This window comes from Pholcus phalangioides, unplaced genomic scaffold, assembly GCF_987345545.1.
Source record: "Pholcus phalangioides strain wild (caught in Gottingen) unplaced genomic scaffold, Ppha-v1.0 ptg000010l_1, whole genome shotgun sequence".
NCBI classification, from domain to species: domain Eukaryota; kingdom Metazoa; phylum Arthropoda; class Arachnida; order Araneae; family Pholcidae; genus Pholcus; species Pholcus phalangioides.
Window position 1 is genome coordinate 42,874,367 of NW_028301603.1, and position 144,179 is coordinate 43,018,545.

At 41.2% G+C, this 144,179-nt stretch overlaps 5 protein-coding genes across 6 annotated transcripts; 1 reads left to right on the plus strand and 4 right to left on the minus strand.

The window, feature by feature from the left end:
* Positions 1 to 24,967: 24,967 nt before the first annotated feature.
* LOC149081527 (solute carrier family 25 member 36-like) lies at positions 24,968 to 52,368 on the plus strand. The gene is made up of 7 exons (XM_089238458.1): positions 24,968 to 25,238; positions 30,088 to 30,321; positions 43,269 to 43,346; positions 44,660 to 44,760; positions 49,047 to 49,113; positions 49,258 to 49,532; positions 50,267 to 52,368. Exons 1-7 carry the CDS (start codon positions 25,198 to 25,200, stop codon positions 50,515 to 50,517), a joined length of 1,047 nt encoding a protein of 348 aa, XP_089094584.1. The 5' UTR covers positions 24,968 to 25,197; the 3' UTR covers positions 50,518 to 52,368.
* A 9,584-nt stretch (positions 52,369 to 61,952) lies between these two features.
* On the minus strand, positions 61,953 to 91,071 carry LOC149081528 (EF-hand domain-containing protein D2-like). The gene is made up of 4 exons (XM_089238460.1): positions 90,705 to 91,071; positions 64,831 to 64,978; positions 64,488 to 64,622; positions 61,953 to 62,426 (listed from the first exon to the last, which is right to left on the minus strand). The coding sequence occupies exons 1-4, from the start codon at positions 90,863 to 90,865 to the stop codon at positions 62,265 to 62,267; spliced, it is 606 nt and encodes a 201-aa protein (XP_089094586.1). The 5' UTR covers positions 90,866 to 91,071; the 3' UTR covers positions 61,953 to 62,264.
* An 11,697-nt stretch (positions 91,072 to 102,768) lies between these two features.
* Positions 102,769 to 127,757, minus strand: LOC149081529 (carboxypeptidase E-like). 2 transcript variants are annotated; one of them, XR_016193467.1, is made up of 10 exons: positions 127,398 to 127,737; positions 125,909 to 126,102; positions 123,850 to 124,005; positions 121,445 to 121,608; positions 118,491 to 118,621; positions 116,487 to 116,626; positions 115,084 to 115,204; positions 113,492 to 113,679; positions 111,210 to 111,325; positions 107,419 to 107,506 (listed from the first exon to the last, which is right to left on the minus strand). XR_016193467.1 is itself a non-coding variant. In XM_089238461.1 (9 exons), the coding sequence occupies exons 1-9, from the start codon at positions 127,630 to 127,632 to the stop codon at positions 107,438 to 107,440; spliced, it is 1,398 nt and encodes a 465-aa protein (XP_089094587.1). In that variant the 5' UTR covers positions 127,633 to 127,757; the 3' UTR covers positions 102,769 to 107,437. The 2 variants fall into 2 exon arrangements, 1 of the variants encoding a protein (XP_089094587.1); XM_089238461.1 differs by lacking the exon at positions 111,210 to 111,325 and having other exon boundaries at positions 102,769 to 107,506; positions 127,398 to 127,757.
* A 1,278-nt stretch (positions 127,758 to 129,035) lies between these two features.
* On the minus strand, positions 129,036 to 130,136 carry LOC149081530 (uncharacterized). Its single transcript, XM_089238353.1, has one exon. It carries the CDS (start codon positions 130,134 to 130,136, stop codon positions 129,036 to 129,038), a length of 1,101 nt encoding a protein of 366 aa, XP_089094479.1.
* Positions 130,137 to 130,269: 133 nt separating this feature from the next.
* On the minus strand, positions 130,270 to 132,012 carry LOC149081531 (uncharacterized). Its single transcript, XM_089238354.1, has one exon. It carries the CDS (start codon positions 132,010 to 132,012, stop codon positions 130,270 to 130,272), a length of 1,743 nt encoding a protein of 580 aa, XP_089094480.1.
* Between the last annotated feature and the right edge of the window lie 12,167 nt (positions 132,013 to 144,179).

Here is a 144,179-nt window from a genome sequence, read left to right on the forward strand (position 1 = left end):
GTATAAATTATTCAAGACCCGGGTTTCATTTTTTAGCATCCCTCTAGGATAATTTATCGGAGATCTGGTAATCACTTTCTACCGTCTAGGACAATTTAACTGGGATCCATTCTCCAGCACATAGGACACATTATCCAGATTTGGTATTCACTCCCTAGGGTCTAGGATAATTTATTTTTCCATATTTGAGATCTATTCTCCATTGTCTGAAATAAATTGTCCCAGATTTGGGAGCCATTCTCTATAGCGTTTATGATTCATTATCCAGATCCAGTATTCATTCTTCAGCACCTGGGATATATGAAAGAACTGAAACTCATTCTCTAACGGCAAGAAATAAATTGTCCAAGATCCAGAATTCATTTTGTAGCATCTATGATAAATTTACTTAGATCTGGTATTCATTTTCTAGAATCTAGGATAATTTGTCCATATTCGGTACGCACTCCCTAGGGTCTAGGATAATTTATTCTAGGTCTGGGATCCATTCTCTGGCGTCTAGCATAAATTTCTCCTGATCCAAGATTCATTCTCTATGGCGTCTGGGCTAAATTATCCACCATATTCGAAATTCGTTTTAATCGTCTAGGACAGTGTTTCCCAACCGGTGTGCCGCGATATCGGCTAAGTGGTGCCGCGAGATATTATGGAGATAAGTCAAAAAAATATATATTACGGTTCATTTAAGGTCTTAAAATAAATTAAATCGAATAATTACTCTCATGCGTGACAGACGTATCGGATAAGTTGCCATCTGGAGGCAGTGTCAGCAATTTGAGGTTTAGCCTGAGTTAGGTCTGGCTGTCCATGTACGGCCCCGTTCAGCGCACAAGATCTCTAAAGAAAGAGGATTCGTTGGCTTTCTAGTTCAATGGTCTAGGGTGCTCACCCGGCAAGTGAGAGGACTGGGGTTAGATTCCCCGCGAGGCCAATTTTCTTTCTTTGATTTATCTTCGCATCAGCCAGCTGCTGAAACCTTCGAAGTAATAACGGTGAGTGACACCACACACACACACACACACACACCTTCGGATAAGCTGATAAAACCTCATTTGTCAACACTTATCAAGACTGCAAGATGCAATAGGTACGTACTTTCCATCTTTTTCCACAGAGAATCTTGACTGCGTTGTCTCACCAGTTGATTTCGCAGACAATGAGGAGGAAATAGATTTCACTGCTTGTGAACGAGGTGAAGTTATTGATCGATTGCACCGATTCCCACACTCAAAGGTAAGTTCACCAAGAAATAGGGAGGGGACGGGGCCGGTGACTGCTTTTTGACTTGAACTGAGAGGAGTATATATCCTAATCTAATAAATAAAACAATTAATGCACACTTTTGCACTTTTCAACATCATACATATATGCGAGCGAGATTCCTCTGCTACGGCGACAATGAAACACAAAGCAAGAAATAGACTACTACTACTACTACTCAACCGTACATGCACCTCGTACACATTCCTCTATGGAATTTCTAACGAATTGGTACATTGGTAGTGCGTGTATGTGTTGTAAACCTAACGTGACGTTTGTTTCGGTGTAATGCTTGTTGTGCGTAGTGCTGCCATCTGTCAAGAAATAGACTGCAAGACCTTGAGGGCAATTTACGTGTTTCGTTGCAAACTGTAAGGCCTGATTTCAAGTATCTTTTCTCTAAGCATCAATCACAAGTTTCACTTTAATGATCAATCGAACAAAACTCTGCTGATGTATTTTTACTCAGTGACTTTTTGTTGTAGTAAATTGTGTTCTGTATTCACGGAAGGGTGCCTCAAGTTTTGATGTCATTCCCAAGGGTGCCGCGAACTACAAAAGGTTGGGAAACGCTGGTCTAGGATGAATTATCCCAGTTCTAATATTCATTCTCGAACGTCTAGGATACTTTATCCAAGATCCAAGACAGAGGACTTCAACGTTCTTCTAGTCGCGAGCACTGCCTGTACCCATCATCAAAAGAAGAGCACCCTTACGGCAAGTTTGGCATACGTATGCATGAAATGAGGACGGTTTCAATCTTTGAATGCAATTTGTACAACATATTTAATTGGGACGTTGATCAAGCGTTCACGTGCACAAGGTCAGAGACGAGCATCGAGCACTCTGGATGCTTCATGGAGCACCGTGGTGCTCGTGAGCAATAGGTTGAAGATGCCTGATCTAGTTTCTATTCTATACCTTCTAAGAGGAATTTTCTAAGATTTACAGGATTTATACTATCTATAGTAATCTAGGACAAGAATCTTCAAACTGTCACTCGCGAGCACCACTGTGCTCTCTGAAGCACCCATAGTGCTCTATTCCTGTGTCTGATTCCGCGCTCGCGAGCATTGTCTTGATTAAACACCTTGTATAAACTGCATTCAAGGATCGAAACCGTCCTGATTTCATGCATACATATGTCAAACTTGTCGTAAGGGTGCTCTTCTTTTGATGATGGGTACAGGCAGTGCTCGCGACTAGAAAAAGATTAAAGGCTTCTGATCTAGAATGACCAAAAGATTCTACGAATTATAGCATGAGTACTAAACATCATAAAAACAAAATTTCGTACGTTTCCTTGGCATCCAGCTGTACCAGATGCGTACAATGGAGAAAGGGGGGGGGGGGGTAGGGGACTCGTGACACCCGCCCAACCCCCCAAAACAACCAAAAACTTGATACTTTTTTTAGTATTTTCGTAAAAAATTTAAAATACACCATTCATATGATATTCTAATCAATTTCTGTTAATTTAAAGAGTTTTTGAGGGTTGATAACTCAGTATCTCCCTCAAGAAAATCCACCAAAGATCGATCTTGCGTACGCCCCTGTCCTGCACATGGTAACACGCTTATCCCAAAGTACACGTAATGCCGTATAAAGATAACATCAAAAGAAAGATGTGTTATCACTCCACGCAATTTTTTTTTTTTTTCGATAACTTAGACCGATCCTCCATGACGTCATCACGAGCGTAAAACGTTTGCCCAATTTTACAAACCGCTCTTAACGTAAATTTTATTTATTTATTTATTTCTCAATAACGTGACGCGTGCGTGTGCCTGCCTGACTTACCTCACGTAGTTTAGTACGTCAAGGCGCGCATATTGATATCCATTCCCACCATTGATAAAGAGAAGCTTCTTGACCGTGAGTTGCAAAACTTGAACTTGCGTACGCAATTAATTATACAGCCGATTTACAGCTCGGGCGACGCGTCACGTGTCTGTTTCTTTTTTTTTTTTTTTTAATTCTGCGCCAGGAGATGTTCGTTGCGCAGTCACGTGCACGAGTGACCAGGAGGTGACATTCATATCTGTCCGCGTAGGAAAAGTCTGACACCCACGTTGTAATTTTACTTCAAACATGCATAATCAACTACAGTGAATCCGTTCTTACGGACAACAACTGGACGAAAGAATTCGTCCGAAAAAGAGGGGTGACCGTTAATCAGGGGTTTGAAATGCGTATTTTTGTTATACAATGGGAAATTATTATTTACCCGCAAAAAGGGGGTCACCGCATCTGGGGGGGGGGGGAGGGTGACCGATAAGAGAGATTTTACTGTACAAACCTGCCGCAGTTGATGTTGATTTGCGATGTATCATGAATCCAGGGCCGTCTCGAGAAGTGCCGTCTTAACGCATGGGCGTACCCGGGCACGGCCCGGTGGCCTCGAGGACGAAGGGGAGGACCTCGTGATAATGAGATCTGGTTACGATTTTTGAGGTAAGCGTGTGAATTGGAAATTACGAATTTCTGGTCATAAAGGGAGGCCTCAGAAAAATCAATTTGCACGAGGGCCCATGATGCTCTTAAAATGGCCATGGTCTTGAGAGCATCATAGGCTTCGGGCAAAGTGACTCTTCTGGAACCAGGCTAGAGGGAGAAATACCCACCTACCAATTTACATACTTATTCTTAAAAATTTTAACCAGATCACATTATCCAGAGGCTCTTTCTGTACTCGAGGGACCTTCCGTGACGCATCGGGTGGGCTCATGCGTTCAGACGGTACTGCATGAACCTCTCATGTACGATTGCCTCTGGGCTGTGATTGGGTATGCCAAAAGGCCCTGTATAAGGAAAGTAATGAAATTAATAAAATGAAAAGTAATAAAAGGAATGAAATGAAAAATAATAAAATGAAAAGTAATAAAAGGAATGAAATGAAAAATAATAAAATGAAAAATAATAAAAGGAATGAAATGAAAAATAATAAAATGAAAAGTAATAAAAGGAATGAAATGAAAAATAATAAAATGAATAAAATTTATCAATTCAAAATTTCTTTTTATTTTCTGAATTTTTATCAAAAAAAAAATCAAACTATTTCTTTTCGTTATTCTTAATTTTTATCGATTCTAAAATAATTTCTCCCCAAAAATTCTAAATTTTTAAACTTTTTTTTCTTATATAATTTATAATTATAATATAATTCAAAATTTTTATCAAAAAATTCTATTTTTTTCTTATAGGCCTATATATATATATATATATATATATGTTCGTGAGCATTTTTTGCGTTTCGAAAATTATTTCTCTTCTTAATTCGGAATTTTTATTAGTTCTAAAATTATTTTTTTCCAAAATTCTGTGAATTTTTATCAATATTGAAAGTATTTCTTCTCTTCAATTCCTAATTTTCATCCATTTTAGAATTACTTCTTTAATTTTTTTTTTTTTTTTAATTTCATTAATATTAACATCTGTAAGGTATCCGACTACGTTGAAAACGTCATTTTGGAAGAAAATATGGATTTTTATTTTTATTTTTATTTTTTATAAAAGCCCTATTTGTTGTGATTCCAAAACGGGCCTTGTTTTGTTTATATGATGCTTAGAATCAAAGTTACGTTCAGTTTAGTGTTGCGTTATTACATACAAGTAATACGCGAATAAAGACTTTAAACGTGTTTTACGAAGAATGCTATTTTTGACATTTTACTTGACTTTGTGACATGATTTTCAAAAATTGACGCATTGCATCCTTACGAAATTTTAATGTGATATTTTGCTATATATTATTGAGGTTATGAACCAAAATCTAAGGTCTATCACATATATTTTTCGAATTACAGTGTTTTATAGGCAAAATGTAGGATGAAATTTCAAAAAATTCACACGTACTTGAACATATTTTGGTGTAACTTATGAACATATCATGCAATCTTTTAAATTTTGGTTCATAACCTGTAACATTACTAGCTAAATGCATTGTGAAAATCACAAAGCATTTCATTAATAAAATTTTTTGCAATCGTGTTTCGAATATCACGTGAATTTTGCCTAAAATTGATTTTTTTCCCCTAAATTCTGAATTTTTATCGGTTCTAAAAATATTTACCTTCGTAATTCTGAATTTTTATCAATCTTGAAATTTTTTTTCTTGATTCGGAATTTTTTATCAATTCTGGAATTATTTCTTTCCTTAATTCTGAATTTCTATCATTTCTAAAATCATTGCTTTTCTTAATTCAGAATTTTTAATCAATTTTAAAATTATTTGTTTCATTGATTCTGAGTTTTTACCCCAATTCTGAATTCTCATATTCGTTCAGTGAGCACATACTGTATTTTTGCTTCTTTTAAGCATTTCTGTATCTTTCGTAAATACATATGCCTTTCTGAATTCTGATCCCACTCCTATCTCCTCCTTCCTCCCGATTTTTTCCCAAATAAGGTTCGGGCCCGAGGCCCTCAACTCGTTAGGACGGTACTGGGAATACAAAGTACTTTTTTTGTGTTCGATTTATCTTTATGCAAAGCATTTCCGGAAAATATTTCGAAGGTTTAAAACAATGGTGCTCAACCTTTTGAAGAATGCGGGGTCACTTCATTACTTTAAAAGCGTGTCCCGTTCCACATACGGGATCTATAAATGTGTAGGTGATCTGGGAATGTGCCGTGGGCCAGTTAAGTGATTTGAAACAGCACCCCAGGTCATTTAAGGGATTTATAAATGTGCCGCAGGTCACTGAAGTGGTCTGCGAATGTGCCGCAGGTCACTGAAGTGGTCTGTAAATGAGCCGCGGGTCACTTAAGTGGTCTGTAAATGTGCCGCGCGTCCCTTAAGAACGGAGATAAGAATGTGCAGCGAGCCACTTGAGTCATCTAGAACAATGCCCCAGGTCTCTTAATTAATCAGTAAATGTGCCGCGGCCCATTCAAGTGATCTGGGAATGTGTGGCGGGCCACTTAAGCGGTCTGGGAATGTACCATGGGTCTAAAAAATCTGGCTATGTGTTACTTTTTTCATTTTTACTAATTAAGTTTGAGGTCACGGGCCCCGTTAGATGACTTCGAGGGCCACGGGTTGAGCACATGTATGCTTTAGAACAAAAAAAAAATTCTCAATTGGCGTTAAGTAATATTACACACGGGAACTTGTTGCGAATTGCGGCATCATCACGTGACGCGCAACAAGGTCCCCCCTGTTTTGAAGGGCAACGTTAGTACCCGCACGTGCCCCCACGTTGTTCTCTCTCTCTAAAGACTCACGTACGCGCGTCGCTCACCGAGTACGCGGAACCAATCACGTAGGCACCTGCTATTATGGTAAGAGACAATGAAACGAAGGCCGCCGTACTGTAAGGCCATCTTTTGAAGAAAGCAATTGACCTCGTTTCACTTTCTCTTTTAAGAAGCTGTTTTCTTTTCCTGTGTGCGACGGGCTTCACGAAGCTGAAAAAGAAGAAGCTTCCCTCTAGCAGGGGCAAAACGTCATTCATAACTGTCAATCCCGACAGAGAAGAGGGTTCTAAGGGGCAAGCATTGAATCTCGAATTCCCACCTCTTTCTCAAATAGGCCCCCCTCTGGAATGCTATTCGAATTTTTTGAAGTTTTCTAGTCTTTTTTAAGGGACGCCACTTTGACATTTTGATCTTTGTTGCTGAGATGATCCCTGTCTTCGAGCTCTCGTCTCCATCTTGGCTATTCATTGCATGGCCCCCACTAGGGTGGGGATAACAGGGCCCAGGTCCTCTGAAGCAAATATTTTTATTTTTTTTCACACTATAAATTCACTATATAGGGAGAGGGACCCGTGAAAAATCCGGAATGGAGTCCCAGCCTAGGGGCCCTGCTGCAGGATATGTGGGGTGGGGACTTGATTTATTGCTTCCTGACAATCACGGCATTACCACAGGCACAAAAATCATTCAACAGGACGGCCACAAAGTCAAGAGCGGGACATCACATGGATTTTCTACGGATATTATAGTGCATTGGTGTTTGAGCAGGGGTTGCTGTGGGTGCTCGAGCACTTGTGATATTTCATAGCAAGGGAGGCCAAGCTCCCCCCCTCCCACCCCCAGAATTTGAGTCGGAGATAAAAATATCTTACATAAAGGCACAAGCTTATCCACGGGTCGAAACCTTTTTTTAACGTCGCTGATATAGTGTGTATAGAAAAATTAAAAATTATACGGGGGTTGTCCGTAAGCTCCCTTCCTTCTCCCAGCATAAGTCGATATAGTCTCCTTTTACTCTGGAGCATGGGCCCCCACATAGGGGGGGAGGGAGCTCTAGCCCGGGGGCCCGGAACGGTTCTCATCATTTTTTGCTTTTTCACGCTACAAATTAACTACAGAAGAGGCCCGTAAAAAGTCTGGCCGAGGGGCCCGCAAAATATCCCAGACTAGGGGCCAGTGCCGTCTTAATGCATGGGCCCACCCGGGCACGGCCCGGGGGGCCTCACAAAAATGAGATCCGGTTTAAATTTTCTAGAATTTACTAGGTAGGGCCTCAGAAAAACCACTTGGTCCGGGGACCCATGAAGCTCTTAAGACGGCCCTGCTGGGGGGCCCCGCTACAGGATGTGGGAAACCATGCTCTGGGGGGGGTGAATCACTGAGGTTATGTATAGTGAACGGGAGGGGGCGAATTTCCACCTTCCACCTATGTCAATAATGCAATTTTTGCATTATTGCCCTGTATCCGCTTATAACTCTGGGGCTAGAAACTTGTGAGGCGGGGAGCCGTGACTACCGTAGCTAAAGGCAGAGGTGTGTTGAGAGAAAATACTGCTACCGTAATCCGGGTGCTGAAAAGCATATAACAGCGCACAATGAGACAATGAGACGGGCAATTTGCCTGTTGTGGCGTTGTATTTGTATTGTATTTGTATTGTATCTGTTCGCGTGGCTGCGATATTTGTGAGCTATTTTGTAAAAAAAATTTAAAATTGTTGCTATTGTAAATTTTTTGCTATTTTTATTTATTTATTTTTTTCATGTGTTTTACTGTCGTATGCATAATAAAGCACCCCTCGACACCCACCGTCCAGCCCCTCATCCGGGGCAATGGCTGAAATTGACGATTGTCAATGAATGGAAGAACTTCTGGCCTGGGCTTTCTCTCTCCCGAACCGAGCACAACTCCGGTCTGTCGCAATGGGAAATTCAGTACCAAGTGAGTTGTGCCGGAAGTGTCGGTGTATGTACCTAACAGTCTGAGTGTGTATCTAGTATACTACTACTACTACTACTTTACCAGGCGTGCACCTCGTACACATCCCAATGCGGAATTTCTAACAAATCGGTTCATGCAGGAACTTGTGCCGCGGTGCGTGCGTGCGTTGCTCTAACGTGTTGTCGGAGTTGTGCTTGTTTCGTGTCCTGGTGGTTCTATACTGTCTCCACATCTTGAAGGAACGATGGTAAATTTTTTAATTTTTATGGCGTGTAAGCAAGCCGCCTGACAGTCGAGTGGTTAGGTGCACTAGCCTCTGACTGTGCAGATCTGGGTTCGAATCCCTGTTCGGGGATGGATGTCTACTAACACTAACAAATTTCCTTTACAGATCGTACTAATCTCTTGGGAATAAGTGAGGATCATGTTAAAAATCATGTTTAAGGTCTACCTGCTCTCTGCAGAGAAACTTTTCGAATGGGGACCAGCTCGCCTTCGCGCCTCAAACTTGGAAAACCGCAGAAAACCAACTTCAACCGACAACCACTGTGCCGCCAATGGGGTTCGAACCTGTGAATATTTTGTACTGCCATCTATATTTGAAATTGTGAGTAAAGTGTAATGATTGAATATTTACACCCTTGTGTACATCTGTTGCTCTCTCTGGCGAGACATTTTGAAGTGGTAGATCAGCTCGAATTCACGTTGAGAACCACAGAAAACTTGCTTCAGCCGACCATCACTACTGTGCGATGGTGGGGGATATGAGTGACCCTTGTCCTCACGATGTATGTCCGTCACTATGATCACACGACCACTCAGCGGCTGGGTCCTGGGCTGAATCTTTTTTTCTTTCTTTTTTTTGTACTACTTTGACAGTACAGATTTACTGACAGTGACCGTAAGTTTTTTTGTTTTTGTTTTTTTTAACGATCTGCTAGGGGGTGAGTCTGATCTAAAACAAACACAAAACTATAAATTTACTGCATAGACCCGTGAAAAAAATCTTGCCAAAATGTTCAATCTAGGACCCGGCTCCAGAATGTTGGGGACGTGACCATCAGATATCATGTTGAAGGTTCTTCATCAAAAAGCAACTAGAAACGGAGTTAAACAACCAGAATTAATTTCGGTCATTATTCGGATGACCATACATCCCGTATTTAAGGAACATTTCCCGTATTTTCATGTAATTTAATAACACATTACTATTACACAGGAAAAACAGACTAGAAAAACAACTAGATGGATAATTTTTTTCCAATTAAATAACCGAAAAAAGACCAGATCTAGTTCGAAAATGACTAACTTGGGAACTGTGAATTCATGTTCGCGATGCTAATCAATTCAATCATAAATGTGCAAGAAGCAAGAATTGGAAAACTCTGTCATGGGGACAACATGGATAACTTCCTAACTGTCGGTTGGCTTTATTAACTTTTGTATCGATGAAGTGATTCCTAAGCGGTATTCCATGGGGTTGGTTCAGGGGGTGCAGCGAATAAAATTATATTGAACGCAGCAAAAGAACTTTAATTCCCGACCCACGCATCGCGGCAATCCAGAGTGCCGCTGAAGTGTTCAAATTTAGACACTTTTGGGAATTTTTGAATTCTGTTCTCAAATTCAGACACTTTTGGGAATTTTTGAATTCTGTTTTCAAATTCAGACACTTTTGGGAATTTTTGAATTCTGTTTTCAAATTCAGACACTTTTGGGGATTTTTGCATTCTGTTCTCAAATTTAGACACTTTTTGGGAATTTTTGAATTCTGTTTTCAAATTCAGACACTTTTGGGAATTTTTGAATTCTGTTTTCAAATTCAGACACTTTTGGGAATTTTTGAATTCTGTTTTCCTATTTAGACACTTTTGGGGATTTTTGAATTCTGTTTTCCTATTTAGACACTTTTTACTTTTGGGGATTTTTGAATTCTGTTTTCAAATTTAGACACTTTTTACTTTTGGGGATTTTTGAATTCTGTTTTCAAATTTAGACACTTTTGGGAATTTTTGAATTCTGTTTTCAAATTCAGACACTTTTGGGAATTTTTGAATTCTGTTTTCCTATTTAGACACTTTTGGGGATTTTTGCATTCTGTTCTCAAATTTAGACACTTTTTGGGAATTTTTGAATTCTGTTTTCAAATTCAGACACTTTTGGGAATTTTTGAATTCTGTTTTCCTATTTAGACACTTTTGGGGATTTTTGAATTCTGTTTTCAAATTTAGACACTTTTTACTTTTGGGGATTTTTGAATTCTGTTTTCAAATTTAGACACTTTTTACTTTTGGGGATTTTTGAATTCTGTTTTCAAATTTAGACACTTTTGGGAATTTTTGAATTCTGTTTTCAAATTCAGACACTTTTGGGGATTTTTGAATTCTGTTTTCAAATTTAGACACTTTTGGGAATTTTTGAATTCTGTTTTCAAATTCAGACACTTTTGGGAATTTTTGAATTCTGTTTTCAAATTCAGACACTTTTGGGAATTTTTGAATTCTGTTCTCAAATGTAGACACTTTTGGGAATTTTTGAATTCTGTTTTCCTATTTAGACACTTTTGGGAATTTTTGAATTCTGTTTTCAAATTTAGACACTTCTGGGAAATATTTTGGAATCCTAGCGAGACAGGACAATCGAAAAAATAAGTGTATTTCGCAAAAGAATTTCCTTCAGCAAAAGAAATATAACACATTTCCCCCATCAGGCCTCTTTTCTCAAACCACGTTCTGACATCGACGAACAGGAAACATGTCCGATAAAAATGATGGCTATAAATCTCAGTACCTTGACCTTAAAAAACATCAAAAAAGGTAAACAGCCTGAAGTCTTTTTTTCTTTTTTCCTGAAGCATCATCGTTGCGTAAGCATTACAAAGTATTCTATTACCATTATAACTCTGGCATATTCGAATCTAAAAACTGATAATATCTATCGTAATTGTTAATCCTGGCTTACAAATGTTTCGGTTTTTTGCTGTTTTTCTCATGCAGTCTAATAAGTAGGTTAAGTAGGTTAGTCACCCCTTACTTTAGAATGTGCTCAACACTTTTCGAGTCGCGAGCACCGTCCGTGCCCCCCAATCGGAATAAAAAGAGCATTCCATATGCAGAGGCGTATTTACTATTTTCTGCCGCTCTTCCACCATTCAAGTCTAATTTTATTGACTCAAATTCGCAGCTCTACGCTGTAACCCATCCTGTCTCTAGGTCACTCATATGGTCTTTCACATACTCACACGCTGTTTTGGTCACTTAAATGCTTGCACACGCTCTAGGCAGAGGCGGATTTAACGGCAGACGCACCGGGGGCTCTGAATTCTGAAGGGCCACGAAAACCCCAAATTTTACACTTATTTCTAATTCAAGAAGCCAAATATTTTCTTTTGCGTCTGGAGCCTCAACCGACTTTAACCCGCCACTGGCTCTAGGTCACTCTTTTGGTTGCTCACTGACCTGGTCCCTCGCTCTCTAGGTCCCTTTCCATGCTCAGACGCGCCCTTGGCCACTATTTTGGTCGCTTGCTGATCTAATCCCTCGCTCTATAGGTCTTTCTTTTGATCATTCGCATGCTTGCAAACTCTCTGGGTCACTCGTTTGGTCATGCTTGCAAACTCTCTAGGTCACTCGTTTGGTCATGCTTGCACACTGTTTTGGTCACTCTTTCTCTTGCGCGCTAAGCTCCACACTCCCCCTACGTAAATACCATAGACTAAAGATATAATATTATTCTAACTCTGTGGTAAATACGCATCTCTGTTCAGAGGCATAATACTCAAATTCAAATCATTCTAATCCTTGATTTGTGGGATATTGATAAACAGCACAAAATCAAGTGCAGGTTGCATCGAGCTCTTTCACATGCTTCAGTCAGTGAGAAATGCGGTGACTGAGAGCAACAGGTCGAGGATTCGAAGAGATAGAGCATATAATGCTGTCCCCGTGGCCGTCGAAGTTATCTGATGTGGTCCGCGACCTCTAACCTAATTTTTAAAAATTAACTAAATCGTTATTCCCACACTTAGGTATTGTTTGGTTAAACATGTGGTTATCCCACATTTCCCCTTTCCACTGCGGATGCCAACGAGACTGGGTTTAAAATCATCTTGAAATGGTTTTCCACATTTGAATAATTCATCTTGAAATCCTTTTAAATTTCAACGTAACCAGCTTCTCTGTAAAAACTTGTGTGATCCTAGTTTCTCATTTCTAAAATTTTTACAAGTCGCTACGCAACAAATTTATAAGAAATTGAGAACCATCAAATATTTTATTCAATTGTGACGTACGACAGATTACCAATTAAAACTCAAGTGGCCAACGTCACATTTCCAGATTACTCAAGTGGCTCGCGACACGTTCCCGAACCAATGAAGTGGCCCCGCGCACTCTCCGAACCACCCTTGCGATAGAGGATGTAAATAAAAATTATTATTATAGTTAATTTTCTCATGTTTCAAAAATTTCAATTTTTTTTTGTACCTATTCGAATTCAGCACGTGATTGTAATTTTTCTCATTATACATAGATGCAAACCATTTATTGAAATTAATTTCCTTGTGGAACCCTCGAAATAATATGTATGTTCTTATGAACCCTTGAAAAACTGTACTCATATTTTTAGAAATTGAAATGTCTCTCACTAGACATTTATAAGAGTCAGACTGAAGGAGCATTCAGAATTACACAATAGCATAAATACGCTTTATTCCAACATTAGTACAATAGCTACGGAGAAACACAACCGACCGCCATGGCCGCTAGAACTCGAATCCCACAGCAATCGAACGGCGCGCGCTAATTGAAGCTCGCGCTGTGCGCTGTTGCCAAGTCATACATATAAATATAACACATATATAACACCTTCCCTTCTAAAAGAAAGTCTGCACTACAATGCACGAGTTCAGTTACGCAACTCACTACACACCTAGTCTTTCAGGTGGTCGCCTGCGACGTTGCGATCGCCTCAGATGAGGAGGTGATGAATCAACAGCTTGAGGATTCCTTGCCTTCGTTGGTTCATTTCCGATGGACTCGGTATTCTCCGTCTGATCGGGCCCCTCTGATTTATTGGGCTGCTGAGATACCTCGGAACCAGCTGAACGCGAAGGTGACACCGAACGCCGTTGACGCAATTGGTCCCGATGCCGAACCACGTGACCCGAAGGAGTACTCACTTCCGACATGACCCTACCCCTTGAAGCGGAGACCGTTCCTGGCATCCATCTTGGGCCACTTGCGAAGTTTCTGCACCATACCTTATCCTCAGGTGCAAACTTGGGTTTGAGATAGGGATCCGTCGCCAGATGTTGACCCGGTTTCAACAGGTCCAACCTGCTTCTCATGACTCTGTTGAACATCGTCGTACCAGGAGCTTGACCAGTTGATGAGACAGGTGTCCTTCGATAGTGAAACAGAAATCTGTCAAGCCTTTCTTGGAAGGAACCGCCCTTAATTTTCCTCAAAGCATCCTTCATGGAGCGCACCGCTCGTTCAGCCAACCCATTTGACTGCGGGTGATACGGCGCAGCTCGGACATGGATGACTCCGTTCCTACGAAGGAAATCCGAGAACTCCTGACTAGTGAACGATGTTGCGTTATCACTGACGATTGTCCTGGGCAGTCCGAATCTCGCAAAGAGGGATCGTAATGTAGCGACCGTAGCAGCTGACGATGTCGAAGACACCGGAATTGCTTCCAACCACTTAGTGGCAGCATCCACTACTAACAAAACGATGTGGTTATCCAACGGGCCTGCATGGTCGATATGAATTCTGCTCCAAGGCTCCGTTGTGGAAGGCCATGGTGCCAAGTTTGATGGAGCAACGGAAGCTTCGACTTGACAATCGATGCACGAACGTACCAAGTCCTCAATGTCCTTATCAATATTCGGCCACCACACAGACTGTCTAGCCAAGGCTTTGAGAGCACCCATACCTTGGTGACCCCCATGAAGCTCCGACAGCACATACTTCCTGTACTTTGGTGGCACATATATTCTATTCGCACGAATAATAATACCGTTTTCCACTGACAAGTCAGTTCGGCAGAGCCAGAAAGGACGAATTTCAGCCGTTACACGCCTGGGCCAGCCTTGTGCTATGTATCTCTTCACTTTCAACAGAACAGGATCAGCATCTAACTCCTTCTGGAAATGAAATCTGGTTACCGCGCCATCATCCATAGATTCCAGTAATAATATTACATCAGCAGGCGTTGGAGAATCAGTCACAGTTGTCGGCACAGGTAGCCTACTGAAAGCATCAGCATTAGCATGAGAAGATCCTTTCCGATACACAATGTTGTACGAGTACCCTGATAGTACAAGCGCCCATCGCTGAATGCGAGAAGCAGCCATTGGAGCCACTGGTTTAGTCTCAGAAAACAGGCTCACTAGGGGCTGATGATCGGTTACCAAAGTGAATGTTCTTCCAAGAAGATATTTCCGATACCGTGTAACCCCGAAGACCAACGACAAGGCTTCTCTTTCGATCTGGCTGTAGTTCCTTTCCGCTTTCATCAGGGATCTAGACGCAAAAGCAATAGGACGATCGCCCACAGCTGAAGGATGAGACAACACAGCTCCTACTCCGTACGGACTAGCGTCACACTCGAGACGCACTTCCTTACTTTCATCGAAGTGGACCAACAACGAAGACATAGACAATCTTCTCTTTGCTTCTTGGAAGGACTTCCTTTCCTGCTCAGTCCATTTCCAACATGAATTCTTATTCAACAACTTATACAATGGTGCTAGCATAGAGGACATATTTGGAAGGAATTTTGCATAATACGTCAGCAAACCTATGAAAGACCTCAGTTCATCCGCATTCTTTGGCTCAGGAGCTTTCTCAATGGCTTCCAACTTCGTTTGCACTGGATGCAGTCCTTCTGCATCGATTCTATGCCCCAGATATTCTACTGACGTCTGCATGAACGAGCACTTCGAGGGATGTAGCTTGATACCAGCTTCCTGCAATGTACACAACACTTTGCTCAGATTCCTTAAATGATCCGAAACAGAGCTGCCTGTTATCAGCAAGTCGTCTAGGTAGCACAACGCATTTTCATGCCCTTGCAAGAGCTTGTCCATTTCTCTCTGAAAAATTGATGGAGCTGACGCTACCCCAAAAGGCAGTCTCGTGTACCTGAACAAACCTCTATGAGTGTTAATTACCAATAAGTCCCTGGAAGCTTCATCCAGTTCCAATTGACAGTACGCATCCGATAAGTCGATCTTTGAAAAAGTCACTCCTCCTGAAAGACGAGCGAACAAATCCTCGACTTTGGGTAACGGATACCTCTCGAGATCTGTAGCAACGTTGACGGTGAGCTTAAAGTCACCACACAGGCGAATCCTACCGTTCGCCTTTAGGACTGGTACTACAGGTGTCGCCCATTCCGATGACGACACTCGTTCCAAAACTCCTAAATCCAAAAGTCTACTTATTTCTTCTTCTACCTTCTTCTTATAAGCGTAAGGCACGGGACGAGCTTTGAAGAATTTCGGTGAAGCACGGTCTTTCCTTTTCAGACGAACCTTCACTTTTTTCAACTTCCCGAGGCCCCCCGAAAACAGTTCTTGATGTTCATACAAGACGGCCTGCAAGTACCGTGACGAAGATTTCACGTCAACCTGGATCGCGTTTGTAGAGATAGCCGGATCAATAGTGCACAATACCCCTAGTTCGCGGATCCAGTTTCGCCCCATCAAGATCACGGAACACTGATCCACCACCAGGATCGGAAGCATTTCACATTTGGATTCGTACTTCACAGAAACATCCATCGCGCCCACTATCTTCAGACTATGCCTTGTAAAAGATCTGAGCTTTATACGAGTGTTTTTCAAAGGTGGAAATCGACATCGGTGCTTCTTGAACATCGAATAAGGCATCACCGAAAAAGGTGCTCCCGTGTCCACCTGCATTACCATAGGTAGCCCTTCAATCACGACTTGCACGGTACAAGGTGGTGGGAAATCAGACATCGAGTTCAACGTCAACACATCGAACGCCGGAGACGAGTTATCCAGCTGGTCGACTTGATTCACTCTGTTCGCACAACGTCCTTGGCCTTTGACTCCAACACTCCATCTGTTCTTCACTGACTTGCATGCTCTGGCTAAGTGTCCCGTCTTCCCGCATGAATGGCACGTACTCTTGGCAAACTTGCAAGTTGAGGACTTGTGTCCACTTGCACCACAAGCATAGCAGGAAAACATAACCTTGGCTTGTGACGGGTGATGACCTCTGGAACTTTTCCGTTGCTGCTTCGCTTGCGTCTGCTTTACAAACAGCACTTCCGCTAGAGACGTGTTGTCACCACGCAGGTTAGAGGCGTTTTTCGAGGCCGCTTCCATCGACATCGCGATCTCTGACGCCCGATCGAAAGACAGATCTCTTTCCGCCAACAGCCTTCTCTGAATAGCGTCATCATTTATCCCACATACGAGCCGATCTCGTAGCATTTCCGCTAAAGTACGCCCATAACTGCAAAACCTGGCGAGAGTTCGAAGTTCGGCTATGAAGGTTGGCACAGACTCTCCCGGCTTCCTACAGCGACAGTTAAATTTGAACCGCTCTACGATCTCCGAAGGAGCCGGTTCAAAATGATTCCTGAGAACGTCTATCAGTTCTGCTAGCGTTCGATCCGTGGGTAAGGCTGGGGACACCAGACTCCTTATCAAGCCATACGTCGGCGCACCCACCAGCGATAGGAATATCGCACGTCTGCGGACGTCCTCCGTAACTTCATTCGCAATAAAATACTGATACAACCGCTCGGCATACTCCGAAAACAGTTCTTTCGCGCGGTCGAATTCTCCGATTAAACCGAAACCTGCCATCCGGAGCGTATGAGGAAATCGCTTGAAGAAACTAAGCCTACCTCGCTAGCGCTTGCTTCTATCTTGTTCCCGTCCTGCCGAGACGATGATTTTCGACTCCTGCAGAATGACGATAGATCCCGTCCTCGTCGCCACTGAAATGTCTCTCACTAGACATTTATAAGAGTCAGACTGAAGGAGCATTCAGAATTACACAATAGCATAAATACGCTTTATTCCAACATTAGTACAATAGCTACGGAGAAACACAACCGACCGCCATGGCCGCTAGAACTCGAATCCCACAGCAATCGAACGGCGCGCGCTAATTGAAGCTCGCGCTGTGCGCTGTTGCCAAGTCATACATATAAATATAACACATATATAACAGAAATCCTCTGACGTACGAGAAATCCTTCAAATGATCCTTTGTGGCGGCCCTCAAAATGGCATGAATTTTGAGCTTTGCGCTACCTGAACGGTATAGGGTTCATTCAAGTATTGCGTCAGCATCGAGAGGGGGGTTTCGGATTTGCTGACTTTTGATGACGGGGGGGGGGGGGGTTTCAAGGTTGCTTACGTCATCAACAGCCCTTTTTGAAGATATGAAATATTCTATGCTGCCGACGAAATTTTTCTCACAAGGAGGGTGTTTTGCTGACAAAGGGGGGGGGGTCAAAATGGCTACAAATCTGCTTACGTAATACTTGAATGGCCCCATATATAATCGTCAGGTCAATCAAGAATTATGATTATTTCCTTAAAAAAATAGAAGATAATCTTTTTAAAATATAAGAAAAAACGGGACATTTGGAACGACCAAAATTACGGGGAAATCCCGTAAAGTACGGGTCATGTAGTCACGAACAATATCTGGCCCGAGAGCGGCAGAAATACCGCATATCTGGCCAGCGGACCGAAAAAGTTACGCACCCCCTGCCTTATCCGCTTGAGCAGCTAAGTCCCCTAATGTTTGCCGCTTGGTTGTGGGCTTTGATACCATCCACCATGCTCTCCCCCCCCCCCCACAAGGGTAGGCGCTAAAAGGGCTCCAGCCTGGGCGCCCGGGACGATTAGTATCATTTTCTTCTTTTTCACACTATAAATTCCACTGTAGTAGGGCCCGTGAAGAATCTAATCGGGCTCCCGCCTATCTTCCCAGTTTGGGGGCGGACCTGCGGCCGGGGGATATGGGGGGGATAGGGAAGGAGTGTCACGTGAAATTTGATTTTTTTTTTCCACCATGGAATCTCCCACTATTGTCTGACAGACACTGCCTCCTTCCCCTCAAATATATTACACGCCACCGCCCCCCCCCCAGCTCGTAATAAAAAAACACTTTCGGGTTTTTTTACACTACAATTTTTTACTGAAGAGGGACTCGATGAAAAATCCTGGCTTGTGGCCTCCATAGGTCCCACCCTATGAGTCCAGAAAGTTGAATTCATTGATCATATCAAGTTCTAAATGGCCGGAGGGAAGATGTGATCTTAACCACAAAATATGGGATAATGTTCGATTTATAGTTTTTACAGCATGTAGGCAACACGAATTTTGCCGCCCTTCTCCCATTCTAGTCCGAGATTCTTGACCTTTGAAGACCGGGCACACCCGGCTTCCCATCTCAGAGAGACATCGAAGCGTTCCCGAAGGATAGGTGTGTCCGGAAATTTTTATTAAAAACAACATAACGTGACCACCTCAGACGAAGGCAGCAAAATAAAATAATTTACATAAAAATTGATTGTCAACTCCTTATAACAAATAAATAAAATCTAAACAATCAACGCCAATGGGCAATCAGAATTATAAACGAGATTCTTGACCACTCATTTCTCGAATTCGCCACCCTGTACTATAACTAGCTCGGCGCCCACCACTGTAAGTACACCTGCTGTGTCTGTAAGGGCGGTATTCACCGACATGGTTTAAGCTATAGTCACAATTGTTTGATAAGAGATCGACACGGATTGGTTAAATTCAGGGTTTTAACCAATCCATGTTGATCTCTTATCCAAAAATTGTAACTACAGGTTTAAACCATGCCGGTGAATACGGCCCTAAGTCACTCTTTTGGTCACTCCCATGCTCACTCACTCACCACACGGACTAGTTTACTCTTTCAGTCATTCACATGCTTGCACACTGTTTTGGTCACTCACGTGGCTGCATACTGTTTGCTGAGAGGGATTGATCTTGAAATGTTGAACTTCAGAATCCGCGGTATGCCTCTAGGGGCGGGACAGCAATATATGATTGAAATACTGTTTTAGTCACTATCTGTCATGGTCCCTCGCTTTATGAGTCAGTTTTTCTGTCATTCATGTGCTTGCACGCGCTCTAAATCAATCTGTTGGTCATTCAAATGCTTTCACACGCTCTAGATCACTCTTCTGTTCTCTCACGACTTGCACACTCTTTTGTTCACTCAATGCTTGCAAACTCTCTAGATCACTCTTTTGGTTCTTCACTGACCTTCTACATATGAACCACTCTTTTGATCATTCAATTTGGTCATTCTTTTGGTCAATTCATGTTTGCGCATCCTTTTATTCACTCGTATGCTCGCAAGCTCTCTCTGGGTCACTCTTATAGTCACTCACTTACCTGATTTCTCGCTCTCTGTGTCAGAGGTGGATTTATGGTGGGCTATACAAATTTTACTGCCCCCCCCCCCATTCCGATAATTTTGTTGCCCACACTCATTCCTCAAATTCACCGCTCCTCCGAACTTGCCGCCCTAGACTGTAGCCCGCGCTCTAAGCATCCCTGTAAATACGCCGCTGAAAATGAAAATGTCTGTTGTGTAGATAGTCCCATAAAAGCTTAGTAACCCTTCAATTGTTTCTCAACCGGGCTCTTAATGCGAGGGGTTTTGCGGTAGGACTCCGTATTTTGTCTGTCGGTCCCCCCTTTCTGGCCCTTTTAATAGCACCTAGAAAGGGGCGATATCACTTTTCATTTCGAGAGGAAACACTGAGTTTACCCCCCGCCCCCCTCGAGTTAGAAAATCCAGGCAAAAGCCTTGATGCGATACAATGCGTTTGCATATTTACATGGATGTGGTCCAAACAGAAAAAGAAAGGAAACCATTCGATATAGGGCCTGGGGGCCTCGTGTGGGATTATTGCCAGCAAACAATCATGGGGCTCATCATAACAATCCGACGACGAATGAATGCGTCGTTCATATAAATAGATCACGCGAGAGAGAGAGAGTGAAAAAGCCATTGGCGGTCAAGGTCGCAAACTGAAAGCACGTGTGTGTCGCAATGTTGTTTCCTATCGATCCCTTCATGCCAAACGCGTTTTATTTCATCGATGAGAGGCCCGGGGCCACACCCCCCTCCCCCATCTTTAAATGGGCCTCTCTTTCTACTGTATTAGATTAACGAACTTTCTGATGAGAAGTTTATTCTTTTTTAATGTCTGTAGAGTTGATCACCGGGCCCTGTCACTCGCAACCTCGAAGGGAACCATGCATACAAAGATATCGCACAGGGTCGCAGTGACAAATCCCAGACCTGCTGAACAGGGCCGCAACTAGATGCTTCGTCACCCGGGGCAAGTGCGCATTTTGGCGCACCCCTTGTAATGTTGAAGGAGAGGTTTGAGAATAAAATTTGCACCCCCCCCTCTCGTCCAGTGCCCGGGACACGAGACCCGCCTGCTGCTGAATACTCACCGAAAATTCCCGATCATGATGACCCGCGGTCAGGGTTATCTCAACGACATCTCGGCCACTAGGCTAAACAATGTGATACGTAACACGAAAGGCCCACAACAAGTTTGACGGAGTTGGATATGAATTCCTATGCGATGGTCGTCAGAGGCCCCCTGGCCCCTATTTTTTGAGACAGGCCTGTTCCTCATGGCTCCTACTTTGAACTCAGTGACCTTTCTGATCGGAAACTGATGTCGTGCAGTCCCCCCCCCCCCCCACAAGGGCTGATTATTATTTTTTATCTTTAGACGCTATAAATTTACTATATACGGGCCCTTTAAAAGTCTAGCGTGGGGGGTTCCTCGCCAAAGATATCAGCCCAAGAGCCCCTGCTCAAGGATATGGGGCCATATGACTGATATGTTAACCACCCCCTCCTCATATTCTTTCTCTAGGTCAGAATTTATAATGGACCTCTTTTACAGGATGTCCCATAAATTTGGACGAATTTTAAAAAAGCGCACCCCACAAGGGCTGGGCTGACAAGGCTCCAGCCCAGGGGCCCGGGACGATTTTCACCATTTTTTGGTTTTTTCACACTATAAATTCATCATAAAGGGGCCCGTGGAAGTGTGGTCGGGGTTCCCCGCAAAAGATCCCAGCCTAGGGGCACTGCTTTAGGATGTGGGGGCCATGCATGCGCAACCCCCCCGAAATATGAGAAAATTACCGAAGGGGGGGGGGGCCAAATCTCTATTGTGTTCTATCACTTTGGTTCCCCCCCCCCCGAAATGAAAGTGGTTACCTTCCGAAAGAAATTTCTGGCTACGGGCCCGTTTAAATTCCTGAATTGGGGCCCCCCCCGGGAACACTTATTACTCATTAATTGCTTATCTAAAATTTTTTTTGGAAGCACGTTCTTCGAGGGTAGATGAAGGGAGAGATAACATAGACCGCAAGAGATAAACAAACACGCGCAACGTTTTCGGTCTCGCGTCCGCCATCAAGTACGTGACTAGACAGTGGTGGGAGGGGGAGGCATGTCATAATCTCCTGCCCACCCTCTACAGGGAACATTGCACATGTGCAATAACAACAAACAACGAATGTCCGACATTGGAAGCTTATTTTACACTAAAAGAAAAATTGCGCTGTGTTTGATAAAAATGAAGATATAAACAAACGCACACACGCACACACCTCCTCTCCCGAACATCCTCCGTCCATACGGGCACCCAATCGCACCCCCGGCACCGGTCACGTGCTGACCCGACGAACCAATCGCCTTCGTCTATTCACGTGTAGGCAGCATGATCGGCTTCCGATGCCGAAGAGTCTGCTCTGTTAGGGGTTGCCGTATGCGGCAACTTAGCAGTAGAAATTTGGCGTTGGTTTTATCCATCGTAAAATTATTATGAACAGATTTTTTTTTTAAAGTTGGAAGTGTAATATGTGCCCATGACCCCCCCCCCCCGCATATGAGTGGAGATACGGGGGGGAAACAGTGCCGTCTTAACGTATGGGCCCACCCGGGCACTGCTCGGGGGGCCTTGAGAGGAAAGGGGCCTCACAAAAGTGAGATCTGGTTGAAATTTTCTAGAATTTGCCAGTAGGGCCTTGGAAAAACCACTTCGTCCGGGGGCCCATGATGCTCTTAAGACCAGGGCCGTAACTAGGGGGGAGCAGGCGGGTCTCGTGCCCCGGGCGCTAGACCTGAGGGGGCGCAAATTTCATTCTGAAACCTCTCTTTCAACTCTACAAGGGGGCGTCAAAATGCGCGCTTGCCCCGGGTGACTAAGGATCTAGTTCCGGCCCTGCTTAAGACAGCCCTGGGGGGAAAAGCAATTGCCCCCCCCCCTGCGTCAATGACAGACCCGACTGATCATATGTGCATATATATATATATATGAATCGGCATTATCAGCGCCCCCCCCCCAGATTCATCGTCGTGGCCCCTAGCCTTTCATGTCAATCAACTCTTATGCCCCCCCCCCCCACAAGGATGGGGCTGAGAAAGTTCCAGCTCGGGATGATTGTCGTCATTTTTTGTTTTCATGCTATACATTTTCTATACAGGGGCCCCGTAAATGTCTAGCCTGGGGGCCCGCGAAAGATCGCAGCCGCAGAAGAATGTGGGGCCATGGGGGGGGGGGGCTATGCCTCCCCAACAAAGATGCAAGATGACGGAGCATCAGTCCATGAGCCACCCCAACCCCCAAGCAGGAACACAGATAAACAAACAACTAGGATTTGAGGAGGAAATGCGATTTGACCGCCCCCACCGCAAAATTCCACAATTTTTTTAGTTGTTTTTTTTTTCGTTCCCGCCTAAAATTTGTTGCCCCGTGAAGTGTTTGCCGGGTCCTCAGTCCAACAGGGGACCTAATGTGGAAATAAATGCACCCCCCCCCCCACTTCGGCATGCTACCTCCCATTAGAGATGCCGCCATGAAGAATACATTGAGGGGGGCTGAAAGTTCCCAGTCGTCCCGTATAAACGCCGGGGACTCAAGTCCGTATGATGCCACTCAGGGCAGCTGCCAACTTTGCCCATCTCTAGGTCTGGCCCTGTGTTTCACCTCGTAATTTCTAACAGTAAAGAGTAAGTTCAGTGCCATTTCTGGTACAACGCCCGGAGCACCAGAACCCCTTCCCCCCTTCCTTAGTTGCTCCCAAGGGCGTGGCGGGGTCTTGGGGGTCTGCGCCCCCCCCCCCTTCGAAATGTGAAAAAATGGCCGAAAAAGGAAACAAGATGGCCAAATCTACTGTTCTATCACTTTGGTCCCCCCCCCCCCCGAAATGAAAGTGCGAAATTTCTGGCTACGCCCTTGGTTGCTCCTAAAGTGCAACCAAGTGGTCATGCCCACTTTTATAGAAGGGCTGATGCACGGGTCCAGCCCAGGGTGCTGTGGGCGAATATATTTTTCAAAACTCTGGCCTGGATCCCAACCAAAGATATTTTTGTCATGAAAAGTGACACTAAAATCAAGACTGCCCTTTCCAGATGCGGACCTAGGGCGAAAATTAACGTGCCCGCCCCCCCCCCCCCGCGCATGATAACACCTCCCATTAGAGATGTCGCCATGAAGAAAGCATTGAGAGGCTGAAAGTTGCCGTTCGTGTCGTATAAAATAAACGGGTCTCAGACCCTCAGACCAACCGGGGGGAAGGAGTGCGGCATTGCATATTGGGATTATTGCATGCAATTATTGGGAGGGGCTCAGCTCCTTAACAAAATTTACTGGGAGACGGACGGACTGGCAGGGCCGTCTTAAGAGCATCATGGGTCCCCGGGCCAAGTGATTTTTCTGAGGCCCTAAAAGGCAAATTCTCGAAAATTTCAACGAGATCTCATTTTGGTAAGGCCCCTATTATCTTGAGGCCCCCATGCCTTAAGACGGCACTGCGGACTGGAATAGTCTCTGCCACCTCAGGCAGGGCTGCAACTAAGGTGGGGGGGGGGTACGCAGATTGCCCCCCCCCCCCTATATGTAGAACACCCGCTAAGAGCATCGGTGGGAAAAATTTATATTATCAATAGAGATAAACTGAAAAAAATGAATATTCATTCAATCAGCAGTAACTGTCACATCCTGGATGGGACCCTTATGGGACCCCCCCCCCCACCCCCAGCTCCATCATGCGGGGGCCTATCCATAGCCTACCTGACAAGGGTGGGGTTGACGGGGAACCAGCTCCGGGACAATTACTATTCACTTTTTGTTTTTTCATGCTATAAATTGACCCGTTTGTCGTCTGGTATTTTTAAAAATACTTACATTTTAAACAAAACAAGAGATCTTTTTGAAATTATTATTTTAAATCGTTTCAGAAAGAGGAAGGGTCCATGAAAAGTCTCGTTTGGGGGGCCCTGTTCAGGCCACGGGCCTGTGCGCGGCCCATCGTTTGGGTATCAGCCTATCAAAGGCTCTTCACCTCCCACACGTGTCCAACTTGGCGCGAATAATTTCTTTTCCCCTGCCCGAACCATTGGCAATCGACTCCCAACTCCGGAAAAGAAGAAATAAAAACTATTCATGTAACCCTAGAGCGGTCCGTAGTACGATACGGTTGTGGTTCGTTTTCGCTCGTTCACAGCGGCGTAGTTTTTTGAGCACAGAATTGGGTTTTGCTTGCCGGAGTGGTTGGTTGTGTGCGCCCGTTTGTCGTCTGGTATTTTTGAAAATATTTACGTTGTAAACAAAAAAGAAAAAGAGATCTTTTTGAAAAATTATTGTTTTAAATCGTTTCAGAAAGAGGAAGTGAAAACACAAAATAAAGATCTTGGAGGAAAGATTTTTATGGCATGTCGCAGAGTCAAACTGTGATCCACCTCCTTGCTGGAGGGTAAGTTGTTGATCGTTGTTGTTGTTATTTTGTAAACAGTTGCTTTTTTAATAATCTATTAAGTTGTAACAATCCATCCATTGTTTAAAAAGTGTAATTATCCCTATCAATTGTTTCGATTGATGCTGTGATTGATTGATTGAAACCGTTAGAAATTCTGATACGAGGAAAATATTAGGTATTTAATGTTTTGGTAGCCCTGGGGGAGGCGATCTGGGGGGTTTACACCCCCCAGGCCCAGAATATTTCATCGGACCCGAAACTGCTAGTGCACAAAAGCAAACCCTTGCCAAGATTTAGCCTCTCCTATTGAAGCGGGCTTGGATCATATTTCCGCGTGGGCAAGTGGAATTTGAATTTGCCCAGGTTGCGGGGCCCTGGGCCCCCTCACAAGATAGGGCCTGGAAGGGCCCGGGTGATTCTAATCATTTTTATTTTGTTTTTTCACGCAATGAATTCACTACAGATGGATCCCGTAAAAAGTCTGGCCTGCCGAAGATCACAGCCTAGAGGCCCTGCTCAGTATATGGGTGCCATGTGAAGGCATATTTTGATATTTTTATGGGGATTCCGGGTGAAATTGGGTTTTTGGGAACCCTACTTGGCTAGAAATGCCTTTGCATTTTTTGACTTGCACACTTGCTCTCGAAAATTTTAACTAAATCAAATTTCACGAGTCCCTCCTCCCCACCCTGGATCCAGCTCGGATGGGGCCTATGTGGTAAGTTTGGAAGTCATGCAACCTACCCCCTAGGGTTTTTTACACTTTTCTGTGATGTATGTCGCCATGTTTTGCTTTGTGGGGTTGAAGACACCAGCAAATATGGGTGGTCCCTGGTGTGTGTCAGCAGTTGAAGATCTCTAAACTACACCAAGTCCTTGCGACACCTCTGAGAGAGGTCAGCAATGCCCTGTAGGAGCGAGCCATGACGCACACTTTTAGAACCACTAGCTTAATTTACTAAGATTAGATAGGCCAAGACCGATGGCGTTTTTATAAGGTAGGCTGACAAGGGACTCTCATATCCCTGAAGTCTGATGTAAGTATTTTTTTTACTCAAAAAATTTATTATAGAAGGGCCTGTGGAAAATTCTGGCCGGGAGAAAAGTGCACATAAGAAGTGCACATAAAACTCTAGCCTGAGGATCGAGACCCCTTAAAATCTGAAATTACTTGCAATCGTTGGAAGAATCAAAACAAAAGAAATGTGTAAAGCTTTTTGAGAAGGAATTTTGAAAACATTTGAGCATTCTGATTATCCGGAACCCCAAACTTTTGAGACTCCACTGTATTGCATTGTTCATTCAGTCAAGGCTTGATAAATTCCGGACCACCATCGGGACTGAAAAATTGGTATTGACATCTAAAATTTTCAATCCTTGATCACTATATGCTCGAAAAGAAATACTAATATTTAGTTAGCGCCTAAATTATTTTCTCTTTTGTCAAGCCCAGCATTTAGTAAAAGTGTAAGCAGTTCAGTGAAAGTACATAAGGTTAGAAAATAATTATCAGATTGTACATTCGATTCCCATTTTAATGAATACCATTTCTTTCTTTTTTTAACATTTCAAACTGCATTTCATAAAATAATGATTTTGTGATATTGCACTAAAAAATAGTAATTTTTGTTCATTTTTTAACTAAATAAAGATAAGAAACAATAACTTAAAAATAGGATATGAAATAATGAACAAAATTATGAGGGACGGGGCAGCCCATGTTGATAAGATACTCGCCTGCAGTACCAAATAATGTTTAGAGATGCTGCAAGTTCGATACCCAGTTCATCCTTGTGAGAAACTTTCTTGACACAGGGGTACAACAGAAATGGTAATATAACCACAGAAAAAAGATTGCTACCGCAGGGAGGCCCCCCCCCCCAATCAAGGGATTAGAGCACTAACCTCTGGCGAGAGGTCAGAGGCCAACTCAGTATGGGTATATAATACCCAGGCTGGGATGAGAATATCCTGGCTGGGATGAGAGGGATATAAAATTTTAAGGAGGGGGGTGGGGAAACAAATTTTTGCAGAGAAAATTGACAACTCTGAGATTGATTTAACGAATGAAAATTTCAATTTAGCTGATTCGTTAGATCCAAGTTCAGTTGACTTTTCTGCAAACTTGGCGACTGTTTTTATGTTGGTAGATGTAGTGACATAATCCCCAAAATTTCTGTGGTGTTTTCAGACTCTAATTTTCATTACCAAGTAAAAGAAGTTTAGATGCCAATTTTTCAGTTGCTATTACAATCTAAAGCGCTCGAGATTTGTCAGGAATAAATGCTTAGATTTTTCTCGCTGTTCAAATGTCACGGTCGAACAATGACCTGAAGACTATCAATCAGATAGATCAGTTTCAAGAGTTCTCATAGACAAAATATTGTAGGGGAAACTTCTATAATCCTGGATTAGACCTACTGTCTCTTCGAGTGGGTCTTAAATCAGATTCGTCAGGCTTTATGTCAAGTCTCGTCTCATCCCACTTATATGTGATTGATACATCCTCTAAATCAGAGACGGGGGAAAAAAGTTCATCTTATCGACCATTTCTTGTGCACGTGAAGAGAAGTATCAGATGCATGGGAAGTAGTGGGGAGGGTAGGAAACATCCAATCCATCAGTGATCTGATGGTTTTCCCTGATTAGAGTGAAATAAAATCCCCTTATTGTGTGATGATGGGGGGGGGGGGAGGCTATCAGTGGTTATTTGTAAATAATGTTTGTAGTGTTATGGTGCATTATGCTCTGGCTCTGCTCTCCTAGTCTATTTTAGGCTCGTCATAGTTTATTGAAGATAAGTTGTTTATATTTACTTTTGAAGGTGATATGAAGAGACGTTTATCCTCTAAGCTTATGATAAAAGCCATATTAAAATCAGCTTAATCCGGAATGAATTATCCCTCCCCCCTCACTCTCGCGGACTATTCGTGTTTCTGGAGTGCAATGATCCCAACATGTTATCGGGAGTAAAATCAAAGCTATATTTTTGTTGTTTTTTCCCCCCACTGGTTTTAATACTGAGTAATTGATGGTCTTGAGTGGCTTGCTAAGAGGCCTATTACAGTCAAGTTAACAACAAAATCAGATACAGGGGTTGGACAAAATAATATGAACACCTGTGAAATGAGACAAAATCTTTATTAATAGGCTGTTGGCCCTCCTTTTTCATTAATTACAGCTTGTACCCGTCGTGGGATGGACAAATACAAGCCATGCACAACAGTCACTGGGATACGTAGCCACTCCTCTTGCAAAAAGGCCACTAATTCAGAACGTGTCTTTGGAGGTGGAAACCTACTGCACATTTTGGCCTGCAAAATATCCCACAAAGGTTCAATTATATTGAGATAAAGGGACCGAGCGGGTCACACGAGGTGTTGCAGTTCATCATGGTGTTCATCAAGTCAGTCTCAGACAATTCCAACGGTGCGAATAGGCGAATTATCTTCTTGAAACACAGGTTGAGAATCAGGGAACAAATATTGCACCATTGGATGAAGATGATCGGCCAGAATACTGACATAAACCGCTGCATTAACCCGCCCATTCAGGACAACAAGTGGGCTGAGACCACGGTGAGACATCGTGCCCCACAGTATCACTGATCCCCTCCATGTTTAACAGGAAGGAGACAATCAATGTCATAGGCTTGTGCTGGCGTTCTCCAAATGTAAACATGTCTGTTAGTCTTGAATAATGTGAACGACAATTCGTCTGACCAGATGACATTCTCCCATTGTTGTTGTGTCCAATTCTTATTTTCGCGACACCATGTTCATCATTTCAAGGCATTGCATGGTGTCACCAATGGTTTTGGAATAGCCGCTCTACCGTGTATGTTTGCTGCATGCAGTTCTCTGCAAATAGTTTTTGTCCATACACCTTCCTGTAGATGTGTGTTCATCTCAGATGTTATCTGGGATGCTGTTATCTTGTGCTTTCTGGCCACAATCCGCTTCAAAATCCTTCTGTCTCTATCAGTCATCTTCGACTTTCGGCTCCTGTTATGCTTGGCAGATGATGTCTTTCCCTGTTTGCTATAGGCTGTCATTACCATTGACACGGTACTTTTCCCGACACCAACAAGGGTGGCCGTTTTTGTTACTGTGGCCCCGGCAAGACAGGCTCCAACAATCATGCCTCTTTCAAAATCTGTGAGGTCAGCCATAACGAAGTTTTAACGCCCCAATAAATATCTCAACTGAACGCTATCACTGCTACAACTAGACTGATATGTGCACATTCTCGCCCGCTAGGTGGCACTCTTCCACACTAGAGGGCGGGAGTATAAGACAGGTTCCCTCGAGTGTTGTTTTTTTCACAGGTGTTCATATTATTTTGTCCATCCCCTGTACTTATTTATAGAGTATTGTTATAATGAATTTTTTTCCGTCTCTCAGTGAACTTGCAATGCTTAAATAATGTTAAAAATATCGCTTGTAAAGAATTGCCATATTCATGAAATTGAACATGTTAAAATTTTCTAGAGTAAGCTTGCAAATTGGTAGACTAGGAATCTTTAGCCGAATAGGGGTCTCAGAAAAATGACTTTGCCCGAGGGGGCCCCATGATGCTCTTAAGTTTGCCCTGCATATGGGACGTCTAGCCCCTTCAGTACATGGGTAGAGTAAACATTCCAACTTCATTTCCCACATGGTTTCCCCCCCAAGAATTTGCATATTCATGTTTCCGGCAGAGAAGGACAATATCCTTTCATGGTATTAGCAAGCACCTCATTTCTGAAGTTGTCTATATTGGTATGGCATTTAAGAATATCATTAAACATTTATTTATTCCGTGGATATTCATTGTGCTTGAATATTTGCTGTTATACATTATATAGGCTAGGTGGCACTGCAGGAGCCATCGTCACTTGCCCACTGGAAGTAGTCAAGACTCGCTTACAGTCTTCTGTCGCTACATTTGGGTCGTCTGCTGCATCAGCAAGCTTCTCGACTTCCTATGCATCTTTACACAGATTTGACTTCGGGAATTGCTCTGCATCTCTCGAGAGGATACCTACTCTCTCTACTCCTGTCGCTGGAGAAAGTACGCTTGGCATTTGGAGATGCCTCAGGTATGATACTTTGTGCGTGTTGTATTGTTACTCATTGTCAGTGCTATTCATGTAATGAAGTATATATTTACGATTTTCATGTCTTGAAAATCGTAAGTATTTATTTTAACTAATAGTGACTTTTTCTCTTTGGATCTGCAGGTAACACCAGGTTTGTAATTATTATTTTTCATTTATGTTTGTCATAAAACTGTGTCTGATTTCAAAATGACAAAAACATATTTACCATATGGTCGAACTTCAATAACTCGAAGTAATATTGATTTCGAGAAGCACTTCCAGATATCGAAGTTTGACAATATGCACCGGCTCATAATTTTAACAAATTTTATGTTTCATAAGCTCATCATAGTAGATATACTGATATGTGTAAATTGCAATGATTGTTTCTCATAAGCCTGTTGACCTCCCATCGCTTTTGTAGTTGCGTAAAATTTGTCACATTTTGTCCCAATATAATGGAAATTCAAAACTTGAATATCATCTATATTAAATCATATAATATTTCCGTAGGCATATGAAATGTAGATTGGGTTCGAATGTTACTTGTTGGTTATTGGGATGACCGTTGGAGTGGTTTTTGAAATTGGCGCAATTTAAAAAACAACTTTTGTTTCATCGATGATAGCCTAATGTTCCTATTCGTGGTTGTTATTTAAGTGCTTTAGCCATCGAAACACTCCCACGTAGGGCTGTTTCAACTTCTTTTTATTTTATGATTGGGAAAGTGTAAACTTTGTTTAACATTTAGCTTTAGGGCATGTCTCATTGAGCTGAATGCAATAGATTTGTTTGTATAATTTATCTTTTGTGTACATGGTAGACTATGAAGGTGGCCAATGGCTGATGCGCATTTGAATTCGGGAAAGGAAATTCAACTACTTTCATGGGGAATCAAGCTCATGCTCTCTCACATACTAGGTGAACATGCTAGATCACTATGCTACAAAGACAACAGACCTCTTTCTTTGTAGCTTGTATGCCCTGAACAGAACCCTACATGGACAGTGAGACCTAACTTAGCCAACAACTAGCAATTACTGACACTGCTACCAGATGCAGGCTTATCTGAAGATGATTGTTGGCTGAGTTAGGTTTAACTTCGTGTGTACGGTTCTCGTTCAGCACATATAAGCGCTAAAGAAAGAGGGTCATTGCTTTTGTAGATTAGTGGTCTAGCATGCTCACCCGGTGTGTGAGAACATGGGTTCGATTCCCTGCAGAGGCAGTTGAGTTTTCTTTCCTGAATTCATCTTCACATCAGCCAGATGTTAAAACCTTTGTATGAATCGCGGAGAGTGACATCATCTTCAGACATGATAAATTTTTGGGATAGTCTTAAAGCTAGAATTTTTACAATTTATTGACACACACACATACAAAATGGGGGGGGGGGAGATAAAACATAAATAGGGAAAAGCAAACAAAATGGCATGGGGAAGGGGACAAAATCAATGCAAATTTCCATAATACACCCAAGAGATCTGGGATGTTCTAGATCATAGTTTCCCAAACTTTTTGTTCCATCGCCCCCTTCATAAGCAATTTTTTTTTTCTCTCATCGCTCCCAACTCAAGTAAACCCATAGGATGCTATGTTAAGTCTGTAGCTTCTATTCCCCCCCCCCAGACCATTCCATCGCCCACTTTGGGAAACATTGTTCTAGATCACAGTGTTCCTTTTAAGAAGCTGAGAATGCCCACTGTATGTATGGGAAAAGTGTTCCATTGAATAACAAATCTGTATATTGATTGCATCATATCACTACATTGTTGCCACATTGTGCAGAGGGGGGAAAAATCAAGTCCTCACTGGTGTAAAAAGAATCGAAGGGAAAATCACTTGTATGACAGAGGTCAATGCCGTAGCGAGAGGTCTGGTCCCTCCCCTGAAATATTATAAAATGTCTGATATTATATGGAATAATATGTAATTCTATTGTTTATCGCTATGTCCCCCACCCCCTGCCAAAATTTCTGACTACATTCCTGACTGTAGTTCTTAACCTCTTTTTTAGTTATGATCTAAAACAACACAAAGAAAAGGGCTTTTTTTTGGGCATTATGCTGAGGTGAATGTGGAAAGAATGCTTCTGTTCTCTGCAGGGACTTTTGTTTAAGAGTTAAACTCTAGAAAAAGTTTTTCCTTGATATATTCGGCTGAGTGGGGGGGGGGGGAAATATTTCTCTCTCAACATTATGAAACTTCATAACCCAAAATCGTTGAGCTTATATTGAATTTAAAATTTCTTATAAAATCCTCCTTTTTGATAAAAAATGTTTGTTTTCGAAATTTGTAAAACGGGTAAATTTGTAACAGGATTGTAATTGGATACACACCCAGTAACCAAAAAATTAGGAACACCCTGCTCAACATTACTATTGTGTGGCACCACCTCTGGCTTTGATGACAGCAGATATTCTTTTAGGCATGGACTCTACAAGTTGCTGAAACCGTTGAAGAGGAATATTAGCCCATGCTAACAAAATAGCAGCTGTTAATTCCCTTAGATTAGAAGGTGGTGTTTTGGCGCTTTTATTAGACCTTTCAACCTCATCCCACAAATGCTCAATTTGGTTGAGATTTGGTGACTGAGGAGCCATTGAAGCAATTGAAACTCTGATCATGTTCCTCAAACCAGTCTGAGATAATTCCAGCCCCAGGGCATTGTCCTGCTGAAAATAGCCATCAGCATCAGGAAATATGGCAATAAACAGGTGCACATGATCAGCAATGATGTGGTAGATGCTGGCATTGAACGATGTTTCCAATAGAAATAAGGGACCAAGAGTATACCAGAAAAATTTGCCCCAGACTTCAACAGTTGTCATGTGGCATGCTGGATCCATTTCTTTGTGCCGCTTGCACCACACATGGATCCGGCCATCAATGTCATGGAGATCTTGACTTGTCAGGCCGGACTACCTTCTTCCATTCATCAAGTGTCTAATTTTGGCTTTCTTGAGCCCACAAAGCTGTTTCCTTTGGTTGTGTAGTAATATCAAAGGGACTCTTGTTGGTCGCCAGATATTAAAACCAATTCATTCTAAGATCAGTCTTGTAGAGCCCGCAAATATGCTTTGCATTGATCCTGAGTTGTATTACACTGCGATTTGTTGCAGTTTAGCTCTTTTGTTACTGCACACAATGCGTGTCAGTCTCCTATCACCTCTTTCGTTCACAAGCGATTTCCGTCACCACTTCCGCCATTTCACTTTCTGCTCGAAATATTTTGGCTCTGCTGCCATTCTTTGAAGACTTGAGATTCTGTTGTACTGGAAAAACCAAGAAGGTTAGTGGCTTTGGAGATACTGGAACCGACCCTTCTGGTGCCCACCATCATGCAACATTAAAGTAACTCAAATCTCTTGTTTTCTCCATGAACAGGCAAATTGCAACGTTAACTGGTGCTTCTGAGCAGGAGGAAGCTTTTTATCAGCAAATTTGGTTTATTATGTCGTCTCATAGATGAGTTGAAGTTTGAGTGAGGGTGTTCATAATTTTTTGGCCACTGAGTGTGCATATGTATGTATGAAACATCTCAAAAGCTACTGCAATTCTAATCTGGATTAGGGTCTGTAGGTTAAGAGCCCCTGCTTTAACATTATGAATCTCTTCCTGCTTATAAATTACAAACAATGCTTCAATCTAAAATCTGCTTAATAGTGCTCTCATTGTGCATCATGACCATGCTTCTGTTACCAAACATAGCTAGCAATATTTTAAGTTTGGATATCATTACTAAAAAAAAGTTGGGTGATTATTACCTACCCAATGAAATCATTTATATTCCCTCCGATATTCAGTCGCTATTACCTTTGATTCAAGAGATTGTCTGGTACTTTGGAGACTCGATAAAATCTTTTTGGGTTAATTAACAGTTTTAAACTAAACAAAGATATTGGATGGGACTATAATTAAAATTGATTTATTATCAGATACAAATTTGTATTGATGCTCTTGGGGTTTAAAATGGGGGAGGGGAGAATCTTAATTAACCCAGATTTCATGAATCTGTGTTTGTCGAGACTCTACAGTAACTGCATTTCTCTTATCGTAACCATCTGTAAAAAAATTCAAGATAAAACTGTTGATATACTGGAAAAAGTTGCTGTTGCCAGAAAATATGTTTGGGTTTTTTTTTTTTTTTTACTTCTTTCAGAAACATAATTACTGAATATATATATCTTCACAAATGCCAATAATACCAGTGATGCCACTGATGCATGTTAAGTACCAGAAATTTCAGAACAGGACTTATAAAAATGTTATAAGTCCTTTCTGAACGACCCAGCAGGGTAAAATGGAGTAGCATCATTGACATACAGAAATTTAGCCATTCTTTTCGATCTGTAAATTAGAAATTTTTCAGAATTTATCACACTTAATTTTTTTTTTTCAGTATCTGAAACACCTCTTATTTCCCATTGGTAAGAAAATTGTCTTGGTTCAAAGAAAATTAAGATATCTGAGGCAATAATTACTGTGCTCATTAAATCACCCAAAGATTTTGATCATTTGATCATTTTCGTCGCACCACAGTAATTTTCTGCACACAAGGGCTACCAAGATTTTGAGTTGACACTTTTATTTTGCGTGAATATTTTCTGGCTGGCAACTTTTTTTCTTTTTCTTTTTTCAATTTTTGGTTGATGTGAAGACTTCATTGATTTACTCCAAGAAAACTAACGGCAGTTGTTTTTCTTTATCAAGTATCAAGGATTTGACAAAAGATGTTAGTTTTAAAAATTGCTCAATGTAATATAATTTTAGAGTGAAGCTTACAAATAAGCTCAATGGACATGCAAAAAAAATCACTTTTTAATTGAAGCGAGTTATTTATGTCTACCCCTCTTGCGTGATATGCATATTTTGGCTTTACAGGATTACTGTTTTGATTTCAGCAAGTCACAAGGGTTTCCCAAATAGCTCATGTTTGATTATTGAAGTGAAATCCTGTAAAGCATTTTGTTTCACATTTCTACTTGCAGGTAGGCATGCTGCCGTAAAACAGTATTTTTTAAATGACCTGTCCATGGCTGGCCCTAAAAACTTTCATGGAAAAGGGAACAAATTCATCAGGTTGAATAGGAAAAAAAATCATCGCTGGTTATGCTAACTTAGCAAAACATTTACACAGTTGTGGGTAAATAGACTCTTCTATCTATCCTGTGTGCAAAGATGACGAAACTTCATTCTACTGGATAGGCTGATGGCCTGCATTCTCTTTCACTAAGAGGAATTATTTTGGTCATCAAATGATCCTAAGTGATTTAGTAAAGACAGCCAGCATTTACAGGGTTGTTGTTGATAGTACCAAGCTCCTCTCACATACATGGTGTTGTAGGTATCTCAAATTTTCCTGATTAATACTGTTACTCAACCATACATGCACCTCGCACTTATTCCTCTGAATTTCGTACGAATTGAAACGTGCGCCAGAATGTGTGTTCTGAGTGTATGTGTGGTCCTAAGGCATTTATGTTGTCGAGTTGCTTCATGTCTATGCTGTCATCTGTTTTCCATTTTCTGAAGTAAAGATGGAAATGCTTGAACTTTTATGTTATGTCAGTATCATGTTATAAGTCTGCCTGCTCTCTGCAGAGAGACTTTTTCAAATGGAAGACTGGCTTGCATTTGTACCTCGAAGCTGGAAAACTGCAGAAAACCAACTTCAGCCAACCACTGCTGTGCAGTCAACACGGTTCGAACCTGAATCCCTCACTTTCCTGATTGCAGGTCTCAGTGTTCAATGGTGTTGGATACCATACTCCATGCAAAAATACTGTTTTGGAAGCACTTGGAAGATCTGCTGTAAAGGATCATACTTCATTTTTACATGAACTAAAACTCGCGATTTTCGGTTTTATGCAGAGTAATGGGCAAAATTGTCTAAGCTCTTCTCTCTGGGACACTACTGCTATCACTTAGCTGTGCATGCACCTCATACACATTCCTCTGTGCAATTTCTAACAAATCGGTGCATGTCAGAACGAGGCATGTGTGAATATATATATGCATGGCCCTAATGTATTTCTATTGTCAGTTGTGCCTGTTTCGTGTTCTTGCTGGTGCTGACTCTGGAATACTAATAAATAATTGTGCCCAAATCATGACCTCTGCAAGAAGGATGCTGATAGGGTTCTTGGTGGGAGGAGGAGATCCAGGGATCAACCTGACTTTTCTTTTTAATTCACCAGAGAAAATCAACATCACAGGGGCCCACCGAAGGCCAAAGACAGAGAATATCCATATACAGCATTGGTGTGTGTGTGCAGTGGTATCTCATTATATTGTTGTGTTGTACATAGAGAAAACTTTTTTTTTTTGGTTCAATTCAGCCAGGGATTAGCCAAATTTTTGTTCAGAGAGCTTATTTTCACACAAAGTAATTTTTTAATTGATTCGTATCTTAATGAGTATGTCAATGAAGTCTTTCGAAATGCATGTTGTGCATATGGCTGCTGCAGTAAAATATTTGAGAAAAAAAATTAAAAACTCAAGATGATGAGCTTTCAAATGAACCATGTGCATGAATATTATTGTAGCAATTTTTTTTTTTTTTTCTGTGATAAAAACAATTTTCTTTTGAAAAACAAAAATTCCTGTTTTTGTGCGAATCGAGAAATGTCTTGTGTATTTGTTTAAATCAGGTTGTGTGTGCAGAATTCGCTTGTTGCTTCTACATCTTGAGAAGGATGCTCTCTATTTATGATTTTCAAACACAACTTCGGTTAATTCGAGAAAAAGTAACTAGTGGTAAGTTTTGAGTGAAGCAGCGGTAAATGTTCACTTGATATTATTTACTGTTTTGGCATTGTTTAGCCAATTTTGCAATTCCTGTTCTGGGCGTTATATGCCTCGAACCAAAAATTTGAGAAATTTTAAAGACTTTGATACGTCTGTGTATCTGTCATTTTAAGAGACATGCGTATGATAGTCATTATGAAATGTGTGTACGCAAAATAAACTTATTTTTTTCTGCTACAAGAGCAAAGAAAGCATAATTTGTTGTTACCTGCAATTAGATAGCGCACCTGCTACGTGTTCTAGAAATAATGTCTTTTATGAAATCTCGATGTTTTTTCTTTGAACACTTAGAAATTAATCAAATGCTGTCCTAAAACTTTAAGGTGCAAATTTTCAATTAAATTTGATTATAGATATTAGAAGGAAAACAATCAGGCTTTTATACAACTGCTGCAAGCACAATTTTTTAATGCCTTCAGAAATAGGTATTCGCTGCAGCTCTGCGACTGTGTTTGTGATTTAGAGAAATTAGTGAAGTACTTGCGTCGTCTCTGGTGTTGGTCTTTCGAAGTAGAGTTCTTAGATTTTGTGGTGAAGATAATCTGTGATGCCGATGTCTTCAGCTCTAATATAGAGCAAGGATCTGAAGTCTTCTATATGGAACTTTATGCATGATATTGCACACTCGTATGAATGCATTCAGTGTCTCTAAATCCATTCTGATCTATGTGAATATCTATCATGATAATTTTTTCCAATGTTTTTATCTTCACAAGTTTCCTCTAAAAAGACAATTTCTCTCATCCATAGTTTGCGAATGATATCTGTAACAATGACTAATCTTCTTCCTATCATTTAGATATCAGTCAGATACTTTTCTCAAAAATATTTTCTCACTTTTTAATACGATTTCATGAAATGATTGCTTTATTCGCCACTGAATGAACTAAAAATAAAAAGCATGGCTTTTCACTCTATTCAGTATCAAACTCTTGGACACATTATAACTTGCACTGCATTCGATTCTTTACTCAAATTCTAATCTGCTTCAGTGGACTATGATTATCGATATTGGATTTTAGTTTCTTTTCTTTTTTTCAAGAAAAATTCTCCCAAATATTTCAATCATTGCAAAAATCTGTTGAACTTCCTAACTTTGTTTTTGAACATCTCAACTTTTTGAATTATATCAAAAGAACAAGAAAAAGAAGATACAATCAAGTCATTTGAATTGCCTGACCTACTATTTTTCATATATTCCTATCCATGGCTGTGAATTGATCTTTTAGAAACATTTTTGTGAATCTTCATTTTTTCCAAATGACACGTAGAATGTCAAGCAAAGCATAAATGTGTTTGTTGTAAAAATCCACTGTATTTTTCTGGGTTTCATTGATTATCTGTTAAATTTTTTAAGGATTTTGACTTTATTTTCACTCGTGCGATCTTAGCCAATCTGGTACTGTTCTTTTTGCATACTTGCGGAATGTATCTTACATAAAATTACCACTAAATCATGTTCACGATTTGCATGTTCATAAGCTTACAGACCTGCCAACTCACCCAATTTAAGCAACAGACTGGATTTTTTACCCTTCCTCCCACTGTCCAGAATTTTTAGAAATTTATCCGGATTTTAACCGAAAATTAGATTTTCTATCGATTTTAACAGAAATATTACAAGCGTTTTCTGCACTTATGTCATTTTCGGAATACTCTTTGCGAGATGAACTCACGGGAGTACTCTCCAAGCTTGTGAGATGAAGTAAACTAGAGTTGTTAGATAATTGTGGATGGGAAAAATCATGTACTTCTTGCTAGACAGGCGGTTTCTCTCTGCAAAATGCCCCCCGTGAAAAGGAAAAATAGCATTCGACTGACAATTGGTTGTGTGTTCCGTCATCTTCAGCATACAGTGATAATCATGCTTGTCTGCCATCAGCCTAACTCATTCTTGTTTTTTCCTTTTTTTGTATGTGATGTGTCAAAAAACCAGTTTGCCAGCCTTTTCAAATTTCCTGTTGGTGAGAATGCTTTAGCATATATGTAGATTTCCCTCGCCACAGTTTCATTAATTCTGTCGCACTGTCAGAATCACCTGCACTTTGTCCATGCTTCCAAATAATTTTTGTTTGGTTTGGCTTGACACTCTGCAGCCGGTCTGGATTCTCCTTAACGTTAGCAATTGCCTTAGGTTACGGTAGCTGCTGTGATCGGTGGGAGCTCTTTGCTCTCACTGTTCACTGTTGTGTGCCGACCGCGTGGAAAAAGCTTGAGACGCGGTTGTATTGAAAATAAACTGGGGATAGCATAAAAAAGAGTGGCAAATTTTTTTTGCATTGTTATATTCTGCTCAAGGAAGTATTCAAGACCTGCCTGGGTGGGGGGCATCACTTTTCTTTAATTTTGGGCTATGGCGGCTTCCCCCCTTCTTGGAGGATCTCCAGATTTCTGGACTCTCTAAAAGTTGGCACATCTGAGCTTATATTTCACTCACATTGCTAATTCTTTACATAATTTTAATATTTCAGGTTTCACCTAGCTATAGAATTCTTTTGTCTACTCTTGCTTCTGCGGCAAAGCTTATTTCAATTGCTTATTCTCTTAACGCAAATTCTTTTGTCTTCTCATGAAATGCATATAGCAGCGTTCTTTCTTTCGCAACACGTATTGCACATATTTTCACTATTTCTTCAGTGCTGTCTCTCATTCGCATGTCTTCTAATCAATCTGAAGCTAATATCCTTTGCATCACGTGTGCGCATTCTGTCAAGCCTATGAATTCCCTCCCTTTTTCGTTGCTATCCAAAGATTTGTCTTGAAAGTCTTATTGGAAGTGAAAAATGTTCGACTCATGTTTCTTACAATTCTTTTTTTTTTTTTGAAGTTCCCATAAGTTCCAAAGTTTAATATTTACAAGTTGATTTTCATGTTTAAAAAAATTACTTCAATTTTTTTAGATGACTGTCGCAACTGTTTCTTGAAAACCAACAAGAATCAGAGCATTCTAATTTCTCTGTCGTGTTTAATTGCGCTATTAACATGTCAGATTAAGTTCAAAAACCTGTTCAAAAATAATTACTAGGTATTTGTGATATGTGAGCAGATCAAATACAAACAAGACTACTTCTGTAATTTGTTAAGAAGTTGAAATAACAAACTTTTACCCAGCATCTAGCCCTTAGTTCTCAGCATGACTGTCATTATTATAAATAGATTTTTTTTTAATCCCATTGGCAATTTTTGATATCCCTCAGTCGTAAAATGAACTGAGACATGTGTCTAAAATCTGATTTCGGACAAATACGATTTTGTATGGAAGAATAGATAAACTTTGCCTAATAACACTCAGAAAAATTCATCAACGAAAAAAGGCAAATACAGAAAATTACGAAAACTCCTTATGCATTCGACATGCTTGTCTTCAGAGGATAAACTCTCTCGCTGAACGAGGATCCCGCTTGGATTTAATACCAAACCTTAACTTTCGGTTGCTCAACGGAATGAAAAATATGCGTCTGCTCATGTCAAACATCATGATCAAAATGAAGCTGAGCGCCTGTGTGTAGGTCTTCTCTACCATCCTGATTAGCTGCTTGTGAAATGGAGTTGTCTGATTGGTCTATTTGAATTTTCTTACAATTCCCGCTTGTAATGCATTACAAGCAGAAATTGTAAGAAAGACCTACACACAGGCGCTCAGCTTCATTTTGATCATGATGTTTGACATGAGCAGACGTATATTTTTCATTCCGCTGAGCAACCGAGAGTTAAGGTTTGGTATTAAATCCAAGCGGGATCCTCGGTCAGCGAGAGAGTTTATCCTCTGCTGACGAAGCATGTCGAATGCATAAGGAGTTTTTGTAATTTCCTTTATTTGCCTTTTTCGTTGGTGAATTTTCCGGAGTGAAATACAATTTCTCCTCCCAACACTTTTTTTTAAATGAGCAAAATCAATGGTAGGCATAGATTGATTAGTCACAGGCTGTTCAAATGTATTCTTGTGAAGTTTCTGTAATGGGACCCCTTCTTTCTCATTACAAAAGTGGAAGGGGGGTTTGCATTGTCTTTTAGAATGAAAAGTGAGGAATTGACTAATGAAAACAAAATTATCATGCTTTTTCTAAAGTGTCTATATAAGACTGCCTTTACTGTGTCTTGCCTGTCATTGCGAAATATTTTATGCCATTTACGACTTTGACATGGTATTACTTCTAGTCTATGTGTAAAATTTTGATAAGTTTTCCCCATTTTCATTTGCTAAAAATTTTTTTTTGTTTGCTCGAGCTGTAGAGGAGGCCTTTCATTTACTCATGGTGATCTCAGAAACAATAGATCACTTTTTCCTGTTGCCACATTGCTAAGGATTAAGATAGTGATCCATTATTGAAAGTCTTGTTTATATTTGATCCACCAGATTAGGTATATTTTTAATGATTCAAAAACCATACAGGTAGTCCCCAATTCACACATTATGTACTCGTGTCTTGATGAATCAACTGTAATGCATATTAGGTGTATCAAGTCTAAATTTATTATGTGCAGATGCCTTAGTTTTTTACTTATTCACTTTTCTTTTGCGGCTTATGTTCATTTCAGGAGTTTATATGAAAAGTTTGAAAACAGTGTTCAATCAAAATTGCAGCACTCACTGCTTCTTTTTGAGAGGACTCGTCCCTTTTTTTCTACTTGCTACATGACTTTGCAAACTATGGAAATTTGTACATCTCCGCAAATGAATTGCCCATTGTTGGCTGCTGATAGGTGTATGAAATTCAAATTACAATAACTCCCATTTGAATTTTCAACAAACTTGAAAAAAATATTGCAAAAGGCAATATGAGCAGAATCGGAAATCTCATCTGTCTATTCAGTCAGCAATTGAAGTCTGTAATGATTCCTTTCAGTTTTGAGAGGATCTATTTCATGAATAATATCTTTCATTTTTCACTAGCCTAATTCACACATCTAGCTAGGGAAGCATGGCTATCGGGAATTAAATATTGAATTTAACTATTAGAAGAAATACTTTAATCCAGTGGAATAGGGACTACCTGTAGCAAAAAAAAAATCACATTATTTCAAACATGAGTTTGGTAGATTATCAAATGTTTTAGAAGTATTCATGCTTATTAGTTTCTGGGGCTCCCCTCACAATTTCTGTGTTTTTTTTCTCTTGTCGCAAACTCTGGTATTGACGAGTTTTATTAAATTTTCCTCTCATCACTTAATTAATTTTATTCTTTTTTTTTTGGTGCACTTATACCGAAATGTTTTAAAATTGCGCATTTTAATAAGCTCAAATTACAAGTAAATATCAGTGATTGTGATTAGAAAATCAGATTTTATATTTCTTTTAAATTGGAAGGATCAGTGAAGTAAACCCCAGATCTTCTGACATAATAATCACTTATTGTGATGATTGTTACTAATTCCTTCACTTGATATAATAATTTTGGTATATTTGCATCTTCCTTTAGTGGAAAATCCAGAATTTTTAACATTGTGAGAAAAAAGTGAAACATGAGTAAGACAGAAAATGTAACATTAATATTCATCTTTTTTGTTAAAAAAAAAAAAATCAACGATCACTTACAGCTAGGTCTTGCTATAGAAGTTTTGCATCAACAAACAAAATGTAGATTTTTTTTTTTTTTTTGCTAGTTGCCATAGGAGCCGAGAGAAAAATTCACCAGAATTCTGTGAGGGGGCCCCCATAACCAATAGATATAGAAATATCTAAAGACATTATTTCACATAAGATCGTTTCAAAAAGAAACTACACTTAACTATTTTAGGGTTATTTAGTGTAATAATAGAATAAATCTTTGAAGAGAATAATCATGATAATTGGTTTGCAAAATTTTCAGAAAATTTGTAATATTTCATAAGATAAAAGTAATGGTTCTATCACACAAAGGCACGACTTTTCTCAAACACATTCACATGCTCTAAACTTCGGTCCATTTTCCTTCCTATATGCTTCTGTGAATATTAAAATGGAATGATTATAACAGTTTTGTTCCAATTTACATTTATAACGATGATGAATTTTAATCAATTGCATGTCTTCAAAAATTAATTAACAGTCAGATGCACGAAACACTAATCAGTGTATGCGTGTATACGTTGACAAAACATGACTTTCATGACGGATATTAAAATATCTTTCGGTTTTTGTTATCTTCCATCTGCAGGTATATAGTTGAACATGAAGGTGCTAAAGCTCTGTTCAAGGGTCTTGGACCTAATTTGGTGGGAGTTGCTCCTTCAAGGTAGGTATAGTATACGAAGGTTGTTTTTTTTTTAGTATAGTATGTATGTATAGGTATAGTATGTTATCCAAATTAATGTTAATCATCAGTTATCTGAGCTAATGTTAATATAAAAGATCTGTTCAGTATGAACTCTCGTTGCTTCTTGCGAAAGAGCCTAGGTGTCTCGCGGTTTCTCCAGTCCAGTACGAACTCTCAAAGTCATAACCTATGACAATATATCATGTGGTCTTAAAATGACTGCCCTACACTTGATTCCTGTAGATTGATACACACATTTTAGAATTGTTTCCTCTATTTTCTTTGTGGGGAGCTCTACCATTTTAGGGAGTGTTAGAAATAAAGCCCTCCTTATACACCAATTAATTCTATTCTTTCTCAAAAGATAATGCTTTAAAAAACCAGTGTAGCAACTGCACGTCAATGCCTTCTCATTTGACATTTGCGGCATTATTTTGCCAAACCTTTAAAATTGGCTTATAGTGATAAGACAAAGGTATGGATACAGCAGAAATGGCTTTGCAACAAAAATTTATTTGCACCAAGACAATATACGAGCAGCCCAGAGAATTCTTCATATCTGTCTATTACAAGATAGATCCACTTCCCAAAGGAAGATTCCCCCCACAGCTAGAGTCAAAGATGGTTAATCAATGGAAATATGTTGTTTGAATTGTAATGGGTGTCCCCTCTTAAGCAAATGTCAAAATCTGGAGTCAAGACTTTTTTGAGCTTCCCACTAGAAACCATGATGTAACCCCTTCTTCCAAATTCATGAACATGTACAATGTGATGCAAGTGCTGTGCCCTTTGTATATGCCTTTATCCTTCATCTAAGTGGCATCCGTTGACCCTGCCTGATGTTATACCTCAAAACTATAAATATTTGTATTACTGTATTCTCCCTCATGCTGTCAAACTCAAGGGATAGACAGACATGACCGCTGACCGCCCAGAGAGACCATCTTTTGATGGTTTGCGCTCTTTCCCAAAGGGATGGACTGTCTCGAAGAGCAACTCAAGGGACACCAGATTTCTTACTGTTAGGGTCTGGTCCGTTCCCAGCATGCCAGAAAAAGAGAGGTTATTAATAGGGATCTTAATATTCATTCAGCTAATTCAATGGATTTTTATAATAAAGATATTTAAGAATTTTCCTGAATCTGTGATTCCAATTTCCTGGCATGCCGGTAATGCTGTATTTATAATTCCTGCAATTTTTCAGATGCAAGTATATCTAATTATTACATTTACATTCATTATTTCATGTCTTATCAAATTACTTATATTTTTTTCATTTTTGTCTTATCCAGAGCTATATATTTCTGTACATATTCAAACACAAAGAACTTTTGTAACCAAGTTCTAACTCCTGATACGCCTTTGGTTCATATATGTTCTGCTGCCTGTGCTGGTATGTTATAAGACTTCATTAGATTCATTTTTCATAGATTCGTAAAAACATTTTTTTTTTCTCCCTTGTATCCTTTATAGCACAATTTTACCTTTTTTTTTCCCTCAAATATCTTGTTTTATCAGGCAAAGGGAGGTAGGTAGGATGATAGTTCAAAGTACATTTGTGAGTTATTTTTAGTGATAGAATTTATAAACTGAATTATCTGAGAATTCATGTTAAAACCTGTTCTTTGGGTTATAACTGAAGATAAGATAAAGCAAATTTGTCATTTCTGATAACACAAAGTGTGTATAGGCTGAGATCGTCTGTTGTTTTTCACTTTCAATGCGTATGCATGCAAGCAAAGTTGTTTAGAAGGTTGAGACCACCCGTTTCCTTCATGAATGAGAATAATAAAAAAAATTATATTTTTTTTCTGACCTTATTGGCAGCAGCAAACTCTCATTTCGTGAATGGTTATTGATTTTTTTTTTTAATATATTGTGTTTAAAATTAAGGTTATGAATAAAAAGTGTGATATCTCAAGAAATAATTGGTTTGTTGTAACAAAAGTTTGTACACGTATGCCCCATACTACTAAACCACACATGCACCTTGTCCATATTCCTATGCTCCATACTATGAGACATTCAATAAACCCTCTGAACCTGATTTCACTATTTACTGTATGAATGGAAGAAGCTCAGCATTGAGCTGAACCTCTTCTCCAAACCTGTTTTGTCTGGCTCTATGCTAAGGTCATCAGGATCAGTCATGAGACATTCTGTAGCATATTTCTTGAAAACATTCAGCAGAGATCAATTGCCAAAACATGATACATCATATCTTTAAGAATGGTCTGTCTAGTGTACCCCCATACACACACACTGCACACAGCCTGAAAGACCTGATAAAGCCCATCTCGCATCTCTTCATGGAGATATGATACCAATAAGGTCATGAGTGTCCACCGAGATGTATGTATCTAGGAATAAAGCAATATAAAAAAATATTTATATTCTGAACATTATAACTACAGTTGCATTCACACATCACACTTTTTACATTTTTGAATATACCTATTGCAAATAAATTTTCTATTCACAGATTTCTTACCCATTGAAAATATACATTGTTATGCTATTGCATAGCAGGATCTGACATAGCTGTCCTTTTCTTGATTCAGCCACCTCATTGGGCATTTTTCCTGTTGTGGCCTTGTATTTGATCCCTTGGTGATTGCTGTTGTTTTTTTTAGAAAAATTCTGATTTCTGAACAAATAAATTTCTCTAAGCATTCTAGCTAATTTCAACAAAAAGAAAATTCTGGTTTTATTCATTTTTTTCTACAAATCGATCAAATATTTATTGATGCTAAGTAGAACGTTGTAGAAAATGCGTACTGGAAAATGAGTGATATTCGCATGGATTGCTTTTGAACCATCTCATCCATAGGCTAGACTTGGAAGTCTGGGGGGGGGGGGGGGGGCACGGTCATTATTTCTGGGGGGAGCATGATGATGATGTCAATTCATATATGCATATACACATTAGATCAGTCAACTTCACCTTTGATGCTGGGGTGGGGGGGGGGATGCCCACGCCCCGTATCTCCGCCCATGATCTCATCAACACCTTATTTTGATTCATTTTAAAACTCAATGGTTTCAGGAAATTTTTCCTCACCTTGAGAATAACACTCAATGCAACATCTTTGTGTTATCAAATGTGTTTTTTATAAGAAGGATGCTTATTTTGAGCTTCTCACAAAATTTATTTTTGAGATCTTATATTATTATACCTACCAAAGTAGTATCGTTCTATTTCAGTTTTTCAGCAAATATTTGTGAAGTAAAACAGTCATCAATTGGTCACACATTTCTACTAGCTTACAAATATGATTCCTTGATTTGCATTATTACATTTTTGGCCGAACTAGTATTTTTATTTCATCATTAGTCAGTGATTAATGCCTTCAATTAGCAGAAACGAGAGCAACTGTGTTAGATCAAATGCGATGTCACGATTCGACAAAATATTTACTGTGCATGCAGTGCAAGTGTCTACGAGGGTACCGGTCGCTGTCCTTTTATGTATAACTAAAAATATCTCAACCAATATATTTTTTCGAATTTACGATAGTTGGACAGTATAATGTTTCAGTAATTTTAGGAAAAGTTGTGAAAATTCAGCAATCTTAACAATCTGGTTCATCATGAAAATCGGAAGAGAAGATTGTGAAAATGATCAAAATAACGATCATGGTCTTTTTAGTGTAAAGCAGCACCAAATGCTTGATTAACATTTACTGTTTCCCAAATTATGTATAGCATCAATTTTCAAAATACACTCATTGCCATAAAAATTTGTCCACCAATAAAGAGATGTCTGAATGAAAAAAATTTTATACATGTGAGTACAATGTTGATATAACTAAGTCATTACATAACTAAATCAAAAGAATCATTTGTTACAGGAAAACTACAAGTGAATGAAAGTTCTATTACCCTGTTCGGCCACCTCTAGCTTGAATACATGATGTGATACAGGTGGGCATTGAGGCATACAGGTCCCATATGGTGTCCTGCATAATTTCATTCCACAGTTGCTGTAAGCGTGCCTCTAATTCAATCAAATTCCTAGGTTGCCCAACTTGCCGTCCCAAGTGATCCCAGATGTGCTCGATTGGTGACAAATCTGGGGATCGAGCAGGCCAAGGAAGGGTGTTAATGTGGCGGAGGCATTCCTGTGACTCCCTTGCTGTGTGTGGTCGAGCATTATTCTGTTGAAAAATTCCTGCTGTGAGTGGCAGCACATGTGGCTGAAGGATGTCACGAACATACTGCTGGGCTGTCATGGTACCGTGGATGAATATTAGAGGTGACCGGATGTTGTATGCGACTGCAGCCAATACCATCACACCAGCTGTGTGAACGGTGTGCCGCTGTATAGTGAAGGCAGGATTAAGGTGTTCACCACATTTCCACACACATACACGGTTGTCATCACTGCCAAAATTGAATCTAGATTTGTCTCTGAAGATGACCTGGTTCCATTTGATTGCAGTTCAATCTTTTCGAGCTCTACACCACTCCAAACAAAGACGATGGTGAGTAGGTGTCATTGGTAGCACATGTAATGGGTGCAGTGATACCAAATGTTCTTCAGCAAGGTGCCTCGCGATGGTATGGACAGACATGGGCGTGTAGTGAAGCTTCTGCCTGTGTCCAAATAGTGGACAGTGATGCAGTTGGCACTGTGTGTTCTTGTCTAGTGATGCAACGTGTTCTCGGATATTGGTCTGCTGAGGGCGTCCTGAGCCTTGCAGCCGTGCATGTGATCTCTCTCTCTGTAATCCACTCATCCCAACACCTTACAGTAAAGTCAGATCTGCCTAAGTGGTGGGCTACCCACTGAGCTGACCGCCTGACTTCCATCATCCTGATGATTTTTCCCCTCTTGAACTCTTACAGCTGATCATATTGTCTTCGATGGTGGCTTAACAGCATCTCTGATTAAAAAGCATCCCTCTGCCACAGATTAATTACCGTCGAAATTTCTCTGCATATCTTTTTTATATGCCAAGGAAAATGAAGTTCAATGCCTTCTGGTGGCATTACACATTGTGCAATCACACTATGCATCTAATCATTTGCATATCTGCCAGAAAAAATCCAACAATTACTTCTTGGTGCTCAAATTTTTAAGGCGATGAGTGTATTATATTGGTAGCTATTTTGAATTATTGTTATAGATGTGAGTCAAAAAAATGTTTCTATAAAAAAAAAGTGTAACAAACAACCTCTTCTTTGCTCAAGATTTCATTATTGATAAATTAAAAACACAGAGATCAGGGATTATCAAACTGTGTGCCTCCAACCTTTGTCAGAGGTGCCACGGAGCAGTGACCCTGACAAAGGTTTTTTGAAGAGATTCTTTGTTAAACAGCTCTAGGGAGCTCATGGATAAACATTGTATGGGTGGAAAAGAGGCATCATGGGTCTAAAAAGTTTAAGTACCTCTGACATAGGTTATACTACTCTGCTTAGAGACTATATGGTGATATTTTTTCTCAGAGTACCGAAATTTACATCTGCAGATTAAACAAAAAAAATTACAGTAGAATCAAATGGCAATATGACTCTCATTCATGCAAACGGCAAGGGCTTCCATCAAACTCATCATTTATAGAATTGTTGCTTGTCTGAAAATATTTTATGGCAAAGTAATCTCAAATTTTCCCTGAAATAATTTGTTTTCTTGCGATCAATACATGTTGATTGAAAAAAAAATTCTATCTGCAGGTTTCACGTCATGTTCGATCACAAATCCCATTTGGTTTGTAAAAACTAGACTGCAGCTAGACCAGAGGTAAGTTTTTTTCACCCTTCCAAAATATATTTTATTATTTTTGACCTTTCATTTTAAAATGGCAAATTGGAATTAGATTGTCAAACCTAATTGATGTTGAATGGCATCGTGTACATGTATTGATTTGTTTTTGTTACATTGCAGAATGTTCGGAACAGTGAACACTCTTCAAGTCATCAAGGACATCTACACCTCCAAAGGTATTCTTGGCTTCTACAAAGGACTCACTGCTTCTTATTTTGGCATCTCCGAAACAATCATACACTTTGTGATATATGAATTTATCAAGGCAAAGCTACGGGAGAGGCGGACCCAGAACTTCTATGATCCGAATCGTAAATCATCCAAAGATTTCCTGGAATTCATGTTCGCTGGAGCAGTTTCTAAAACATGTGCCTCTTCTATTGCTTATCCTCATGGTAAGTTTGAAATTTACTTCATAAATTAGCTATTGTACTTTCTGTAGAATAGCTAGCTTCCAAAATTTGCATACACCTCTTGTGCCTTCCTAAGAGATTTCAGTGACTTCCGTGAGAGGGGCTCCTCCCTCAATGTTTCTGTCTCAAGAGCTTCTCATAGGGCCTCCTGGCAAAGTGATTTTCTAGAAACCTCATCGAAAAACCCTTGTCACAGCTGCTGCTCGACAGCCATGGCCCCACAAGGCCCAGGACAATTACTATCACTTTTTGTTTTTTCGTGGTATAAATTTACTATAGAAGGGCCCATGAAAAGTCAGGTTTGGATGGGGGCCTAATGGCCATGCCTGCAGCTCACAGTTCCAGAATCCTTGCCGTAATCTCGTGATGATGTAATGAACGTGTGTGTAACATGACCTACATTGAGTGGTGCAAAACAATGCATTCATGTTTTTACAAGAAAAACTGTGTGTGTGTTTGTTTTCCAGCTCCCCCCCCCCCCCTTTCATTTCACCACACTTTATACTATGGAACCTCCCATAACGTACACCTCCTGTTGGTGGACACTCCTTGCTAGGAGGCAAAATTTTCCATCCCGCAAATGTCCATTATTGAGAAGTTCATTTGTAGTTTCCAAAGCGTTTTGTTTCAGATCCTTTAAGATATTCATATTGCATGCGTTGCCAGAAATTTAATGTAATCATATTTATTTTTATTTATTTTCTTTGTTAATGCAGAAGTCGTTCGGACGAGACTAAGACAGGAAGGCGAGAAGTACAAATCGTTCATCCAGACACTCTGCCTCGTGTTCAAAGAAGAAGGTTGCAGGGGACTATACCGAGGGCTTGCCACTCAACTCGTCAGACAGATTCCGAACACCGCCATCATGATGGCAACGTACGAGGCCGTCGTGTACCTCTGTACAAACTATCAGTGTTCTGTGCCATCTATCCAGATTTGTGATGATGGTGATGGAGAACCATATTGAATTGCATGAGCGAGTGGTTTCCGAAATATATTTGGAGCTTGCTATGATGGCGATCCAAGAGCTTAAGGTTGAATTATTGTTAATTGTACAGCATTTTCTCGTGTTTCATGTCTTCAGCTATGAAAAGCACATTGCGCAGCATTGTACAGTGTAAATATGTAAATTTTTTTTCCTTTCTGTCTAGTCGTCAAACTTATGCTGAAAAGAGAAACGGCCAGTTTTAACCAATGATTTTTTACAATATGATTTCCTCACTGAAACTCTGTTGCCAAATTTTTCAATATATTGATCTGGTTTAGAAAAGCCAATGTCTTCCGTTTATTTCACAGTTACTTGAGAATAGTTATAAATATATTGACCACTCCACAAACTAACTGTTTTTTCCAAATTTTAAAAGATTTGTTATTTATAAATTGTCATATTAATGGCAACTTTAAGTAAAACGGCAAATTTAACTTAACAGCGAGAGTGTGGTCATAACCATATCTGTGTGATTTTTTTGATTTCATTCGAGGAAAGAATTGAGTTTATTAAATATGATTTGGTTAAACAGTATCAAGTTATTCACCTACAATTTATAAAATAGGCTTTGCTTTAGCGAGACAGGAAAAAGACTCGATCTAGAAACCGTAACATGGCTGAATACGATTCTCCTTTTTTTTCCCCTCTCGTTCGGTTCAGATTGAATGAAATTCAATTTTACATGTTCGAATGGGACCCGTCTGAGATTATGAGACATTAAATGAAGTAAAAGACAAAACACAATTAAATAGAGGGAATTGGATAATATTTAATGCTACTTCATGCTTTTTTTCAAAAATATATCGTTGTTGATGTGCAGACGTTTTCTTATTGTTATGATATATAGCTTTAAAATTTGTCCTTGGTTGAAAAGTCTGGGTTCCAGGTTAAACCAATCCTCAGCCTCATCGTAACTTTGCTAGATAAAGCCAAAATGTGAAAGTTAATTTGCTGGCGAGTGATTCTCAATCTGCAATCGCTTCAACTAAAAGGAAAAAAAATAGAATCATCCTACCTGATACAAATCTCATGTCGTGCTTGAAGGACTAAACTACATCTTCAACATGTCATCATGAATTTACTATAAATTCAGCGAACAAAAAATCCAGACGTTGCTACAAGCTGGAACCATGCAAATTCTTTTGAGCATGCGAGTGCCACAGTCAACTGACTAAGCACTGCCCAGCATGTTTCGAGCAGGCTAATTTAATCACTTCAACTTGTAACACATTCAGCATGAAAATTTTAATACCCGTGTCTAAAATAAACTACATTCATTGTTTTTAGATATGAAGCATTTTTAAGACAAAATTTGAAACCTTTCATTGCGAGAACATATACGTATTAGCTTCCCATAATGATCAGAACCCCATTATTGTCCCTATATAACACTGAGAAACACCCGTCTTCCGCACACATACACATCAGGGTCTAACGTAATGACTTGCGCAGCTGTACTCACAGAAATCAAAAAAAAAAAATTCTGTATAAAAGTTACTTTGAATGTACATACATTTTATTAAATTTTAATTATATCGCATACCCTTTTTTCGGTATTTATATAAGTGTCGCACGCATTTCACAAAATTGTTAACAAATCGTGTTTCTCAATGTATATTTCATTTTACCCGCTTTTTGTACTTTTTATTATTTTTATTTTGTCGATTTGATGATTATCCGAAGTGAATGAGTAATACTCGCAAAACCTGTTACCATTTTTATGTGTTTAAAAGTCAAAAACAGGGTCTTTTATTCGTCCTGGTGTTTGTAAGAATTGTAATATATTTTGTACATAGCGTTAACAGAAATATATATTAAGTTTTTTTTCAAGTTTGGTTTGTACGATGGATTTGTGTCTTTATCAACTTATTGACTGTATTTCTTCCAGAAAAATATCGACACTGCCAATGGTTGCCTTATATACTTAGCGTGGTAGCAGATCTCATCATTTAAGCCCCTCTCTACGGATATTAGGCGTCTCAGCCATACGTTAAGATTGCCCTGGTTCTATTGGGGCAATGCCAGAAATTATTGCTGTATCATTGTGCTCAATAAATGTAGTGTCCCATAAATTTGTAAAAATTGACAGAATTGATATATTTGCTTAGGGTGTGTAAAAGAGTTATTCTCTTGAAAAGGGGGATTTTTCCTTTTTTCAGTGCAGAAAAAAATTAGTTCGAATTTTGGTTGATAGAGGATGCTGCACACAGGGCCGTCTTAAGAACATCATAGGCCCCCGGGCCAAGTAATTTTTCTGAGGCCCTTCCTGGAAAATTCTCTAAAAATTCAACTACTTCTCGTTTTTCCGAGGCCCCTCTTCTCTTGAGGCCCCCAGGCCGTGCCCGGGTGGGCCCATGCATTAAGACAACCCTGGCTGCACGACACAAATGGAAATGTGCAAGTCAATACGGTGCATTCCCATAATTTTGGCCATCTTGACTGTTTTATAAAAGGATCCCATATTTCAACGAACCTTACTAGAATTTCCATTATTTAATGAAAGATGGAATTATATAATTTATTATTCTATGATCAGAATTAATTAGTCATATACAGTGAAATCTGTGTGAGAGAAGTGTCCAAAATGTAGAGGTACAGGTATTAAGGACATTGTATTGAAGCATCCTAGTTGGTTGCAGGGGTGTCCAAACTCACATATTTACCAAACATGTTTTTTTTTTTATAAATCATATTTCAATCAATCCCGTGTTACCATAGCTCCCACCATTGGCAGTTTTTCAGAAATTTAAGCAATAGTTGGAAACCACACATATCTTTGACAATTTTTTACCTCTAATTGGCAACTTTGCATTAATATGAGCTTATTTTTAACCACTAACCATAGTTTCCCAAACTTTTTGTTCCATCGCTCTTTTTTTGGAAATTTTTTTCTCATCACCCCAAACTCAAGTGAACCCATAGGTTCTATCGCCCCCTGGACCATTCCATCGCCCTCTAGGGGGCAATATTGTCAACTTTGGGAAACACTGCATTATACGATCAAGGAAATATTGCATCCAAACGCCTTTGGAATAAAGTCAAACAAGCTTTCTTTGTTTTCTTTTCTCTCTTATCACCCTACGAATGAAAAGTTGTTCCTTTTTATCTTCCTTTTATTTCTATACAATTGTAAATGACTTTTTTCCCTACATGTGATATATGCTCTCACTGTGTATACATATAAGAGCAAAAGAGAAATCTACTTCATATATAACTACACTCTCTTATCTCTTACCTGCACCTATGTATTAGACCGTTTTCCTTTGACATTTGTTCCCCCCCCCCTTCAACTTTTTTACATTCCTCTACAGGTTAGGTTAGGAAGACATGATCATATTTTTTGCCCATTCATCAAATAGAGATCATCCAAATTTCTTGCTGAAATGCACTTTTTTTACAGTTTATATATCTTTCGGATAAGCTGTGTCAGATTATGCAACCGGAATTATTCAAACGGGGATATTTTTTGTTTAAATTACAATGTAAAGTTAGTTATTTCTGTCAAAAGAGAACATATCAACCTTTTTTCATACTCTTTTGGAGGCGTGGGTTCAGATCCCACCGCTGCACAATATTCTATTTTATATCTATTAAACAAACACAGGCGAGACCATAGAGAGGCATCTTTAAAGAGTGATACTACTTTTTATTCTCCCTAAAATCAATTATTATAACTCGCTAGTTGCCATACAAGTAACTCCAATTTCACACAGCTTTGACTTTGCTGAGTCTATAAATAGACTTACTTTATAAAATATGTGACAGTGGGGCTCGCTGATTAGAGGCATAAACAATATGTACAATGTTTAGCAAAGAGCTAGAAATGAAAATGCTTCATTTGTCAAAAACGATTATGCTGGCGTTGAACAGTAAAATGTAAACAAATCCGTTCAAAAAAAAAGGATGGACAACGCAGTGTAAAACCATTCTGTTCATCAGAAGCCACTAGGGGTACTGCTATTTTGGATTTAGTTCTTACTAGTTCTGAGGATCTAGTTGAACATGTTTCGGTGGGGGAAGAGTTTTCTTCCAGTGATCATCGTATCGTCAGATTTCACTGTAACTTTTCCTCGGGTAAGGTTGATAACAAAAGACTGGTTCCTTGTTTTCGGAGAACTAACTTTGATGTTTTGCGAAGAAGGTTAGCGGAAGTTTTCAAAGACCGGTTGGAATCAGTAGGGGTGGTAAGTCAATGGGAAGAATTTAGTACGAAGCTGTCCTCTGTTTTGCACGACGTCATACCCTTTGTTCGAAAAAAGCGTGTTTGTACATCACACCCTCTATGGTTCACGGATAGCGTGCGGAACCTTTATCTTGAAAAGAAAAGAGCATTCAGAGAGTATAAAAGTGGACGAGGTGACCTATCATTGTTTACTGATAAAAGAAGACTGTTGAAGAAAGCGATAAGGTATAGTAAAAAGCAAGTTGAATCTAGGTTGGCAGATAACATTGGCTCTGACCCAAAATCATTTTTTCGATACGTCAATAATGGATGTAAGGGGACAGTTGGCCCCCTCTCGATAGGAGGCTCAAAAGTAGAGAGCAATGTAGGCATGTGTAGTGCTTTCAATGACTTTTTCGCGTCGGTTTTTAATGGAGATAATGATATTCGATATACGGGTGTTGCATGGGGTAATAAAACGCTCAACGATATTCAAGTGGAAGACGTGGAGGTCCTAAATCTTCTAAGAAATGTATGTGCAAGCAAAGCACCAGGACCAGATGATATCTATCCCAGGGTTCTCAGGGAAGGTGCTAATGAATTGTTGGGGCCAGTCGCACAGATATACAGGAGTAGTGTTGCTGAGGGTATCGTCCCGAGAGATTGGAAACTGGCTAACGTTGTTCCGATATTTAAGAAGGGTAGTAGAGAAGTGGTGTCTAATTATCGTCCAGTGAGTTTGACGAGCTCCCTCTCGAAAATTTTGGAAATTATCATCAAAAGGCAGTTTGTGAAGTGGATAGACGAGAATAATGTATTGTCGGATAATCAGCATGGGTTCAGGAAGGGGAAGTCATGTGTAACTAACCTCCTTTGCTTCTATGATTACGTGACTAAGGCTTTGGGTAAGAGCAAAAATGTCGACGTTGTTTACCTTGATTTCCAGAAGGCATTCGATCGGGTCCAACATGGCAAACTCTTGAAGCGTTTACACGAGATTGGAATAGGGGGCAACTTGCTGAATTGGATAGAATCGTGGTTAAGAGATAGGTCGCAACGAGTTATGGTGAACGGGGAATTCTCTGGTTGGACAGACGTCACAAGTGGAGTTCCTCAGGGAAGTGTCCTTGGCCCCATACTTTTTTCACTTTTTATCGACAAACTCGATCAGGGTATCGATGGGATTACTAGCAAATTCGCAGATGATGTGAAGCTAATGGGGGTAATCGGAAATGAAAGCGATAGGGAGTTGCTCCAGACCAACTTAAACAAGATTGCGGCATGGGCAAATGAATGGAGCATGACGTTTAGCGTAGATAAGTGCATGGTCGCTCATTTTGGTTCGAACAACCCACGGTTCTCTTACGAGTTGAATGGTGTCACTATCCCGGATGCAACTAGAGTCACCGATTTGGGAATTCTCATTGACGAGCGACTTAAGTTTTCTGAACATTGTTCAGCGGTTGTCAAAAAAGCGAATAGAATGCTTGGTCTCATTTTCAAAAAGGTCTCTTCGCGTTCTCCTAAAGTCATTCTTCCGCTTTTTCGAGGCTTAGTTCGTCCTGGACTGGAGTATGCTGTAAGGTTTTGGAGACCATACCTACAGAGGGACATAGACTTGGTTGAAGGGGTGCAGAGAAGAGCTACGCGTGTCCTTATTGGCACACAGGGCTTGAGTTATGAAGAAAGACTTCATTTTTTGAATATGTTTACATTGGATGAACGCAGGTGTCGAGGAGATATGATCGAAGTGTTCAAAATTTTCAATGGGATGGATAGGATGGACCATGAACTTTTAGTACACCGCCAATCGACTGCTTTTACAAGGGGACACCAGTATCGATTGGTGAGGGACAATGCAAGGTTATGGTGTCGCATGGAATTTTTCTCCAATAGGGTTGTTAATAAATGGAATAGCTTACCCCCGGAGGTAGTAAATTGTAACACAATTGACACGTTTAAAAAGAAATACGATAAACATGTTGGGGTAAATCGAGAAGCTATCCATACTTAGAATAAGACAACCATAAGTATTCTTTATGGGCATCGTATAATATTTTATCATGCGTATATATTGTTTGTAATTTGTGTTAATTGCATTTTTAATTGGGTTGCTGTATTTTTGAAACATATGACAACCATATTTTTATGGGCATCTTTTTATCAGCCACCTCGTTGGGCATTTTGCCTGTTGTGGCGTTGTATTTGTATTTGTATATTTGTATTTGTATTATGCTCACCCATCGGACCAAAAAATTTTGTTCACTAACGAGAAGTTTCCATTAATGGATAGTAAGATACTACATAAGGGCCATTCAAGTATTACGCAAGCAGATTTTGAGCCATTTTTGACCCCGTCAGCAGCTTAGAATATTTTATATCTTCAAAAAGGGGTGGTTGATGACGTAAGCAACCTTCTAACCCCATTGTCATCAAAATACAAATACAACGCCACAGCAGGCAAAATGCCCATCGAGGTGGCTGAGGAAAAGATGCCCATAAAAATATGGATGTCATATATTTAAAAAATACAGCAACCCCATTAAAAATGCAATTAACACAAATTATAAACAATATATACACATGATAAAATATTATACAATGCCCATAAAGAATACTTATGGTTGTCTTATTCTAAGTATGGATAGCTTCTCGATTTACCCCAACATGTTTCTGGTATTTCTTTTTAAACGTGTCAATTGTGTTACAATTTACTACCTCCGGGGGTAAGCTATTCAATTTATTAACAACCCTATTAGAGAAGTCAGCAAATCCGAAACCTCCCTCCCCCCCCCCCCCCCATAGTCGTATATCGTTGTAGCGAAAAAATCTCGTTTTAATGAACACTTCTAATCCCCCCTCCCCCCCAAATGCATAGGAACAATACAAAAACCTGGAATTCCTTTATAACGAAGTGAGATTTATCCGGTCTCTCTTGAAGCTCGCTATAACGGGATTCGACTGAGTCCCGTCGATGGAATCAAAAGTACTGTAGAATGATCGCGTTTCTGATGTTAATGATGTGAGGTCAGTAAGGGTACCTTTCTGGACTAGTTAAAACCTTGAATCAGCAGGTGACGTAGGAATTCCTAGTTTTTCTAGGCTTGATCAAGTCTAGAAAATGATCAAGAAACATTTAAATATTCTTCTACCATTCTCTTATATGCTACCTGCTTTCTATTTTTTTGTTTTTCGCTACTTCTGTAAATTTAGCAAAAGTGGAAATGCTTTCAGACACGGTGGGCCAAATTGAAACTTCTCGCTAACCACCATCGCGTGTCATGTAGTGATACCTTAATAGAAGGGTCAATGGGGTCCCGAATTAAACAGGGACTAAAGAAAATAATTGAGGACATATTCTGAAATTATTTATCAACTTTAATTAGTTCTGGAGTAATTTTTTTTTGCACTAATTCTGAAAAAGTTATTAAAGTGATTAATTACTGAAATTAATCCCGAGATTAATTTTAATCTGAAATCAGTTTAAATGATTCTGAAATTAAACTTTTTCAATAATTACGCAATTATTATTAGAATCATTGGCGTAAGCAAAAAGAGGGGGTTTTGGTGATCTAACCCCCCTCAAGCCGAGATTATAGTGTTATTTTGCAGGAAAAAACGTTGAAACACCCCCCCCCCCCAGAAAATTCTGCGTACGCCTATAATAGAAATCATTTCATTGATTATGAAATAATTTCTATCCGAAATTACGAGTTATCCACAGTTCGTTCCAGAATTATTTTTCTTGTTTATTCTAGAAAATAAATGGTATTTTCATCATTTTCTGAACATGATCGTCGAGCTACGGCAAAAAGCTCCGAGGACCAGTGATGGTAACCTTGTGAAGGCAGGCAAAATTTCCCTTTTTTTGTCTAAATTTTTTCCCCCACGCATTCCGAAAATTGTGCTGCCATCTATCGGTGGAAATATGTAGTCAAGTATTTTGCACTAGAAAAAGCATATATATTGTTTTGCATTTATGTATTTTTTTTCCAACAAAAATTCTTTTGTTTGATCAAGTCTCAAAATTTCCCATGTTGACCAATTTTTCCCACGAGTTACCATCACTGCCGAGGGGCATTTGCCTCGAAGACTACAGAATTGAGTGATTGCAATTTCCCATATTCGTGGGAAAAATTGGTCCACATGGGAAATTTCTTGGCGTTTGTGGGAAATTTTGAGAGCTCAGCAAACAGAATTTTTATTGAAAAAAATATATATATATGCAAAACAACTTGATTACATACTTTCACCGATAGATGGCAGCAAATTTTCGGAATGTGCGGGGAAAAATTTAGTCAAAAGGAAAATTTCGCTTGCCGAGATTACCATCACTGACAGGATTACTGCAATGTGTTGAACCGATTGATTCACGTTAATGCTGCCATCTATAAGTCATATTTAAAGTTTCAGATATTGTATGGTACGGCAATACGTTTTACCCCTTTTTCCGGTTATTGGAGAGCTTAGAATTTCAACATCGATAACGTTTTATTAAGGGTACTTAATCGTTCTGATAAGTAAAAAAAAACCTCCGCTTATCTACAAATTTCCTCATAGTAAAATCGACTCTGAACAAAGCCTCCTAGAGGGAATGATCTAGAGCAGTGATTCTCAACCTGGGACCACATGGCCCTCCCTTGCGGTCCTGGGATATTCCGGGGGGGGGGGGGGGCACGGGAGAAAATCAGAAGAAAGGTGATCCACGAGGGGATGAAGGGAGTCATATAGCTGTGAAGAGAAAAAAAAGCTTTAAAAGTGAAACATGGTTGAAAAATATTAAAATACTAGCTATAATACCCGGCGTTGCCCGGGTTTTCTTCAATGAGGCTTTATGAACCACGTGATATCTCCCTCTTTCTTTGAGGGACATGCAAACCGTGTCTAAAGATAACCATTATTGCCGGACAGTTTTTTGCCCATTCGGGGCATTTGCCCTGGTCTGACGAAATTTTAAAGTAGCCTATCGTTCAAGTCGGGTCCCATTTGGTATATATGCAAAATTTGGCGACGATCGATCTAAAATTGTAGATTTGTATAGAGAACATACACACACACAGAAAATCAATTTTATATATATAGATTACTACTTTCAGAATCCATCCATAGAACCAGGGGCATCTTAACCTTTGGGTCTTTGCAGGCATGACCCGGGTCTTCATGTCTATAATGGAGGGAGGGGGACTGCACTATATGGGATCTGGTACTATTATTTTCACGTGGAAGCTGTTACTTCCAGCTAAGTATGTGGGGCCGCCAGAGCAACGGTTGATGTGTTAGGAGGGTCGATTTATCGTGCAGGTTCGTTAGATCATCCCGTTTTTTACTATATAATTTGACTCCTGGGAGAGATGATAATCCACCATTTTAATCCGTGCTTAGCCAGAATTCTAGAGATTGATTCGCTTAATTAAAATTTCATTCATAATAAAAAAAAATTAGTATCTTTCTCTTGGATGAGGGTAGAGAGGGCCCTGGTTAGGACAGGAGGGCCACGAAAAAAAAAAATGTGATCCATGAGCTGAAAATAGGTTAAGAAACACTGATCTAGAGCACGCTGTTGGGAGGGGCGATTTTCCCACATATTGTGGATAGGGTGACCATACTCCCCGCAGTGTCTTGTATTTTCCGAGACAGTCATGGTTTCCTCTGTCCCGACTTCTAAAAAAATACTCCGGTTTTCTTGAATTTAATCTAAAACATTGATACACGCATCATCATGTACCCATTTTGCTTTGCCCCCCCCCCCCTCCGAATAAAAATGTGATTATCACCCGTCCGAGTTTCATGGTCATCTTATGTGTATCACAATCAAGATCCGAACTTTACTCGCATTTCTCATTTGCTGTTGCCAGACGTCCCGATTAAACGAAAGTCTGTAGGACTAATACAAAGAATTTCAGTACATCAGTTACGTGTGATTATCAAAGTTATATAATTTTTCCTTTAAAATAGTGCCATTCTACGAGCTATACTAAAAAAAAATACGGCGCCCCGTATTTTTTTTTTAAACTTTAGCAACCCTGTTGCTAGAGTTTAAAAAAAAACGAAAGTGGTGTATTTACAGGGAAGCAATTCCGGAGGGGCGGGGAATTTTCATGAGTGATCATGAAAATCCGAGTAGAAATGGAGGTGGTCGACAAAACCATCAATCCGCTTCTACTAAATGATCAAGGGGCTAGATTATCGAACGACCAAAAGAGTGTGCAAGCATGTAAACGACACCGAAAGAGAATATATATATATATAGAGAGAGATGACAGGTCAATATGAGCATCCAAGAGTTTCCACGCTTGTGAATGACCTAGAGAGCAATAAATCACGTCAGTGAGGTGAGGAACAAACGCGGTTGCCCTGTGAGTGCGCAAGCTTAGAAGCTACCTGGGAAACGTGTGAGTGAGCGACCAAAAGAATGACCCAGGGAGCAAAGGACGTAAAGAGTGTCATCATCGAGAGAGATCAAGTCAGCCAAAATACAGTGAGCATGTGTGAGAGTGTGTTTGGGAGTGACCGAAACCTAGTTAACAAAAAATCAGGTCCGTGAGAGGCAAAAGGAATTACCCCTGAGAGTGTGCAAGCTTAAAGGCTGAAACACATTCTGACGTTAAGTGATTGATCATCATGTCGCGTCAGAAGCGTTGTGAATTCTTATTCGTGGAAACTGCGACGTAAAAATTGTGACATGAAATTCCCTCGTCGTAGAATTTCCACGAATCAGACTTCACACCGTCACTGACGTTTCACGTCACGAGGGAATTTCATGTCACAATTTTTACGTCGCAGTTTCCACGAATAAGAATTAACGCTTCTGACGCGACATGATGATCAATCAGTTAACGTCAGTATAGTGTTTCAGCCTTAAGTGACTTTGAAAACATGCGAATGAGCGACTAAAACACATTGAGAGGGAAGCGGGAAGAGGAGAGGGCTAAGCTGGCTATTAGCGGCCAATTTGAGGAATGAGTAATAGGAAATGAGACTAGAAGGGGGGCATTCAAGTATTACGTAAGCAGATTTTTAGCCATCAGCAAAACGCTGACCCCCCCACTTGTCAGCAAAATTTCGTCTGCAGCTTAGAATATTTCATATCTTCAAAAACGGTGGTTGATGACCTAAGCAACCTTCGAACCCCCTCCCCCCTTGCCATCAAAAGTCAGCAAATCCGAAACCCCTCCACCCCGCTCGATGCTTACGTAATACTTGAACGACCCCCCTAGAGAAAGGCGTGTACCGAAATAAAAAAATGACAGCATTCCCATAAACATTTCTTTTAATCATTTCCCGTTTCACGCAATAACATCAGTAATTTTCTAAATAAACATTTGCAATAATATGAAATATGCACAAACATACACATATAAGAAAATATACACATTATATATATATACATACACATACACACAGCATAAATCTTTTAAAAACATTTCGCTGTTCATTTCAAATAAAATAAAAAAATTGCGGAAATTTCTTAAATTTCCATTAAAAAAATGTAATAAAAAGAAATGCGGGAAACACTTTCGACTCATTTGATAAAAAATAATTATAAAAGGACTGGAAATATTTCTTAAGAGGACGCGGCTTGTTCTATGGAGGACGCCTCGAAGAATCGGGCCTTCTCCTTGAACGCGGCTATCCTCTGCCTCCGCTCCTCTTCGAGCCTGAGCCTCTCTTCTTGCTCGGCCTTAATCTCGAGCTCGTACTGCAGGCCGGCCTTTTGCTCGGCAATCTACAAAAAAGAAAAAAACCACCTTCAAATACTCTTTTGATATTTCGACACTAGATGGCAGAATTAGACTGCCGTTTGAAGTTTATGTTCAATATATGTCGCTAGATGGCGTTATCAGATTAAAAAGCAGTACTGCACAGAGGAAAAGACAAGATGTTTACGAAGGAGCATCTATTTCACCGAAACCCCCATATGAGTATAAAATCAGAATTAGCGCAATCGAGACCCGATCGCCTGTTTTGACAGTAGATGGTAGCACTAAGCCCTCCATACGAATATGAGCGGTGAAAGCGGGATAAACGCAATCAAAACGGGATCGTTTATTACGGCATAAGGCAGCAGCATTGAATTTCACCAGTCCAGATGAATATAAGTGGTGAAATCGAAATTAGCGCATTAAAAACGGAACGCCTATTTCCACAATAGATGGCAGCACTACATTTTATCCTTTCATACGAATATAATCAGCGCGACAAAAACGTGATCACTTGTTTCGACATCAAATAGCAGCATTGAATTTTACCCCGATGCGAATATGAGCGGTGCAATCTAGGGTTACGAGACTCCAAAACTGAGAAACGAGGTAGCGTGCACCCTTTGACATGTTTTCACAACAGATGGCGCCACTACACGGACCAATTTTTCTCAAACTAAACTAGGTTTACGCGATTCTAAAACTGAGAAAGGACGCCGCCTGCACTTGCACTCTTTGTGATGCCACTTCTCCTAATTTTCCCAACAGATGGCACCTCTATTCATACCAATAAAGCAGGCCACAATTTTTCCTACCTCCAAAACAGAATCACTAGAAAAATTCTAGAAATTTTGGTGCGTGCGTGGGGAGAAAAAAAAACTCATATAAATGAGTAAATATGTGTTTCAAAGTACGGAGAAAATTTCCCCAGAAAAAAAAATAATTCCTGAAACTTGAAAAGGAGGACGAAAGGGCGAATTTTCCGGAAAATAGGAGGACGGTTAGTAACGAATTATAAGCAGTGAAATCAAAATTACCGCAAAAAGGGAATGCCTATTTCGACAGCACCAAATTTCATCCTTCATAATATAAGCGATGAAATCCAGAATTAGCGATATAAAAACGCCATCACCTGTTTCGACACCAGATGGCAGCATTGAATTTTACAGTCACGCGAATATGAGCGGTGAAATCACAATTAGCGTTTCCAAAACACACTTATTTCAACACTAGATGGCAGCACCAAACTTCTTTCTTCCACATGAATAGGAATGGCTATCTGATACCGGGATCTGTGCAATTGTGAGACGTGAAAAAACTTGCGTTACTTCGACACTAGGCAGCATTAAGACTCAAACAAAATACTTCCCCTCTTTTTATGATAATGAATGGCGGAAATCATTCACGGAAAACATGTTTGACTAGAAAACCCGTTTATAACTGGTAATGTGTAATATAAACCTATATTACACACCTCTCTGGGCTCGTCATTGCTGTAATAAGAGCTATACGGAGGCGAGATATCTCGTAATTTCCAAAGCATCAAGTTAGGAGAGATCTCTCATCATTACCGCGAGGTTATTGCGCGGCCTGGACCCAGTGCCGTCTTAACGCATGGGCCCACCCGGGGGCCCCAGGAGAAGCGGTGCCTCACAAAAATGAGATCCGATTGAAATTTTCTAGAATTTGCAAGGTAGGGACTCAGAAAAACCAATTGGCCCGGGGGCACACAATGCTCTTAAGACGGCCCTGCCTGGACCTAAAGCCGGGTTTTCCCAAGAGTAGAACTTTTGCGCCGTATGCAGCGTGAAAGCGCTGATTGGCTAAAAACCTGAAATTCTGGTTTTTTTCACCAATTAGAGTTTTTACGCTGCACGCGCTGTAGAAACTTGCTTCTAGGAAAACCTGGCTTTACTCCGATTAATCTTGTTGCGTTTAGTGAGACAGCAGCGTCAATGGATCACAATGTCTTCTTTCAAGCGCTTCTGGTGCCATACGGGGTCTAGGCCACGTCGCCAGCAAGGGGAAGGTGGTATTTGTGATTCACCCTCCCATGAGTACACATCCAACCACAAGATCTTTCTTACCTTGGCCTCGAAGAATTCTTTAGCACCTCCGACGCCTGCAACGTCGACGTCGATGTTCGTGAGCCCGGCGAGTCGCGAAAGGCCACTATCGAGTTCCAGCTCACCATCCTTGGCTTTGCGGTAGATCAGTAGAAACTGCAACAGACAACAAAAATCAATTAGCATGCGTACCTTCACAGTTCCAGAAGAGAATCTACGCCAAACAAAATGCAATGGGCCAACCGCTGCCCAAAACCTTCCCCACATTAGACTTTCACAAAGTCTGTGGAATTATTTTTCTCAGTTATTCTGAATTTTCAATCCAACGGTAAAAGAGGGCCTCGTGAGCAATGAGATTGCGCACCTCCCTGAAAGAGATCTTGTTGTCCTGGTCCTCGTCGACCTCTCTGATCATCTGCTTCAACGCCAAGTGAGTCTGGGGTGCTCCGATGAGTTCCATCATACGCTTCAGCTCGTGGAAATCGATGAAGCCATCTTTTCCAACGTCGAACCTGCAAGTGGAACACAGAAATAATCATGTGACATAAAACAGAGCACACGCGTGAAATTAAGAATGACCAGGTGTCCCAATGTGAAAGTTATTTCTCGGGTAGGCACGGATCTAGTAGCGCCAGATGCTTGGTCACCCGGGGCAAGTGCGCATTTTGACACCCCCTTCTAATGTTGGAGGAGGTGTTTGAAAATAAAATTTGCGCCCGGGGCACGAGACCTGCCTGCCAGCGCCGTCTTAAGGCATGAGCCCACCCGGCCCAGGGGCCTCAAGAGAAAAGGAACCTCACAAAAACGACATCTGGTTGAAAAACACTTGGCCCGGGGGCCCATGATGCTCTTAAGACGGCCCTTCCGCCTGCTCCCCCCCCCCCCAGTTGCGGCCCTGCACTGAGCTATGAGCAAACCTTCCTTATAGCTAGCTCAGTGTATTAATGTTAGCTGTGCCCTTTCTCAGTAATAAGGGCATCTCGTTTGGCCGCAGGACGGAAAGCGCCTAAAGAGGGAAGATGATGTACCTCTCCATGGAAAACTCCGCCGAACCTTGACCATATGACCTGTACTTTACGGGACTTTTTTTTTTTAATCAGTTTTGCCTTTTGCAAATATATTTCTTTTCTAATTTAACAAATTCATTTGAAAAGAAAAGAAGTTCAATGGTATTTAAGTGGGTGCCAAATCCATTTGAATTATTAAATTAATGGCTTGAAATTTTCAAGAGGCGCGCGCGCCGTCGCGCCTCCTTCAAGAGGGCCGCTTCTGGTCTTTGTCCGGTAAAAATATAGGATAATCCCACGAAGTTACACAGTAATGCACCCCTCGCGACACATTGCCCCAGATTCGCGCCTTTCCTGACTGACTGAGTCCGCTCCATTCGCTGCTAAAAATGTTTGTCTCGTCTCCCTTCGCAGCTGAATATGTCAGCCAATGGCTTCATTCACAGCTGAAGATGACTGCTTCCGCTCTGTTTAAGCTGAAGATGTCTGCCTCCATTCTATTCACAGCTGTGTGAGTATAGCACTCTCCAGCACGGACCAACTCAGCCGAGTAAATGGCCAATATTCCTAGCGGGACAGAGCCAGGTGCCTGCCTGGTAAGAAGAAGCCGTGTGAGTATGCCTGTACCCTATTCCATTCTCACAGCTGAAGATGCTTGCCTTCGTTTCATTCGAAAACGAATGCGTCCGCCCCCGCTTCTCTCGCAGCCAGGTCGCGGATCCAGGACGATGTGAAGGGAGGGGGCGGAATTGTGTAAGTTCATTTGACCGTTCCGTATTTTACGGGTCATACCAATTTTCTCCTTTATTCTGCTCTCAAGAGGGGGGGGGGGGGTCCGTTCCCATTCCTCCTCCCGGCCGGATCTACGCCTGAGCTAAAACAGACATCTGCGAATGGAGCCGATTCCGATATCTTCAACTGCGAATAAAGCCCAGTCAGATATCTTTGGCTGCGAATATATATCGGTCCTGTGTGTGTACCTGGCTTTGTGTAGATGCATCATCGGATTATGGCGTAGTTTACACGGGGCAGACAAAATTTCTTCATATTATTCGGCCCTTGGGAGGGGCGATGGCCCCTCCGAGTACACGCTTGTTCGCAGCTGGAGATGTCTACCCTCCCTTAGGCGCTGACACACAATGAGTCACCCTCCCGATACATCGACCTGGATACGCGCCTGTTCTGGGGCCTCGCCCCTCCTCCTACCCAGGGGCGTAGCCAGAAATTTCGTTCGGGGGGGGGGGACCAAAGTGACAGAACAATGGATTTGGCCATCTTTTTCCCTTTTTTCGGTCATTTTCTCACATTTCGGGGGGGGGGGGGGGGAAACCAGACCCCCAAGTCCCCCCCCCCCTCGCTACACCCTTGTCCCTACTTACCTGGCTGGATACACGTCTGTAAATTTGCGTATTTCCTCTCGAAAATCATGGCAGTAAAAAAGACGCCCCCATGCTTTGAGACGGTCCTGGTGCAGAGTCATGTAAAAATTCAATTCCTACCCTAATTTATTCTTACATTCGTCCTATACGTAAATCAAGAACCATGTCCATTTCTAATACGATAAAAATAAGATGGGAAAAATGATCGATTTCCGTGTTCAACTGGTGACCCGATTACAGAGATTACACATTACGCAGATGTGGTTCTTGTCACGCATCTCTCGAAACCAAACGCACATCAACCGCTACAGGACCCCCCCCCCTTTTTTTTTGGACCATATTTCTCCAATTTTCCTTGACATTATTCGCGTACAGATCAATGAACCCGATCGCAGATGCAGAGCATATAGCACATGCGTCGATCATCCATGCCCATGGCTAACGGGCTCGAATTTACGCATGGTCAAACGGGGCACTTGCCCAGGATCCCCACCCCCCAATCAATATCAGAGAGCACCGAAATTCAAACAAAACATATTCACCGATTAACCAAACATCTTTGCCTCTAGTTGCAGGCACCCCCCCCCCCCTTAATTTCTACTCTGCCCGGGGGGCCTCCACGTTAAAATAGTGCCCCGCTATCAGGGCATCGGCTCGGGATGAATGGATTTCGTTTACGCCAGGAGTTCTTAAACTATGCTCCCGACAAAGGTTTTCGATATAAATATTCATTGTTAAAACAGCTCTTGGGGAGTCGGTGGAGCTCGCTGATAAGCACTGAATAGGGAAAAGGGGCGCCGCAAGTGGGAAAAAAGTGAGAACCCCGGTTTACACTATTAAATTTTCCAGGGTCCCCCGAAAGAAGTTACCCGGAGCAGTGCTTCTACAAATATCTGGCACCCACGACTCCCTTTACCTCATATACCGTGATTTAACATTCTCCAGTCGCTCGAGCTCTAAATGTCATATACCCATGTCATGGCCTACATCATGAAACAGGGCTCCTAGGCTGGAGAGCCCCTGAACAGTGAATTTTTAGTGTAAAAAATTAAGAATTGAAGCGGGCCCTCCCTCACCCAGACGGTCCTATACCATTATCTCCTTCGTCCTGAAGGTCATGTGCAAGTGTCTCCCTCGCCCTGAAAGTCACGTACCAGCGATTTGCTCATTCTGACAGTTGTATACCATCGTCTCCTCCGTCCTGAATGTCATATCAGTGTCTCCCTTGCTCTGACGTTCACGTACCAGTGCCGTCTTAACGCATGGGCCCACCAGGGCGGGGGCCTCACAAAAATGAAAACTGGTTGAAATTTTCGAGAATTTTGCAGGTAGGGCTTCAGAAAAATCACTTGGCCCATGATGCTCTTAAGACGGTCCTGTCACGTACTAGTGTCACCATCGTCCTGACGGTCATATGCCAGTACCGCTCTTGTCCCGACGGCCACGTACGCGGTTTTCGCTCGTTTTGACGGTCGTATCGTATAATTTATTTTCCTATAATGCAAGTTGTTCCACAGATCAATCGAGCTCGCAATATGCATGTCACCGGCACATAATCTGTACAGTCGATACATTTTTGCACAGTGGCTGTATAATTTATACTTCTGTTTGCGCACAGCATCTGTATATATATTTCACTTCGCTTTGTACCCGCACCGCCCATATATTTTTGTTTTGCACCCGTATCGTATAATTGTCTATTTTCGCATTATGGAAGTTGTCCTGCAGATAAATTGAGCCCACATCATGCCTGTAACCCAAACCGGCACATACCTGTACAGTTTTTCATATTTTTGCACAGTGCCTGCATCGCTTACATTTCTGCTCTGCGCGCAACAATTGTATATTTTCTTCTGTTCCATGCCAGTAGCGACACGATCTTGCGCATGATTTTTCATATTGCCTTGTACACACTGTATATAATATGTCCTGTCATGTATCGTCTTCAATCTATCCTAAATAAAACCGCCTGGAGGACTTTGGGGCAGGGCCGCCGTGGATGTGGCTGGGGGCGCATTTGGCCTAGAAGGGAAATTCGGAGGAAAGGGGGACTTTCTGGAACATCAGGAGACTGCTGGGGTGTACAAGGGGTTACAGTGGGTTGCCGAAGGTCGGGGCGGGCACCCCCTAGGGGTCCGCCCCGGCCACCCGACCCTCCCCAACAAGACTCAACCCAGTCGGGTAAAGGGCTTATATCCCTCAAGGGACAGAGTCCGGGTCTTGCCTGGTACTTCAGTGTCTCACTCGTTGCGACGATCATGTAAAAGTGTCTCCCTCGTCCTAAATGCCATGCCCTAGTACAGTAATCGGTTTCCCCGCCGCTCTCATAATCCTCAAAGGTTATATACCCGTGTCTACCTTTGTCATGGTGGCCTCAGCCGACAATACCCGCGGTTCCCTTGCTACAATGGCAAAATATACCCGATACTTTCCTTGCGATAGTCGTAATTCATTTACCCGCGACTATCCCGTAATAACGATGAGGCGGTGACATTCTTCACCCACTGCTGCTGCTTCTTCCATAATGAGAATGCGCGTGGCTCCCTTTTTTTTATCGGTGCCCATTTTTTTCCGCAGCTCCCTAAAAACTACATCCACGACGCTCCACGTAGGTGCACATCTAAACAAATTCTCGCAACAATGTGGCTTGTTCTCTGCTGGCACCACAGTCCAGTGCAACCTCACAAAAAAATACATTGGTCCTGAAAAACAGCGTTAATCCGGATTATCTCGGGCTACAGTAATTTTTAATTCAACGCGCTTTCGAGAACGTGACATGGAATTCTTAATATACGTGATAAATAAAGGATGATGCATAGGCCAGGCCAAGGCCACAAAAAAAAAAAAAAAAAATGGCGGCGGAGGCAGGAGGAATGGCCATAAAAAATTCACGACTAAAATGAAGAGAAATACTTTTGACGTCTCTTTTTTACGTATAATGGCCTAGTTCGTGACTCATTGCATTCAGACATTCCTTTGAGTTTAAAGGAAAAAAAAGCGGCCTTTGGGGAGATCCACTTCTGTACCTTTTTTACACACGGTCGAGTCGTATTATTGCGACCACCTCCTGTTTGCGACTACAATGTAGTTAGTTTAGTGGTTCCCTGCCCGCGGTAGTCGTACCACTACGGTATAGTCGGGCCATTCAGAAAAAAATTATCCGTAATGGCGGAAAAAAACGAGTACAATAACAAGAAAAGTGCAAAAAAAATTACGACAATGAGACGGATACGCATGTCTGGGATGGGGTTAGGCAGGCGTCCTAGGCATGTTTAGGGAGGGATAGACAAGCCTCGTACACACGTCTTGGGGAGATGGGTAGGCAAAGCCACCCCCCCCCCCGACCTATTTCAAAGACTACGCGCACCACCAACGTATTTCTGGGGGAGCCTCACCAAGTCACCTCATCCAGTGCCGTCTTATGGGCCCCTCAAGGGAAGAAGGGCCTCACAGAAATTAGAACCGGTTGAAATTTTTAAAAATTTATTAGGTAGGGCCTCGGAAAAAATCACTTGACCCGGAGGCCAATGATGCTCTTAAGACGGCTCTGACCTCACCTGAGGCTCTTTCATTAATTCCTGTGTGAATTCTAATTGATCCTATAATTATTTCCCTCATTAATTCTTCATTTTATTTCATTCTGAAATTATCTCTTCGTTGATCCTAAAATAATTTCTTTCATAAATTCTAAATTAATCCTAAAAAAATTTGTATCATTAATTATCAATTTTATTCTGATGCTGAAATTATTTTACTTCAGAATTTATGAAAGAAATCACTTTTTTTTTCAGGATCAATGAAAATTCTCAGAGTAGTAGGTATAATTTTAGTAAGTGCAAAGTAACTTTAGGATCAAATAATATTCTGAACTTTCGTTGATCCTGAAATGAAATTTCTCTCATTCATTCTGAATTTTCACCGATCCTAAAAATATTTCATTCATTTTGAATTTTATTGTTTCATTAAAATTTTCTAAAAATATCGTGAAAATTTCATCCTAAGCCGTTTGTTTCATAATTTCTGAGAATTTCTGTTGTTCCCAAAATTATTTCCGAATTTCTGTTGATCCTGAAATTACTTTTTCTTCACTATAAATCCGAATTTCATCCTAAATTTCTGAATTTTAAACGATCCTGAAATAAATTGTTTTATCGGGCATCTGTTCCTCAGCCACACCTCGTTGGGCATTTTGCCTGTTTCGGCCTTGTATTTGTATTACAAATTTCCATTGATTGGTCCTCAAAATTATACCTCTCATTGATTCTGAATTATCATTCGACTTGAAATTATTTCTGTCGCTAATTGATTATTTCACAAAATTATCTTCACAAACTCCTGATCTTCACTGATTCCTGAAAATCATTTAAAAATTAAAAAACCGTTTCTAAACCCTGAATTTTCATTGATAATTTTTTTTTCTCCAAAATTACGAATTCTTATACCTTTATACACAGTCAAACCACGTTAGTGCGTCACCCGGTTAACACGTCACTCCGCTTACCGGGTCACTTTTTGGAAGTCCCAATTGTCCTCAGGCAGGAACTGGCACAGCTGTGGCTTACTCCGTTTAACGAGTCACTCCGCTTACTAAGTCATATTTTTGCTCTTCCAAGAGCGACTCATTAACGAGGTTTCACTGTATATTGCAATTTTAACAAAAAATTATGCTCCATTAAATATGTATTTTGTGATTCGCATTCCGAAATTATCATTACATCTGAATTTTCATTAATCCTAAAATTATTTGTTTCATCAATTCTGGATATATATTTTAATTTATTCCCTAATTTTTCATTAATAATGATATCCAATCCGAAAACTATCATTGATTATGGATCTCCATAATAGTTTCAGAATCAATGAATTATCATTATCTTTTACTCATAGTCCGTGCATATTTTTTTGTACAATTACCATTATATAATTTCTAGTTGCCGGCAATGGCTGCCATGGCCCCCTTCAAGCCAAACACCTCTGTACGATTCTCTTATCCTTATTTTTCCTAACTATAAATCTACTATACTGAAGAATCAGGCAAGGGGACATGCTTTTGCTCTAAAGATAGGAAATAATTTTAGAAGAATAAATAATAAGAATTTAGTGGAGGAGGAGGGGGGGGGGCAGAAAAGTTTTCCCCTCGGCACCCTCCCCAAACTGATCTGGACGCCCCTTTCTTACTACATATGCATCACACACAAAAAAAAAAAATTCATTCATTTGAACACATGAATTTTTATTAATACTGAAGTAATTGATGATTGCTTCATATTAATTCTGAGTTTTTATCGACCTTAAAATTAAGAATTAATGAAACCAATTATTTTAAGGTCGATAGAAATTCTGAATTAATGAGACCCCAGTTATTTTAAGGTTGATAAAAAATTATGAAACCAATTATTTTATCGACCTTAAAATAATTAATTTCATTAAATTAATTCTGAATTTCTATCGACCCCAAAGTTATTCCACAATTTCTACTGATCCTTAAAATTATCGCTGAATTGATCTCAAAGTATTTTTCCATTTATCCTGAATTTCAATCGGTTCTGAAATCATGTCACTCATTCATTTATTATTATTATTATATTATTATTATACCTGAAATCATTCCTCACTAATTCTGAAGTTTTATTCATCCTAAAATTATTTCTTTCACTAAATCCAGAAAATTACAAATAGTCATTCATTTCTGATCTCATTGATTCTGGAATTATTTCTCATTGATTCTGGAATTATCATTGATATAGCGCGCGCACAGGCTGAATTACGTATATTGCGTACAGAGCTGAAACCTGGAGGGTGAGGCTATTTCATCCTCCCCCCAACTTTGTAAGGACGCAGAGTGTCAATATTTAATGACCATAGAATGCAACTCGCACCTCCCCCCCCCCATACATACGAGACGACCCCCGCCCCCCTCCAATGGTTTCTTCAGGTCAGTGTCAACCTGCGTACAAACAATTTTTCATTATTTCCTCTACTTTGCATGCAGGGCCGTGGCGTGCCTTCCCGGGGCGGAATTTTTCTTGCCCCCCCCCCCCCCGAAAGGGATATTATTATGCAAAATAAGTACATTTTTCACGGAGGTCTCCCATTTGGCTCGGAGCTATGGGGCAGAGCCCCGATTGTCCCAGCCTAGTTACGGGCCAGTTTGCATGCCGACACTTTCCTCCCAAAGATTCGGGCTCTTGCGGGGGGGGGGGGGGGAGGGGAGAAGTGAAAGCCAAAAAAGGAAAATCGCACCAAACTCATCCACGCGGCCTAACATCACCATGCGAAAATTCTACATATGGATCACACAAAAAATAATCATGTTACGAGCATTTGTGAATACGTGAGTGGCATCCGAATATGGCAAAGAGCACCCCTGAAGCAAATCTTTTTTGTTTTCAAGGTTAGGAGCCAAAATATGCCACAAAGTGTCTCAAACAAACAACAGGTTCCTCTTCGGCAAGAAAAGAGAAACGAAACTCGTCCATCATTTTTTTGTTTATGCAATTTGTGACCCAATTCTTCGGGGCCGCAAAGATGGTCCCGAGAGCGAAAATCCACAGCCTTTCACCCTCTTTTCTTAAAATTAAGCCGACAACTCACCGACCGAACAAAGAATAATGCTAATTCTAGGCCTTAAAAAAAAAGAGCAAAAAATGTTTCTTCCTCTTGCAAAAAAAAAAAAACTTGCCAATATCGTGGCCAAAATTACCCTCGTTTCTTATTTGCCATCAGCTATTTGGTATCGACAACTATCCGGAGAAGTAAACAACTTAACGCGGTCACTGGCATCAATTTAGCTTTGCCTATTTTTTTTTTCTAAAGGTTTCGAGGCCGTATCGGCTGGATATTCCAATTTATATGCTCCAAAAAAATGATAAATATTAAATTTCGGTGGAATCTTCTTCTATGAGCCCCCCCCCCCCCCCCACAAACTCTTCCTTGATCACGAAATCCGTGGCCCCATTTTCTTAATGGAGATTGAATAAAAATTTTCTGACCAGCGAAACTTAACTGATCTGAGTTTCTCAACCTTTTTCAGCCCATGGGCATAATTTATCGTGCCCCCCCCCCCCACTGTCTTATCGATGGTCCTCTACCCTCATCCCCAGAACGAGAATCTTTTTACTCATTGAATTTAACCGAATCTAAATTTATAATGATCAAAAATTTTAGAAATAAGATCGGGGTCGTAGGCGGAATCGACCTTTGCCTTGGGGGGGGGGGGGGAGGGGGCGCACAAAAACCGTCTTCCCGAGAAATTTTGAGTTATCACCCTACAAAAAGCATTCAAATTAACAGAAATCGGTTAAAACAGCACATAAAAGGTATTTTTGCTTTCGATATCTCAATTTTAAATCGAAATATTGAACTTATTTTTCAGTTCCTCCCCCTGCCATGCGTGGGGGGGGGGGGGGTCTCTGCTCTTAATATACATATTTATTGTCATAGTTAATCAAGATGTTATCGTGGAACCCCTATTCAACTGAGGTCCCGTCGCAAGGGGCTGGGAGAGCTCCAGCCCGAGGCTGTTCCCATAATTTTAGTTTTCAGACTAACTTCTTCCCGTGAAGAGTCTCATCCGGGAGTCCACCAGATCTCAGCTTAGGGGCCCTACTGCAGGATGAGAAGGGAGCATGGAATGTGCTCTTTGTTTTAACGTCCATATCTTGTAAAAAAAATATTCACTATGAAAAAAAGTGCCTTTCTTAGGCACTTTTGCCCATAATAAAACGGGTCATAACCCATCAAACCCCCTTCATCATGACTCTGCCGATTATTGCTGCAGTAGTGCGCTTTGCAATGATAGATACTAGTAAGGTTGGGGGAAACGTAGGTTCACCTGAGACCCAAGGGGCATTTTTTTTTTCTCAATTGATACAAGATTACAATGATACCAGTGTAATAAGGTTCAAAAAATGCATCCTTCCACGAAGAGATATACAAAAACAATATTTATGATTAACTTCAACTAAATGCGAGTAGTGAGAATGAGTATAAATGTGTTTACAATTTTGCAACATCAACAAGAAAACCAGGATTACATCATCCTCTACATAAGGCCCCTTTCACACGATGCGGATGCGGGTCCGCATACCCTTTCAAACGAGCGCTATCGCCCGCATCTTTAGTTCGAAATTCGTGCATATAAACTGTTTTTTCGCAATTTTTGTAATTATTTTTCTCCTTCACCCCTGATTCAGTGGCCATAGGCAGCCTAGAGGCATTCTTTGGTGGTTTAATCTAGAGCCACATAGAATATGGGAATAAAGATGTCTTCATTCCGATCCTCACAAGTAGTCGATGGGAGAAAATGTCTTCAGATATTTTCAAAATATTTTGAAAAAAAAAAATCCGTCTTTTCGGAAAAATATGGAAGAAAAATTCCAAAAACATCCAAAACATTCGATGTTCCAAAAAAAAAAAAAAAAAAAATTCAGGAGTACCTACGAAAGGAAGCCACCCCCCCCCCCCAGTCTCTCCTTGTCTATCAGAATTTTCTCTGGCACGACCACGCCCTACTGGGCAATGAGATAAAATTACGTAAGCTACAGAGCCTGATCGTGCTCGGTCTGGTCTGTTCTGCATAGGATGTGAAGGGAGGCCCTGGATGGAGATGCCTTGCCAATAACGTTATCATTCGGAAGACACTTAAAAAAACAATTGAGTGCATTTATAAGCACGCAGAATACATTCATCTACAATGCGGGCCATTTCAACGAGTTCGAGCCGCCGCCCCCCCCCCCCCCCCGAGGCAAAATTCCAAAAATTCCTCAAAAAAAAAGCTTGCAAGTGGAAATTCCCCAGAGCCCCCATAATTTTCAACACATTCAATGTAGTCTTTTATCCTCGTCGGATGGGGGCCCCCTCAAAATCCCTTCTCTTCTCTCCCCCCCCCCCCCATCCAGCCCAAAAGGACGTCTTGCCCATAAACATCGAAATAAAACCAGTTTCACTTATTAGAATCGTTTCAACGACCCCCCCCCCCCCCCATCATCCATTGCTGAAAGAATTCGGAAGGAACTTGGAAATTGGCTCCCCCAGGGTTCGCTTGACCCCCCAGAGTCTTGACGCGATAAATAACCCAGGTGCATGCATGTGCGTGGTTCTTCTGCGATACGTAATAAATCTCGACCCCCGGTAGGTTGTGACGTCAATGGAACCGAAATAGGTCGTCTTTAAGGCATCGAGAGTGTGGGAGGACCGAACCGAGAATAGAAACGGGGGCCCGGGGCCTCTTCTCGTCACTTATGCTCGAATAAACATACAAATCCCATCCAGACACCGCTAATATACGGTGTTGTATATACAGATACGGTCTATTTGTGGGAACGTCTTGGATATCATTTTGCACGGCACAGTGACCACGAGAGAGAGAGAGAGAAAAAAAGACCGTTATAACGTCCGATAAATACGTTTTAATCAGAAGCCGAGTGTGACGACCGGGCCGTGGTCCCGCATTAATTTTGGACCCCGCGGTGCGTGACACTATGCGTACGTATATACAGTGAAAAAGACCTCTGGAGATTCCCATTTTTTTGCATTAAACATCACATTTACACGTTTTTTCTCACGCTCAGTGTGCGTATGCTCGGGTGATTTTGCCATTCTCGTGGACTTCGACACAGTTAATGGTATCTTTTGGACTGGTTAAGCCACTGCAAAAGATGTACGATGACCCTGGCGAATTTTCAGAGACCCGGGGTTCTCAATATTTTGAGGGCCTTCGAATTTACGGATAGAAAATTTTCTACAATAAAAATCTAAAAGAAAATTTGGTGGGGAGTCGCTTTTTATTTTGAGCGAGGTCGTGGTCCCGCATTAATTTTGGGCCCCGCAGTGCGTGACATTGTACGTATATAGCAAAAACGGCCGCTGTGGAGGTCCTTTTCAGTGTTTAAAATGGTATTTAAACATTTTCTCTCACGCTCTGTGTGTGCACGCGTATGCTTGGATGATTTCTCATTCTTGTGGGCTACACGGTTAATGTTATCTTTTGGACCGGTTACCCCACTAGAAACGATGTATGGAGATTTCGGAGACCCGGGAGCCCTCGAATTTACTGATACATTTTCTGAAAACAACCTACAAGAATACTGGGTGGGGAGCGCCTTCCGCTTGGCTCATTTTCGCCACTCTCCTTCATTTCTGGCTATATCGGTGAGGCACCCTTGAAAACCTCACAGGGGCCCTGGATGCGCAACTCATCGTTTCGGAATTAATGTTCGAAGTCACTCGCACCAGGGACGTCTAAGGGCCCCCCCCCCCCCTAAACACAAAATTTGCGAACGAAAATCTCGTAAATGCTTATTATGAACATTAACAAGACATCATGTAGGAGTGGGGGGAAGGGGGGTTATTTTGACTCGGGCAGACAGTTAAAACGCCACCGCCCTAAAACGCGAAATTTCGTGGCTATGTTAGAGCCCATGACATCTATCAGCAACACCGATTTGGAATCGGTCTAGTCCACTAACACCAGGATTCGGTTTTTAATTTTTGAATATACTATTAGGGCATTCATTTTCCTCACAATGGGGGTCAGTGGTCCCTATTATTTTTAAAGGTGGTCCTTCGCTCTCATTTCCTTGATGAGTGGCTCCCATTCCATATTTTCTGTGCACGTGGCTCTCACATTTTCTCACAAGGCACAACTGGCCCTTATCTTCTTGGCAAAAGTGTCCGCGGTCTTCATTTTCTTGGAACGGTGGGACCCGTGGCCTTCATCTAGTTGACACAAAAGATCTGTGGGGAACAAGATAAGACCCTGAGATTACGTCCCACTCTGGCACCGTGGTCAGTTTTGAAAACACCGTTCTAACCATTTTGTCACGCCATTTTTCAGAAGAAAAAAAAAAAGACCAGCACCTCTTACTTTCAGAGACAACCAGTAAGATCCCAAATTAGATACCAGTTTCTACCACCGGTACATCCCGGGGTATCCCCAGATTCTCAAGAGGCGATATCGCCAACCTTCCGGCCTAGTTCCACGCTCAATTCTGCTACGACATAATCGCATTTCCCCACAAACCCATCGACACAGCGGTCGAATCCATCGATGAAACACGGAAAAACGGGGAAAAGGACACTTCCTTGAGGAACACCGCTTCCAACATCTGTAATTGTCCCTCGCTAATTATAAACTTGGTAAAAAAAGCCACTGCCGCACGCGAGACGTCCTCAGAAATTGTCACTTTCGATTGTCATTGCAGTAATGGCGGGATAATAATTGTTAACAAGCTTCCTTCCTCGACAGTAGCGTGTTGTCTACAGGGTTTAATGACACTTCATTGAGAGTCTCGCGAAGGAAAGGAGCGGGAAAGAAAGGAACGGCCTTGCGAATAAACGAGCTGTAATAAGGCTCAATGAGCCTTAAGAAAAACGGTAATGAGAGCTCGAGTCGAGGCGGGAATGTTGACACTGATGACGTTGTGATATTAGATCCCGGACACTTCCTCGTTTCTTTTGACCCGCTTTGTACTTTCTCATGAATTAATAGATGCCACTCAACAGAAACGTTGTTATACAGTCAACCTCGGTTATTGCGACAAAAGTTTTCCGAATCTCCGAAGTCGTTATAATCGAGTTTAACTGTATTTAGGGAAATGATTCCCAACGGGGGCGATGGAATGTTCGAGAGGGGCGGTAGAAACTACGGGTGGGTTAGATTGCGTTGGGGGCGATGGGAGAAAAACATTTCTGAAGAAGAGGGGGCGACGGGACAAAAAGGTCAGGAAACTATGATTTAGGCTACTAGACGTCCAAGTCTGAAAAGCCCGTTTCGATGTGTCGTCAGATTTTCGAATTGGACAATACAGTGACTTCAATCAGTGCCGTCTTAAGGCACGGGGGGCCTCAAGAGAAAAGGGGCCTCACAAAAATTAGACTTGGTTGAAATTTTCAAGAATTTACCAGGTAGGGCCTCAGAAATATCATTCTGCCCGGGGGCCCATGATGCTCTTAAGACGGCCCTGACTTTAATGAGTACGCAAACTCCCCTATGCAGTTCTACAGGAGCGGGTACATGAAGCATAAAGGGATTCGAGACCGCTGATATGGATACAAGGCCGTCTCAACAGTATCATGGGCCGCGTGAGGGGCAAGAAGTTCCGAGGCTCCCTCTATCTGGACAGGATTACCGGTCTCCCAATTCTCTAAAACAAGGGTTCTTGATCTTTCACGTTCCACGGACCCCCTCCTACAAATAAAAGGAAGACCCACAGACCACCCCACCACCGTACTAACAAAAAGGATGCCACGGAGAGTTCCTTCTATCAATAAAATGAATGCCACAGACCCATTGCAACAAAAGAATGAGAACGCCATTGACCCCTTTTCAGAACAACATTCAGTATATATGCGCTAAAATATAAATGAGTTAATTTTCTAATCAAAGCTCACGGACACCCTGAAGGTTTCCACAAGGACCCCCTGGTTAAAACAACTTGCTCTAGAAAATGACAGTTCCAGATGTCATTGTCAGGACACGTGAGGGCACCACCATCGCCCCCCCCCTCTCCAATGCGTTAAGACGTGCCCTGCTGCATAAAGAATTAAAACAATTTCAATGATTTAGATTATGGTTGCCAGCTGTGGGGGGGATTCACATGTCATAACAGGAACCTCAACAAGACCATACGCAAGCGTATCATTACATCAGCTGTGTTTTTGCACAAAATGCCTTCCGTAACGGCGCGACAAGTCACGTTGAGAAAATTTCGCAACTTGTCCCATAAATCAATATCAGACCATTCCCACGACTACAGAAAAACAGAAATACTATTATATACAGGCCCCTATCTCTACACTTATATTTCCTTCAGGAAATGCTAAAAAATTCGTGTCGAAATGATGAGATAGCAGCGGCGGCGGCTCAAAATGCGTAAATTGCTGTTTGTTCAAGAAACTGGACGCTTTTCATAGAGATAAAAAGCGAAACCCACTTTAAAAACAGAACGAACTTCAACTACTTAAAATGGCCGAAGAGATAAGATAAAACATCATACATATATATTTATGCGCTCCTAAGAGATAAAACGTTTCTTCTGGTTCTTTCAAGATGGTTTCATCGATTTCTCTTAAAATGCCGAACGAGGTTTTAAATGCTGGGTGCAAGTCGGAGGAATCTTTCAAACGGCTCCTCGTATAACAAAATCAGAAGCGTATTTACAATGAGGGGGGTTGACGGGCTGGTGGCGAATTTGAGGAACGAGTGGTCAAGAAACAGTAGTAAAATGGGACAGAACCAGCAAAATTTTTACAGGTTACTAGTTTACCGCTTGCGACATGCAACATTTGCGACATTTTGCTGCCTTTCTCGCATAGATCCGCCTCTTCCTAGAGAAGGGGGGACTAGATCAGTCATCGACCGAACGAGTAACCTGGAGAATTGACAAGAATGTGAGTGGCCAAACGAGATCTAAAAAGTGTGAGCATGGGGAAGACCAAAACAGTGACTAAGAGAGCGATGGACCAGGTCGGTGATTGTCGGGAAAAAAACCGATCTAGAGAATGTAAGCATGGGAGTGGCCAATAGTGTGACACATGCACCAGGTCAGTGAACGACCAATATAGCGACCTAGTTAGTGTGAAATCATGTCAGTGAACAAAACAGTGAATAACCAAAAGAGTGACTTGGAATGAATTGAGTACGAGGGAACAAAACGGTGATCGACGAAAAGAATGGCTTAGATAGTGTATGTAAGGGAGTGACGCGAGCAAGGGACCAGGTCAGTGAACGACTAGAGTGACAAAAAAAAAAAGACCAAAAGAGCGTGCAAGCAAGGGAGTCACCAAAAGAAGTTGCATTTAGTTAATCAAAAGAGTGACCTAGAGAGCAAGGAATCACGCCAGTGAGTGACCAAAGTTATGTAAAAGCATGTGAGTGACCAAAGTTATGTAAAAGCATGTGAGTGACCAAAGTTATGCAAAAGCATGAGTGACCAATGTTATGTAAAAGCATGTGAGTGACCAAAGTAATGTAAAAGCATGAGAGTGACCAAAATAGTTTGCAAGCATGAGTGTGACAAAAAGAATGATGTATAGAGCAAGTGACCAAGTCAGTGAGTGATCAATAGAATGATCTAAAGAACGTAGGATCAGTTGTCGTGGGCGATTGCAAGAATGACCTAGAGCAGCGGTTCTCAACCGCGGAGCCCCTAGGGCTCCGTGTGCAACTCCCAGGGGCTCCGCGGCGACTCGAGAAAAATAAAATGAATCAGTAAATTTGATAGATACGTAAATAAGAGGCTTACAAGGTTCTGCCATAAAAATTATGTACAAAAAAGGGCTCCTCGAGTCAACCTGGGCTTCGCCATAGAAATTATATACTGAAAAGGGCTTCACGAGTCAAAAAAGATTGAGAACCGCTGACCTAGAGCATGTGGGCGACCAAAATAGTGTCCAAGCATGTGAATGATCAAAGAGTGACCTGGAGAGTAAGCGCCTAGGTTATTAAGTGGCCTAGAGAGCAAGGTACCTAGTCAGTGAACGACGGAAAAAATTACCTAGACCGTGTGTCTACGCATAGGAGCGATCCAAAAAGTGAGCTAGAAAGCGAGGGACTAGGTCAGTGATGGACGGAAAAACTGTGCAAGCAAGTGAAAAGAACGAGAGGCGTATTTACAGGGGCGGGGGCTGAGTAGGCCCAGGGAGGCAAATTTGAGTGGTCAAGAGACAATTACACCAGAATCAACTTTTCCCTGCGGTTCCATTCCGCGAATAATTTTCGCATCGGACACTGCTATTACTTTGATCTCCCGGTAGATGGCACTCGACCACAAAAGAATAAATACCCTCGTAAACAGACGTTAATCCCAAACGAAAACTCATCGAAACGAGATCGATACAAAAAAAAAACAAATTCGAAGCCATTCATCGCAGTCAGGGAAGTCATAAAATAAAAGCATTAATTGCCATCCAGGTTATCGATGGCAATTAATCTCCTTTCCTGAGGCTAATCTGTCCTTACGACAACACGCCGAGGTTAACCTTGAAGGAACTAGCATACATTTACTATGGTAGTCTTTGGGTAAGGATTTATGGCTGGTTAAGCCAAGTTTCCTCCTCCTCCTCCAAGGTGGTGGTGGTTATATTTTTCCCGGATGTTAATCTCATTGCTCTGATGGACGTTGGAAATTGCTTCGAGGAAGTCGCTGTAAGGAAGAGAGAGGAAACGCCCTCGTTTGGTTTATTTATGAGATTCCTTCTCGCAAATTCTAGAAAACTCGATTATGGTAAATGTTCTGGAATTTCAGACATTTCGCATAATTCTGGTCTAGAGCGCGACCAGAGGACGCCACCAGAGAGACAAAAGTACGGAATTTGTAGAGAGACAGAAAACTCAGAAAAAGTGGGGCAGAAACTCGGAGAGGGTGGGGTCGGAATTCAGTTACTCGTGAGGCAGAAATTGAGAAATGATTGGGGTGGGGGGGGGGGCGGTAGAAATTCAGAAACCTGCAAGTGAGGCAAAGTCAGAGACCGGGACTGGCAAATGAAGCAGAAATTCAAAAACTGGCAACAAGCGAGGTAGAACCTTTCAAAAGGTGCGGCAGAAATTCAATAATTGAAAAGTGAGGCAGAATCTCAGAGAAGATGAGTTCAGAAATTCAAAAACTGCAAGGGAAGCAAACTCGATAAAATGTGGGGCAGAAACTAAGAAAAAAAAAAAACAGGTAGAAACTTGACAGTGGCTCTGTAGAAAAGGCAGGCTGTAACGTATCTACGAATCGATAGAATTCTCAGCTAAGGCTTTATTAATAAGCAAAAGTCAATCATATATATTGCTGTCCCGCCCCTAGAGACATACAGCGGAAGCTAAAGTCAAAATAAAATGAGTGTTCGATGCAATTCACTCCACTTTTACGACCTCCTAATATTTTAAGGCTCGTTCCGGCCGCACCCTTCGTTCGGCCCTAGATATATAATCATTTCTCTCAACCCTTTAAGCGGCAATGACGAGATATCTCGTCTTCATAAAAACCTCTCATTGACAAGCTCGGATACCTCATAAAGTTGATTTCTCAATGAAAAACGTTTCCTCTGTACTCCTTAGTTTCCACCTTGCTGAAAATCGGAAGAAAGCCTACTTCATTAAAAAATACATACGGCATTTTGAAGGGGGATTAGGGATTTCTAATCAAATCAATTTTTAATAGAAGCATTTTGATTGAAACCAGACCGTTATATAACACGGAGCCATCCATATTCAAGCTTAAATTCGTGGCACTGGTGTTTCTAGTGGAGTCGGGCTGGCCTATTCCAGGGTCTCACAGGCGTTTATTGAAGAGCAAAAAAACACAGAACGCCGTGTTCTCTGTAGCATCACCGAGAAACTTCACACGTGAAAGATAACCCGCTGAATTCCCACGGATAAACTAGACACGAGTTCTTTTTTCTCAAGGGTAACCAAAAGGTAGAACAAAAGCCCCCGCAGATTCGGTTCAACGTTATCCGAACTGATTCGGAAACTATTAAAAAACGATTCGGGAATCCGAGGTTCGTCTATTTTAGTGTTTCCAAGAACTGGCGGCACATCGGAGGCAAAGGGTAGCTTTAATAAATTACAATATGTGTTTGCTCGGGATTGAGGGTGGAGGCAGTGCCGTCTTAACGCATGGGCCTCCCAAACATGAGATCCGAGTTGAAATTTTCTGGGATTTACCTGGCAGGGCCACCAAAAACCACTTGGCCCGGGGGCCCACGATACTCTTAAGACGGCCCTGTTTGGAGGTCATGAGAATTCTTTTTGTGCATTGGCATTCGAGATTTTTTATTTGGAACACACACGAAAGGTGAATTTTATTAAATTGGATTTAAAAATCAAGCTCTTCGTATCTATTTGGCCCTCGAATGAAGAGCCCTTATTGATCTATTTTACACCCATCGAAGTATTCGGCTTTCACACAGAACAAGGCCATGGCAGAAATTACTTAATTTGGAGCTATTCTCCTTCAACAAGGCCATCGTGAAATTTTATGCCCCCCCCCCATGTAATTAATTTATAGCGTGAGAAAAAAAAAAGTGTTCCCGGGCTTTATCTTTCTCAGCATCCCCCTTGCGATGGCAGAATTGCATCAAATCAGGTCGGAACGAGCGGCCCACAGGGACACCACTAATGATAGGCTGCTTGATGGGATGGGGGGGGGGGGACTGGATAGTGCCCTCATCATGGATAAAAAGAGGAAAGAGGGCTGGATGTGCCGGACCGGATGGCCTTCGAATGTATCTCGAGGGCTTCCCGGTCGGACACCTTCAGCACTCTCCAGCACGGACCAACTCAGCCGAGTAAATGGCTAATATCCCTAGCGGGACAGAGCCACGTCCCTGCCTGGTAAGAAGAAGCATCCCCCTTGCGGTGGGGGGGGGGTGCTATGCAAAAGTTATTTGGTCTTCACACGGATTGCGGTCATCGCAGAATCTACAGTCGAATCCCGTTAAAACGAACTCCAAGGGACCACTTTACCCCACACCAACTCCGGTCATATATCGCCATACAGCAATATCCAACCAGAGGAGTTTAGTGGGAGATGAAGGCTCCATCCATTGTTGGTCGCCCCAGGCTCAGTAGGTAAAGAACTAACTTGCTTCTAACGTTCTATGCTCGCAATTCGAGCACATGAAGGAATTCCAGGTTTTTCTATTGTTCCTACGTAAACTTATCTGAGGGGGGTTAGAAAGGTGTTCGTTAAAACGAGATTTTCACTATTCGTTAAAACGGGATTCGACTGTATTAGGCTTCAACACGGCCATCATAGAAATCATTCGCCTCCAACATGGCTATCGCCAAAGTTCATGAGCAATTTCCCCCCCCCCCAATAATGAATTTACAGCGTAAACAAAATTATCAGAATCGTCCCAGGCCTATCAGCTCAACCCTTGTGGAGGGGAGGGGGCGGCATGCCCTTGTGGGAGGGAGGGCTTCGGGCTTCACGAGTTATTCATCTTTTAAAGAGAACATGACAATCGAAGAAGTTATTGGACTTCAACACGGCAATCTGAGAAGGTATTCATTCTGCTCTCACAGACCGTTTTACATAGTGACTTATGTTCCCCCCCCCCCACCACCCCAAGAGGGCTGGCAGACGGGTATCTAGACCGGGGGTCCGAAGATTCCACATTCTTATCTACCCGATATAAATTTATCACTCGGAGAAAAATCAATTTATAGGATATCTCTCCTTGTTAAAGCACAAAGAGGGCCCACGGGCGAAAAAGATTTAAACACTAGTCTAGGCATTTGGGGGGGGGGGGGGCTTCTCGCGATCATTTTCCACCACTAGCCTAATGTAGGATTCATAGCCCTGAATTAAATCCGATCGGATTCACGGCGCGCATCTAAATGAGATAAAAACAGACCGACCGTCCGTCGTCGCGTCGCTCAATAAATGAGTTTGTTTATCGCGACGATCCGATCGATCGATCGGTTCTTGAAAATGTCACCGCGTGGGATTGAATTGATAACAATGCAAAAAATAAGAAAACGCACTCCCGTCCGCTAAAAAGAAATAAATAAATCCGCCGCAATCGATCGATCGATCGTCCCACGCGTTATCAAAGCGGATTTATCCGCGCATCAATCCCACAAAGCAAAAGCCGGTGCGATTCAATTACGGACGTAATTAAAAAAAAACAACAAAATGGATGGCGTTCGTGACGCGAACAGCAATCGCAGCGTATAAATCGGTGTTAATGGCATTAACCCTTTAAATAAAATGGCCGGTGACCTACCTGTTTGTGTATTGCGGTAACTGGCGGCACGTGCGGGTATTGGTAGTGTTCGAGGATTAACGATTAGGCCGGGCCGAAAATAGCCTTGTCTAGGCCCCCAGCATCAAAGCGGAAGATACGGCCGATAAGCGTGTTTCGAGAATGATAATTAATCTTTGGGAATATCTAGAACGGCGTTTCCCGGCCAGTGTTCCGTGGAACCCTGGAAGGTTTCTAGTTCCCTGGGGTTTCCTCCATGATATCGCGAGGGGAATTTAGAAGAAAAAAACGATTAGGAGAGGCTGCTAAATATAGCTGTAGGTCTGGGCATCAGGGCCGCAACTATGGGGGAGCGGGCACTGGACCCGGGGGGGGGGGCGCAATTTCATTCTGAAATCTCTCCAACATTACAAGGGGGCGTCAAAATGCGTGCCTGCCCCGGGTGACCAAGCATCTAGTTGCGACCCTGCTGGGTATATTCCAGTCGCCTTAGGTCAGGGATGTCTTAAGAGCACCATGGGCTCCCGGACAGGATTTTTCTAAGGCCTTTACTGGTTAAAAATTTCGCGCCTACAAATTTACGCGCTTACTTTCATGTGAACCCCCCCCCCCTACCCCGCACTTGAGGCCCTCGGACACATGCGCCATTCAAATACACCCAAAGTTGCCTCCGTGTAAGACAACAGTAAGTGATTATTAGATACCTTTGTTGGCACTTATTCCAGACATGGCCTGACTTTGACATAAGGGGGGGGGGGGCGGGCAAATCCAGAATTGGACCCCCCCTCATCCAGTGTTTGGAGTCAAAGATTATTCAGCGAATATATATTTTCAACTTTTGGGGCGATGACCCATTTGTTCATGTAGAATTTGGGCCCACGTCAAGTAACAACAAAAGCAGCCCACCCATAAAAGCTGAAATTCTAACTGGAAACGGGTCAGGGTTACTCAAGTGACCTGGAATTGCACCACGGGCCACTTAAGGGGTTCTTAACATGTGCCTGAAACCACGTTAAGTAGTCTGGATATGTGCCGCGGATCGTTAAAGTGCCCTGAACCTATGCCGTGGGTCAATTGAGCGATTTGAAAATGTGCTATGGGCCCCCATTGGGTGCTCTGGAACTGTGCTGCGGGGTTACTCGAACGATCTGGAATATATGCCGCGGGTCGCGACGTAATTAAAAATAGATGGTACCACGGGTTACTCGCGTAATCTCGAATACTCCACGGGTCACTCTAGCGGTGTCGTCTTAAGGCACGGCCCGGGGGGCCTCGCAAAAATGGGATCTGGTTGAGGTTTTCGAAAATTTGTCTGATAGGGCCTCAGAAAAATCATTTGACCCGGGGACCCATGATGCTCTTAAGACGGCCCTGCACTCGAGTGCTCTGGAACTGTGACCGGCTCCGTGGAAGTGTGCCGCGGGTTACTCGTGGGATCTGAAAATGTGCCGTGGGTCACTCGAGTGATCTGGAAACACGCAGCGGGCCGCTTAAATGACGCGGAACTGCACCGCAGGTCACTTAAGGGATGTGCCGCTAGGTTCATTTAATTTTTACTAAATTAGGTCCAAGGTCGCGGGTGACATCAGATTACGCATGTATAGGTCAAGCCTCGACCCACACCGATGCCAGGGAGTGACCCACCCAGGCCCTTCCTGAAACTACTGTCCCAATTCATATAATACATAAAATCAGGGAAAAAAAAATTCAGAAACTAACCACAATTTACAATCGATTATTATAAAGAGAGCATCGATGACCTCATTTTTCTCTCTAATCGATTTCTTTTGTACGCGGTGGGAAAAACAACAGTAGTAATAAAATTGCAGTCTTTTATCACAAGGAACTGAGTCACGCTCACAAATATGATGACTGTCATCGAACGAGCACCTATTCGTCACTGGGGAAATGACACATGTGGCGACGTCGTGTGTATGTGTGTGACTAAGTATTTACTCACTGATGGATTAAGTCTCGCGATATTTCATTTTTTATACGCCGCGTATAACAAAACGCGTTTGGCAACCTTCCAAAATGCAAACGCTATATACGTATACTATTTCGATTACGAAGAATCGATACACGTCTCGGTGCCCGCCAGGTCGGGAACCACATTATTCACGTAAAATATACCCAAAAGGGGTTCAAGGCACCATGTAGGGGAGGGGCTTACAGACAGCTGTGGTCAAACCTCCCTTTTCCCCTTCCCCACCCCCCAATTCTTGTCGGTATAAAATTTCAAAGAAAAAAAATAGATATAAAAGCATAAATGTGTTGACCCGGGGCCCCGAATGAAGTCGGCGGTTTCAAACCTGAGGCGTGCGTACCCTGGCTGGTAAGACAAGTCAGTGGTCAGACAAGTCTAGCCCGGGGAGGGTACCCGGTCTAGAACCTTAGGTCTTCCCTTGCGGTCTTGGGATATTCCAAGGGACTACGCGTGGAAAGGGGGCCACAACTCCTCCTTCGACGACACCGGCCACTTCGCGAACTGGCCGGGTCAGTATTTAACGAAACTGGTCGACCCCACCGCGAATTGGCCGATTCCGGGCTTTCGCAGTAGCATTTATAGTTATGTTCATGGCCCCCACAGCCTGTAGAGGGGCCCCTGGGCTGTGATCTTTTGCGGGGCCCCTTGGTCAGACTTTTAACGGACCCTTTCTGTAATTAATTTATAGCGTGAAAAAGCAAAAAATGATGAGAACTGTCCCGGGCCCCAATGCTAGAGCCCTGTCATTCCCCCATGTGGGGGCCGGCCATGGTTATGTTATATATTAGGGTGTTCGACACGCTTCGGTGACCACCGCCATAAATGAGGCACGGTGATCTGTAAATATGCTGCGGGTCACTCGAGTGATCTAAATCTATGCTGTGGGCCACTTAAATGCTCTGGAACTGTGCCGCGGGGTTATTCAAGTGATCCCCCTGGCCGGCGCTTTTGCAGTTCGTTCGAACGACCCACGGCCCAGTTCCAGAGCATTTGAACGGCCCGCAGCACAGATCTTGATCGGTCGAGTGACTCGCAGCACATTCACATGTCACTGTAGAACAGTTTCAGAACACTTAAGTGACCCCCTCCCCCTGGAGCGTTTTCAGTTCATTCAAGTGACAAACTGTGCCACGGTGACATGTAAATATGCTGCGAGTCACTCGAGTGATCTTGACCTGTGCCGCGGGCCACTTCAATGCTCTGGAACTGTGCCGCGGGGTCATTCGAATGAACTGCCAACGCGCCAGGAGTCGTTTAAGTGTTCTGAAACTGTGCCACGGTGACATTTAAATGTGCTGCAAAACACTTAAGAGACCCACAGCACGGCTCCAAAGCACTCAAGTGCTATAAAGCTGTGTGCCACGACAATCTAAGTAAGCATCGGGCCACTTGAGTGCTCTGGATCTGGGAATATACCACAGGTCACAGAAGGGATGTAGCACTTACTGCACAGTGCCACGTGATCTGGCAATGTGCCACTTAAGTTCATTTTTACAAAATTAGATTTCAGGTAACGGGCCACGAGGTTTAGTTTAGATGTCCCGTGGACCACATTTTGCGCCCGCTAGCGATCATGCGTTGAGCATGTATATGATGCAGATCAAGGGGTGCTCAACCTTTTGGGGAGCACTTCGCCGGTTTTGGAACGAGTCATTTTGGAATGTACCTCGAGTCACTCGTTCCATGTGAAAATGCGCCGCGGGCCGCTCAAATGAACTGAACGCGTGCTGTCCAAGTGACCTCGAAGCAGGGTTCGTCTGATTTGACGCAACCCTTACAATTTTGAAAACCAATATTCAAGTTTTCCGAGTGGGACCCACCTTCACTCGAAAAGGGGCAAAGATTTCTGCCAACAACCTGGGGGGTCCCGGTACCATGGATCCCACAAGGGATGGGCTGACAAGGCTCCAGCCCTGGGGCTAGGGAGGATTTTAATCCTTTGTTTTTCCACGATATAAATTCATCATAAAGGGGCCCCGTAAAAGATCCCGGCCTAGGGGCCCTGCTTCAGGATATGGGGGGCCATGCCCGGGACCCACGTAAATTAGGTAGTAATCTCTGAAACTCCCTTTCCAGGGCCGTAGCGTGTCTTCTCGGAGTTCCCCTCCCCTTGAAAAGCTCCATTCGGCTCGGGGCAGTGCCCTGGTCGCCCCAGCGTAGCTATGGGCCCGTGGCTTTCGAGAAACGTTTCGAGACGGCACCACGTGGTACGAGGACGACCACGTGTTCACGAAAACCACGTGGTTTTTTTTTATTATTATTTAACACCATGGGGAGTAGTGTTGGTACCAAACGAACGAGCTCCAATTACAACACTCCGCCTTCCGAGAGTTCATGCAGTGAGGTCCCTTCCCCCCCCAAGATAAACATTTCTGTAGGGGGCGCCACCCCCCGTCTCCCACATCTTCGAGCAGGGCAGCTAAGCAGGGCCCCCCAAGTCAGACTTTTCATGGGCCCTTCTATAGTGAATTTATAGCACGAAAGAAACAAAAAATCAATTGTTCCGGGCACTGGCAACGCCACCCTTATGGGGGGGGCGGGCATGCCCTCCCCCAGTGCCGTCTTAACGCATAGGCCCACCCGAGCACGGCCCGGGGCCTCACAAAAATAAGATGGTTAGATTGAAATTTTCAAGAATTTGCCTGGTAGGGCCTCAGAAAAATCACTTGGCCCGTGGGGCCCCATGATGCTTTTAAGACTGCCCTGCATGGCCCCTCATTAATTTTTCAATATAGGAAAATCAGCAATTATATTTGTGGCCAAAAAAAAAATCGGAATTTTTTAATGACCGGGTCAGAGTCAGGCCGTATCTGCCAGCGCCGTCTTAATGCATCGGGCCCACCCGGGGGGGGGGGGCCTAACAAAAATGAGATCTGGTTGAAATTTCCGAGTCAGCGTGTATATTCGCCTGGGAGGGCCTCTGAAAAATTACTTGGCCCGGGATGCTCTTAAGACGGCAATGGTATCAGCCTGTCGCCCCTTCTTGATTTGGGTGAGGCCACGTGCGGCTCTTGGGGCACCACTATATGTGGGGCCAAATCCAAGTGCCAGCCAAAAAAAAACGTGTTAAAGTCCCGTTCGGGTAGAGATTTTTTTTTTTCTGCCTCTAAGAGCCGCCCCCTATGTGAGTGGGGGCGGCTGAATGGAATATATTTCTAATACTCACGCCTTGAATTTCTCTTCGTAGATCTTGATGGTTTTCCTGGAGAATTCCTTGAATTCGGTGTAAGGGTTGAATATCTTGCGCTGTGCGGGCAGCTCGACGCTCTTGCCCTCGTTGATATCCTGGCGTCTGGCTAACTTCACGCTCAGCTCTGAATCTGACATGACCTTTCCACGCACACACACACACCACAAGCACAATATTCAGCTCAACAATACAATTAAATCTTCTTCTCTTTAGCTGAATAAAGCTTTTGAAAAATCGCGCACAAAGCGGGAACCCCGCGCACACACACACACACGGGGAGAGAGAGAGACAAGAGAGAAATGGCGACCCTCGCGTCACCTTGCGCCAGCTGCTGCTACTAAGTACTACTGACAGATAACGGAACGTTTTCTTTCATTGAGAATTCGACAGTTGGCGATCGGAGTATCAAATGTCGCCAACGTCGAGGATTTCTAGCCAAGTTTGTTCCCGATGACGCAAGAGAGCAGCGGTTCTCAACCTTTTCTGAGACACGCGGAGCCCTTCTATAACGTATAATTTCTATGGCGAGAGCCATGGCCCTCACGTCCTAAAGCAGGGCCCCTAGGCTGGGATCTTTTGCGGCCCCCGACCACTTTCACGGCCCCTTTATGATGAATTTATAGCGTGAAAAAGAAAAGAAATGGTGAAAATCGTCCCGGGCCCCAGGGCTGGAGCCTTGTCAGCCCATCCCTTGTGGGGCCCATGGCGAGACCCCCCCCCCAGTTGAATCCCGTTTTAACGAATACCGTTATAGCGAAAATCTCGTTTTAACGAACGCTTTTCTATATATATATAATCCTCCAGATATATTTACAAAGGAATAAAATGCAAAAACCTGGGATTCCTTTATAACGAAATTTCGTTGTAACGAAGTGATTTCTCCGGTCTCTTGGAGTTCGTTATAACGAGATTGACTGTATTTTTCTATAATTGGTTGATCCCGCTTTTAACGTGGATCCAGTGCCGTCTTAAGGCAAGGGCCCACCCGGGCACCTCAGAAAAAAACGAGAAGTGGTTGAATGTTTCGAGAAGTTACCAGCTAGTGCCGCAGAAAAACCACTTGGCCCGGAGGCCCATGATGCTCTTAAGACGGCCCTGCGTGGATCTCGTTTATAACGTCCGTCCGTCCCCCTTAATACGAGTTATTTTCATGGACCCATCTTTTATTAATACAGTCGAATCCCGTTTTAACGAATACCGTTATAGCGAAAAAAATCTCGTTTAATGAAATCTTTCAGATAAGTTTACATAGGAACAACGCAAAAACCTGGAATTCCTTTATAACGGAATTTCGTTATCACGAAGTTATAACTCTGGTCTCTTGGATTTCGTAATCACGGTATTCGACTGTAATTTCCCTCCACCCCAGATAAGTTTATATAGGAACGATGCGAAAATCTGGAATTCTTTTATAGCGAAATTTCGTTTCATTAAAGTGATTTCTCCTGGCTCTTGGAGTTCGTAATAACGGGATTCAACTGTAATTTCCCTCCACCCCAGATAAGTTTTTATAGGAACGATGCAAAAATCTGGAATTCTTTTATAACGAAATTTCGTTTTAACGAAGTGATGATTCTGCTGTCTCTTGGAGTTCGTTATAGCGGTATTCGACTGCACTCGTCGAAATTTTCGGTTTAAAGCGTTTTTCCCCCACCTACAACGTTTTTTCGTGACACAGTTTCTTTTCTTTGGAAGCGCTATAAGCGGGATCCACTGCATTTATCAAATTTAATGATTTATTTTATTTTACTCGGGCAGCCGGGGAAGTGCCCACTGAGCACCCCGGTTGAGAACCGCTGAATTAGAGCAAGGGTGCTCAGCCTTTAGGAGGTTGGTTGAGAATGTGGTTCTTTTCCATTGGAAACCAATGAAGTAGAATGCCAATCAACGGTTTGAAAATGTGTCGCGGGCCACTTAAGTGCTCTGCAACTGTGCCACTGGTCACTAAAGTGCTGATTCAAATGGTCTCTACATGTGCCGCGGGTCACTTAAGTGAGCTGTAAATACACCACCTTCCCCCATTAAGCGATCTGGGAATGCGCTGCATGTCCCTTGAGTGATCTGGGAATGCGCCACTCGAGTGATGTGCGTACTACGGGTCGTTTAAGTGTTCTGGGAGGGTGTCGCGGGTCATTCAAGTGATCTTTGAAGTGATTTCAAGTGATTTTCAAGTGATCTTGTGATATACCGCGGGTCACTTAAGTGCCAGCTTGTTTGGAGGTTTCGCATGATCAAACGCCACGGAGCCCTTAAATATCCCGGAACCCGGAAAGCTTGCAAAGAAGAAAATTTCATTGTTACTAGCACTCGCAAATAGTGGCGTACTTACGGGGGGGGGGGGCCTTAGAGGGTTGTATCCCAGGGGGGCGACAAATTTGTATACACCTCAATAAATCAACCTCCGCCGGGACAACAAGTGACTATTAGGTCAGTGAATGATCAAAAGAGTGACTTAGAGCGTGAGCAAGCATGTGATACAATGACCAAAATAGTGGTCCACAGAGCGGGGGGGACCAGGTTAATGAGTGACCTAGAGAGCAGTGGTTCTCAACCTTTTCAAACGCCCGCGGTCCGGTTTCATTCCTTTTTGTGAGTCGAAGGCCCGGTCAAACACACGACCAACGGAAAATGAATGAGGAAAAATATGAAACGGCTAATAACCCGCGGCCCGGTATTAATGGTAGTGGGATCCGGGCCGCGGCCCGGTGGTTGAGAAACACTGACTTATAGAATGTGGAAGCATGTGAATAACCAAAAGAGGGACCTACAGCCAAAAAGAGTGACCTAGAGCACGTGCAAGTATATTTCAACGACCAAAATACTGACCTGGACAGACATATCTACGGTCCAGACCAGCTAATTAGGAGGAATGAGCGGTCAAGGAAACTAGACTAGAACGGGTGAAAGACAGCAAAACGTTTGTAGTACCCAATAGGTGGCAATACCATAAAGACATCTCCGGTGGGTGCCCGAGCAAAGCCCTGATCGGAGCATCCTAAAATTATGCAAACCTTTGTCAATCGCTCAGATTTCCGCGTGAAAAAAAATTGCTGATCCCATTACCGTGAAGTGCCTGCCCCTATGCACCCGAGAAGGTGAATGGGCCGTGCCGGGCGGACCCATGTATTAGGACGACCCTGGGGTAATTTAGTAAAGAATCGTGGAATCTCTTCCTTCTCATTTCAGAAACAAACACAATGGACACACACACTCAATACCTGAAAATTTATAAATATTCTTCCTTGAAAAAAAAAATGTACGTATTTGGCTGTTGGTGTAGTGGTGCCATCTGTTGTTTTCATATGAAAGGTAAATAACCGAAGATGTGCGTGAGCATGCATCCTCATGCCCAAGTTTGAAATTTTCTCTGATAACCCTACTTCAACGCTTTCTCTCGCATGTTGGGTAAGCAACGTAAATTATGGATAATATCTTTACACTGGAACCCCTGCTGCCATCTATGAAATATAAAAAAATACTAAACACACTGAATGTTTAACAATGCCTCCCCTCTCAAAAAAAAAAAAGTGCTGAATGAAAATTTTCATTTCGATGGCACCGGGCAAGAGGCGTACGCAAGGTTCGCGTTCGGAAGGGGGCGCAGTGACGCAACGACTTTCTTCCAGAGAATTCTCGGTTGCCAACTTTCAGAAAACATTTTGAATCAACAGAATTTGGTTTTTACTCTTCGAGCGGTTCTTAAAATGATCCGCATTATAACTGCCACGTTGGAAGTCATTAAGCTTTCTAGTAATTGCCACCTTGTGACGATTGGTGAGGTGTATACGAAGCGACGAACACGAAGCATTCCTTTATTTTGCATTAACCTGCGAAACACACAACCCTTCGTCATGAAGGTTAAAATCGAACTCTTCGAGAATGTCTTCGTCTCTCGATACAACTTAAATCTCACGTGTCTCGTGAATAAAATGTATTGCTGTACATCCTTGTTAACAGCTTGCCTGTTACAACCTATTTTCAAGAAACTTTTTTTTCTGATTGCAAGCTGATAAATGCCTCTCCCCCTTCCTTTTTTTTTTGGAGATAGTCTCTCCTTCCGTTATCTAACGTTGAACAAAAGCTGACTCTGCCCAATGTGCAGTTGCTCGACTGGAGGGAACGGAAAACATGTTTGACTGTAAAAACAACTTTAACGCCTATTTGGGCTCGTTAGTGACGTAGTAAAGGTGTTTAGGGAACACGAGGACGAGTGGAAATAAAGCAGATGAAGTTTGACGAGATATCTCGGGATTTACGCAGTAAGGATTAAGATAGCATATAAATGTATCTTCTTTCGATGTTTTAATGATTTCCATCTATTTAGAAATGTTTTTGATCGTCCTTTACGGAGGTCACGGCGGGTCTCCCTCTGCAGGGCCGCAACTAGGAGGAGCAAGTGGGTCTCCCTGTGCAGGGCCGCAATTAGGGGGAGCAGGTGGGTCTCCCTGTGCAGGGCCGCAACTACGGGGAACAGGCAGGTCTCCCTGTGCAGGGCCGCAACTAGGGGGAACAGGCGGGTCTCCCTGTGTAGGGCCGCAACTTCTTCTTCTTCTTACCAGGCAGGGCCGCAACTAGTGGGAGCAGGCGGGTCTCGTGCCCCGTTCGCTGGATCCGAGGGGCACAAATTTCATTCTGAAACCTCTCCTTCAACATTACAATGGGACATCAAAATGCTCGCTTGCCCTGGGTGACCAAGCATCTAATTGCGGCCCTGCCCCTGTGCCCCTCCCTCCCTGCGGACGTCTCTGGTACCAGGGATCTTATTATTATTACTTCTCCTTTGTTCAGATAGGGCGCGCATTCTCTTCCATTTCTCATGCAACTGTTGTTTCCTCTGCGCACAGATTTTCGATATCTGTTCTGGAATAACAAACTAACATGCTACCTTATATACAATACGGGACATTTATTCAAAAAAAGTGCACTCGAAAAGCATTCATTCTCAGACCCTAAACATCCATATTTTGTAAACTTACTCACCATGAAAAAAGGGGTGCCTTTCTCGGTTACTTTTGCCCAGGGCCGCAACTAGATGTTTGGTCAGTCGGGGCAAGCACGCATTTTGGCGGCCCCTCATAATGTTAGTTAGAAGGGGAGGTTAAAGAGTGAAATTTGCGCCCCCTCTAGTCCGGTGCCTGAGGCACCAGACCTAGTTGCGGCCCTGCTTTTGCCCATAACCAATAAACAGGTAAAAACAAAATTTTATCAGCACAAATATGCCTTCTATAAAATAGAGACAGACTAGAAAATACAGTTTTTAGTATATAGTTTACATGTAAGAAACGTAATTTAAACTAGAATCTCTGCTGCCACCTATCAAGTAAAAAACTCAACTGTTATAATTCTTAATTAATAATCGGTTTTTAATTATTTTGACGCTTTAAAAAAATCCATGTGGTACAATATTACTAAATAATTTACAAAAAATAATATTTGTTAAATTATTATGTTTGCAAATTACCCATATTGGATTGGCAATGAAATTAATTTCTCTAAACATACATTCACTACGCTATTGACACGCAAGCACAACCTTGTCTTTTCCTTCATATGCCATTCCCAGGCAATTCGCAGGTCGGAAGATAGATTGCAAAGGCTAGGATCCGACGAAAACGTTCAGTTCTTGTCTGGTCTGGTCTGGTCTGGTAAGGAGGACTTGGACGTTGCAAATTTGTACTCATGTCATTTTACTACATTTAAATAGCAATTGCTAAAATTTTGAAGCAAACTTTATAACTCAACTATTATTATATTTTTTAATTGCTTATAAATCATTTAGCAATATCGCACTATATGCGGCACATTCATCGAACCGGTTATCAATTTCAATCAAAGGGTTATAACAGTTGTGTTTTTTATTTGATAGATGGCAGCAGAGCTTCCAGTTCACACGATGTTTCTTGTATAAAAATCTACTATTTTATTTTATTTTGCAGATTTTCAGCCATTTGTGACCCCCCCCCCCCCCCCCCGTCATCAACATTTCGTCAGCAGCTTAGAATATTTCATATCTTCAAAAAGGGGTGGTTGATGACGTAAGCAACCTTCAAACCCCCTACCCCCCTTGTCATCAAAAGTCAGCAAATCCGAACCCCCCCCCCCCCGATGCTGGCGTAATACTTGAATGACCCCTTATGGACAAACGCAACTAACAAAAGCATCATTTTTAATAAGTTTACAAAATATGGACGTTGAGTCTGAGAATGCTTCCGTGTACATAGAATTTCTTGTTGCTCAAAAAAAATTCCCCTATATCGTACAGTAGAATCTCTCGATAACGGACGCTCATAGGACCAAAATATTTTTCCGCTAAGGGGGTCATTCAAGTATTACGTCAGCATTGGGGGATGGGAGGGGGGGGGTTTGAAGGTTGCTTACGTCATCAACCACCCCTTTTTGAAGATATGAAATATTCTAAGCTGCTGACGAAATTTTGCTGACGGGGGACGGGGGGTGTCAGTGTTTTGCTGACTTTTGCTGACAAGGGGGGGGGGGGTCAAAAATGGCTGAAAATCTGCTTACGTAATACTTGAATGGCCCCCCTAATGGGGAGGTACGATGTACAGTGGAACCTCGTTTATACTACTCTCACATTTATTCGACGTTTGGCTTCGGTCACAATTGGTTCCTATACATTTCAATTGCTGTAAAAGTGATACACTGGTTATTATGCATAATCACCAATCATCTAAATAGAGAACGTTTGATTAAATTTGACTACATTTTTTTCACTTCTACCGGTTATTATTCATAATTCCCAAATAAAGTTGGAAAGTTTAATAAATGTGGAAAAATTAATTATTTTCACCCCCTACATGATGCGTGCGCTACACATATTTTGGAATGAAAATTAAAATAAGTGTGAAGAAGATAAAAACGTTCATAACAACATTATCAGTCCGTAATATTAGCTTTCTCCACACATATCGACAAACAAAACCAACAACCGGGTGACCACGCACCTAGTTGCGGTATGGTCCCCACAAGGGGTGGGCTGACAAGGCTCCAGCCCTGGGGCCCGGTGTGATTTTAATCATTTTTTTGTTTTTTCACGCTATAAATGCATCATAAAAGGGCCCCGTGAAAGTCTGGTGGGAAAGGGGGGCCCGTAAAAGATCCCAGCCTAGAAGCCCTGCTTCAAGATGTAGGGGGGAGGGGGCATGAATTGCGGCCGTGCATTAAAGGACTATTCCATAGGACCGGGGATCAGAAAAGTGTCCATTAAAACTCTATAATGCCCAGATCGCCCGAAGTCGGCCGAGTAGGTTAATGCCCATAACCGCCTCAAGTCGGCCCAGCTAGGGGGTATGGGTATGTTTTGGTGGGCTTTTGTCACCAACGGGAAAGAAGATGAAAGCTCTTTTCAGAGACGGGAACGGAAAAGACAACTGCAACGCCCTATCAATGGGATTTTAAAAGCTGATGTACTAGAATGTTCCTTGAGAATGGACTAAGGGTACTCAATGCATTTTACAAAGAGATAATACTGTGAGGAAAGGGGTGTTTTCTGTATGTGTATATTAAATTATCTGCCGAAAATCCATTGAAATGAAAGGGTGAACGTCAATGCAAAGGGTGGTATGAATAGAAACTCATGGAGAAAGGGTAGGGAGAGTTGAAGTGGCCGAAATTTGGACGAGTCCACTTCGAACACAAAAAACTTGGTATTTTCACGACCCTCCCAGGTTTTCTATCTGAAAACCTGGAGTTAAAGAGTTTTAACGGAAGTGTCCGTTACGGGGTGGGGGGAGGGGGTTTACTGTATTAGGTAGCGTGTTACTTTGTCATTCCGCACAGATATCGAAATTATGTTTACTCAAGTGGCCCGCGGCACACTTTGAGTGTGTCGGCACAAATGAGTGTGTGTGTGTCACACCTGAGCGGCACATTTCCAAATAACTCAAGTGGCCCGTGACGCGTTTCCAAGCCAACGAATTGTCTCAGCTCCCCAAAAGGTTGAGCACCCTTGACCTAGGACATAACTTGAACACAACAACAACCGTGAAGTTGTCATTCGTGTTGTTCGTAATCGGCCGACATGTTCAATCAATTACATATCCTGACAAGTCGCATAATAAAGACCAGACACAAACTTATCCTCGCCGCCATCAGTCCGTTCCATCGACGCCGATATTTATTCAGTTATTTATGTGTTGTCATCTTGGCGACAAAAATAGTCAAGGCAATGGTTTTCCGGTCACATCCCCAAAAAACGCAGGTTAAAAGCGAAGATTTCTCGAAACCGTAAATTTGGCGATAATTCCTTTTGTGTCGACTTTTGAGTCCAAGACATCGAATCGCTGTGAACGAGATTATTCACGAACGCGCGCGTTTCCCGCGAAATAGAAAAAAAAGAAAAGGCCAATTTTTTTTACTCGTAACCTGTGACTATTTCTCTTCGACACAAAAGAAAAGGAACAGGTTGTTGTTGGTGTCCGCGATTTCTCGGAAGACGCAATGGGAGAAAATTTGGTTCAAGGGCGACCACCACCGCCATCTTTTGTGCGTAACGTCTTATATATTTACAAGGAGTGGGGAGCGGGAGGGGAGAGCGCTGCATTCCAAACCTTTATTCTTCAGTTAAGTAATTCCGCAATTATAAACAGGGTCAACTTAACTTTTACCTGGGGAAAGGAGAGGGGAAACATGGCTTCGTAAGCAGATCTAGGATGATGTGTTAAGAGGGGGCGATTTATTGTTTAGGTTCGTTTGAATCGTCCCGTATTTCCTTCATTTTGGCTCTTGGGAAGGGCGATTGCCCCCCTCCCCCCATCGCCTTTTGGATCCACGCATGAGCTGAGGCAGACACCTGCAGCTGCGAATAAAGCCTAGGCAGATATTTTCATTTACGAATGGAGCTGAGGCAGACATCATCAGAGGCAATTGAAGCAGCTACAAATAAAGTCGAGGCAATATGAAGCAGCTACAAATGAAGCGAAGGCGGACATCTTCAGCAGTGAATGGAGCAGACGCAGACATTTTCAACTGCGAATGAAAGAGAGGTGGACACCTTCGGCCAGGGCCGTCTTAAGGCGTGGGGCCCACCCGGGCGTCAAGAGGTCGGGGGGGGGGGGTGCTCAGGAAAATGAGATCATGTTGAAATTTTTGAGAATTTGAATGGTAGGGCCTCAGAAATATCACTTAGCCCGGAGACTCGTGATGCATTTGAGACGGCCCTACCTTCAGCTTAGGGGGGGGGGGGGGTGGGGCTAACACCATCAGCCGTGAATATAGCTGGGGCACACACCATCAGCTACTAATTAAAGCAAGGCAGACACCATATGAGCTGCTAATAAAGCAGAGGCAGATATCTCCAGCTCCGAATGGAGTTCAGGCAGACACATTCAGCTTCGAATTGAATGGAGGCTGACATCATCAGCTGTGAATGAAGCCCAGACAGGCATCCTCAGCTGCGAATAAAGCCGAGGGTACACACACACACACACACCATCAGCTGCGAATGTAGTGGGGGCAAACACTATCAGGTTGTTGAGTCGTCAGTATTTTACGGGACAGATTTTTCTCATTTATTGGTTCTTGGGCAAGGTAATGCTTCCCCCCCCCGGATCCGCGTAGTATGGTCTAATTTGCGCCTCCTCGGGTCTAGCGCCCGAGGCACGAGACCAGCCCTGCTCCCCCCCCCCCCAGTTGCGGCCCTGTCCTGGATAGTTATACATACTGTAGTTATGTCTCGATATCTGTGCGTAATGAAAAAATAACACTCCACCTTATACAATATAGGGGGGTTTTTTTTCCTGCGCAACAAAAAACTTCTCAGCACACGGAAGCATTCCCATTCTCAGACCCTAAACGTCCATATTTTGTAAACTTACTCACCATGAAAAATGGACGTCTTTCTCAGTTACCGTTGTCGATAACCAATAAATGGGTGAAAATAAAATTTTATCAGTAAGAAATACCTTACAGAAAATATTGAAATTAACTGGACAGTTAAGTATTGGATTACATGTGAGAAATATCATTGAACTGGAATCACTGCTGCCACCTATGAAATAAAAAATACAACTGTTGTGATTCTTCATTTGACATTGACCACCAGCTTCTGACCGCATAGAAAAAGTCAACCTTTGAAAGCCCACGGCCCCGTTGATTTCTTTTTTTTGCGAGTGTAAGGCTCAGTCATACACACACGACTAATGGGAAATGAATGGGTAAAAATGAAACGGTGAACCACTCACGGCTCGGTTTGACTGAATCGGACTGGACAATTGATGACTTATTTTTTTTCTTGCGCACTGCACTAACGTTAACTTACCGTGTACAAACAACTGTTGAAATTTTGAAGCAAACGTGACAATTTAACTGAAATTATCGCTTATAAGACATTTGTACAATCATGATATATATTTTTTTTTAATGCGGCACATCGATCACAAACCAGTCACCAAATTCCAATCGAAGAATTATAACAGTTTTATTTGACAGATGGCAGAAGGGGTTCTGGTTCAATGATGTTTCTTATGGTACATGCAATCTAATACTGTACTATCTGGTTATTCTCAATATATTATAGAAGGCATTTTTTTACTGATAAAATTTTATTTTTACCCGTTTCTTGGTTATGCCTGTGTCTAAGCCACTCTTTTGGTCGTTCACATGCTTTCACACCCTCTAGGTGGTCCCTGTAATGGTCTCTCGCTCACCGGGTTATTCTTTCGGTTACTCACATACTCGCACATTCACTAGGTTGGGTGTTTCCAACTCAAAACTTCTAGCGGAACCCTTGATAATGAGGCTATTGTACAGATCTCAAATTTTCGAATATTTATCCGAAAAAAAAAAATTGCTTCCCCTACTGCCGTCTCTTAGCCTCAGGGAAAAATTAAAGACGGCATAGGCACCACGTCTTAATTTACGTATTTATTGTTATAAATCATTGTGGCAGATCTTATCGTGGAATCCCCTATGCTAAAGAGGTTGCCGTGCCCGGGTGGAGCTCATGCATTAAAGTATCCCTGGGCCTCCAGTAAAGCACACGTAAATTCTGCGATTCAAGAATCCCCATTTCCAGTGGATAAAAAAATTCCCAAAAGCATCGTTTTTACAATTAACAATTTCCTGATGAAACGGGGAATGACACTCATGAACTTTTGGAGCTTCTGGTTCGAAACCTCGACTCGAAAAAAATCGAATGTTAATGTTTCCAAGTTGTTGAGTCATCCAAAGAGCAGACCGACCTTTCTTAAAAAGAAACTGCGTATCTTGCCAAAATTCAAAATAAATAGAATAGTTTTTCGAGTATTGGTAACAAGAAAGCTTTTGTCTTCGAAAGCTCTCCGGGTTCGGGGACTTTTAAAGGTCCCAGGGCGTTTGATGGATATCCACGTCCTAGAAAGCAAGGGACCATGTCAGTGAGTAAACAAATGAGTAATATATGACATGATTATTATTATATACTATTATTATATAAATGAGTAATAATTTAAACAACGAAATATATAGCGGCACCAGGGCCGTCTCAAAAGCCCTGGACAAAGTGATTTTTCTGAGGCCGTCTTACCTGGCTAGAAATGAACTGCATAGCAGTTTACATGCTTGCTGTCGAAAATTGTAACGAGATCTTACAAATACACCACAACAGGCAAAATGTCCAACGAGGTGGCTGAGAAGAAAAGAAAAATATCCCAGATATTTAATATAACCCCCCGTTAAGACGGCAATGTCGACTGATCTCGTGGCACAATTTTTTTTTCAAATGGGGGAGAAAAACCGACTGGGCATTTGACAAAAACCAGTCATTTTATTTGAAGACAGACTCCGCAACTTTGCGAATTCTGACAATTTTGTTGCTCCGGAAAGACTCTCGTGCAATTCATTGCCGTTTGGGGGGGGGGGGGGGGAGCGGATGAAGTGATTTTTGCTATCTATATCTCATATTGTGAGTGATAAAGTACTTGTTCCGTTTTAAAGGGCTCTGTTGCACTCTGTGGCGAGACTTTTCAATGGGGGAAGATTAACTCGACTTTAAGATCTCAAAGCTGGAAAAAAGAGAAATTGAGTAAACTTTGACCAAAAGAACTGTTTGTATAACTATTTTATTGACTAGAGTAAACAGGGATAAAATTAAAAAATAATTGAACACACGCAATAACTTTTCACCAAACGACATTCATGGGAGGTTTTTGCTTTGTGCACTTTGTGCACCAACTCATTAACAACTTCAAATGTGAACGAATGATAAAATTTAACGGAAGCAGTTTTGTTTGACTAACAGGGGGTTCAACAAACTCACTAGCTAACAAGCACACAATACAAAACATTACATTTATTGCACATATACTCCTACATTAAGTATACACATGTGTAAATCGGATATAGTCTCATGGGCAGTGTCTAGATCAACACAGAGAAAATTATTTTCCCAGGTATTGATAAGAACAACTTACGAGTATATTCAGGGATTCTGACATGAAATAAATATGCAAAACACTATCAACATCTTTTGAACTGACAATTATTGAAAGCATCGAAGAATCTTGCTGAACAGAAAACATAAAATTAAAGAGACATCTGCCATGAAATTGATAAGTGTGTACATATGCGTGAGAAAACCGTTTACATAAGTGTATGTGGCAGTAATAATTTTTTATATAGCGTTGTATTCAGATCCCAGCAGGGACGCCAGAGCCAAGGTTTGCTTGACTTTTCTAAAAAGGGAGAATTCATAAGTGCTGTCATTGTTACCATTTGTTACCTGTATTATTGTATATATTTCATGAGTCGTGTTTTTAGGATTTGGGCAGTAAAATGGGGCAATGTATTGAAGTATGAATTTCTGTCTTCCACACTGCAGTCTTTCTAAATTTAGACTCTATCATGCCCCCTTTTGGCATTCCTGCAATATGAGAACCGTAGGACTTTGATTGCCCAAATACCTATGTAAATTGTTATTTTATCAAATCTTAAAAATCTAATACGTATTAGTTACAAGTATTTGGCTGTCAGAGATAGGTACAGTACACATCAGCTTGGATAATTAGGGGCCCTACTATATACATATATATATATAATCTTCATAAACGTTCATAATGTTAAAAAGTGGACCCAATTTATAAACTTTACTCCTAAAATCCACAAACAAGATACAAAATCATTAGTTACTTGAATGGAAGAATCATGAGCAATTTTCAGACTATAATCTGGAATTAAAATTTCATCCCCTAAATTGCTATCTCTACTAAAACCATTGCAAACGACATATTGTTGCGACACAAAAGTAGACCTGGAAGTACAGACAAAAACTCAGATCTACTACTGAGTGATTTACTGCCAAATGCCCCAGAGTAGTTGAGCCAGAAGAATATAGCCTCAGACACTTCCACTGAATTCCAGAAGTACCAGATGCATCAGACCAAAGGCCACAGTTCCAGCTGGAGCTCCTTGTTTCAACCTGGGCCTCCTGTTAGCCCAGGCCATGACAGGTTGCCCTTGGTTGGCACCATGCCTGAAACCAAGGGCATTGTCCTTAATTGTGCACATCCTAGTAGCGGATCAGAGTCTGTTGGTGTCTGTTGGCTAGTGTTGACAGGATCCTTAGCGACTTGCAAAGAAAGTGTGTAGGGGCCACCGGCAGTATTTCTGGCATATCTTAATGACAATTAACATTAGGTTAAGCATCATTAAAGGGTCTGCAAAAATAGAAAGTAAAAATGCTTGAGCAAGGCACAGCATCACTCAAAGGCATCGGGAAAATATATTTTAGAAATAAAAGAGGAGAAAAAAAACTTTGAAAATTTGACGGAATAATTTTCAGAAACCAGGTCCACCTTTTGACACATCTTACACATTATTCCCTATTTATGCAATTGTCGCTACAAGAATAAAATTTGACAAGATTTGTGAAATTACAACTTGGGCTGTTCGAGACGTAAACACATCCTGGGAGCAATTTAAAAAAAGTTTTGTACTCTAGATATATCAAATGAATGAATTTGCGATATGTAGAAATTTGGGCATCTGATAAAATGACCGAAATGGCATATACCCTAGACAAAATTTAAATATTATGCTTGATACAAAGCCTTTCTTTGTCATATATACTGACAGTTCTTAATCTGGAATTATATGGTGTAATGATAAAAGAGACGATGTATAGCAATACTTCTTCTTGGTTCTTAAGTTTTAGTCATGTAGCAGTTTTTACCGTTCTTGACCTAGCATGAACCTCGGCTAATTCAGTTTTACCAATCCTTTAATGTTTGATGCATGAAATCCATTGAAAAAAATTTGGAGTGTTTCATCTCAGAAGCATAAACTCTGCAAAAACTTGACAGTCACCGTTAAAACTCATATGTATAATCACCAGACAAAAGACACGCAAGGATAACATCGCAAAAAAAAAAAAAATGGCAAATATAACCATTAAAAACAAAAACAAAGTCAAAATAATACTTGAAAAGAGTAAGTGTTAAATAAACTTCAACATACATTGACACTTAGGGTTACCAGATTTTCAACCCTGGCAAAGTAGATCCACCCAAAGCTTCTACAAATCGTTAACAATTAAGTCTGGAAGTAAGCCAAATGAATCATCACCACCACCACACAACACTGGAAAAACTCACGAATGTGGCAACAAAAAAAAGGGATGTACGACCGAACACCTATAATCGAGGCCTCAGATTTTTCTATAATATAGTAGCCTCTTGCTATAACACACATTCAAATATTGCACATATCTTATTAAAAAATCCCTTTTGCAGAAATTCAACTACTATTACAACGTAGGTCAAAAGTCATAGGATGGCACAGTTTTTCTTCTTTGGCTTACATGTGAGATATAACGAGAAATTATTCAATGATTTTCACTATGATTAACATTCCTCCCCTTAATTTGTAAAAAGTATATAGGCTATGCCAGGTTGGAATCGGGGAGAACACAGAGGGCAACTTCCCTTGCCAAAAAAAATTTTCTCTCTCCTTACAAAAACATAGTAGCAGAAACGATGCAGAGGTGCCATCATGAAGAAAGTATTGGGGGAGGGCTGGAAGTTGCCCCATGCATACACAGGACTCAAAGGTCTATGCAGGAGGAGAGTGCATTGAATATTGTATTAATTTGTTATTAAAGGATCGTGCTCCCTCACAAAATTTATTGTGGGCGGCTCAAACAGCCAGAGCCCCCAGGTTCTAGCATTTATGCCCTGATGGGATGTTTCAAGAAATATTGACAATTTTCTTGTTCTACATACATAAATGCAAAGTATGGCACTCGTAAAGACAGCGCCCTCTGAACTACTGATGTCTGGTAACCCTATCGAATCATTTTTCAAACCACATTCCCAAGTTTGAAAAACTAAATGTAAAATTCACAATATAAAAGTAAAAACAAAATGTTTGCAGAAAAATAAATTATGACTAGCATTCAATGCATCGAGGAAAAAAGACCAATACAATTGTCATAATTCTCTCCACACAGTAATGACTTCGCATTCATAATTTTTCTTTCAGTAAAACTAGAAAAAAAAATAATGTGCAAATAAACCGTAAAAGTTTCTCTTCACCATGCCCGATACATTGGTACTTGGCTCAACAATGAAGCTTATGAATAGGTGAAGATAAGTAACAATTTCTTCCATCGAAAAAGTAGAACCTCTCTATTTCGAAACTGGCAAGAGCAAGAAAAATACTAAAGATAATTTTCAACAATTATTCCATTTCACAACATACTGAAACCATTTCCGCTTTATTTTTTATTTCTTTCTCAGCATTGCCTAGACAATTGCAGAACTCACCCATCAATGCTGTAACTTCATCTTTCTTTGCGATACAATTTGAATCTCAAATTTCCCATAGGCCTATGCAAAGGGGGGGGGGGGGGTTAAACTTCTCCCCAAAGCATATTGTGTATTTTTGCAGTAAAAAACAAAAAAGCTACCCTTTGGAAGGAGAAAAAAGTTGGGCACTCCGCCAGAAAAATGCTGCATGCGCTACTGCTCGAGACATTACTGTACCAAGTAAAAAGTATGTCCAAGTGAGATTGAGAACTTTAAACGTGGCTTGGACAAGCCCGATGAGAACAAGGTGATCGTCAACCTCTACCACTAGACAAAGAAAATTAAGAAAGCTAAGAAATGGTAATTCTGTAACGGAGAGCTAACATTGACAATATATCATTTTCTCTAAGCAGATTTAGACATAATCCTATAAATTAACCCCCTACATTTGTGTGCATGAAGTAGAAAAGTGAAAGCGCATATAATATTTTTTGGTTTTCCCTTTGTATGAAACATTTCATTTCGCCTTAGAAAACAAACCACATTTATGCAAAATCAAATTTTTGTGTTTCTGTTCTCTATTACCATGATTTGGCCTTTGAAAAATTATTTTTTCTTCAAAGCAAATGCTTTGTGTGAGACAGGTGAATTGTATTAAATGTGAGTAATTCCGTGATAGAGAGGTTCTATTGCATAGAGTACAAAAATTACATTTGCTTAGAAAAAATTAAGATATAGCGGACAAAAAAAAAAAAAAAAAAAAAAAAAAATCACACTCATGCATGTGTTCATACACTTATAGGCAACTGTAAAGGAGTTCAAACATATATAGCAATCTGCTTTTTAAAAAAAAATGAACACGCTGAATTAAGTTAACGCACATTTGGAAGCTATATTGAACGCACACATATGTGTATATATATCTTACAGTCCGTTGGGTTATCAAGTTATGTATTCAAGTTACTTCATACATCATTTTTGGCCATGCCTTTGGAGATATTCCAATAGGTTCAGGAGACGAATGGCCCTTGGATCGTTTGGCTGGAACAAACAATGAAATATTTTAGCGAGAAATAAATAAACCAAAAATATGAGTTACAATTTTATCTCAAAATAAAATTTTCATATTCAATTATTTAAAGGTGGGCCACACTACCTCTGAAATCTTGCACAAGGTTGGTGTTCGTTGAGAGACAGATACAGCTAGCTTTTGCTTCCCCCCCCCCCATTTTCACTAGCAAGTAAACCAGCTGCGACTGCATAGCCACGCAAAACATCAGCACATCGTGTGGTCCTAAAATCTATTTTTTCTCCAATTATTGAGTGAAATTTGAAAGCTTTTGACATCATGTTTTCAAAAGGGATATGTTTCCACACAAGAGTAGCATCAAAGATGAATAGATAGAGAACAAGAGGATGACCACATGACCCGTAAATTTAAGGAGCATTTCCGTTTTCTAATGAAGCTTACTTGAATTTAGAATCTTGAATGAAATTCAGAGACATAGCTTGAGCTTACCTACTACTACTATAAAAATGATTTCAAACCTCAAACAAATTGTTATACGTCACAATGTGTCATATACCTAACGTGAAGTTTTTGAGGAATGTTCGTTATATGTTAAAGAAATGCACCCCATCTGTTTTCAGAATTATTCACAAAAACAGGATCCTGCAAAGAAAGTCTGGACAGACCCTTGCATCAACTTTAGCAGGTTATTTTGCCTGTTGTATGAAGCATGAATTTTTACATCAAGCTCACTTGCCATCTGGGTGCAAAGTCCATGAACCTTGTTAATGCAAAATCACAAAAAGGTGTAATACAACTTTAGAACAAAACATGTGTTGGGTGAGTCTAAATAAGAGATATCGTCAAGTTTCTTTGATAACATGAAATTCGATTCACATAAAACAGTTCCTTTGATTCTGCATTAAGATGGCACAAACCTGCAGTCACAATCAGGGTTCCCACTAAAAAAATTAGAAAAAGTTGGACTAAAAAGTAGGAAGGGAGGTACCCACCTTCGACGCCATAATCACAGCATAATAAAAAAAGTAATCCCTAAAAAATTAATCCCCCCCCCCCCATAGCACTATTTCAAAAACTTATAAGATTGACTCAAGGAAAAGCAAAATGGCAGAAATGACTTTGTTACAAAGACAATTTTTGGACAAAACACAGATAATTCTTTTTTCTGTCTCTCATAATATTTATTACATTCTTTTTTAGAGCCCTGCAGAGTCGTCAACTCCCTTCGTCAATGTACAGCAGATTATGAAGACATGTACGTTTTTTAAGAATGATGCTCTTTTGAGACCACTTCCAAAAGCACAGTGCAAAACGTGTAAATTACCAGGTCTGATGTAAGTAAGTCCAGGGGACCCAGATAGTTTTACTGTGTTGTACATCCTTCTTTAATGGTTTAAATTTTAGTGTTAAATACCAGTGTAATTCGTTTTTGACAAATGAAGCACTTTCATTTCTAACTCTTTGCCGAGCATTTTAAATATTGTTTACGCCTCTTCATTTCATGCATTAAAAATACAAAAGACAATTGAATGCTATTGGCTAGCATCAGAATCACCAAACCTAGAATAGGCCAACGTATCCAACAGCTTTGTTATGCAAATTTTTGTTTCACCTATACAAAAAATGTGCACCATAATTCTGAATGATGAATGTCAGTAATTGTCTAAGACCATGAAATACAAAATTAAGTTATTTATTATTACATAAATACAAAATTATTTTTCCACCTCGAGACAGAAGTTTTTAATGACTACTCTACTCATTGAAACCTCAAACGAAGTGAATAAAAAAATAAACCGAATGGTCCACATAAACCCCCTTCCCAAATAACCTAAGAAACAACAATTTCTGCTTTGGCAGAATCGTTATTGCAATCGACAACATTTGTAATACTTAGCAATATATATATCGATGATTCCCCCTCAACTAAAATCAATTACACAAATTTTGTTGATAGCATTTGGTGGAAAAGTAGGACAAAAACTAGAAAGTAAGACAAAACTGAAAAAGTAGGACATTTTACCAAAAAGCAGGAAAAGTAGGACAAGAGCCCTGGTCAATCTTTTCAAGGTTCTAGCAGCTCACTGCATGTAGCCCAATGACTCCCAAATGACATGCCACGGTACTTTGCACACATTACCGATAAACTGTTGGAAAAATAACCTAAGTATCTGCTTTTCACTTGTCACAAAAGAGCCTTGAGATCAAGCAGGTTTGTCAGGAATATCTTTCCCATATATTTGAAATATAGATTTTCTCACTTATACATTTCTAGCAGTTATAAGACGATTTCTGCACTTCTGGCAAGAGATCTAGGTAAATGATGCAATTCACTTATACATCTCTCATTTATTCATCTTTTTTCCTTTGTTTCCTTGCACAAAGTGAATAACATTTTAAGCGAGAGATCACTGTAATTCCAGAATCAATGGAAGACATAATTCTGGAATTGATGGAAATTCGGAACTTACGTAAGAAATACTGTCAGAATCTGTAAAAGACTTCAATAATTTGGTGTTTCCGGTTTGATTCAAGTCACTGGTTCCCTTATCCCACAACAGGAAAGGAAACTGTACCTAGTCACCCCAGGAGCAAACACCTATTTTTGTGCTTTCCAATTTGCAACAGAAGTTATTCCTGCCCGTTTCCAGCTTAGAAAGGGGATATAGACTATCGATGTACAAAAATACCGACTCAGAGGTTTCCAAGCAGAAACTAGGGAAAAGCAAGGGGTACTGGCATTACGCCTCCCCAGTCCTGTCTGTTCCCTTACATTTTCTTAGAATCTTCATCGTCGGGGAATGACTCAATAGAGTGAACACGTATGATATCACATAAACATATACTATTGGCAGTTTTAAAAGAATTATGTGTCCCTTTACAGAGGCGATTCCCAATGAAAGGCCCCACGCATGCTTTGGTGGAGCATGGCCTAAAAAAAGGTTGGAAAATAATGATCTGCTGTGCAGGTGCAACCCCTGCTGAAACTATACATGATATAATAATTTTTGTTTCTGAATTACCCCACATTAATTATGATTATGAATACAGATATTCATGTCACATATTCCTCATATTCACATTCAGTGGTTTAGCTTCTTCTGTTTTTTTCCCAAGTGTACATGCATGAAGTCTGGAGAAATCAGATATGACTGATTTTGATAACAGCATAGATCTCATGTAACTATCTACAACTTCATGCCCACATATTTTAGTTAAGGCCTCGGTAACAAATTAGGCACATCTTGACTGCCTGAGTGTAACTGGAGCACATGTGAACTGCATGCGGGGAGACCACAACAGTGGATCGTGTGTCTACTACTATGTGATAAACTTTGAAGTTACAGATAACACTGAGATAATTTACTGGAATACATGCCTGTTGTATCCTTTCCCCAATGCTGCAGGAAGTATATGATGTGTTATTATATCATTCATCAATTCTGACGCTAACCACATCAGAGGCATTGAAAAGTTTCCCTGTCACACTCAGACAGTCAAGAGATGTACAAACTTGTTATTCAGGCCTCAACCAAAGTAAGATATGTAGACATGAAGTTAGAGGTGCTAGATGCAGAGGTAGAGACATGAAGCCACATCAGATCTAAGTCATTACCAAGATCAGTAATGCCCAATTTCTCCCAATCATCAGATTTTGAATGTGTCGATTTTGGTGACTAGTTTGAAATACAAAAATTGCACACACAATCTTACTTTGGATGGTTGATTGGGTAGGGTGTGGGTGGAACTCGACATATAGCCATCACCTCCTGTAATGAATTCTAGGCCATTTTGTTCTGACAAAACGGGTGGCGAGCTGCACAATGAAACTTGCAAAAATTTGGTTAATCGAACACATTGCGTGACCAACAAACATTAAAATATTCACGATGTTTTAATTTATTTTACTTTATTGAACCATAAAATAAGCATAAGAAACTATAGCGTGTCGATCGTAGAATTTTAAGTAATATTGAAAAAATAAAGAAAAATTTTCAATTTCGTCAATATCCATAAAGTTCAAGTATGTAAAAGATTTCAAACTATTTATTATTATTAAACGAGGCAACTTTTCAGCACTATAGTGATTTGAAAATAAAAACTTCATTTTTTTTTTTTTACCCACCCTAATGTACAATTGCTTGGAAGTGGATTACTGTATGAAGAAGCTATTGATAAGAGGGTTCAAGTTCCAAGAAAATAGCAACTGTTGAGTATCATTGACTATAGAAAACTGAAAATGAGTTAGGTTGAAAAGGTGCTTGGTTGACAGTTGTTCCGAAAATTGATGTTTGAATAAATGAGGTTCTACTGTATATGGCTTTCTTGATGTCTTTATCCTTCATATAATGGAACTTTGCAGCACCATGGAATTTTTTTAGACAAACCTTGTGCAGTCAATTGACGCTCATTATAACAACCCACCCAACATTCCATGGAAAACAGATGATATATTAGGAGGTTATTACATCGAAAAATTGAATAAGTGTTTGAAGAGAATTTCATATTTGGACGGAATAAAAAAATACTAGTTATTGTTATATGACATAAAAAAGAAAATTGTAACAATAAATCGCATAGCTGTCAACTTCTGAGAACAAGAATTAAGGAGATTTCAAGTAGATTCAATGAAATTCTTCATGAAAACTCCACTGGCGAATATGAAGGGCCCCCCTTTCAAAAAATATGGCATCATGCTAGCCATTGTCAACTAGCAAAAAAGTACAAAAATGACGCCACTCTCTGCTACCATACAACAGTTTCTAATAACTGGCTGTTACAAAGATTAATTTTTGAAAATAGAGAAAATTCAACTGCCTTAGCGTGGAATCTAACTCACATCTTCTTTTTCTGGGTCAACGTCCTAGACCACTAGACTACAAAGGCAACAAGTCACAACTGGCTGTTGTGTTTGATTCATTGCCTTTGTAGTCTAGTAGTCTAGGGCGTTCAACCGGAAAGTGAAAGGACGTGGTTTCGATTCCCCGCGAAGGCAGTTGAATTTTCTTTCCAACAGCCAGTTGTTAAAAACCTTCGTAGCAAAAAAAAAAGTGTGCCAATTACAGTCCAACAGTAGCTTAAACTAAGATATCTGTTTCTTCTAAGAAAAGAAAGTAAGATAAGGAACAGATATTGGCTATATATATAATACTGACGCCACACTTTTGCTCAAAGATGGCAGATGAGTTAGCCTAGCATTTCAAGTAGCTGTAGGTTTGCCATTACTTACACTAAAATAAAAATCACACTATTAAAAAAATACACCATCGGGCCCAAAAACGGGATGTATAGTCCTATTCAGGATACATGTTGTACCACTGATTCAGTTATGGAGAGAGCAAACTGATGTTGCCAGTTTGATGAATTTGTCTCTTCCTTGCCAAACTGAAGAACTCCAGGATTTTGCTACATTGGCTGAAATAAGGCTCCAGCCACAATTTTATTAAACGTGGTGTTTTAGAGTAAATTCTTAAAAAATAGGTATATTTCACAATCATGGTTGAAATTCTACAGCTGACTAGAAAAAAAAAAAGAGAACCTCTGCAACTATGTAATTGTATGCACACATTTACGTGCATATCATTAAAGTTCCAGGGGTATTGTATTGCAATTATTTTTTGACACTGAATAAACACAAAAAATAAAGTGCCAATTTTCATTAAGAAAACATGTCTAGTCATCTGTATAATTTTTCCCCCTTATATGAAGAAACAGTTATTCATTATGAATACCACTGGACAAGATGTATACCAAATTCTCTAGCATCATGGTCAAACATACTTACAGATTGATTTTAATTTTTTTGCAAGAAAAGAAAAAAGCGGGATAGAGAGATGAGTTAGTATTGAATTGAATGGGGAATATGAAATGAATAAAGGAAAGAATTTGTGACTCATCGTAATAATTATGGTGGAACAATCGCAACAATGAAGGGTCAAAATAACGAGCATCGATTGAAAAACAGTTAACTAAAAAAATTAAACCGATTGTCCTACCACTGAGTTCAACAAATTCAAAGTATTGAAATTTGGGTCTCGCTTCAAGATGAAATCTAGACGAGTTGCCTGTTCGTGTTTCTGGTTCTTGACAGATACAGTCTTTGTCTGAGGCAGGAAACCATCCTTTGCGACCGTTATACTGTATTCGCCATCTGTCAGGAGCCTCCAATATTCTCCATCCAGCACTAAAATTTATTTTTTAAAAAACACATTTTCAAATATCATGACAGATTTTAGAAATAAAATGGTTACATTCAAAGAATGTTAGAAATAACTATCAGCGAAAATAAAATAAAAATTGATGGAAACACATCAAAATTTTACAGCTATCACTGGCATATTATGGTGCCCCCCCCCCTGTTGACGTAATATTTGAATGGGCCTCCTACACAGAGGCAGAAAAAAAAAGCAAGAGGATAAACCACTTTCTCAGAAAAGATAGAAAAGAAATTAGAGTTAGTATTGGCTTTGTTTTCAACAATGGAAAAGAGGGTCTCTTCCTTAGACACCCTTCATCTATTTACTGAGGTTCAGGTAAAGCAGGTTCAGTGACCTTGACCAACCTTGGTTTCCAGTATGTAAAATCCCACCCTTCAACTGATAAGGCATTTTGCTCAAACTTTCTCTCAGTAGGGGATCCAAAGGGAAATGCAGATAAAGATTGTTGTTAAAGCTTTCTTATTCTCTCCCAGAGAACGTGAAAGAATCTTCTATAGGAGAAAAAAAAAGGAAGATCATTAATCATTGATCATTTTTGTCACACCATGGTCATTTTCTGCACACGAGGGCTAATTAGACCGGGACCTACAATTTATCGCCGATTCTGAACGGCAGGCTTGTTGTTATACTCATCGAGAAGTTGGTGCGCTAACCCCTCGATGGGGGACTCCTTGCGGTAGCAATTTTTTCTGTGGTCATGTTGCCATTTTTGTCGTATCCCTGTGTCAGGAAAGTTTTCTGACAAGGACGAACCAGGTATCGAACTCGCGGCACCTCTAAACATCCTTTGGTATTTTAGGCGAGTATCTTATCGACCTGGCTACCACGCCCAAAAAAGGAAGACCAACCACTGGAATGGTAATTTATCCCCTTTTAATTTTTTTCCCCTTCAGATTTTCCCTGATTTTTCTAAAATACTAAGAATTTTCCATGACTTTTGACAAATATTTAAAATTTTCCCTGACCATTTTCTGATTCTCAGACTTTCCCTGACTTTTAGGTTGCTGGGAGCCCTGCCATGATAGAACACACCCTGGTTCAAGACAGGTTTTGATGTTATGGAGGAGGGAAAAAAAAAATAGATCCTAAGTCTCCTTCATGGAAATCTGATGGGACCACTAGGTTATAGCAAAAATACTGCGATAACTGAAATTTTTATAGCTGGGTTTGAATGATCATCACAGCTTTCTGGGTCACACTGGGCCTGTTTGCAACCCCTGCAGTCAAGAGATATTTTTTCAATGTATGCTGAAGGGAATTTGTACTGCGAGCAAATCCCCTTAAATTGTACTAAAATTGTTTTATGATGAAAGTGTCAATTTGAACAAACAGCTGTATATACAATATTAAAAAAATATCGTCAAACTCACCAGAAGTGACATCATGATCAATTTTGCGATGACTCGTTACATTGAAAACTTTGACAACAGCTCCTTTCAATGGCTCGCCCGTTCTGGCATCTCGAACAAAACCTTTAACTCCAATATGGCTCTGTAATGAGAAAAAAAAACAAACATACAAGGATGGAAAACTATTTCCCTCCACAGAGAGACTCCTGGAAACAAATTGATTCATGATGGGAAGTACATTTAACGTCACAAGAACTACATTGATAAATTTTGGTAGGTGGTAAAAAAACATGATAACAAACCACATTTAGGTAGGATTGTATAATTGGAAATGCCATTAAATGGTGCTTAAACAAGACTGTTGTTAGTGGGAAGAAAACTTCAATATATATATATATATACTAACATAATAGATCAATATACAAGTATCGCAACGAATGCTCAAAGTTACGCAAAGCCAATTGAAGCACAGACCAAGTTTAGCAGAGCACATGACAAATAAGAAGACTGGTAAAACTGCCAATTTGAAAATTTTGCGTAATTCTTACAACTACCATCCCGAGTCAAAACTTGCATGTTTATTTGTTTGTAAAGAAATATACCTAATCAATAATGATTTTTGTTTTTCACATTTTTGGAGATGGTCACTATTGCAACCAAAGATTTTGTTATCTGAGGAAGACCCGTGATTCCCAACGTGGGGCACACGCCCCACTCGGGGGGGGGGGGGGTGACAGGCAATATGATTTTTAAGGTAGTAACGTTGATTATGAAAATTCATATTTGATAGGGAAATAATTTCAGAATTAATATTTGATGAAAAAATTACAAATTATAGAAATTATTATCCAATGAAAAAAAAATTCATAAATTACTGAAATGCCATATTTAATAAGGAAATAATTTAAGTATCAATGAAAATTCATATTTATATATTGAAAAAATTCTCAGAATGTAACATTGTCTCTAATAACATTAACACGATAACTGTTCTCTCTAATAATGTAGAGAGCTCCCTATTTGCCTCAAATTCTGGGCCCCATTGGGTTTACCCATCAAAACGCTACTGTGAGAACCAAGATAATGTACCACGGTATAACTTATTGGTCCTCAGGCTTAATGGAAATAGGTTTTTTTTTTTGCCCACACTGTCTTGAAGGTTGAAAACTCATGCTTTACACCAAGGCTAATTTGGGATTTAAGAGCACAAAGAGAATTTTTCCAAAGGAATATTTCGAGTTTATAATCTTCAAAAACAGTTTCAAGATTGATACAGCATTTAAAGATTTTCTTTCACTGCCCTAGACTCATTGTCCCTAATTAATCCAGGTTCTACTTTATTATTTTTAGATGCAAGCTTATTGCAATTACATCCGAGTAATCAATGTTCTACTATGATATAAAAAAAGAAGAAAAATTCTGACCTGCCAGATGAAGCCCACAAGCGCCTCTTTATTATTCCCCCATTCTTCCAGGAGCTTTCCTTCCGGTGGATACTTATCGCAACCAAGTTCTAGAGTGATTTCGAAATCATTCGAGCCCAAGTAATTGAAATCCTGCATTCCTGCATATAAAACAAAAAATAAAAGACAATGGTTAAATTCTGGCTACTGAAAACAGAGTTAAACTTGTTAAACACTAGACTATAAAAAAGCAGCTTGAATTATCCAATGCATCAAATGGGATCCCTAAACTGACTTCCCTAAAGGGACTTAATCAATTAGCTTTGCTCATACGGCAAGGTCATATTCTTTCTAAAAAATTTGTGTGTGATGCATTTAAGGATTAATGATTGCTTTATGGAAACTGTTTGTAACTGTCTACTACAAAAGTATTTCTTAATCTTTACTAATTATTCAACATGTACCGAGAGCTATTTTAATTTGCGTATCTAGATTTCTGTTTTTATCATTTTACATACACAGCAAGTCTGATATAACAAGTATAGCTTACAACTAGAATCTTGCTACAGTGAGTGATTGCAAGAGATTGTCAAATAGCTGATGCGAAAGGTATTCAGGTATAGCGAGTTAAAAATATTATGCATCTTTTGCTACAACATCAAAAAAAAATTTCTCAAAGAATCAAACTAAAGGGATGAATTGCTATCACTATCGCAGCCACTGTGTGGTCATGCTGGACTCTCATCGTGAGGATCCAGGTTCGAATCCCACCAGTGACACAGTGGTGGTCAGCTGAAGTTGGTTTTCTGCAGTTTTCTAACTTTTAGGCATGAATACAAGTTAGTCTTTCATTCCAAAGAAGTCTCTCTTCAGCATGATACTTGCATAACATGAAATTTCAAGCATTTACCACCTTCACTTGAAAATATGGATGACAGAGGGCAGCAACAGCAAATATACAAAATAAAAACTCTGGCAGTATAAATACACTAAGGGCCACACATATACTCACATCCAACCCATCCTCGCATGTACCAATTCATTAGAAATTCCACAGAGAAATCTATACAAGGTGCATGTACGGTTAAGTAATAGTACCACTATTGCACATGCTCTTTATAAACATTGTATTATGAGATGCCTCTAACAAAGAAAGGATCACAGAAAAGTCAAAATTTTTTTAGCCCCCCATCATATTTTTAGGCTTTACCACTCTTCGCATGGGATATATGATTATCTCATTTAAATTTAGCCTTTCGCAGTGGCTCAGACCACAGCCACTGCCAGAGCTTATTTGATTGGAGCTTGCAATTTAAAATGTTTTCGAAACAGCTGAATAAATTGTGCTGAGAAAATTTTCTGATTATCAGAAAAATGTTAACGAGTATATGAAGCATGTAGTGAGAATTTCAATTGCTCAGTTGGCTGGCTAAATCGTTTCAAGAATTCAAAATTCTATGTGAAAATGTCTTTCGAAAATGAACTGCTACGAGACCAAAAAGAGTCTTCATTACTATTAGAAGGAAATGATCTGAAAGACAATTATAATACAGATATTGCAGAAATTTTCTACAATTTATAACTTGACAGAATGGAACATTTGAAATTTGCTTATAACGAGAGGTCTGCTGAATTGAATTTTCTCAGTGGTAGTGGGCTCTCATTATAACAGACTTTTACTGTAGCAAGCTTCTTGTCATAAGCAAATTTCAGAATTTTGCTCTGTCAGGTTATAAAGTTTAGAAAACTTTGGCAATATTTGCATTACAAAAGTCTTTCAAATCATTTCATTCTAATATTAGATTATTTTAATCTCAACTGATTTCCTTTACCTTCAACTTTTGGTTATTCAGAACATTTGGAAAATAAAAGTTGTAAAGAAAGGGATAATTTTAAGATTAAGTTAGATAGAAAACTCAAGAGATTGTATAAATTCAAAAATTGTCTAAAATACGTACAATATATATATGTATCACAATCCAAAAATTTTTGAATGACAAAAATCCTGGATAGGTATATACTCACCACCAGCAACACTGTACCAAGCGGCCCCATTAGTGATGCCACCCTGGTGTGAAAAACTATCATCTCCGCAGGATGCTGCTTCTGCTCTAGCCATAGTTTTATGCAGCGTGGAATACGTGGTAGCAAGGTGCCTGTTCATTTTTTAGGAAATAAATATACAAATGTGAAACAGTCTGCAAAATGATAAATCATTTGAAATTTCTCAAAGAAAGTACAATGAAACCCTGATTATTCAACATAATTGAAGAGTTGGGGGGAAACTGTTTCAGTCCAAAAAAAGATCAGAGCCCAGTATATGCACATCGCAGAAAGCAATATTTGAGTGTGTGCATATGCTTTGCTTTACTGATGTTTAGTTTGTGCTTTGTGCTCATGAAGTTGAGGTTAGTTCTTGTATCAAAGTATCACTGAATATAGATTTGTTGCATCCTAAACAAACGTCATGTGTCAAGATTCCAGAGGAATGGATGGAAGTTATAAGAAGCGGTCACATAAAACCATCTCCTTTCGTAGTGAATGACTGTAAACAAGAAATTGTTAAAGCTTGAGCAGATTTTTTAATGCCTATGTACCAGAAAAAATGCTTATTTCAGACAAGGCCAATCAGACGACTTCATGCACATAGTTCTACACCACATTTAGTGTACCACCGTTCTTCTTTGGTAATCACCCCAGCCATGAAGTTACTGTAAAAAATGAGCAAAAAGGATGAAAGGACCATCAACAAGAGAAGAACATGCCTTTAGAAGAATTGGAAGTTTTGTACAAACCTCCCTAATCTCTCGGAGATACCCTAATCTCTGAAGTACAATGACCTGCAATCTTTAAGAGCTTTTACAACTCTTGATGTGGGATGGACTTGAGAGTGAAGAGCAGCATGATGACGTAACTTGGAACATATACATGACAATGATGACTAAGGATAATTTTTTTTAACTGAATATTTTTCTGCATTAACCACCAATAATTTTTTATCTCTTTTTAACAATTCATCATACTATGATCGAATATCATAATTATTAAAATTTTATGCAATGTGTGCGTGTTCAGTATCAGAATCCTGTTCACACTACATGTTCGTGGAGGGTGAAGCCAAGAAAAAAAAAATTACATACGACCATTTTTTTTATTTGCTTTTGAAAAATTTTTGGTTTGAGTTCAATATGACATATACCACGATATAAAATTAAAATAAAGTTTCTAACATTGTAATTAAACCAGATTTTTGAAGAGAAAAATTTCTTTTCCTGAAAAATTTTGTTTTATGGACTGAAACCATTTTTCCCCGACCCTTCAATTGGGAATAGCCTATGTTAGGAAAACTGAAATTTCTGAATAATTGAACATGCCATAATTTAAAGGTCCAAACAGTGCTCTCTTCTAGCTCACCTACCCTGCCGACAAAGTGCAAAATCTTATGTGTCACCCCTAAAGACAAGCATGGTAGGAGGCTGAAAGGGCTTCAGAAAAGAGGACTCTGGGATAAACCTAGATTTTTTCCACCTGTCTGAAGATGCACACAAGGGTGAACAGACAAAATGTACTTGACCACACATCCCGCTTTTAAAGAAACTGTCCCATTTGTTTTTTTGGTCCATAATTATTTTACCATTCTTAATTATGTCACATAACTTTTCCACATTACAGTTCTCATTGATGAGCCGTTATATTTTCCTTCCTCTTGTATTGGAATTTTTTAATTGATCTAAATTTTTTTCCATAGAGACCTTGTTACCGCCAAATACCTACTCCAAGGTTTCACAGGCAAAAACCAGGAAAGTGCGAGGGGGGGGGGGGGTTTCTGGTGGTCCAAGTGATGGACATGTGAGAACTCAAATTCTCTTTGCCTTTATATATTTTGACTGGTCCTAAAAAATTACTGGGTAGGGTTGTTAGGGCCCCCAAGAAGATTCTCATGATATTTTGTTTTTTCACACTATAAATTTACTATAGAGAGGCCCGTGAAAAACCCGACCTGGAACGTCAACAGAAAATCCTAGCCGGGACCCCTGCTGCAGGATTTGGGCGACAAGGCAGAATCAAAATGCCCACATACCCCGTGTAATAGAGTCCATTCTTGGTTCTGGTATTACAGCCCCCAGGCCTCATCACTTCCATCAAGTTCTAACCATTTTCGTTGCCAAGTAATTATTCAAAAGAGTGACAGCCAATAGTATCGTGTGAATTTTTATTATTCCAAAATTAAAAAATTTATGTGTCTAAACAAAGCTTAGGCTGCTGCATCTTACAACCTGCCGCCTGGGTTCACTGAACCCCTTGCATCCTCGTTTAAGCTACCCCTGGGTCCAAATAACATTTGTAGAATATTGGTCTGCAGGTCAAATATGCAAGATGGCTATTGCTCACATGTCACAAACTGGAGTACAATCGAATCCTGTTTTAACGAATACCATTATAGCAAAAATCTTGTTTTACCGAACAATTTTCTAATCCCCCAGATAAGTTTACATAGGAACAATGAAAAAAACTGGAATTCCTTTATAACAAAATTTTATTGTAATGAAGTGATTTCTCTGGTCTCTTGGAGTTCGTTGTAACAGGATTCGACTGTATTTGTCACATTATGCAAAATTGATAAATTTTTAGAAGCATATTGTTTAGGCCAGAGGTCAAACACCCCTGATCTAAACTAATTATAGTCTAATACCGGGTTAGACAAATCATACGCCAGATCCTAGAACTTTCTAATGTAATCACAGAATTGGAGTCTAAGCACAACAGAAAATCTTTGAAAACTATGTTCACATGAAAAAGTCAACTAAGTTCGGTAAAAAATAGGGACCCCCCCCCCCCCATGACACTTAAAACCATTTTTCTCTGTCAAAACAAATGTTTGGGTCTACAAAAAAATTACTGCGCCACGGAAATAGGTTCGAGACAGAAATTAGACTATATATTTTTCATCATATAGTAACAGAGCAGAGATCAAGTACCTGAACGTGTCATCATCGGGTGTTGCGGAATAGTCATGAACGGAAGGAGAACGAGATTCATCATAAGGATAGTTTGCAACAAGAGCTCCGCCATGCAGATTGGCTGACAGGACAAATGGGTTATTCAGAATCCATTCAATGACTGCCGCTGTCTCAGGCTGTAGCTGTGGCAGAATAACAAAAAGTAAAAAAACAGCATTCAGAATAATTTGAAGGATGGAGAGCAAAAATGAATGACAGCAGATTTCATAATCATAGGCGTCTTGATATATTTCATTTTCGAAATGCGAAAACCTATTACTAAGTATATTTATGTATCCATTCTATTCAATGGAGAGAGTTTTAAGTATAACGTCAGTTGGTAGTTTCAGTCTGGGCACTTTTTGTTGTGTTTTTGCTGGTACACTATCAAACCAATGGTTTACAACATTGGAATTCAAGACAATCTAATTGACCCTTCTGAGTTGCCAATGAGACTAAGACCAATAGTTAACTGCCAGTTCGAAAAACGACAGAGTTCTACAATTTCTTTTTCTTATGTCTTGCCAAGTAGTTGATACATTAACTCCTCCTGCGGTACAGCGTTTCTGTATTTCAGAAGAGCTAATTGTGTATCAAACTTCTGACACTTCGAGTATCTTATGTCATAGCCTTACCCTGTTAATGAAACAAAATCAAACATGGATATGTGTATGAGGCTGGGGATGTAGTTGAATTACTGTCTCAAAAACATCTGACCAATTAACATTCATTATCAATTACCTAATGTTTAGGGCGAATGTCAAAAAGTTGATGTCAGCAAAGTAAGCAGTCTGTTTTAAGAGTGGTGAAAGCATTGCTAATAACTGAGAATGTTCAGGAATAACTAGAAAAATAAATAAAATCTGCCATAGAATTTTAAGAGCAATGCACATAAGCTCTCACTTGTTGATGGCGAAAATGCAAGTAGTGGCAATCTCGGCAGAAATTAGCATTTTAAAGCTGGAAAAAATGATTTTTTAGGCTCTTGTACTTTCTTGTAAATAAATAAGTCGCAAATGAGACAATATCAGACCTGGAAAAATTTCAGTTTGCCAGACCACAATGGCGACTAAAACTTTTCCACGAGTTATTATTAAATGGAACCAAATCATTTTATTTATACGTGCATAAAAATTGATATTTTTTAATCAATTAATAATTTTCAGCTGTTTCCACAAGTCTATCATCCAGTGTCATGGGGGGCCATTGGCTGTGATGCTGCATCATCATTGAGAGATGCCCACCTCATTGTCTATGCTGATGCTGAAACAACATGCTTTCGTAGGTACTATTGCCATCTGGTGGTTCAAGAGTGACGAATGCGGTATGTGGTCGGCTGTGATTCATTGTTTCTTTGGTAGTCTGCCGCATTCATAGCAACAACTATGTCATCTCTGCACATTCCTACTCACACTTGCATTCAGTTGCACTCACTTCGTCGCTTGCAGGTTGACTCCACTCGAGTCAGGATGTATTAGCAATGGGATAGCTCTCCCGTTTTCTACATTCCAGAACTCTATTCAAGGCTGCTTCATCCTGTATGGCCCCCAGATGCAAAGAATTGGTAGAAAAAAAAATTGATAAGCGGACATTGGATACCCGGCTGTGATAGACTGATCCTCATGGACTGGAAATATAGACGAGCAACATGACCATTTGTAGTACTTTGTCAAAATTTGAACATTAAATTTAATTCTGTTAAAGTAAAGTAATGTTCAGAGTTAAGAGTTCAACTCTTGCTGTGTTATCTAGTGATGCTCACTTTGAAATGGAAATGTGATTAGTTGGTCACAGTGGGAGTTAATATGCAAAGAAGAAAATTTTTGGGATTTACGTCTACCATGTCTACCAAGTCAGTCTACCATGTTTACCATTACGTCTAGCATGCCTACCAACATAGAAAGAGGTTACTAAGTCTTGGGAGAGTGAAAAAAAAATTACACTGTTTTTCTATAAAGAAAAGTACACTTATAGCGACTAAATCTTTTTTCGATTCATCAAGTCCTGGTTTACATCAGGGCTGTACAAATTCCAGGTGTCAGGTCGCCTCGCCATGGCAACTAAAAAAAATTCATATCAAAGCCTAAAATTTTCTTCATGTAGTTTTCTAAAATTGCAGGCTGAAAGCAGCACAGAACGATTGGAATTTACAGCAGCATATCTGCCAACATGAAAAACGGTCACTATGCCCTGAAAAAGTCAAAAGTATTATTTCAACCTTTTTCTTCGGGTGTGATTTTTTTTTTTTTTTTGACACCTTCAAAATTTTTCTGGAAACTAGATTTTTTTTACATTCATAATAAATCCAAAATTAAAAATATATATATATAATGATGTATTCAATAATTTTGAAAAAACTGGCAGAAGAAAAAACAATCTATTACCGAGTGATCCACTTCGTACTTATGGAAGAAATGGTTGGTTTTGTGATGAGGTTTCCTCTCCATCTTGTACACGACTGAATTCAAATCCGGGAAGTCGCGGTTCAAGTCTATTCCATTCGCATTCTCTCTGCCGGCTAACCAATCTCTGTCTCCAGACTAGAGAAAAGATCGAAACAAAATAACAGTCGTTAAGACATCAAAATGGTTTAAAATATTGTGTGTAATCAAAAGACCAGTTCATTTTTCAATTCCAGTCATTTTGATAAGGAGAAACGTACGTGAAATACATTATTCAGCACAGTGGAATTTTTATTATGTTCTCGCATTGTATATACTTTTTTGGTAGCTTGATCACATTTTTTATGTCAGTAATATATTTCTTTCCTTATCCTCACTATAACATAAGGTATAGGAATTACCATATATACTTATGTATAAGCCGAGTTTTTTTTTGTTCAGAAAATCTTTAAAAAAATTAGAGGGTTGGCTTCAACACGGGTCAGTTTTTGAGGGAGGAGAACAATTCAGCCTGAGGTCAATCACCTCACCTTCCCCCATAATGAAGTGCACTTATTCTGACATGCAAAGCGGGTTCAACTCAACCCATGAAAACAAAGCCACATTTTGGCATCATGGAGGCAGTGGCGTATATATTTACAGGGGAGATTACCCAACACCATCTTATGGCAAAAAGCTTCTGCAAGAAACTCACGACGTCACTGAAGAAGGCCATCTCACCTATAGCCATAGGATATAATACAAACAAGGGTAAAGATGGTGCATGCATCGGCCTGCTATATCCATTGGCCTATAGGTGAGATGACCACCTTCAGTGACATCACAAACTTTGTGCAGAGGTCTTCTGCTATCGATAGTGTTGGCATGGTGGACTATAGCCCAGGGCAGCAAGTTCAGCGGGATAGCAAATTTTAGGAATGAGTGGCCAAGACAATTAGTGAGAGCTGCCAAATTTGCATAACCCTCAATAAATTAGCCTCTGCCCAGACAGCAAAGGACTAGGTGAGTGAGTGACCAAAAGATTGACCTACAGAGTTTGCAAGCAACGCGGGTGAGCAAAAGACTGGCATACAGAGTGAGGAACCAGGTCATTAAGTGACCTAAAGTATGTGCAAGCACATGAATGACCAAAAGAGCTATGTAGAGCATGTGAACAACCAAAAGAGTGATCTAGAGCATGTGTAAATGATCCAAAGAGTAAACTATAAAGCGAGGAACCATGTCAGTGAGTGACCCTAGAGCATGTGCAAACATATGAGTGACCAAAAGAATGAATTATAGTGTGTGATCATGGACGTCCAAAAGAGTGACCACCTTCTCCTCCTTACCTGATCATAACCCCATCACTCTCAATGAAGAGATTTTAGCAGGTGGTCAAAGACCTAGGCTATGCTGGGAAGTGTAGGTGTTGTAAACCTTAGTTAAGAAGATTAGACTAGAATGGGAGGAGGGCGGCAAAATTTGTGCAGCCCATAGGTGGCAAAACCATAAATGCGCCTCTGCATGGGACCCTCAATCATTGCTAAGTAACCCTACAAATTGAACACAAGTCATAGTAATTGATATGTAAAGTCGTCTAAGGGCCCCCCCCCCCCCCACTGCAAGAGATCCACAGGCAGTACCCAGGTAAGGGGTTTCCAAAAAACAAAAATATCAATTCACGAAGCATGATAATTACAACACTTTGTGGCCTGCAAATGGTTGCCATCTCTCATATCCGGCCAGCAGACCGAACATTTTGTACAACCATGGCTTTCTGCCCAGCCATTGATATGATAGAAAATGTTTTAATGTCGTCTCATAAAGTGTGTAGTAGAGTGTGAGTAAATGGTGGAGAAGGAAAAATATTTGGAAGGTTTCGTTCATTTTCCATTGTAAAAAACTTGTAAATATACATTTTTTCCCTCCTAAATATTTCTAATATATTAGGATCGACTTATACACAGGTTTTCAATTTCCTATCATTTTAGTGGTCCTCAAGTTGGAGGGTGTTTCTGCAATGTTTTTTTTTTGTTTTTGATGCTGAATTAAATAATCATACCAAAGTAGCGATTTCCCATCCATCAGGATTCATTGAAGGTAAGATGTGGATCCGAGTCGTGTTGACCAGCTTCTGTATGTTCTCATTCCCAGCCAAGTACTCATTGCAGAGATATCCGGCCAACGTTGTAAGCAAAACTCGTCCCAAAACTTCATTTCCATGCATGTTACCGATGTACTTGAACTCTGGTTTCACTATGAAGTACAAAACAAACTCGATATAGTTCAGTTTACTTCAAGTAAACAGCGTTACAATTCCAAAAAATAAAAGATTAATAATAAGATTAGATTACATCCCTTAAGGTATGTGTAGCCCTCTATGCATCACCTGCATACATTGTCCTAGAGTGATTTGATTTGCCGCTCTCTCATATAATGTGTATGACAATGACGGTTCATGAGCGAAAGCAACACTCGCCAGAAAAATGGGAAATTCCAGGAGGAGGGGGATTTGATTACTATCATCTGTACATCAAAGACACTTGAGCCCTACCCTGCAAATATAGTATGGCCAATATCCACAGATAATCAGTCCGTAATCGTAAGTCCTTATATAAATAATCAAAGAATAATTTTTGTCTTGTATGTGATAGAATCTGGAACTGAGTTTATCCAATCTAGAATATACCAATCTCAGCAATCAAGCTGTAATAAGATATAAATTGACGTCTATATGGCTGGCATCTCCATTTCATTCACACCCGCTGTAAAAGGATGAAACAGTTGACACTTGTCTTCTTCATTATATATTGCAGCGGGCAAGGCTTTAATGCATATGAGGCTCTCAGCTTTACCGCCCACTCAAGAACCCCTTCCCCTTTCTTAGAAGAAAGCTATTGAGTATTTTGGTTGAAAAATCTCACATAAAAGCTTAATATACTAGCAACGAAATAAGCACAAAAAATAAAAATTGGCACCGAAGGTGTATAATCTGAATGAAATATGAGCAGTAGTACCATCTCACCACATGAGGGCCCCACCTGGGTATGCCTTGGGGACTTCAAGTGCATAAGTGGGACCCCCTCCTCTTAGTGAAATTTGGAACTATGATTTTTAACAGTAAATATGTTGTGTTCCATACGTTGACAGATAGCAGGCGCATATCCAGGACGATGTGTCAGAAGGAGCGAATTGTGTAAGCTCAATTGGATCGTCCCATATTTTACAGCGCAGAGAAATTTCCCCATATTATACAACTCTTGCAAGACGATCCTCCTATCTCCCCCCCCATATATTCATGCCTAAGTGAAGGCAGATAAAACTGAGGCAAACACCTTCAGCTGGTAATGAAGCTGATGCAGGCAGATCCAGGGTGATGTGTCATAGAAGCGACTTATTGTACAGGTAGATTGCATCATCCCATATTTTACGGTGCAGGCAGATCCCCCCTCCCCTATGGATTTGCGCTCGGCAGGTGCTTCAAGCTGGATGGGGACTCCTGGTGCCTATGGAGTTGTTAGTTAAGGCATTGACATATCAATTATACTCACGTGGCTCGTGTCTACCGGGATTCTTGGTGATTTCGATGACCAGCAGCGGGACTCCCCTCACGCTCCGGTGTCCAAGTTCGTAGACGCGAGTTATATTTGGACATCTGGCGTGGACACCGAACAAGACATATTGCAACTCCATGTTGTCATAATGAACGAGGCGGAGCGGTTCTTGACCAGAAGACAATCCCAGCGCGACCAGAAGGATGATGCAACTCGCGAATACGGCCGCCATTTCTTTGACGTATGTAGATCGATTAAAATAGTCCTTAGAAAATAAGTTTTATGGCCACACGACGATCGCAGGTTTTGAGAAATGGACGACGATACTCTCGCTACTGTTCGGACGGCCCTAACCGTGGAGATTACAGATGATGCCAACGCCCAATAACGAATCGGATTATTTTGGCGCATTAATTGGCGCCTTTGTTCCTAGCTATTCATTGATCAAATACAAATAAATCAAATGTAATAAAATATCTATCTCGAAGGCAAAAATAACTTTTACTTAAGTGATCAATTACCCAGAACTCTCTCGCCCTCGTGATCCTTTACCGAGGACGCTCACCTGGTGATCAATTAGCCACGACTATCTCACCCAGTGCCGTCTTAAAGCCGGGTTTTCCTAGGAATAGGTTTGTTGCGCAGCGGGAACCAAATTAGACTATTTCGCGCCGACAGAAACGTGTTACATAATCACGCTACGCGTTTGTGTTTTCCCAGCGAGGCGCATCGGATCAGGGCGGCTATATAAAGTATATGGCTTTTTCATCAGCTACTCTGTCGTCTGCATGCTCCGGTTTGAAGGGAAAGAAAAGAAAACACACAAACAAGAGTGAAGAGAATATCGGCAAAACCGCGGCGCACGACGCATTTGGCTCCTTCAGAAGCAGTCGGCCAATCACGCCCGACGTAAAGCGCTGTCATGAGGCGTATTGCGCTCTGTAGGAAAACAGTCATGCTGCTTTTCTTACTGGTGAGTGGACGGCGTGTTGCGCTGGGCGAATCACGTTGCGCGCGGCACAGGAAACCTGCTCCTAGGAAAACCCGGCTTTACGCATGGGACACACCCAGGCACGGTCTTCAAGTGCAAGGGGAGATTCGTGATAGTAAGATCTCATAAATACTTTCGACATAAAGCATGCAAATTGGTAAGCAATCACTTTGATCTCACTATGGTGATCTCACCCAACACTCTCTGTTCACGATCTTGTGGCGTGATTTTCAGGATGGGTCTCTGGTAACTAACGTCGAATATTCCGCTGAACGAACCATCGATAATTAAGGACAATTCAAGATGAAATTAACTGAATTTATTGAAACATGAGAGGGAAAACGATACATGAGCCGCCTTGTCGGTTTGATCGCGGTCATCATACTCCGTTGCGCGCGCAGCCATCAAGGCAACGGCCGCTCGCTAACGGTATGCTGCTGCCATCTAGGGGCGTCAACATGCCGCCCACCTTGAAACATCGTTTCAATACTGACATGTTTACATGAAATACAATGGCAGCTGCATGTGAAAATTATAAAACAATATATATATATATATGCAAATTGTATAGATGCGCAGAAACATTTGCTATTGTACATGAAATCTAAAAAATGTGACACATGATATAACCTTGAGCAGTCATACTAGTTGTCAACTGGTAGACGACAAAGTTTTTGTACATTTCTCTTAAATGTCCCATCCTTGGACTTGATAGAGACAACTCTGATGATCCCGTCGGATCCCGGAAACAACTCTGTCACTCGACCAAGTCTCCACTGCAAGGGTGGTAGACGATCTTCTTTCACTAGAACGAGATCACCGAGAGCGAGATTTTCTTTTGGTTTCAACCACTTGCTTCTATGCTGTAGCTGGGTAAGATACTCAGCTCTCCAACGATTCCAGAAATGTTGCAGAAGGCGCTGTACCAACTGCCAACGGGTGAGACGATTGAATTTTGTTTGTGTGAAGTCTGGCTCGGGCAATGCTGTCAACGGACCACCTATGAGAAAGTGACCGGGAGTGAGAGCAGACACGTCGTTTGGATCATTTGAAAGTTCACAGAGAGGACGAGAATTGAGACATGCCTCTATCTGTGACAACAAGGTATACAGCTCTTCGAATGTTAGCTGTATGTTGGAAGTGATTCGCCTGAGATGGTATTTCACGGCTTTCGCTCCAGCTTCCCAAAGACCTCCCATGTGAGATGCTGGAGGATTGAAATGCCAGTTTACTCCGACATCGGTGAGATGACTGGAAACACGTTCGTTATGAGTGCGAGATGAAAAGAGACGAGCAAACTCTCTCAGCACCTTGTCAGCTTTCACGAAGTTAGTTCCACAGTCACTGTATATATCACTCGGCTTTCCTCTCCTGGAAATGAATCGTTTCAGAGTGGCGATGAATGCCTTTGTTGACAAGTCACTTACAGCTTCACAATGCACAGCTTTGGTTGAGAAGCATACGAAAAGTGCCAGGTATGCCTTGCATGGTTTTGCTCGAGATGCCTTTGACATCCTGATGGTGAAAGGTCCTGCATAATCGACAGCACAGTGAAGAAATGCTCGAGATAGTGTTACTCTCGCAGCCGGTAGATTGCCCATGATTTGAGGAGCTGTTGCGCCACGATAGCGAACACAGGCTATGCATTTTCTCACAAATTGCCGGATGACACTTCTTCCAGAAACAATCCAGAATTGCTGTTGGATGCAAGACTGGAGAAGTTGAGCTCCAGCATGCAAATGCATTGTATGATAATGCTGGATAATCAACTGAGTGAAATGATGCTCTTTTGGAAGAAGAATTGGATGTCGGTGACTTCCCAACCAATGTGCAATCTTCCGCCCACCCTGATAATTCCATCATCGGCGATGAATGGATTCAACCGAAGAATATTGCAGTTGAAGGTAGCGTTCCCGATTTTCTCAACGAAGACAATTCTGATTTGAATTCTACTTCTTGAACTCTCCTGACCCATGTATATAATGCGTGTGTCAGCTCTTGAGTGGTAAGAAACCCTGTGCTCCTTTCAGGTGCAGCAAGTTTGCGGTCGTCTATGAATCTGAAGACATATGCCGTGACTCGCTGAAGAGAAGTAAGTGAGGAAAACCTGTCGACAATTTCCATGTCATGTGCAATACCAACAAACACAGATTGGTTGCAAGAAATATTTTTCTTCTCTTCAGTCAAAACTTCATCCACGGAGCTGCACAACACAGGTTTGTCTGCTAGCTGACGTGGCTTGGAAAGGAACTCTGGGCCATACCACCATAGGGGAAATGCCTTCAATTTGTTGGCTGTCATTCCTCGTGAAGCACAATCAGCGGGATTGTCGGTTCCATCAATGTGATTCCAATGACCCTCAGGGAGAAGCTCATGAATTTTCGTAACTCGATGAGCCACAAACGTCTTCCACCGGCTTGGATGTGAAGAGAGCCAGGCGAGAACAATTGTAGAGTCAGTCCAGCACCATATGTTTGTGTTGACTAGACGTAGTGCATTGCATGTAAACTTGATGAGTCTTGCAAGCAGCACTGCTCCACAAAGTTCAAGTCGAGGCAAGGTTGTTGGCTTCACAGGGGCTACTCGTGTCTTTGCTGTTACTAGTTGAACCTTCGCAACTCCTTCACTGGAAACTGTTCGAATGTACACAACCGCGGAGTACGCCTTTTCTGATGCATCACTGAAACCGTGAATTTCTAACATATGTGAAGAGATTTGCATCATATATCTTGGAATTTGAATGTCCTCCACTTGCTTGAAGTCTTCATAAAATACTGTCCATCGATTGTGAATGTTCTCTGGTAATTTCTCATCCCAAGAAAGTTCAGCTTTGTATTTCTGTATTAGACTTTTCCACATTTCTTGTATTAGAATTTTGACATTGATTACAACAGGAGCCAGCCATCCAAGTGGGTCAAACACCTTGGAGATGTGTGATAGAACAGAGCGCTTGGTCCACTGTTGTATATTTACCGGTGGTGATTTTGAATTGAAAATAAATACATCATCCTTTTGCTTCCATAAAATGCCCAAAGTTTTGATGTCAGTCTCTATTACGAACGTAGTACTTGTCGCACGAAAGTCATTCGGTAGCGATACAAGAACGTCTTCTTCATTTGATGCCCACTTTTTTATGACGAATCCACCGTTTTGAAGAAGTTCAATGATTTCCTGCTGAATGTGAATAGCTTCCTCGACTGAATCTGCTCCAGTGAGCAAATCGTCTACATAAAAATCCTGCTTGACTATGGCAGAAGCTCTGGAAAACTCATCTTTTTCATCCTCAGCCAACTGCTGCAGGCACTTGGTAGCTAAGTAAGGTGCTGATGCAGTTCCGTATGTCACAGTCAATTGATACTCCTTGATGAGTATATCTGGCGATTCCCTCCACAAGATTGTTTGGTACTTCGCGTCGTCCGGATGAACAAGTATCTGACGATACATTTTGACAATATCTGCTGTCATTGCGACCTTGTGAGTTCGGAAGCGGAGAAGAAGTGTGGCAATATCGTCTTGCAATGTTGGTCCAACCATCGGCTTATCATTCAGTGATAAACCCCATGATGATTTTGCTGAAGCATCAAAAACCACACGAAACTTGGCTTGATTTTCTAGCTTCATAACTGCGTGGTGAGGTAGGTAGTACTTGTCTTGATTGTCACCTCCTGCTGTTTCATGTGTCCCAGAGTCTCATACTGTTGCATGAACTCACGATACATTCTCTGAGCTTATGGCTGGTGTCTCCAACGCCTTTCATTTTGTAGAAGTCGTGTCTCAGCTACGTCTCTGGATGATGACAATTTCCCATCGATGTTCTTGAAAGGAAGCCTGAAGATGAATCTTCCCGATGAATTACGCGTGTGGGTTGTGTCGAAGTGTTCTTCACATGCTTGCTCTTCGGCTGTCAACAATGAAGTTTGTGGGACTTCTTCCAATTCCCAGAACTTGTTGAGATCGAAGCTTGTACTCTGTACGAGAAGTGTTGTTGAAACAGGTCTCGGTATGTCTGTGGTATGTACCTTTCCCGAAATGACCCATCCAAACAGTCTCGAGGGCATGAAGTGAACCATCATGAGATGCTACTCGTCCAGGCAACAACAGTTTTCCAAAAACATCTGCACCCAATAGTACATCCACAGGACCAGTACGGAAACAATGTTTATCTGCTAGTTTCAAGTTTTTGAACTGTGTCAACCCCCTTGAAGAAATATTTGTTTGCGGCAAATTGCATGTTATTTTGGGCAACACAAAAGCATTAACCAGTTCAGTCGATTCGTTGTCACATGAAGATATGTTGAAATGAACCAGTCCTCTTACCTTGCCAAGCTTGGTTGACGATAGTCCAGAGAGATTCAAGTTGCAATTATGTCGTCGGAGACCTAGTGTTTGAACGCATGCCTCCCGGATGAAACTTGATTGGCTTCCGGAGTCCAGAAGTGCCCTGAATGTGTGAGCTTGACCCATTTTATCGAACCCTTTGACGATGGCCGTCGGCAAGATGGCATAACTGGAAGTCGATGTCTTCCTTGTACGCGACAACTGTGACGAAAAGACTGAAGTCGTTTTGACAGTCGTTGTGGTATCGACATCCGCTTCATGTTGTGCGAACCGTTGTATTTTTTGCAGTGTCCTGCAGAGCAACTCCGAACCATATGTGATGATCCCAAACAGTTGAAACAAAGTCGAAGCCTTTCGACCGTTGCTTTTTCTAGCTGAAACACTCTGGTCGAGGAATTTCGAACATCTGAAGATGGGGTGGTTTCCTTTGCAAACCACACGTGCTAGAAACACCATGATTTATCAACACCGATTTTCGTGATTCGAATGAATTCGTCGGGTGACCTTGCGTCTTCGACTTAGCTGAACCTGATGATTTGCTTGTGCTGACAGCTGCAAGAGCGCGAGCTCGATTGTTGATGAATTCCCGCCATTCACTGAAAGTGAAAAGTTTCTTATCCCCCTGCGAATGAAGAGACCACTGGCGCAAAGATTCCGGATCCAGTTTCTTGGACAGGAAGTAGATCAGGATACTGTCCCAATGTTGCTGCAGCGATTGTAGAGCTTCCAGGCACTGATTTGTGGTATCTAGAAGCCGACGTAGGCATGTTGCTGACTCATGTGCGATGTTCGATTGCGAAAACAGCTTGTCCAGACTTGCCTGAACAATCTCAGTTTCGTTGTTGAACCGATCGTACATAAGTGCCCATGCTTTGCCGTAATTGCTCCCTGCGAGCGGGATCGCGTGAATTACTTGAGCGGCGTTTCCCTTGACACATAGTTTCAAATATTGTAACTTTTGAATGTCACTTAAACTTTTATTTTGATCGATGGTCGTTGTGAACATATCGCGAAATGGCAACCAATCGTTAAGTTCGCCACTGAACGAAGGCAGTTCAATTTTCGGTAAGCGCACGGAACTAGCTTCTGAATTTACAGTACCTGATTGTTTCGTCGATCCCGATGCTTGGGCCATGCTGAAGCGAAGATCGTCGATCCGACTTGCCAAATCGTCGAATTCCGCTTCGTGGGCTTCCAGATGTTCATCCGTTGACAAGATGACGATTTCATCATGCAAGACGTTGAGCTCCGTCCACAGTTCTTTGGCTTGATCTTGATAGATTTCCAACTGATGCCGTGGGAGATCATCGCTGTTGAGCTTCGGCTTGATGATGTTGCAAAGCCGCGTGATCTTGCCTTTCACCGAACTTCGTTTCTTTACCAAAGATTCCATCTGAAGACCGTTGTCGCTGGTTGCGTTTTTCTTCCCGGATTTCGGCACCATAAATGTTCACGATCTTGTGGCGTGATTTTCAGGATGGGTCTCTGGTAACTAGCATCGAATATTCCGCTGAACGAACCATCGATAATTAAGGACAATTCAAGATGAAATTAACTGAATTTATTGAAACATGAGAGGGAAAACGATACATGAGCCGCCTTGTCGGTTTGATCGCGGTCATCATACTCCGTTGCGCGCGCAGCCATCAAGGCAACGGCCGCTCGCTAACGGTATGCTGCTGCCATCTAGGGGCGTCAACACTCTCTCACCCTGGTGATCTCACCTAACAATCTCTTACCCTGGTGATCTCACCCAACAATCTCTCACCCTGGTGATCCTTATTGTATTCTTAGTTTTTACCGCTCCCTTGGTAAGTTCCATTGTTTGCCCAAAGTGAGTTGTTGTTTCTTTCGTGGGTGTGGTAAAACCCCCAGAAGAGGAAGTCGGACGGGTGAAGGTCAATTGCGCCCACAATGAATCATTTGGCGGGCGTGATCACCCTCACCCCAATTTAAAAAAAAAACAGGTCGTTTACCCTCACTCCCATCTCCCGATTTCTTAACGTAGCAGGTGAACCCTATATCTAAATTATTTTAGCCAGATTATCCTTACTCGGACCGTTTTCATCCCCTTTTTTCTTACTATAATATGTGACAGTTGGTGTGAAAGTAGTGATCTGAACTAGTTTCATTCCAAATTAATCGAAGAAGCATCGTTTTAACGGATATTTCACTGAATTCGATTATTTTATAAGTGGGAGTGACTTATCAAAACAGTCAAGCATTCAGTAAATTTTTGACAAATTATTTTTATTTCCAAAATGCCATTTGAAGTCAAAGATATAGATCAGTGGTGGCCACCATCTTTCTGTTCGCGAGCCAACATAATGGTCAGCTATAGCGTCGCGGGCAGCATCAGAGGTGCAACTTTGGTGTATAAGCCGATCCATTATTAATTGAATTAATTAGGTAGTTATTAAATTAATTTCGTAACTAGAAATAACAAGTTTAAGCAGTTTGTTGCTCAAGAAATCTGCTGTTGGAACCGATAATTCAAATGATCACAAATGTAATTTTTTCACGGTACTTTTACCTTGTCGCGGGCCGCACCTTCGCCTCTGATATAGATGACGCTGAAAGACAAACACGTTTCATGGCTTGTAGAGAAAATCGTATTAACCGATATTTCAGTGTATCAGATTTTGTTGTAAGCGGGTTCAACTTACTTAAATATTGTTAAAATAATAAATTGCAGCACATATTTGACAAAATAAATTGCTTTTAGGAAAAATATGAAAATATCGTTCCCGTACACATAAAATCAAAAAGTATTATCTAAAATTAATAATAGATGCCTCTGGTGAAACCGAAACTGATTTTGATTGGAACGCGTAATTAACGAAACCGAAATTTAAAATGGACATTAATAGGGTGATAATGATTCTTCGATGGCATACAGTCAGTGCCGTCTTAAAGCATGGGCCCACCCGGGCCCGGCCCGGGGGCCTCAAGAGAAGAGGGGCCTCACATAAATGAGATCCGATTGAAATTTTCTAGGATTTGCCGGGTAGGGCCTTCGAAAAATCACTTGGTCCGGGGGCCCATGATACTCTCAAGACGGCCCTACGTGCAGTGTAGTTTCAGAGCACTTGAGTGGCTGTTGTGGCCCAAGTTGTCACATTTGCAGATAATTTAAGTGGCCTGCGGCACATTTTTAGATAACTCAAATGAGTTATTTTCAGTCTTGAAAACTCGTTGCATTGACTTCATAAAGACTCCACAGCGATAACCCATAGGCCAAGATTAGGGGTAGGTTGGGAGGCCAAAAAATGGTGATATATGAGATGTACGGAAAACTAGCTATACGTATTATAGATACCGATGTTTTAGGAAAGGAAAATTCATTTCTGCCCTCACGGGGACTAGAGCTGAATTTTCCTTTCATATAGAACGTCAGCATCTCTGCATACAGCCAGTTTTACGAGTAAATATGAGGAGAAGATTTCTTTCTCTATACAGTAGAACCTCTCGATAACGGACATCCATGGGACCAAAACTTTTGTCCGCTAACGGAGAGTGTCTGCTATTGGGGAGGTATATACAGTAGAACATCGTTTATACGACTTTCACACTTATACAACGTTTTGCTTCGGGCGGAATTGGTTCCTACATGTTACTGTGTGAAAAATGATACACCGGTGGCAAACATATTTATCAATCGTCTCGATAAACAATAAACAAAGTTTCATTAAATTTCACTACATTTATCACTTTTACTGGCGATTATGCATAATTCCCAAATAAAGTTGGAAAGTCTGATAAATATAGAAAAATTTATAACCTTTTCTCCTCTTCATTAAACCAATAAATTATTTTTTCCTGTTCATGAAACATGCACTGCACATATATTTTGCAATAAAAATTCAAATAAATGTGAAGTTCCAGTCCCACCATTTCCTGTAAATTTGAAAGAGCCGTACTAGGATCCTTATCTGTACAACATAAAGCACTATCATTGGCGTATAGAGCAGTGAAGCTCTTGGGGGGCAGCAGGAAAATCGTTCATGTGGAAGTTGTGCAGGATAGGACCCACACACTTCCTTGAGCAATTGATGAACGAATGGGTCTTGAATTTGATATTGAGTCATTTATCTTCTTCTTCTTACCAGGCAGGGACCTGGCTCTGTCCCGCTAGGGATATTAGCCATTTACTCGGCTGAGTTGGTCCGTGCTGGAGAGTGCTGAAGGTGTCCGACCGGGAAGCCCTCGAGATACATTCGAAGGCCATCCGGTCCGGCACATCCAGCCCTCTTTCCTCTTTTTATCCATGATGAGGGCACTATCCAGTCTCCCCCCCTCCTCCCATCAAGCAGCCTAGCATTAGTGGTGTCCCTGTGGGCCGCTCGTTCCGACCTGATTTGATGCAATTCTGCCATCTGGCTCCTTACCAAGCTGTGGCTCCCGATGTTGCACATGCGCACCACCCAGCGAAGCCCTACCTCTCCAGAATTTCTTCATCATCAAATATCATATTTAACAATTATTTACAAAAATGTCAGAAACTGCTTCGCGAGCATTCGCCTCCTCGGGGCGCAGCGTTTCCTGTGTGCCGTTCATCTTCTGCCTCGCGACATTGTGCCACTTCGGGGGCAGATGATGTTGTCGGTGCTTGTCGTTTGCTTTCGTATCTAAGCTGAGAGTTGAAAACGTATCTTCGGATGTGTTGGAGGGTGTTTCACTGGCGATGTCCTTTTATCACTTTATTCCTCCACCTCGTCTGAGTCTTCCTCTGACGAAGCAGCCATCGAGGGTTTTCTGTTACTTTGTGGACGAGCTTCTATAGGCATGTAGTCGTTTTGGTTATGTTCAAGAAGGCGTATAAGTTTTCCTATTTTCTCCGTGCGGTCTGCCCTTTTCAGAAGTTCCGCTCTCCATAAAGATATGTTTTCTTCTGAAGGCGCACCAAAATGTAACTCCTTTGTGAGGGGGCATTTTATGGAGTAGTGCATGGGGGGTGCCTCTTTCCCCGCACTTGCAGCTGTCGGTTGATCGAACATGAAATCTTTTGAGGTAGGCGGGAAAGGGCCCGTGCTCTGTAAGATAGAGGGTCATTCCCCTTGACCAGCCATTGTCACCAATCTTGACCTTCGGAAGGATCCGATAGATCTTTCTTCCTGTTTTGGTGTTGGTTTCCCACTGTTGCTGCCATTTTCGAAGCATGGTTTGCTTAAACTTGTTTTTAACCCATGCTCTGGGGAACGGGAGGTGGTGATCCACGGTTTCCTTCTTGGTGGCCTGTTTAGCCAGTGTGTCTGCCTCCTCGTTTCCCCAGTTGCCTTCGTGCGCCTTCACCCAGGAGAGCGAGATGTTTGGGCTATTAATAAGAATTCCTCTGATAATTCTGGCTGCTTCCGTTTTGGATAGCGGGTCAGCAATCGATTGAAGTGATGAGAGAGAATCCGTTATTATTCTGACTGGTCGATTCATCACTTGGGCCTTTTTGACTGCCTCCAGAATAGCATGCATCTCTGCTTGGAAGACCGAGGTCTCGTTATTTAGTTTATGGGCCCATTTGTGTGTAATTTTCTGTTTTTCGATGATGACGAGAGCTGCCGCCGTGGCTTCATCCATTCTAGACCCGTCTGTGTAAATCTCTGTCTCTGTTGTTGGTTGCTCCTCTTTCAGACAAGCTGGTGGCTGGGTGGGCCGACCATCCTGTAGCCTTTTGGTCTATTTGTGAGGGCGTGACTATCCCGCAGCTTCTCTCCGGTCTGGCGGGTCTTTTAAGCCTGGTCAGCAGTCCCATCTTGGCTTCAAACTCTGTCCAGAGACTTAGTGGGGGGAGACCCGTGATCGTCTGAAGGGCGTTGGTCGGGGTCGTCGAATATGCTTTCGTGATGTATAGCAAGAAGCCCCTTTGCGTAGAATCCAGCTTCTTTTTGGCTTGTTGGGACAGTTTTTTCCCCCAGACTGGTGCCGCGTATGTGAGAATTCTTTGGATGACTGTGATGTATAATATTCGCCGCATTCTGCTGTTTATTCCCCAGTTGCTGCCCGCACAGCTGAGTAGAGTGGGGAGAATTCTATTGGCCTTGTCTCCTTGTTGCTGAATGTGGTCCACAAACGACATCTTTCCATCAATGTGTACTCCGAGTCATTTATCTGTCGGAAAGAGCGCGAGTCGAGATAGTGGCTCACAAATTTAATAATGTTAAAAGGCATTTTCATGAGAATCATCTCAATCAGAAGCCCTTTATGCCAAACTTTGTCGAATGATTTCTTCAAATCAAAGAAGGCCACTGCTGCAGCGTTTTTATAAATTTTTGCATCCTGAATGCGTTCAATAAAACGCAATAATTGGGTAGTGGTCGAGTGCTTATCCTCGGTGAATTTATGAATTCGTATTGCCACAATTCTCTCGAATAGCTTCCCAAGTGAACTGAAAAGTGAGATTGGGCGCCAGTTCTGAGCGTAGTGAAGGTCTTGCCCAGCTTTTAGGAGAACCTTAATTTTGGCCAGTTTCCAGCTCTATTCGGAAAATGATTCAGTCGGAGAGAGAAGTTCATTAAAAACTGTGACAAGATATTGAAACATGTTGTCAGGCAAGTTCTTGAGCGTGTTGTTAGTGATTGTGTCCTGACCAGGTAGCTTTTTTTTTGAGCTGTTTGATGATACGACTCACTTCTTCAAAGTCTGTATTAATTCGAGTGGAGGGAAACTCATAGATTGATATCAACAAACGTAAGTACCAGACCAGAGGCCAGAATTGAACTTTGAGCCGATTCCCAGCCCGCGGGGGCCAACTGCCGGCATAAAAACTGGCCAAGAAGGCCTGTGAAGAAGAAAATGTGTTTGTAGATAGATATGTGTTTCCATGAATGTGTAGTGTATGTGAAAAGAACTGATAAAATTGGTTAAAAGTCATGATCTGGCTACAAGCAGGCAAATGTCATCACAGTTCACAGAAGCAGGTCACACAATCTGCAGCTAGCAACATCTATTTCAAGTGGAATGGGGGGAAAAACATCACATGGGAGTCGTGACGCAAAAAACTCCAGCAATAACATCAAAAACGCAATACAGGTAACAAAGTTCTGTTTCAACTCAGTGCATCAGAAAATAATGGGGATTTACTATTGACAAATTTTATGTAGCAAAACAATCCAGAGTTCAAAAAGAGTCTTCTCGCTCTTTTTTCTTTTTACACTTTTTCAAATGTTCATCATATGCAGGTCAAAGTTCAATTGAGAAATATATGTGTATATACAAAATTCAATAATGAGAATATACAATTGAATGAGAATTTATGTATTAAAATACATAATAAACGTAACATACATAATAACGTACGTTTTGTTAAAAAAATATTTATTAATATTACATTGTGTTGTTTCTTTTTTCATGCAGCACATTAATCAAAAACCGTTCACCAATGCCTATCGAAAAATCGTAACAGTTGTGTTTTTCACTTGCTAGGTGGCAGAATGGGTTCCAGTTTAATGATGTTTCTCAATATAATACATCCTGTACTACAGAGGTCTTCAACCTTTCAGACATTGCGGGACAAATTAAACTTTCCACGAAGCCCGCGGGCCACTAAGTCATACCGTGGTGTTCTCGGTTGTTAAACAAGGTTCCCCAAATTTATTGAACACTGTGTTATTCACTCTGACGTTATTTCTTTCCATCAAATTTGAATTTTTATTCATTCTCAAGTAATTTTCTTTATTGATTAATTAGTTAATTCTTTTTAATCAATTATTTATTTTATTAAACTTTAATTATGAAATCATTTCTTTCAAAAATTCTTAAATTCTGAGATTACTCAGAAGATCAGAAATTACTCTTGACAGATCAGAAATTACTCTTGACAGATCAGAAATTACTCTTGACAATTCACAAATTATTCCCAATTATTCAGAAATTACTTCAGCCAGTAGCTCTGAAATTATTTCTTTCAGTAATTCTGCAACTATTTTTTCATTAATTATAAATTTTCATCAACCGTGTGAAATTATTTTGTTCAACAATTCTAAAGTTATTACTTTCATTAGTGTTTTTTTTAGCATTTCTGTTAAATTCTGTAATTATGTATAACTTTCGGATACCTGATTTGGCCTCCTATAAAATCTTATAGCCTCAAAAACGGTTTTGGCTCATTGTCCCCCGAATCTGTCATGACAGCCCTTTTAATGTGTCAAATGCATAGTATTACTATTGAATCTGGAAAGTATCTCCCATTTCGAAATACAGAAGTACAGATTTCAGTGGTCACAGCTCTTTAACGATTTTTTTTAGTTTTAATCGTTTTTCTACGTAAATTAGATATTTTCTAAAAATGTCAGTGGGCCATGGGTTCTAAAAGACATTTTCTAAAAGGCATATTTCGGCTGATAAAATTTTATTTTTACTTGTTTATTGGTCGTGGACTGAGAAACAGTGGCGTATTTTCAGAGAAGCTTAGCGGTCTTTAGCCCAGGGCTGCAAGTTTGGAGGAGCTTCAAATTTGAGGAATAAGTAGCGCCAAGCACGGCCAGGAGGGCTTTCTCTGGTGAATAGGAACATTCCACGATAATGAGATAAGGTGCTATGATAAATATCCGGTGCCGCTTGTGCAAATGTTTCATTTTTCAACGTGGAAACTGAGCAATCGACAAGGACCATATAGTTTTAGGGCCCTCTGATAACGGCTTTGCCCAAGGCCCCCTGCGGAGGTGGATTTATAGTTTTGTCGCCTGTGCAATAGCTCCTCACACCGTAAATATGCCTCTGTGTCGAAGTTGATTTTTCGGCCATTCGCGTGCTTTCACACCCTCTAGGTCGCTGTTTTCGTCCCTGGCTCACCAGCTCATTATTTTGATCACTCACATAGTTGCACAGTGTTTTGGTCACTCACATAGTTGCACACTGTTTTGGTCACTCACATAGTTGCACACTGTTTTGGTCACTCACATAGTTGCACACTGTTTTGGTCACTCACATACTTGCACATTCACTAGGTTAGTCTTCCAAGTAGTCTGGATTTTGTTTAAACGCCATTATCTCGTTAAAATTCAAAGCAAAGAACAGTTTTGCGAATATCAATAACAGGAAAGTTTCTTTTTTTGAAAGCTCTCCGGGATCCGGGATTTTTTGAAAGGATCCGATTTGATCGAGCGGAACCCCAAAAAAGCCGTCACGGAACACCAGTTGGAAACCCGTTACCTAGAGAGTTTGCAAGCATGTGTGTGACCAAGAGTGTGACGTAAAGAGCCAAGAAACAAGGTCAGTGCGCGACCAGACTCGAGCCCTAAGCATGTGAATGGCCAAAAAAGTGACCTAGAGAGTGTATAGGCATGGGAGTGACTTAGCGGGGGGTATATGGTGACGAAAATATTTACCTAGAGAATGTGTAAGCACATAGGAGTGACTAAAAGAGTGACTTAGAGACAGGGAGCGTGGCTAAGCCCAGGGTGGTGAATTTATGGAATGAGTGATCAAGGAAATTTTACCGGAATGAGAGAAGAGTGGCAAAATATGTTTAGCGCCCACAGGCGGGAAAACCATAAATCCAAATCTTAGGGTGATTTGCACCATGCTCGTTTCACAGTTGTTTGGCGATAAGCCAAAGTTCTGTACCAGTACTGTATCTGTTTTCAGGCACTTGTAGGGCGTACGCAGGGCCAAGTAAACGCTTGGTTAGCAGGGGTTAGCACGCATTTTGTTTCCCCGCACCATAGTATTAAAACGGAGGCAAACGGTGAAATTTGTGTCCCCCTCTGGTTCAGCGTCCAAGACACCAGATCCGTCTGCTCCCTCGTAGTTGCGGCCTTGGGCCTACAACTAATTACCGCCCTAACTGCGCGAGAATGACTCCATATGTGAAAACGCATCCCACGGTGCGGAGAATGAAGCTTCTCGTCAATTTGAAGAAATCCCAGCCGTCCAGAACGATCTCTTCGGCGAAGTTGTTCGCTCTGGTCAGTATCAGCGATCGCAGCTTCCAGTTGCAGTGACGACGTCCTTCCGACGGTCGGGATGATTCCCTCGAGCACCTCTCGTGAACGACCCTCGTGACTTCCTTGGCTGCTTCATGGACGTCCGACGCTTTCGTGCTCAGCCCGAAAAACGCCAGGATCACGAGAATGAACTCCGTTAGCTCGAACATTATCAGGTCGATCACGTGGATCTTCATCTTTAGGGTCGCGATCTGGACGAAGAACGTCGTCAGTGAGAACACGTAGCTCAGCATGAAGGCGTACACGAGGAACAACAGGACCGACATGGAATCACGGACGTGCCTGACGTGACGCGTGATCCTGGGCAACAGGGTCGCGGTGTCCTCGTACACGGAACCTAGATCTTCCCGGGACTTGATCCTCCGGGACAGGTTCTGACACGCGATCTGGAGACACATGCATTGGAAACAACACAGGACTATCGAGAAACCCGGGAGGATGAACAGTTGCAGTACGATCGACGTGTAGTACACGGAAACCAGCACGATGCCACTCGTTGAGTGGCTCTGCCAGCCGAAACCGAAGTTGCGCTGGAATGTGAGGACGTTCTCCATCGACAGGCAGACCGTGAACACCCTGCTCAGCAGCGCCACTGGAAACACGCAGCTCACGATGGAACCGATCGCTCTGCTGACCCTGTAGCCCCCGCAGTCTTCTTCCCCGATGTCTTCGATGGACTCCATGACGCTGTTCATGGATGCCACGATGTCTTCGCGCTTCAGAAACAACTGGATCCTTATGGATAACGCTGTGATGTCAACGACCAACGCCGACACCTTGAAACCAAGCAGTCCGGCAGATGTCACCACGCCGTAGATGTCCAACAGCAGCAGATAGAAGAGGAAGAGGGTCATTATGACGTCCAGGACGACCCGGACCAACTTAGACAAGGTGCTTTCTTGGTTTTCCGCCGGGAAAATGAACAGGGTGAAGTAGAACATCTTGAAAAGATGCGTCCTGTATCTAGATACATCCTTCAGAAGCATTTTTTCTCACTTGAAACCGTACGCACCACCGTTTGATTTTCTTCGATTGATTCAAGATCGGATTGGCATCATATTTATGACCACCTTTCACATGCTGGAATCCCCTTACTAGAGATTTCCCGAATGTAGTTTCCAGAGCACCACCGCAGGAAAAGAAATGATATTTAATTGAATCCCGCTCGCGGTTAATACGAGAGGATACATAGGAAAGAGACTCGCAGATACGGAACCTCACCGAATCGATCAACACTCACGACATCTATCGATTTTGCTGAACGTTTCATTAGAATCCATTACGGATTCGATCGAATCGGGTTGGAGAATAACTATCACGGTTTTGTTTTCCTGTATTGTGTACAGGCGAAGCTCCAGGAGATGGGGAGGGGGTGATGGGAGCGATCGCCCCATTTAAAAAGTCATAATATGGAGGAAAATTAGTCCGCGAAATACGGGATGATCCCACGAGAATACGCAATTAATCACTCTGAATCCACGACTGATTGTGTATTAAAACTTAGAATGGCCA

What these genes read in the sequence shown, in the direction of transcription:
- LOC149081530 (XM_089238353.1), bottom strand. Translation starts at nt 130,136, where the DNA reads ATGCATTTGCATGCTGGAGCTCAACTTCTCCAGTCTTGCATCCAACAG.
- LOC149081527 (XM_089238458.1), top strand. Translation starts at nt 25,198, where the DNA reads ATGTCGCAGAGTCAAACTGTGATCCACCTCCTTGCTGGAGG. An exon ending in GTGGGAGTTGCTCCTTCAAG is followed by an intron (nt 43,347 to 44,659) that starts GTAGGTATAGTA and finishes TGTCTTATCCAG; the next exon opens with AGCTATATATTTCTGTACAT. An exon ending in ATGTTCTGCTGCCTGTGCTG is followed by an intron (nt 44,761 to 49,046) that starts GTATGTTATAAG and finishes TTCTATCTGCAG; the next exon opens with GTTTCACGTCATGTTCGATC.
- LOC149081528 (XM_089238460.1), bottom strand. Translation starts at nt 90,865, where the DNA reads ATGTCAGATTCAGAGCTGAGCGTGAAGTTAGCCAGACGCCAGGATATC. An exon ending in ACAAGATCTCTTTCAGGGAG is followed by an intron (nt 64,623 to 64,830) that starts GTGCGCAATCTC and finishes TGTCTGTTGCAG; the next exon opens with TTTCTACTGATCTACCGCAA. An exon ending in AAGAATTCTTCGAGGCCAAG is followed by an intron (nt 62,427 to 64,487) that starts GTAAGAAAGATC and finishes TCTTTTTTGTAG; the next exon opens with ATTGCCGAGCAAAAGGCCGG.
- LOC149081531 (XM_089238354.1), bottom strand. Translation starts at nt 132,012, where the DNA reads ATGAAGCTAGAAAATCAAGCCAAGTTTCGTGTGGTTTTTGATGCTTCA.
- LOC149081529 (XM_089238461.1), bottom strand. Translation starts at nt 127,632, where the DNA reads ATGGCGGCCGTATTCGCGAGTTGCATCATCCTTCTGGTCGCGCTGGGA. An exon ending in GATGGGAAATCGCTACTTTG is followed by an intron (nt 124,006 to 125,908) that starts GTATGATTATTT and finishes TCTTTTCTCTAG; the next exon opens with TCTGGAGACAGAGATTGGTT. An exon ending in CCCGATGATGACACGTTCAG is followed by an intron (nt 118,622 to 121,444) that starts GTACTTGATCTC and finishes AAAAATGAACAG; the next exon opens with GCACCTTGCTACCACGTATT.